Genomic DNA, 144,179 nt, shown 5'->3' on the forward strand with positions numbered 1-144,179 from the left:
CACCCAGACCCCCCATGTTATACGGTAGTATAAGGGTTTTCCATCGCACCCGCGGTGGCCTGCCAGCCCAGGCCAGCTCCACCATCAGTGAGTTCAGGCGAGTAAAAAAACACCTGGGCAATACCATCGGTATGTTCGTAAAGAGAAACAACAGCTGGGGCAGTACCACCATTTTCATGAGCGAAATTCTGCCTATCAAAGAGAGGGGCAAACCCTTCCAGGTGGCCACGTTGTCTTCGAGTCGCGTGATGGCCCTGCCATAATTCTTGCAGAAGACCGTCTCCAAGTCGGTGTGCACCTCTATACCCAGGTAGCGTATAGGATAGTGGTCCATTGTAATGGGAATTCCATGTCAAAGCGCTCCGTGGCTGGGGTTATAGGGAACGCAATGGACTTAGACCAGTTTACGGACAGTCCGGAAATCGCACCATATCGGACCACCTCGCAGAGCAGTGGAGCTAAATTCCTCTACGGCTCCCGGACATAGAGCAGGGTGCCATCTGCATAATTGGATATTACCAGTTGATAGGAGGGGAACTGGAGACCTCTGTGGGAGTGGTATTCCCTCATAGCCCTCGCCAATGGCTCCGCAACCAACGCGTAAAGCGGGGGCGACAGTGGGCAACCCTGTCTAGTGGCCCTACTGATTTGTATCGGGTCTGTGACAAAATTGCCTATCTTAATACGGGCTGCCCGGTTATGATAGAGCGCCGCCACCCGTTGCAGGAACACCGGGCCGAGTCCAAATCTTGCAAGGACCGCTCTCAGAAAATGCCATTCCACAGAGTCGAAGGCCTTCCCCATGTCTAGAAACACAGCTAGTGCCTTCGTCTCTGGGCAAATGTGTTGGAGAACCCCAAAGGCTGTGCGCAGATTGTATGTGATGTTCCTACCCAACATGAACCCAGCTTGTTCTGGTGCCACTAACTCTTTGGCCAACAGCGCCAATCTGGTGGCCAAGACCTTGGCATAAATCTTAGTATCCTCTGGTACAAGCCACACTCGTCCGGGGTTTGCCCGGCTTAGTGATGGCGACAATCAGGGCCTCTCTCATTGACATAGGCATGTGCCCCGTGTCCCCCATGTCTGCGAACAGTGCCGATAGGTGTGGGAGCAGCAGGTCCAGGAACGCTTTATAAAAGGTAACAGTCAGACCATTCTCCCCCAGGGCACTACCTGCCCTCATTCCGGCAAAAGCCTCTCTGATTTCGTCATGTTCAATGGGGTGCATCAGGAATCCCCTATGTTCATTGGATAGGAACGGTAGCTCTATATGGTCAAAATAGTCTAGTATGTCGGTGTCATCCCCGGATGACCTTGACCTGTATAAGTCAGAGTAGTATTCCCTGAATCGCTGCGAAATCTCCACTTCCCCGGTGAGTAACTCTCCCTTGTTTGATCTAATTTCAGTAATTGTAACTTTCCTGCGCTGTTGTTTAGCCATGTTCGCCAGGACAGCCCCGGCCTGTCCTTCTCACCATAGATTCTGGCAATGGCGTACTTGCCCAGGCGTTTAACCTCTGCGTCAGCCTCAGCCTGGTATTCCCCCAGGAGCGTCCTCATGACTTCCCTGTCCTCCTCTGCATTCCCAGTTGCCTGCCTCAGCTCGCAGTCTGCTAATTGCCGTTCCAGGCTGGCTAGCCTAGTTCGAATGGAGCGAAGAACCCCAGAATGCTTGCTCATGGCGATTCCCCTGATATAGACCTTAAAAGCCTCCCACACAGTTTGGAAGCTGTCCACAGACCCAATGTTCACCTCAAAAACTGTTTTGATCGCCTCGTGGAGTTCTTCCCGAAAGGCAGGGAGCATCTAGTAGGGAATACGGTGGGAAGCGCCACCAGAATGGGGGGATGGCCGCACCAGGGGTTGACAGGTCAAGCAGTATCGGGGAGTGGTCAGATAGCGTGCGCGGCAGTACCTGACAGCCACGCACCCACGAGAGCAGGTCCGTCGAGGCCAGCCAGTAATCTATGCGTGTTGAGATGTTGTGAAAGGCCGAATAGTGTGTGTATTCTCCCTGCCCGGGGTGCAAGCTGCGCCAAATGTCAGACATGTCGTCACTTATGAGCAGTCTATCAAGTTCTCTGGCCGCCCTAGACTGCTGGCGGGGGGCCACAATAGCGGTCCACAGCAGGGTTTCGGACCAAATTTAAATCCCTCCCCAAAGGGCCGCCGAACCAGGCAGATCCGGGACCGTCCTCCGCAAGCCTGACGTAAAACTCAGGGCTGTCATAATTCGGGCCATACAAGTTGACTATAAGAGCATCCACACCCCTGCCAACCGCTTTCGAAATTACATAGCGGCCATCCAGGTCCGCTCCAAGCTGTGTGAGCACAATGTCAGACTTGGGGTTCACCCATGTTAGTATACCTCGTGCATGCGCAGTGAAGCCAGGAGCATTAATGTGTCCCTTAAGTCTCCTATCCCCCAACCTAGGGCTGTGCGCAGGTAGGTGTGTTTCTTGGAGCAGTGCAAGATCGATTCGGTGTCTCATGAGATAATTCAGCACTTTGCGCAGCTTACGGTGGTCATTCAGCCCCCGTACATTCCAAGTTAGGGTTCTGATGCCCCTATCACCCGCCCCAGTGCTCACAACGCTGTTAGTGTTCTGCGTGGTCACCATAGGGTCAGCGAACAGGCGAACCAAGCAAGGATGTAGGCAGCAATGCAAATTTGCACATGTTGGTCGTCACAATCAAACAACAACTGTAACTCAGATAAGCAATCCCCCCTCCTGCCCACCCAGCCCCCCTAACCAAGAGCATGCCTCAGTAGACCATTTTGAGATAACCAGAATGGCGGAACCTTCCTCACTACCCACCCCTCCCACAGCGGACCACCCCCAACTCGGTCGCGATGATACTCCCCAAGATCCAAGCCTCCCACCTCCCTCCTCCCCAAACAACAAATCCATGTTAGGTGTTACCACGTGTGGGCAGAGGTTGCTACAGACCGTTGCAAAAGGTCAAAACTTCAACGTCCATAGTTCACCTCCCTGTCACGCCAGCCGACTGCTGGTTGCACCGCACTGCTCGAACCAACTCGGAGGAGCTTCACCTCCGATAGTGTTCAGTCCTGTTTATCAAGGCCGCCGCCTGCAGCCTCATCTAGTAGGTCTCGATCTGGGATTTTTCTCCGTTCAGACAACCAGGTTTTTAGAGCTTTCTGGAGCACCTTTGGCTCAGTGAAGATGTGCGACTGACCGTTCCCGTTTACTTTGAGCTTGGCCGGATATAACATGGCGTAATCCAGCCCCATGTCGTGTACCTGTCGTTTCATGAGGACAAAGTGCTTCCTAGCTTCCTGCACCTTCGCCGTGAAATCAGGATACAAAGAAATAGTGGATCTTTCGTAAGAGAGAGTCTTCTTTTCTCTAGCAGCGCGGAGGGCAGCGTCCCTGTTCCTGTAATTGAGCAGTTTGGCGATTATAGGCCTCGGGGGAGCATTGAGTTTAGGGCGCAGGGCGAGCGTGCCGTGGGCCCGTTCGACAATAAAGGTGGCGGAGAAGATCTCGGCTCCCAGTAGTGTGACCAACAAGCGCTCTATGAAGGGCCCCATCTTCCCCGTCGAGGTCGTTTCGGGCAGGCCAAGAATGCGCACTTTGCATGTTCGTGAACGGGCCTCCAAATCTTCTGTCTTGTCCTGGAGGATCTGCAGGACCTTGCCCAGCTGCTTATGGTCAGTGTCTAGACTAGTTTGCGCTTCCTTCACCTCCGTCAGCCACCTTTCTGACATGTCCAGCCTCTCCGCGTGCTTGTCCAGTCTTTCTCCCATTCTGTCTAACCGGTACGTGAGTGCGTCCATTTTGGCCCCCAGCGTAGATATGCCCTCCTGCAACCCTTTCTCCATGGGCCTCAGTATACTGCGCAGGTCCCTATCCTGCTCCGACGTCGTGGGAGCCGGCTCCCCTCCGCCACCTGCACCACCGTCCTGATCTTTGCTCCGCGTCTGGGTGAACGGGAGCTTTGATTGGTTGCGTTCAGCTTTCCCCATATAGGGGGGTGGGTTGTAGGCCTGAGCCTCGCTCACCACCTCTGTAGGTGCCCATGCTGTGCCAGGCAGCAGAGATTGCCGCCCTTTGTCACCTCGCGAAAGATAGCACTAGGCCGGAGAAAGCAGATGTAGCACAGTCCCAAGGCAATCTCAGCGGTGATCCGCCAGGCCCTTCAGGTGCAAATGCAGTTGTGCGAAGGCAATTGTGCCCCCCCTCAGATAGGGAGGACTGTAACCCTCGTCCACCCAGGCAGGTTATGCAGGAGGTAGGCCGCAGTCCTCCGCTCCTCGCAGTGATCAGCGCGCCCCCAGCGCTCCTGTGTCCCAAGGTCGCTATCTACAGCTCCCCCGCCAAGCCGCTTCGCCACCACCACATGGCCGCTCCAGCCCGCTGTTGTCATCGCCCCAATGGGGGGGGGGGGTGGGTGGGCAGCACCGCAATTGTCCAGCTCCGGTCCAGACAGACCAGTCTTTGCCCCCTCACGAATGATCCCAGGGCAGCCCCCACTCAGCTCTCACCTGCGGTGCAGCGTCGCCGACCTCAGGCCACACAGCGGGGGACGCCCGGCTCGGGTGCGACGCGGCATCCAGTTCCGCCGAGTCAGCGGGACGGCCCTGCCCCCGCGAGCCGCACGCAAGGCCACGTCGGCGGGGGACTCCAGCAGGCAAGGCCGGTGCTTCTAGGCCCTCCAGCAGCTTCAGCTCCGCCACAGTCTGGCATCGCAAACAGGCACACGGAGCTTCAATTTTCGGCTCTGCAGGCAGCGGACCGTTGCACTTCCCGCAGCAGTCAGATGGTATTTGGTTCCAGGATAATGTAGGATCTTTTAGACGGCTTGACGGAGCTCAGGAGCTACACGTCCATCTTGGACTCCAGCAAGCTCCGCCACCCGCAAGAAGGAAAAGTATAAAACTTGTATTTCTAACTAAAAGCTAGCTCTTTTTTAAGCTAAAAAGGACCACTTCTCCTTACAAATAACTATGGCTGAATCCAATTCTAAAGAACTGTTTAAAACGATTTGCAAAATAGCTAAACCCATTCCCCCTAAAAAACAGAGTGATATAGAATTCTGCAATTAAAGGGCGGATTTTTTAAAAACTAAAATAGAAACAATCTTTACCTAACTGGTGGGTCAGATCAACGGTAATCAGACTGATTCCAATCCAATGGCTTCAGGTGGCCTAATCGCTATCGAAGATTCATTGGATCATTTTACCCCAATTGAGAATGCTGATTTGGTCAAACTGTTGCACACTATAAAATCTGGTGCTCCCAGTGATCCATGTCCCGCTGGAATTGTTAAGCAACTCCCCGAAATTATTGGAGCAGTACTGACCCCTCTACCTAACGCAGTTTTACGGATTGGAATTATTCCTAGAAATTGGAAAAAGGTCTCCGTTCTGCCTTTACTGAAGAAGCAATCCTTGGACTCTAAGGACCATGATAATTATCGTCCGATTCCAGACTTCCATTACCAGCTAAACTACTGGAGAAAAAGATGAATAGCCAACTTAGTAATTTTATCTCGGCTAATAACTCCTTGGACTCTTCGCAGTTTGGGTTTAGAGCTTTTCACAGTAAAGAGCTTCCCTGTGGGGTGCCACAGGGCACGTCTCTGAGCCCCATGCTTTTTAATATTTATGTGGCCCCCCTGGCCAATATCATCCCGTCATTTGGGTTCCAGCTCACCTCCTATGCTAATGACACACAGATTGTGCTATCACTGACGGAGGGAGCGTAAAGGGAAGCAGGGGATAGTTTCCAGAACTGTATGAGCTCCATTTTCACCTGGATGTCATCTGTTTAAACCTCAACCCCGCTAAAACAGAGGTGTTAAAATTTGGTAATAATCCCCTGGTCTGGACACAGGACTGGTGGCCGGAAGATCTGGGATCCTGCCCAATACCCTCTAGGAAAGCCAAGAATTTGGGAGTCATGGTTGACAACAAACTCACCATGGGGGACCAACTGAACCAGGTGACGTCAGCCTGTTTCATGGTCCTCAGAATAATTTAAAAAATCAAGTTCTTTCTCTCAGCCAGCAACCTAAGGACGGTTGTTACGGCCCTGATTTTGTCCCGCCTGGACTATTGCGACAGCCTCTATCTTAATGTACAGAAACAACATATGTACAAGTTGCAACTGGTCCAGAATGCGGCAGCGAGATTGCTGTCGGAAACTGCTAGGTTTGCCTCAGTAGAGGAGAGCTGAGGAAATTACATTGGCTCCCAGTTCCACTCAGATCACGGTTCAATCAATCAATCAATCAAAGACATTTATAGAGCGCACTACTTACCCGGAGGGTCTCAAGGCCCTTTGTGTGGTCTTTAAGGCAGTGAATGGGATTGGCCCGGAGTTTCTTAAGAATAGACTCACTTGGGACGTCCAAAGCAGAACCCTGCGTTCATCTGGTTCTAAATTTACTCCAAACCTCCACTTTTAAGAAAACGAACTGGGGAGGCAGAAGCTTTTTTCATTGTGCCTCTAAGGCATGGAATGAACTCCCGTTCCAGCTAAGAAGTGCGTCAGATCTTATTTCTTTTCGCAAGGGTTTGAAAACTTGTCTTTTCTCTCAATAACAGCTTAATGCTTCCCAGGTCACCAGTACTCAGCGCCAGGACACCTCAGGGCAGCAGTGCGCTTTATAAGTACAAATAACATAACATACACATGATTTGAGTGGCTGTAAGTGGGAGAGCCCACTAATGACCCAAGTTACTTTTGAGTGGGTAGGAGTCAAGGGAGTGTTGCTGTTCTGGGTGGGGCACAGGTCACTGGGGCCTGCTGTGGGCACAATATACAATTTTGGTTGATAAGGGTGGAGGGGGCACTGGTGTTTGAGGGGACGAGGACTGCCTTGGGGCTTTCCACATGCCATGTGGATGGCAGGCCCAACATACATTTTGGTGGTTGCAGGAGCACTGGTGCTTTCCTTTAAGGAGGGGCTAGTGGGTGTTTTAAGCAAGGCCCCTGGGAGGCAGGACTACCTTACACTGAGAGGCACAGGTGTTTTGGGTGGGAAAGAGGCGAGTGAGGCCCCCTGTGGGTCAACATACTTTTGGAGTGGTGTTGGGAAACTGGTCTGGGGCCTGCCATGAGGTCAACTTATTTTTAGGTGGGATGGGTCTGGAGGGTCAGTGTTTCTCTGGGTGATTGGGTAGTGTCCAGCCATTGACCCTACAGGTCTAATTTTCTTTTTTTCTGGGGTCCTCATGGTCCGCCACATGCCTCAGAGATGGTGTCCAGATTTTCAAGGTTTTTTGGCCCCCTTCCAGGCCAGCCACACCCTACATAGGCAGTGGCCCTGGTTTTAATTTGTTTTCTTTGCTCACCCGGTCCAATGGCATACCCCAGTACAATGGGCCTGATTTTCATGAGATTCTGCCCCTTAGGGCATGCAACATGCCCCATGCCCCATGAGCTGCAGGCCAGATAGGGGTGCAGCCAGCGAGCCATCATGGGGACGCAACTTTGTAAGGCTCGGCACCTAATCCCTCAATTATCCAGATTTTTCACCTGCATCCGACCCATCGGGATGAAAAAGTTGTAGTATTCAGCTCACGCCGGGGCGCACCTGCAGCCGAGTCCGTGTAACAGCCATAAAGCACAGTCCTGTCCTGTAGTTGTGGCAGCAGTGAATACGTGGCCTGGGGAGCTCCTGTGCGCAGTGGCGGCTGGTGACATTTGAAAGTTGTGGGGCATAAAAATTTGGAATGAGTGACCTATGGCAAGCGAGCCTGACCCTTAAAATGGGGCTTTGGAGGAGGGTTCTCCCCTGAGAAAATTTTGAAAAATTGTGGACAAATAGTGCATTTTTAAGCAAATTTGAGAAATCGAGAAGGTTAATAAGACAATTGTGAAAGAGTAGTTATGACATCAATAAAGAGATTTCCTATGTTAATGATGTAGTTAGCTGCTTATTCATCAGAACCACAGAACTTCATAACAGACCTTGAGATAACAATGCTGAGTACCTCACAGATTTCCTTATTTATCATTTTTTGCCACCTCGGCAGATGCCATAACAACACAGTGTGCTGTTTGCATTAAACAAGGAACGTGAATGAATCCCCCACTGGGGCTCTCTAAAGAGATAGATGCTGCCTAGAAGTGTCAGGCTGTAAATAACATTGTTTGCTTCAATGAGGAAAAAATACAAAGGCACGGCAGTAAAACACCTTCCTGGCTGTGCCTATGTTTTTAATAAAACACGACAAAGGTTTGAACACATTAATTGCAATTTTAACTGAGACACTGTTTTTTTTAATTGTTTATGGCTTCACGCTGACTACCCCTATCAGGCTTTCAGTAACACCATGGTCAGCAATCAGCATGGGGTCCAGAATAGAGTGATTAGCTTCCGCATCCAGTTAAACTAAAATGACACAAGATTACAGCTCTCCAAAGATATAACCTCTGTGGTGCTCAGAGCATCGCTGCATGAATTGCATATGGTGTCTTTCTTATTAACGCTGTCATTTAGCTCGACTTCTCCATTGTATCCATGAAAACGCATTCTCAGAAAAGTAAATGGGTTAAACTATGCAAGTGTACTTTCAACACAAAAGTTCCATGATTTATCGTCTTCACAACCGCACACTGTTCTTAATGAGCGTTATCATTTTTAGGAAAACAAGGAATCAATATATTCAGTGACTGGAAGGTCCAAAGTAGAGTAAAGGAGCTGATAAGGCGCGCTCGCTTATTTGCAAGTTACTATTTAATCAGATCTAGCTGGGTGATTTTCTACAGCCACAGCCACCAGATAATAAACAATCAGGTGTGTTGAGGAAAGCACACGCGTCCGGTCACACTGCTGGGGTCTAAAGCACCATGCTGCACACACTCTTTAAAAAGCGGCCTCTAAGCGCCATGGTCTACCTCCCACACTGGAATCATTCGCCTCTCCTGACCTGGCTGTGACTGCCAGAGACCGGCCTTGCAGCAAACAGAGCGCAGGGAGACACGAACACGAGGCCTGGGCACAGACGGCAGTACTGCGCTGGTGCCCGCCCAGTGCTGTGAGACTGCCAAGCCTGCAGTGCCCAGCTGGCGGCTGCTGCCTGCACATACCCACCGATGTGATCTATCATCTATGCACACACTAGCCAGTATGTCTGTCTGGCTTGTCCTGTGACTGTCACTCACACAAGAGTGCAAAACGCGTATTGCAGCTCCCGCAACTTGCGTTCAGGACCTGTTGGTGCAGCAGGCGGGCTGAGTGCACCACTAGGCACTCAAGACATCTGCATCTGCCTCTGACGTGCCAGAGAATACTTCTAGTGAGAGGGCCTCCTGAACCAGAGTATCCGACTCGTCTCACAATGTCAGTCACTCAGTCAGGTGTTGAAGCTGGGATTGGAATTGCAATTCTCCTATTAACATGACCAGAGAATCTGGATTTCATTAAAGACACGGAGGCTAACATTATGCATTAATCTTTTTAATGCAGCTCACAGCCGCTTACATCACAAAGGTTAAGAATAGAACTAAATGACATAACAGTGTCCATAAAAGGCGTGTGCCAAGATAAATCAGCCTCTTTTAGAATGCTTGAACGAAGAACAGATCTTGAAACTTGAAGGAGTATACTTGAAACTTGTAAAATCCATGCGGGTCATCAATTCGAATTGTCTGAAAGAAAATAAGGCAAGTCAAGAAAGGCACAAGGAAACCTTCAGAAGCAAAGAAAAGCAAGGTTAAAGGTATGAAACATTCAAAACATTGTAAACCAAGATAATACTCAATATCCCTCAAATATCCCTCAAGGGAGGGACGGGAGGGATAATGTTAGCCTCCGTGTCTTTAATGAAATCCAGATTCTCTGGTCATGTTAATAGGAGAATCGCAATTTCATTACAAGACAGGAGGCTACATTATGCATGTTGGTAGCCTTGAATCACAACGTCAGAAACATGTTCAATTGGTTTACAATAATGATGAGCGAAGGTAGAGGCATTAGACCAATCAGCAGCTTTAAGGATAGTATCCAACTTACCACCTGACCAGTATGATTTGCTGGCCATTGCACTTCTTAGTGAATGAGCTTGAAATTTTGAAAGGTCAATACCAGCGAAATTCATAGCCAATTTAACCCACCTTGCGATAGAGGAGGATGAGATGGGTTTAAAGGGTTTAACGTAGGAAACGAGGAGTTGATTTGCATCAGGGGGTCGAAGATTAGACATCCTGGAATCGTATTCCTTCATGCAATCAACCACACAGAGCTTTTTACAAAAATCAAAACGTGGATAGAAGATAGAATCAGACATGGTCTTAGTTCTCCTAAAAATTTCAAATTTAACACCGAACATCTCATAACATCTATTGGAGATGTCCAAGGCTTTAACATCTGAAACTCTGCGACAGGAGATTAAACAAAGGAGAGAGGCAAGTTTAATTGAAAGACATTTCCTGTTAAGAAGGGAATTATCAGGCCAGGAGCAAAAAAGGTCAAGTAACAATTTAACATCCCAAACAGATTGATATTTAGGTCTGGGGGGTCTTTTAAGTCTGGTTTGCAAGTCTTCTAGAATTTGAGAGTGAGATTGGGACATAATTAGTATGTCGTCTAGATAAATGATGAGACGAATACCCCTGGCTCTTAGGATGGAGACTATCGTTCTCATGATTTTGGTGAAACACCAAGGGGCGGAAGAAAGACCGAAAGGGAGGGCCTGAAATTGAAAAAGGCGATTGTCCCAGATGAATTGGAGAAAGGACTGATGTTCTATTGCCATGGGAATGGTAAAATAGGCGTCTTTTAAGTCCAATTTGACTAGCCAATCTCCATGGAGAAGAAGGTCTCTGAGCAGATGGATGCCCTCCATCTTGAAATGACGGTAGACGAGGTATTTGTTTACCTCTCGAAGGTTTATTACTGGGCGCCAGCCCTTGTCTTCCTTTTTGACTAGGAAAAGGGTACTCACAAATTTTTTTTAATCAGGTTAGTGTCTAGGGGTGTGTTGGAGATATGTGATTCCTCAGCGAGGTCTAGGATTCTGGTAAGGGGACCCAGAAGGTCAAGAAGGTAGTCTTGACATGTTTTAAGGGCTCTTTCTAGACCTTTTCTTGGGTCCTTGCCTAGTTTGAATAGGAACTTGATTAAGTCGGGGTCTAGATTGGGAGTCTGGCAGACTTTCCCTTCAATGAATGGACGGGGGCACTCAGATCTCATGGTGTTGCGAGATTCTCTTTGAAGAGAGTTCCTCAGCCATTTAGTGACGAATTTGGCTACGTGGTCGTGGGGGTACCACCTTTTGCTGTTGGGGTGGGAGATGTTTTCTGGGGAAAACATTTCGGTACCGAGAGGATCAAGGATCGCGTCCTTTGAAGAGGGGGAGGAGTTCGCCTCAGAGGGAGGGTTAAAGTCCCATTCATCGGTATTTTGCTCGTCAAGGTCTATGACGAATTCGTCCTCAGGATCCAGGAAGAATTCGTCTTCCTCTGAACTAGAGTTGGCGCTTGTTAAGTTCATGCCGCTATGGGCAACATTACCTTTTGGGGCGCTTAGGCCTCCCATGCTTTTTGAGGTGCTTGGACCTCCCATGCCTTTTGAGGTGCTTGGACCTCCCATGCCTTTTGAGGTGCTAGGACCTCCCATCTCGGATGAGGTAGTGCGACCTCCATCAGTATTCGTACAGTGTTTAATTTTTTTGGTAGATTTGGAGTGATCAGTTTCCGGGTCTGAAGTGTCATCATCAGGTAAGAGGGACCTTTTATTGGACATAAGTTCACGGAATGTATTTAACATACAGGTCCTCATCTCCTTTTGAAGGAAGGATTTGAAATTATCAGAGTTATGGTTGGGGGAGCTTGCCTTGGCGTCATCTGATTCTAGATCGGACATGACAGGTAAGTAGGATTACAGGGTTTGGAATTAGCTCCCTTAATATTTCCTTTTTTTTTTTATGCTTATATATCAGGGGCAGGAAGTTTAAGCTAAATTAAATAGATATATTGTTTTTTTTTTATGGGCAGGAAGTTTAAGCTAAATTAAATAGATATATATATATATATTTTTTTTTATGAGCCAGTAAAATGAGTCAGTAAATGCCGATTAAGAGATAGGGAATTTAAGCCTTAGAAGGCAGCAGATGCGCTCTAATTGGAGTATGGACGCGTAGAAATGGTAAAGAAGGGCTTGCGGTGGAGGAACAGCTGTATCGTGGGGCAGTCGGTAAAATAACCGAAGCGCTCGATCAGCTGATGCATAGCGACGGAGGAATGACCTTTAGGAGGCGTAGCGCGTCGCGCCGCCGTTGCTAGGGTTCATTCCTCAGAGTCGCGTAGAAGGATTTAGAGATCGCGTTTGTACGCGTTTGAGGGGCGCGAGTGCATCAGCGGTAAATAGATAAATAGGAACAAAGCTTGCGTTTGTTCGCGCCTTAAGGGGAGCGAGTGTCGGCAATAAGCAATAAATAATGCTATGGATGACGAAGGAGAGAGAGGGGCTTGCGCAGCAAAGCGCAGGAAAAGCGCAGGAAAACGCAGGAAAGACGGATTTGGGAGAACACGCGACAACCATAGATTGGAAGTCGAGGGGATGAAGGGTGGAGATCGTGGGGAGAGGCAGCGATCGGAGGGAAAGTTGGGAGCGAGTCACACAAGAAAGTAGGTAAAAAACATGGAAATAGACATTTTCACCAGCTAATAATGACAGCAAAAAGTTCAATAATAAAGTTAAACATCATGTCAGAATAAAGGTACAGTCATAGTTGGCAAACTGGTATAAAGTTAGTAAGGATTGTAAGAGGTTACTTATCTGTTGTGAGCCGCATTTAAAAGAGGCTGATTTATCTTGGCACACGCCTTTTATGGACACTGTTATGTCATTTAGTTCTATTCTTAACCTTTGTGATGTAAGCGGCTGTGAGCTGCATTAAAAAGATTAATGCATAATGTAGCCTCCTGTCTTGTAATGAAATTTATGGGGCTGGTTCACAAAAGCATTTATGAGTATGGGGAGCAGTCATAAAGGAGTACCCTTTCAAGCACTTTTACATGCCTAGTGAATCAGTCCTGAAATATCTATCTGTTAGTAAAAGTGAAAATAGGACACAGTCCTTTCTATTTTAACTGCTTAAATATTCTCATTTTTAGATGTTTTCGTGAGGATTCGGGATATAAGAGTACAGAAGTGGTCCTTAACTCATTCCAAAATCTCTTTGCGAAGGTCTCCAAGCTCTACCACAACACCACCCGGGTAGACTTAGAGAGCGAGGGGACTGAGAGAAGTCCTTTGGGCAAAGAGAGTGGAAGGATACCAGTCAAAAAAATGTAACTATAAAAATCAAATACATTTTTTCAACTAAATATTTGCGAACTCAAAAGCTTCCTAAGGGAGGAAATGTGTGAGCTGATACACATCACCAGGAGGGTAGGAATAGGGTGAGATTGAGGGTGATATTTTCAAAGAGGCTTCACCAAAACTACGATCAGTAGCAGAATATATTTCATTTAACGATTCAACATTGCAAAATTGTTCAAGCTGTACCTTCAAAATGGGAACATTAATATTTTCCACTGTGGATGACCACCGTCTGTTGAATTTCAAAGAACTCTGATTTGAGGTAGCAACCTCATTCCAGCGCCAAGAGACTTGAGGTTGGAGCTCTTCTTTACGGTTTCCACTAACTCAGTCAAGCACTACAGAGCTCTCTGATTTTAGGACAAAAAGTTGTTTGCTTACATCCCTCCCCCGTACACACAAGCAACCAGCTTTACCACTGGTTAAAGGCGCAAAGCCAGGCCCCGGGGGAAGCACAGTCGCAGACTAGTCTTTCCCCGGGGTCATTCGCGCGGGATAGGACAGGCAGGGGAAGGGGAGGAGTTAGGGGGTGGGTATATAGGTGCAGGGGAGAAAGGGAACTTCCTCTTCCTGCGCCTGGCACCATCGGGAGGGAGAAAAGAAAGGGTTAGTGTCTGCAGGTCAGGGTCAGTGTTAAAGTAGGCCGGGGGTGATTTTGTTGAGTTGCTCGCATCGCGTGGCTGTCCGACGGCAGCAGGTTCAGTTTTCCCACGCTGGCCGCGTGAGAATTTACAATGTCGGGAGTTTCGGCGGAGGAAGTGCGGGCGGCCCTGTTGCTGCTGGCGCGCGCCGGGAGAGAAGATCTCCTTCAGCCAGGTGTGTTGGGCCAGTCTTGGGTCGGGTGCTCTAGGACCCCGCGCGCGGCCTCGGCAAGGGTCGCAGCGGCGGTTATAGCTTGCCAGGAGGACGATTTTGCGGGGCAGGGTGCGGCGGCTGGGTGCGGGGGTGGCGGGGCCCCGAGGGTCTCGGCGCGGGGTGGGAAACGAAAGAGCCTGCCCCCGTGAGTCTTCCCCCTGCTCCAGTTCGTGCCCGGGGCTTCTGGGAAGGCGACGGGGGGTGCGGAGCCCCCTGCTGAGCTGTCTGACATGGCCCAGGAGAAGGTAGAGGTGGGGGAGGGGGCTGGGCCGGGCACCCGGTTTCCTGCTCCAGCTGGTGACCTTTCTGGGGCGGAGGGGGCGGTTCAGGCCTGTGAGGAAGGGGATCAAGTGGAGGACCTGTCCTTGAGGTTGGGCCAGGCTGGGGGCACAGGGTCTAGGGTCGTGGGGCAATGGGATGATGCCCCCATCGATCTGTCCACGAGTTCCAGGGCGCACACCCCCGCCCCTGCAGGACGGGAGTCGGCCGGGAGGCAGGTAGAAGAGGGGGTGTTCCCTGGGCCTGGTTTTCTGGGTGTTGGGGGGGGGTGGTCCTGCCCTAGGGGGTTGTTTTCCACCCGGGGTGGGTTTTGTGGGCTACTGCCTGCCCCCACCTCCACAGATCTGGGGCGCCATGACCTGGGAAGACAGGAACAGGGAGCAGAGGATTCTGGATCAAATCCGGGAGGTCAGGTGGGCCGGGGAGACTAGGGCCAGAGTGGGAGCAGTGTGGGGGTCCGAAATTGAGGGGCCTCCGACCCCAACCTCTGAGGAGGAATGGGAGGCCGAGCTAGAAGAGGCGCAGAGGCGGGTCAGGGCCAGGAAGGCAGTGTAGGGGTCCCCTAAGAGAGTTATGGCTGGCGTAGGGACAGCCAGGACGGCTTTGAGTCCAGATGGTGCTGGGGCCCACTCAGGCTGGAGTGACCTGAGGGGTGGGAGGGGATCCAAGCCGGCGGCTGTCGGCAGAGCCCGGGGATGCCTGGCGGGGCGCAAGATGGCTCCGAGACGCAGGACAGAAGCAGCAGGGCAGTCTGCGGCGGCTGTCCCTCCTCCGAGGGCTCGGGCTCTGGCGGCGCGTGTGGAGACTGGCATGCGTGCGCATGGGGGCGTGCAGAAAGGTGTGAAGAGAGCGGTGAAAGAGGTGGAGAATGCGCGGGTGGATCTGGAACCGGTGCTTGAATTGGATTACGGAGCGGAGAGTGATTAGCTTGAAGAAGGGGAGGTGTGGGATGACGCAGCAGGCTTAGGGGGCGCTGCGGACAAAGGCGACATTGGTGTATTACAGGCCCCGACGGTGACGAAGACCAAGGCCGGGACGGTGGCTGTCCAGGTGGCGGTGCCCAGAGGACGGCCCAGGGAACAGACCACGGCACTCACAGGTTGCGTGGGTGGACCGGGCAGTAAGACGGTGACATGGATTGTTGGGCACTCCTTTGTGCATTGGGCATCTAAATATGCGGAGCAACAACTTTACGGCCGTAACCTGGGACTGAAAGGACACTTGCACGAGGTACAATGGTGGGGCAAAAGTGGCATGCGATGGGGGGCACTACTGCCCTGGCTCGCGAAGATGATCCTACAAAGGGGATGCCTGCATTTGTTGGTAATACATCTTGGAGAGAATGACCTGGTGCAGCTGTCAGGTTTGGCGCTTTTACAGCTTATGCAATGGGACCTGGAGGTGTTGAAAGCTAGGCTTGCAGGGACCTGCATTGCCTGGACAGAGTTGGTCCCCAGAAAGGTGTGAGAGGGGCAATGAAGCATGGGGCGATCGAAAAGGCACGAAGGAAGCTCAACAGGGCAATGAGACTTTACTGTGGTGACAAGGACATCAAAGTGATTGCACACGGAGGGATTCGACTCGAGGAACATTTAGTTTTTAGGGACGGCGGAGTACACTTGTCACAGCTGGGCAATGCTTATTACATGATGGAGATGAGGGATGTGGTGAGCAAGTTATGGAATGAGGCTATCTGGTGTCACAGGGAGTGAGTGCGAGTGTGCTTTGTGCGGGCTGACGGACCTGAGAGGAGGGGTGGGGCAGGGAACCGCCCTACAGGGGGTTCCCTGGTTGGCGGTACTTTGAAGGGACAGGGGGGTCAAGAGCGGGCACACCCATCCCTTGGGGGGGAGTTCGAATGGCGGATAGAGGCATGACTGGAAGGACATCAACAAAAGGGTTGGAGTCCCTGTCTTGACCGTGGCAGGCTAGAATTGCTGAACCATTTATCCAAAACGGGGTCAGAGATAGGTGGAAGAATAATTATCCCTATCCTTTTAACAAACAAATAACATAAGCAAGGCAAAGTGGACATTAACACAAGATCAATTCAACTCGAAAATATACTAAGTAAAGCAATTTTTTGTCGATTAAAAATAATCATAACATTTATTTATCACCTCCCAAGCAGGGTTACATTCTAAAACATAATAAAAAAAAGCATTTTTTTAACAACCAACAGCAGTGTTAAAGCAGTAAGTATATATACAGTCAAAAGTGAAAAACAGTCGACGCGGCGTTTCGGTGCTTTATAGATCTTGACACCTTCTTCAGGACATTTGCAACATTTGACTAGGTATCTATGAAATTAAAAATATATATATATATTTTATTTTAACACTTAATGTCTGCTCTGATTCATTTGTGTTGCCACTGTCTTGCTTTCTCTTTTGCACATCTATTATCTAGACTTTGTTCAACATGCTAAACCCCTTCATATCAAACCGTCTCATCGTAAAGCAAATAAAACCATTAGAAAACTAAATAAAAAGTCTCTGTGGAAGAACTCATTAGATCTTGAAGTGAATGCTTTCTTCCATTTTGGGTCTGTAAAAATACTTCCAGACTCTATTTTCTATATGCATCCAGCGCTCTATATATGTATATAAATTGTTGAATCGTACCTGTGTTATTAATGGGAAGAGAATTCCAATTTCTTTCCACTGTGATATAAACTTCTTAAGCGCTTGATATTTCTGGCTATATAGAAATAAGCACAGGATATTCCTTAATCGTATATCGTCCTATTACAATAACACTCCTTATATCTGAGGCCATTCTCATATTATTGTTGGTTACCTTAAATGTCAATGGTAAAAGACTCTGTATGCACGGAGGGGCCACCGTCAATAGGGGGAATTGCTTCTTCGGTTCTTTGGACCTAAATATACAAGCATCACATATGTCTGAGCTACGTACATATATGTTTTTTGGAGGCTAATGTTTATTTATAGCCTTTTGAAGACATAGTCTACTAACCTGCTGTAGTATCAGGTAGGTCTTGTTGATTTGTAAAAATGTTGATTTTTCTTAATCCAAGTCTTCTCTTTCTTAATTGTAGAAGAAATCTGTGGATGTACAACAAAGTATATTGGGGAAGGAACACCTAAAAAGATGTATCTATATTCTATCGACTGTTATTACAAGTCTATGTATTAGTCTATCATTTTGGACTCATGGCTCTTGATTTGTTTAGTTCATTTATGATTGATAGGATGTGGTTCTGCCAAAACCGCATAAATCTAGAGAATAGTATCTAAAACACCTCTGAACAGCCGAGCTCAGGGTGTATTCAAAATATGGGGCGGACAGTTATAGATAAAAAAATATAAATTTTCACCATGATAGAACCACATCCTATCAATCATAAATGAACTAAACAAATCAAGAGCCATGAGTCCAAAATGATAGACTAATACATAGACTTGTAATAACAGTTGATAGAATATAGATACATCTTTTTAGGTGTTCCTTCCCCAATATACTTTGTTGTACATCCACAGATTTCTTCTACAATTAAGAAAGAGAAGACTTGGATTAAGAAAAATCAACATTTTTACAAATCAACAAGACCTACCTGATACTACAGCAGGTTAGTAGACTATGTCTCCGAAAGGCTATAAATAAACATTAGCCTCCAAAAAACATATATGTACGTAGCTCAGACATATGTGATGCTTGTATATTTAGGTCCAAAGAACCTAAGAAGCAATTCCCCCTATTGACGGTGGCCCCTCCGTGCATACAAAGTCTTTTACCATTGACATTTAAGGTAACCAACAATAATATGAGAATGGCCACAGATATAAGGAGTGTTATTGTAGTAGGACGATATACGATTAAGGAATATCCTGTGCTTATTTCTATATAGCCAAAAATATCAAGCGCTTAAGAAGTTTATATCACAGTGGAAAGAAATTGGAATTCTCTTCCCATTAATAACACAGGTACGATTCAACAATTTATATACATATATAGAGCGCTGGATGCATATAGAAAATAGAGTCTGGAAGTATTTTTAAGAGACCCAAAATGGAAGAAAGCATTCAGTTCAAGATCTAATGAGTTCTTCCACAGAGACTTTTTATTTAGTTTCCTAATGGTTTTATTTGCTTTACGATGAGACGGTTTGATACGAAGGGGTTTAGCATGTTGAACAAAGTCTAGATAATAGATGTGCAAAAGAGAAAGCAAGGCAGTGGCAACGCAAATGAATCAGAGCAGACATTAAGGGCCCGATGTAGGTACCAAATACCGGTCGGAAACGGCCGATTTCGGCCGTTTCCGACCGGTATTTGGCCTACTGAGATGTAGGGGACCTTTTTTTGTCCGATTCGGTATTTTACCGATTCGGTAAAATTACCGAATCGCAAAAATACCGAATAGGTAATTTTACCGATTTTTAAATTTGGGATGTAGGTGGGACTACTTTCTGTCCCACAGGCCCTTCAGATTCGGTATTTTAACACCCAATCCAATTGGGTGTTAAAATACCGAATCCAGGTGTGCATGCACATGTGTGCATGCACACCTATGCCATGTGACGAGCAGACATGCCCTAAGGGCATGTCTGTGTGCCACATGGCTCACATGCCTGTTTTGGGGGTGCTAGAGGGTGTCAAAGTGACACCCCCTGCACCCTTGCACAAATCGGTAATTACCGAATCGGTAATTACCGATTCGGTAATGCCCATTGATTCCTATGGGCTTCAAGGCCCATAGGAAGCAATGGGGGATACCGAATCGGTATTTACAGAATCGGTAAATACCGAATCTTACAGATTCGGTATTTACCGAATCTGAAATACCTACATCTCCCCCCCCTCTAATTTACCACTTCATAAATACCGATTCGGTATGATTCGGTATTTATGAAGTGGTAAATATAGATTTACCTACATCGGGCCCTAAGTGTTAAAATAAAATATATATATTTCTTTAATTTCATAGATACCGAGTCAAATGTTGCAAATGTCCTGAAGAAGGTGTCAAGATCTATAAAGCACCGAAACGCCGCATCAACTGTTTTTCACTTTTGACTGTATATATACTCACTGCTTTACCACTGCTGGTGGTTTTTAAAAAAAATGCTTTTTTTAATTATGTTTTAGAATGTAACCCTGCCTGGGAGGTGATAAATACATTTTATGATTATTTTTAATCAACAAAAAATTGCTTTACTTAGTATATTTTCGAGTTGAATTGATCTTGTGTTAATGTCCACTTTGCCTTGCTTATGTTATTTGTTTTTTAAAAGGATAGGGATAATTATTCTTCCACCTATCTCTGACCCCATTTTGGATAAATGGTTCAGCAATTCTAGCCTGCCACGGTCAAGACAGGGACTCCAACCCTTCTGCTGATGTTAAGATCCCCCTCCCTGTCATATACCACAGGGGAACCTCCTTCTTTCTTATACAAATGACTGGAAGGACGCAAGGAGTGGGCTGGATTACAAGTGATTGAGGGGCAGGAATAAAGTATGGTATGGAGCTTCTAAGGGTTTGTGATGAGGTGAAACGAGTGAAACAAATGAGAGGGGAGTGTGAGTGGGGGTTTGATGTTATTACCTGTTTATGTTTATTGTTATGTACAGATTACGCAGCCTGATCTAAATAAATTGGCCTTTTACGCTGACACTGCGTGGTCTGTTTATTGCGCGATGCCGTACCCCGGGGGAAGCACAGTCGCAGACTAGTCTTCCCCCGGGGTCATTCACGTGGGATAGGACAGGCAGGGGAAGGGGAGGAGTTAGGGGGTGGGTATATAGGCGCAGGGAAGGAAGGGAACTTCCTCTTCCTGCGCCTGGCACCATCGGGAGTGAGAAAAGAAAGGCCTCCCACCCACCCGGCAATTGGAGGTGTGGTTTTGGGTCGGTCTATAGCGTTGCCAGTTTAGGCCAGAGCTGCTTTAGGCGGTACTTTGAAGGGACAGGGGTGTCAAGAGCGGGCACACCCATCCGTTGGGGGGGGGAGTTTGAATGGCGGATAGAGGCATGACTGGAAACACGCAAGGAGTGGGCTGGATGACAAGTGATTGAGGGGCAGGAATAAAGTATGGTATGGAGCTTCTAGGGGTTTGTGATGAGGTGAAACGAGTGAGAGGGGAGTGTGAGTGGGGGTTTGATGTTATTACCTGTGTATGTTTATTGTTATGTACAGATTACACAGCCTGGTCTAAATAAATTGGCCTTTTACGCTGACACTGCGTGGTCTGTTTATTGCGCGAATTCAAGCTGTCAGCAGACTTATTTCATAGAAAATAAGCCACATCTCAATAGAATACACTCAAACCAAGGCAATCTAAATGTGGCCATCCACCGGACCCTACTTATGGATGTTCAATTATCACAGACACAGGTCATCTTGTTTGGGGCTCACCTACGTGATGAAGGCGGCATTCATATATATCCACTAAGCAGGGTGCGGGGCGAGGACCACAAATGTGGCAGCACACGGGAGAGGTGCGAGTACTGAGTTAGCAAATTACTCCGTATCAAGGAGAACAAAATGCATTATCAGGTAGCAGGCTGGTGCATTATGTGAGTTGTTTTTCTCGTCCACAATTGACTCAACCAGGCAAACCTAAAGGGTTGCACAGGCAATTGTATTATGAAGCCCAGGACTGGTGGCATCTCGTAACTGTACCATATGTAACAAAATAAACAAAAATATATTGTGGGAGTAGGAAATGTGTAAATTAAAGAACACGTTATAATGTTTACTAGAGAACATGCAACTTACCTTAGCCGGTCCGTGCCACCTCTGCTCCCCTGTCTTGGCGCCTTTACAAACGTCCCTGGAGTGGAGTCCGGACTGGCAGCCTCTCACAGCCAATCCTGGTGCTGGCAGCAGCGCAAGGATTAGCTTAGCCACTGGTACCAACAACACTAGAGGAAATGGCCAATGCACTGCATGGCTTCGCATACGCCATGGTGTGATTGGCCATGCAGTGCGGCATGAGCAGCCACCCACCACACCCATGCGCGGGGGCACCATCTACAGTCAGCGCAGTGACTCCAGCCAATCCTGGCGCAGCATTAGCTGTGATTCCTGCCCATAATGAGATGGGTCCCTGCCAGACTCCGAGTTACAATTTAGGGAGGACACTGGCAGTACTGCTTGTGCGCATGCGCGGGCCAGTACTAAAAAATACTAGGCATAAAATTGACATGCACACACTCACTGCTGCAGCTGCTGGCTATTGCTAAATTTCCATTCTGCTGCACTGCCAATCACTGCCGCAGCCCCGCCCCCTCCCACCATCCGTGGCACAATGTCCCCGGCTCAGTCGGGCTTGTCCCGTCAGTGAGCAGAGCTCTCTCCAGGCGAGTCACGAGTGCGCTCTCAGTCCGAAGTAAGTTTTAAAATGAAATTAGTGTGTATGAGCAGCATGACGGTCGTCCACATGGTTAGTGGGGCAACGCCCCCAATGGACGCACCGGCACTGCCTGAGCGTGTGTTAGGACACTTCCCCAAAAACTGACATTAACCTGCCAGAGGGAATGGCCAAGGACATAACGTGCCTTGCACCCTGTCGCTAGTGGACCCCACTCCGGTGCCTGCGACCGTTTGTGCTGCTGCACGCCACGCCGCAGAGGTGGGTAGGGATTAGTCTTACACCTACTTCTGGTGGGAAATACACAAGCTATCCTGCACCCTGCGCCCATCTTGAGCCTGCCTGTGCCAGAGCCCAGTGACCAGATCTGCGCCTGCACCTGTGGTGCCTGTGCAGCAGTGGGTCAACTAGACTCCCTAGGTGCCCCCTAATACCTGAGGTAGCTTTGCAGGGTGGTAGAGGCCCGGAAGTCATAAGTGTGATGGGTTTCATGTGATATGGTGGTGGACCGGTGACGCTAAACCTGCCTGCGAACCATCCAATTGGCTGTATGCAGAAAACTGAACCGTGAGACGGAGCAAGGTACATCAATACATCCGTTGGTGAGGCCACACATTTGGAGGTGTACTCTGGAGCAAGGATGCATCCGGGGGAGGTCCCTGAACCCGCTGACCCTGTACGTGAAACAGCCAACCTCCGCCACGTAGAGGCGGCCAGGAGCGGCCACACTGGAGCTCAGACAGTCAGCAAGCACGACCAAGCGTCTGCGACCTGCCTTCATACATACCCCTTTCACTGTTGTCTAGCATTACACGTCAATGCTCTCGGCGTAAAAATTGGTAATGGGCTGCCTCCACACTAATACACCGCAAAATGCTGTTCACACCGGCACGCTGGAGCCACCGCACACAGAGGGTGGTACAACGGGAGAGACTCCAAATGTAGAGATAACTGCAAAAGTGGACTCGGTACTGACAGTGGTAGAAACAAACGGGGCTACACTGGATCAGACGAGATCGTCTCTTGAAGCTCGGATTGACAAGATAGCATCTGATTTCACTTTATTACGGGCTGATCACCGCAACCAGGCAGAGAAAGTCCAGTTGCATGCTCAGACATTATCGGAGTTGAAACTGGTCACTAATAGCCACGCTGCGACCTTACAAGATGTCGTTGACCAGGAACACGCACTTGAGGACAGAGTTGAAGATGCAGAGGGACGCTCACGCCGCAATAACATCTGCGTGGTGGGCCCCCCGGAGGTAGAGGTAGGTGGGACCCCAGAAACGTATGTGGAGCATTGGCTCGGAGATATTCTACCTGCTGGAGCAATGTTGCTGCACTTCGTGGTGGAACAGGCGCATCGTGTACCAGCCCTCGACCAAGACCTTTCCTCTTTAGACTTTTAAACTACAGAGACAGAGACACGATTCTGCTTGAAACTCATAAGATCTCAAAGTTAAAGGTCAGTGGAAGCTCAGTCATGGTGTTCCCAGTACCCCTGGGGATAGTGTGCTTTGTGGCGCTACGTGGAGTGCCACAGAGTTCAAAAAAACAATTTAAAGAGTAATAAAATGCCTTACCGTATCTGCGGCATCCCCAGGCTGCCCAGTTCCTCCATCGCGACTTCTTCTTCAAAACTGCGCATGCATGGAGGGAGGCGGGTGGAAGGCCAACTACGCTCCGCTGCGAAGTGTGCAGAGTTTTGCCTACTCAGCCTACTTTGTGGAGCGCGGAGTAGACAAAACTCGACACCATCTGCAGGCGGAGCAGAGTTCTCTGCCCACCTTTAGTTCCCAGATTACACGTCACAGGTACAGAGAAGCCGGAGCACCTTCACAGCGGTGAAAGGTCAACTGCTTGACTTGGAACATCCCTGTTCTCTGCTATTCCCTGCCCGGCTGAGAGTGGTGGCCAAAGGCACTACACGCTTCTTTGACTCACTTGAAGAGACATGGAACTGGCTGAAGGAATGCGGCCTATGGACAGAGCCTGCACCTCAAGTGATGACCCAGCTAGACCTGCCACTAAGTGGACTCACTGAAGAGGGAAGCAAGATCGGAAGGGAAACACGTCCAGATAAGCAGCAGCGCCGCGGCCGGAACAGAGCACAATAGAACGTCGAGACGCCCTGGAAGTGGTCACGACATTGGAGACCCAGGTATATCGAGAGGCAAGGCAAATCAGCTCCTCTGGTTTGGCAACTGCTAGTGGCTCGTCCATCCCTAGGCCTGGAAAAGATTGGGGAAGTCATACAATCTCTTGCTTCTGGGAAGTCACGGGCCCCGGATGGGCTACCAGCAGAGTACCATTAAGCATACCGGGTCTCCCTTGTGCAGCACCTCCACACTGTAGATACCACTGCACTGGAGTCCCAGCAGCCGCCACCCTCTATGCGTGAAGCACACCTGATATTGCTGTTGAAACCTAATAAAGATCCAATGGCCATGGGCTCCTATAGGCCCTTAGCTTTGCTTTACACCAATTACAAGATACTAGCGAAGGTGTTAGCAGATTGGCTGGCGCAAGTCGTCCCGTCATTAGTTCACACAGATCAAAACGGCTTTGTGCCTCCCCGTAGCACCTCCCTCAATTTACTGCACTTCTTCAGGGTATCCACGTACGCAGCTGAAGCCTTGTATTTCACCTGGAGAAGGACTTTGATTCATTAGAATGGAGTTACCTATTTACGGTACTAGAGACATTTGAGCTGGGCCCAGTTTTCATCCAATTGACATGTCTCCTCTACACCAACCCTACAGTCCGAGTCAAGGTAAGACCCTACATTTCAGATCCCCTTCCAGTGCAGAGGGGTACACGATAGGGGTGCCCTCTATCCCCGCTCCTGTTTGCGGTTGCAATGGAGCCATTAGCAGAAATGTTGCGCACCCAACTGGGCGACGGAGTGCCCCTGGGGGATGCCACACATCAAGTGTCACTATATGCCGATGACCTCCTTATGTACATTAGAGACATCAACCGTGCCCCCGCCCATCTGACGCAATTATTGGAGGAATTCTCTGGGTTCTCTGGATTGACTGTAAATGTTGACAAGTCCTGTATTTACTCATTTAAAGGGTGGCACGCTGGCTCTCAAATCGCCATTGTGCAGACACTGACACTACGCGTCCGCCATATCCTCTGCAAAACATAGTCAGCCTTTTCCACCCAGGTGCATGCTCAAGATCACCAGAGCCCCCACTACTTGATGTGGCCTATAAATGCTTCCCTAGGAGCCTGTATATCACCCGTAATGTGACCCCCCTATGCACCAGCTAGAACCTTGGAAGGAACACCTGATGGACCTATGCTAGTCTCTACGCAGATACTTAGGAGGTGGCATGAGAATGACATTCAGACACTGGAAGACCTTTATTGAGAGGGTGTACTTTTACCATACACAACCCTGGTAGAGCAGGAAGGACTCCCACCTGGTCACTTTCTGATTCATCGTGCACTGGTAACTTCACTCAAGGCTAAATGGGGAGACATAACTGCGGAGCCAAGGAAACATCTTACCATGCAATACCTACATGTCATGGGGTCGGGTAGGCACCTGACACGATGGTTCGCGGCTTCACTCAGGACTCATGCTGCAATTAGCCTTGACCCACTGCATCGTAAGTAGGAGCATGATCTGGGACACCAGCTTACAGATACAGAATAGGCATGGATACTTGAGGGCCCGGCACGCAAACCTCGCAAAGTGCGTTTCCCACAAATACAGCTCTGTTCACAGGGCATATATCACACCTGCAAAAAATAATCAATACTTCAACTACGTAGATGCCAAGTATCCGAGGTTCACTAAACGGGGGCTGATTTAATCCACATACTATGGGGTTGCGCCCGGGTAGGTACTTACTGATGTCAAGTGGCTTCGCTACTATGAACCTGTAATGATCATACGCTACCACACGACTGGCCGACCTAACGATTGCACAAATCCCTTAGAACTCTTGAACACCTCGGTTACCTCGAGATTCCTAGAATTTGGATTGATAGTAGCCAAGCCGCTCCTTACTAAGAAATGAAAGCGCCCTGACCCACACCCTGTAGGTAACTGACGTCATCCGGAGTTTGGGTAGAGGATGCAAACCGTCATTTCCCTGCCGTACAACACACTGCTTGTACAAGCAGGGTAACACAAACTCTGGATAAGGGAAGGGTAACTGGTAGTCCGTGGCAGTGAAAAACAACGTACGACTCTCAATAGGATGTTAAGGGCTGAACAACAGTTACATACATTTTATTTGGTAATTTAACACAATCTATGTTTTACCATCTCTTTCTAAGCTATTGATACCCCCTCACACAGTGCAAATAATATTGGAACTACCCGTATAGTATGTTAACTTTTGTAAAGGCATGCAACAGCAGACAGTTAATAATATGCACAATTTCTTGGACAACTGATGCCATATGTTCACTGTCGTTAGCCTGCTTTTTCTCCACAGTTTCTCTCCCCCTTTTTTAACTGATTGATGGACACATAATGTGACTATACTCATAAACTTGTTGCTAAAGTTATCTTCTTTTCTCACTGAACACAAAGTCCATGATTCTGATAGCATGATTGTGACATACACATGTATCTGTAACACACTCATGTTACATGTCATAAAGTCCACTACTGCTTGCAAGCAGGTATCATCAGTATTGTCACTTTTACAAAAACAAGAAAACAATAAAACAAATTTGCAGAAAAAAATGAGCTGCAGGCCAGATGTTCAGGTTTTTTCCCCTATGGGTAACGAGGCAGTCTACTTGTGTCTGCTCTAAGTTGCAGGTCCAGGCGGCGAGGAAGGCCTCACTTCAGGAGAATACGAAACAGCAAGCAGGTGAAGGAAACAGAAATTAACACATACCCTGCCTGCTGACCTTTTTATCAGCTCATCTGTCAGCACTGGCTCATTAAAAGGAGGGGGTTGCCTGGTTGCACGAAGTAAGTGGCCATAACTCTTTTACTGCTTGTCTGTGATCATTGCTGTCTTCAACGTTCTGCCAATGAAGCAGATTGGCATGGAAGAATGAACAACATAAATAGTCTCCACCCTTAGATACTATGGGTCCGATTACGAGTACGGACCATTGTACCAGCGGTGGCAGTCAGACCACCTCCGACACTGAGGGTCCACCCGGGGTATTCTGACTGTGGCGGTCGTACAGGAGCACAAATGTGCTGGCAGTGCTGCTGCACGCTCCTGGGGGTGCATGCAGGGGGGGCCAGGGGGGTCAGAATTGCTCCCCAATTCCTACACAGTGTGGAATGCACAACCTGGTGCATGTCACTCCATGCAGGAACATGCAGTCGGCGCTCTCACGGCGCAGTCTGCATGTTAGGCTCTCCTATGAGCCTAACAAACCACTGCATATGGATATATTTGTGGCTCCAACTACATGTAAATGCATCCAACCAATGTAAATTGATTAATGCAATGCAAACACATTAACAGCATTATCGAAGGGGTGTGAATGTGATGCATTAGTGCATGAAACGTTAAATTGAACTGCACGAAGTGCAGCAGGTGTTTGTAATACTTTCAAAAAAAGGAAGGGAGGGAAGAGGATAAGAAGTCCATTCGTTTCCCCTTTACAAGTTCCTAATGATCAAAAAGAGAATGGACACTGGTGTCTGCAAAAACCATTAGTTTTTTATCGAGAACCCTCATAGACTTCCTGGAATTATCGTAGCGGTATATCTTTTTTCCGCCCCCTCAGGAGTCTTGGCATAGTCATTGGGTCAACGATTAACGTGCAGGATGCCTGCCTCACCCGAGGCCACTTATGGTGTATGCAGAAGTGTCCAGAAATGAAAACAAAAGCCAAAAAACTTAAACTAAAAAATAATGACTTAGTCAAAAAGGAATTTTAATGTGAAAGAAAGACTAGTCACTATCGTTAAAAACTATTGTGATATGTAGGTAGTTGAGTTATTGGGCTACCATATCATTTTCAATATGGCTGAGATACCCGCCACCCCCTCTCAACACAATCCCCAAGAATTGGGAAACCGGAAACAGTTTTTGAACTTTTGGAAGGCGGGAAGGGAGTTACCCTTCCCGGCCGTATTTATTAAAATATGAAACAAAATGAAACATTAAAATAACAGTCTCATATAATGTACAATTTCATTTCCATATTACGATGTTTGGCTAACCTTAACAGATCTCTAATACAAAGGTTCTCCTAGCCGAACTAACATCCTACAAAACATTTGACTTGAAATTGTACATCCTAACGTTAAGGGCCAACGGCAAGGTCGTAACCGGTGTCAGATCCCTAAACCAGAAATACCACCCTCACTTGTGAGGGGAGCGACCGCACAGAGGCGTACCTCAAGTGCATCTACCAATTTCCCTTGGACTTGACGGGGGCCCCAATGAACTCGACGCCATTTAACGGTCGTCCGAGGACTCGTGTGAGGTGTCTAAAAGGTAGCGTAAACCCCCTCCCGCACCCCACACAACTTACCCATCTGCCGTCGCAGATGTCCTGGCCCCGGGAAATTCCCCAGGAGGGCCCGTAGCCCCTCCTATCCAGGAAGGGGCCTTGACCACCTTTCCTTTCCTTCCGGCGGCCTATCCTTAGACGGGACCGCCTCCCCGTTGAGGGGCCAATGGCCACCTCCCCCGAGCGCTCCCATCCGTAATGGGTGACGCCCCCCCATAGGGATCTTCCAATTACTGCTCACCGATCATGACCTTACCGCCCGACAATAAATACGACAAATCTACCTAAATTACTAAATTACAAAAACACTTATAACTTATCACAAGCATGATTACTGATCAATATTAGTGCAAAATACTTTATTTGAAAAAACATACTGAAAGTGACCATCTTTATTGCATATTCAAAATATCACGACAATTATCACAACCTGCAAGAAATAGGGTTACCACATCAAAACTTTATTCAAAAACAACTAGCTGTCCTCAGGGGCTGGTGGGTGGGTCAAAATTGGCTCTTCGTTCCGCCTCAAGCTCACGTGCAGCGGGGAGGTGCAGCTTCAGAGCACAGGAACAAGAGGAAGCTTTCTTGGCTTGTTGCTCCTTTTATCCGTCTTCAGGGCGGGCGTAAACCCGCCCCCGCCTGCCTCCGAGGGCGTGGCCGGTCGCGTCAGTGTCTAGGACAACCCACTCCAGGGCGGGAAAAAGGCGCGCCCGGCTACGCCGCTTCGGGCATACCAGCCGAGACTCGCCCCCCGCCCAAGATGGCTTCCCGGGGGGATCGTGGTACTCCACCATACGTTCGGGGGGACCGAATGGTCGCCCCTTTCCATATGGCTGAGATACCCGCCACCCCCTCTCAACACAATCCCCAAGAATTGGGAATGTAAATGTATGTAAATGTATTGGCATTTATATAGCGCACTACTTACCCGTAGGGTCCCAAGGCGCTTCGACCGCTGCGAAACCCTTCCTGGCTTCCCTGAGAGATGGTCCCTTTAATGGGTATCTCCAGGGTGAGACCAGGCATCCCCAGCAGTCTGGTGGGGCCGTTAGTGAAGATGAGGCAAGCTAATGCCCAGAGTTGCCGAGTGTGATCGCTGATCAGAGTGGGCACCGAGGCGAGAGAATTATCGAGTCCGCTGACCCTGGTCCAGAAACCTGCCGCGCCGGGAATCGAACCCTGGTCCCGGGCCGTCCTCTGCTCTCGGGTCTGCCGCCTCTAACCAGTGAGCCACACAACTTCACCGGAAACCGGAAACAGTTTTTGAACTTTTGGAAGGCGGGAAGGGAGTTACCCTTCCCGGCCGTATTTATTAAAATATGAAACAAAATGAAAACATTAAAATAACAGTCTCATATAATGTACAATTTCATTTCCATATTACGATGTTTGGCTAACCTTAACAGATCTCTAATACAAAGGTTCTCCTAGCCGAACTAACATCCTACAAAACATTTGACTTGAAATTGTACATCCTAACGTTAAGGGCCAACGGCAAGGTCGTAACCGGTGTCAGATCCCTAAACCAGAAATACCACCCTCACTTGTGAGGGGAGCGACCGCACAGAGGCGTACCTCAAGTGCATCTACCAATTTCCCTTGGACTTGACGGGGGCCCCAATGAACTCGACGCCATTTAACGGTCGTCCGAGGACTCGTGTGAGGTGTCTAAAAGGTAGCGTAAACCCCCTCCCGCACCCCACACAACTTACCCATCTGCCGTCGCAGATGTCCTGGCCCCGGGAAATTCCCCAGGAGGGCCCGTAGCCCCTCCTATCCAGGAAGGGGCCTTGACCACCTTTCCTTTCCTTCCGGCGGCCTATCCTTAGACGGGACCGCCTCCCCGTTGAGGGGCCAATGGCCACCTCCCCCGAGCGCTCCCATCCGTAATGGGTGACGCCCCCCCATAGGGATCTTCCAATTACTGCTCACCGATCATGACCTTACCGCCACAGGCCGGATAGTTGACCGGCTATCCGGACCCCCCACTCCTGCCTAAAGGTCATGTTTTAAATCCTTCAACCAAGCTATGAGGTCTCCTATGAGTAACTCATTCCCCACCCGGGATAAATGAACCCCGTCCCCCAAATACATACTGTCCCCTTTGATACAACCATGCAAAACAGAATGCAGTGCACTTGAACGAAACAATCTACTCACTTTGTTATTTATTTTCCTTACTGAATGATTCAGAGCAGAAACCGAAATAGCCCCCCGCCACACTTTCCGTGGGATCATATGGGACCATGCAATTGTGCACCCTGGAACTCTTCTTGCCAACCAACTTACTGTGGAAAGCATTGCCTCAAGAAGAAGTCGTCTACCAGTGGCCACCAAATCGTTGCCCCCAAGATGGACTATGATTATAGACGGCGGTGACCTTGTCCGCCCTAACAAACCCTCGAAAAAGGATTGAAACTGGTCAATACAGAGCCCGCCCTTCCCGTAGAAGGACACCCTGTACCCGTATTCCCCAGCCATGTGAATCATATCACCTGCTTTGAATACGTCCGCGGCACGCCTCACGTATGAGTGGCCCACGACCCACACCTCCTTTTTCGCAGTCGGTGATTTCTGACCGCTGGTCCCCAGGTGTCGGGTCGACTGCACAGTCCGCCCCGCCTCGTAAGCTTGCGCAACTGAAAACCAAACAAAAACAAGAAGCGTGAGTATATCATTACAGCTTCACAAGATGTGCAACCGCACATACCTTTTATAACAGTTCGAGGACCAACGCCCCACACGTTTTACTTCCTCTACACTCAGACCCTTGGCTGTAGCCTCAGTAGCAGCCCCTATCCGAAAGGAATGGGTCCCGAACTCGCCGGGGTTCAAGCCCGCGGCCGAAATCGACATTGCAAGCACCCTCTGGAACTGAAACCTCGTCAGTGGGGTGGCGTCAGCGTGTCGCAACAAGGTCCCCCCCCATGCTGCCGCCCTCTGCACTAAGTATTCCTCTACGCACACCACAGGGCACATGGAAGAGCCGGGGATCCTCCGAATGATTACGCAGTCCCCGATTGCACCCTGATCGGATTTGGACCTAACAAACGAGACCGTCATCGTCTCCCCCCTGACCTGAATGTGCTCCCGGCACAGTCCCCCCATCATATCCCGCTTGTTCTTCGCCACTAATTCGCTTACCCGCATAGCCCCATGGAATGCTAGTGCAAATGCGCCTCGGAACAACACTGCTTCGTACTGGGATGAACACGTTGCCGGGAGTACGGACCATAACAGGGTCAGCCTATCCAGACCTATCGGGTGCATCTCATCTACTCTGCGACCCTCAAGGCGTTGCCACCCACGTAGCGCTTTCTGCACAACGAAAGACGCCGTCGGGTCCTGGATCCCATGAGCCTTTGCCATAAAGGAAATGGCGGCCCGATGCCTCTGGGCCGTAGCTACTGATTTGCCTGCCTGACGTAAGGAAAGCAGAAATTTCACTACAAACTCTTCCTGACCCCAAAGTTTCCCCCTAGCAGTACCCAAAAAGGCCCAATAGGAACGGAACGCCCCTTCATATGCCTTCCTCGTCCTGGGTGCTAAACTCTCTCCCACGAGGTTTTGTAGTTCGGGGCACCGAGAGACCAGAGAGCTTCGGGAAAGGGTGCCGCCACCGGGTCCGCTGTGGGCAGAAAACCCCAGAAGGCCTGCATACGGAAACGAGAAAGCGCATCAGCCACTTGGTTCATCACCCCCGGCACATGTCTTGCCCTAAACAGTACATTCAGTTGCATGCATAACAACACAATTTCCTTGAGCAGCCTCAGAATCAATTTGCATCGTGCTGCCTGACTATTGATACACTCAACCACGGTCATGTTATCCGACCAGAACACCACAGAGTGATCACGGAACCCCTCGGGCCAAGTTTTTAGTGCCACCAAAATAGGGAAAAGTTCGAGAAAAGCAATGTTACTTGTCAACCCGCACTCGTGCCACCATGACGGCCATTTTTGAGCCGACCATTGTGCGCCAAATATGGCACCAAAACCTATACTCCCCGCCGAATCTGTCCACAGCCCCAGCTCCTCGGAGGACATCGCCGGCCTGTTCCAGACAACTCAACCATTGAAATCCGCCAGGAATGCCAACCAAATGCGCATGTCCTGGCGAACCTCTGCCGAGAGCCTCGTGCGATGATGACCTTCCTTCAAGCCGACCATGGCTTGTGCAATCGAGCGGGAAAAGGGGCGCGCCATTGGCATCACTCTCAGAGCAAAATTCAACTGACCCACCACCTGTTGCAATTGATGCAGGTTTACTTTTGTTGCACGAATACATATCTCAAGGGATAACCTGAATTTTAACACTTTTTCCTTGGGTAATCGAAAACAACCTTCTACAGAGTCGAGCTCGATCCCCAGAAACTCGAGCAAGGTCGAGGGACCCACAGTCTTACCTGGTGCCAATGGCACACCGAATTGATTCATTAAGACACGAAATTCATGTAAAGCCCGTCCACACTCAGGATCCCCGGCTGCCCCCAAAAACAGAAAGTCATCGAGATAGTGCATAACATGTTGAAAACCTGTCTTCCTTGTGAATACCCATTGCAGAAAACAACTGAACTTCTCGAAATAGGCACAGGAAATCGAGCACCCCATTGGCATACATCTATCCATGTAATAGCGACCCTGAAACTGAAAACCAAGGAGACGCTGATCGTCTGGGTGTACCGGGAGCAACCGGAACGCTGACTCGATGTCCGATTTTGCCATCAGCGTCCCGGGCCCCAGGCGATTCAACATGGCCACGGCCTCATCGAAAGATGCGTACCGCACCGAACACACTTCCGGGTCTATCGCGTCATTCACGGAAAGACCACGTGGGGCTGACAAGTTATGTATCAGCCGAAACTCACCCGGGTCCTTCTTGGGGACCACCCCTAGAGGGGAACAAACAAAGTTAGCAACCGGTGGCAAATCGAATGGACCGGCGACGCGACCTCGAGTCACCTCTTTCCCAATCTTTACCTGTACCACCGCTGTGTGCTGCAAGACCGACAGTTGATTCTTACAATTTGCTATACCTTGAAAATCCCCCACTGGGATGCGGAAACCATATGAAAACCCGTTTCGCAACACCCCAGCGGAAGCATGATCCGGGTATTCGTTGAGCCAAGGAATCATTGCCATGGTATCAATCGGGGTAGGTAAAGGCGCCCCTCGGCCTGTATCAGACCTGTTTGGCGCCTCCCTTACCACCGTTATCACCCGTTTTGGCTCTGCACATGGACTCAGGATGGGATGGCTGCCCACACCCCCCACACTCATGTCTGAATTTGCATGACCCCTGGGGCCTCGTACATTTCCCTCTGTTAAAACTCCAACAGATCCCCTTTTTACCTGTGTTGCCACTCGGCTTCGAGTGGTACTCGTTACCTGCACCCGTCCGAAAGGGTGTCCCAGAGTTTTGGCGGGAAGATTCCCCCCCGTTACTCCCTAACAATGGCACCTTCAACATTCCTGTACTCTCCATTTTTTGCCATGACACGGAGTCGTAACAATCCCAAGTCAAAATCGGGTCGTGTTCCTTAGCTTTTCTAAAAAGATTGTCATAGCAGAACCACTGATTGCCCCCATATGCTACGGAATACTCCATGATACGTGATTGATAAATTGGCAACTCGGTCAACAACTCGGGCCTGCATTCTCCCATGATGGAGGTAAAAATGCCCCATGCTCTGCCCCAAGTACCAATGTTTTCGTCAACCTTAAAGGCGGCCATTTTTGCGCGCCAAACACTCGGATGCATGAGCTCCTTTTGGCTCTTGACATGCTCCATCTCGTAATGATCGGTAAGCAAAGAAAAAATGTTCACATACTTATTTGCCCAAATCTTTTCCTTAACTTCCAGTGGAACATGCTGAGCCACCTTTTCTCTTCGTGAAGGTACAGACCCCTCCCCCGCAATCGGCAATGGCCGCTTACCTGAACCAGACGCTGCATCTGCCACCGAACCTGGGCCTGATGCGTTAACAGAAGATGGTGCCTTCGCAGCCTCCCTAGATTCCCGCAGTTGCCTCATTACTGCGCGCGCGTCGTCAGCCGTGGTGCCCTCGCTATCTTTTCCCAACCACGCTGCCAATTGCGCCGCTAACTAGGGAGGCATATCCTCCCCGTTCACGGGGGTGACCACCACGGGGATCGGATTCCCTTCTTTCGGTGTCGGGGTTGGCTCCTCAAGTGGGGTATCGGGAACCGGGGTTTCCCCCCCGAGTGCCCCCCTTCTGGACCTCTTGCCTCTCCCACCGGGGACTGCTCCTGGCAACGGCCGTTTCGGTCCTCCCTCCCCGTCCCTAGCCGCCACCTGCTTCTTCAAATCGGCTACCTCCTTCAAGAGCATGCGGAGCATCTGATCGGTACTGACCCGCTTCCCGACTTTCTTGGGCATTCTCAGACGGAATATCTGTAAGACAAAAAGAAAGATTACAACGCTCAAAATTGGCTCTTCGTTCCGCCTCGAGCTCACGTGCAGCGGGGAGGTGCAGCTTCAGAGCACAGGAACAAGAGGAAGCTTTCTTGGCTTGTTGCTCCTTTTATCCGTCTTCAGGGCGGGCGTAAACCCGCCCCCGCCTGCCTCCGAGGGCGTGGCCGGTCGCGTCAGTGTCTAGGACAACCCACTCCAGGGCGGGAAAAAGGCGCGCCCCGGCTACGCCGCTTCGGGCATACCAGCCGAGACTCGCCCCCCGCCCAAGATGGCTTCCCGGGGGGATCGTGGTACTCCACCATACGTTCGGGGGGACCGAATGGTCGCCCCTTTCCAAAAGTGTCGACATGTTTCAGCTCACAGGGCCCAAAGGGGTCAGGGGAGCTTTCGTCAGGACAGTAACAAAAACAAACATACAGAAAATATATATCCAACACACACACCTTCTGTGTGTGTTACAGCAGAAGCAAACTGGAATTTCCAAACTGTGAAAAAAAACAACAAAATTCTTGTGTCAGTTTGGCAAGGTTGTGAGGTTTAGGCACACAAAGGCACACAATAACGCATTATTTTATGCTAAAACTGATTAACCGTATTTGTAGAGTTAATCAGGAGGATGGAGGAACTAGGAGGGACAGGATGGTCTGGGGAGGGAGTGGTATACAGCCATGCAGCTGCTCATCAAGAAAGTCCTCGATGTATTTTGGACGGAAACGAGGCATCAACCTTCATACATACTGCGTTTTTTAGGAAAACATAGTAATACCATTTCCAAAAAACTGGTGCACACTGTCTGTGCATGGGTTGCCATGAATCGACCTTGAAAAGGGTCCGGTTGTACAAACAGAAGATGTATTACCATAATGTGAATGTTGCCAGGAGGTGTTGTTATTCCACCTAATATTCTGCCACAGGAACCCCAGGGTACTCAAATCTATGGTCATATGTTATATATCACCAAAATCTCAGTAAAGAAGACCGAGTTCATGTCTTCTAAAAGTAACTCGCATACAGTGAATCTGTGCTGGTGTGCACGGTCTATTTACGGTGGGAACATTGGATTTTTAGACCGTTAAAAATCCCCAGGTAGAATCTAATGCGAGCGATTGTATTGCGTTACACTTCTAAACATTCGTAATAGTGCTTAACAAAATTTCTTGACTGTGCTTGAAAAATTATTAAGTCTAAACGGCATATTATTTCTCCGTAAACACCCATGCATAACCCAGTGTGTTACCTTATGCATTAAACTTTTAGGCTTCAACGGGGACTAGGAGTCGCTTCTGGATTTATACTGGATAGAAGACAAAAGCGCCTGTGGTTATTTGCTGGGGCTTTCTTACCTGATTTCTTTTCAGGGACAGGAAAACGGGAAAAAACGCCATTCTTACCCATGCGGCGCGTCTTTCGAGCCTTGTGCTGACTCTGCCCCCGGCTATGGGCGGGTCTTGGGTGTCCGGTCTTTTGTGCGGGCCATAGACACTAAAAAAGGACTCATGTATACATAGAGTGTAACCATGAAAGATGGTGGGAAGGCTATCAAACTCTACAATTATGGGGAAAATAGGAATACATTCTAAAAATACTGGCAAGGGATTAATGGTAGTTTTGCACCAAGTTAGTAGGTAACAACTATATCGCCAGTTATAATGACTACATCGAACGTCACCGTATAAGACGGACGGAAAAACTAGCGGACTTTACAATATATTCTAAATCAATGTTCAAGGGCTCATCATAGTTGCACCAAGTTAGCAAGTAACAAATATATTGCCAGTTTTAGTGGTGATATTCCAAACCAGATGAATCGCTCTTAAAATGCATTGCGAGTGGGTTCCAGTCGGGCCACATTCTCTCTATGGAGTAAGCGGCAATAACAGGTGAAATGATACATTTCTCATTTTGACCTAATTATGTGATGTTTGACACACATTGTCCTAAAAAACACAAACAGAATTGAATAGAGTTCATACACTCTACATAAGATCTAATGCAGTCAATAGAATTGATGCCATGGAATGTGGTCGTTCATTCCTACTATATCTGTCTTTGAACGATCCACCCATCTTTGTTCTTTGTTGAATAGAACTTGTTCTGCATTTTGATCTTTGACTTCTAACATTTCCAATACTGTCCATTTTAAGTCGTCACATGTATGGCCAGCCTCTACAAAGTGAGTACATAGTTTAGTTGTACTTTTCATCAGCCTAACGTTGCTCCGATGTTCTCCTATGCGGAGTTTGACTTTGCGGCAGGTCATGCCAATATATTGTTTTTGACATGGACACGTGATTAAGTAAATCACGTGTGTCGAGTTGCAGTTTGTATGGCTCCTTTGAGTCCATAATAATTAGTCATTCAATTGTAAGGTCTTAGTACAAGTAGTAAATTTGCAAACTCCACAAGTGCCGCAAGGGTAATGTCCGGTAACTTGTTTGAAGAACAAAGAATATAAAAGATGTTCTTGTTCACACGAGACCGAAGAAAATACCATCAAAAACAACTATCAGAGATGTACACATGATGCCAGTTACCGGACATTACCCTTGCGGCACTTGTGGAGTTTGCAAATTTACTACTTGTACTAAGACCATACAATTGAATGACAAATTATTATGGACTCAAAGGAGCCATACAAACTGCAACTCGACACACGTGATTTACTTAATCACGTGTCCATGTCAAAAACAATATATTGGCATGACCTGCCAATAATATGCCGTTTAGACTTAATAATTTTTCAAGCACAGTCAAGAAATTTTGTTAAGCACTATTACGAATGTTTAGAAGTGTAACGCAATACAATCGCTAGCATTAGACTCTACCTGGGGATTTTTAACGGTCTAAAAATCCAATGTTCCCACCGTAAATAGACCGTGCACACCAGCACAGATTCACTGTATGCGAGTTACTTTTAGAAGACATGAACACGGTCTTCTTTACTGAGATTTTGGTGATATATAACATATGACCATAGATTTGAGTACCCTTGGGTTCCTGTGGCAGAATATTAGGTGGAATAACAACACCTCCTGGCAACATTCACATTATGGTAATACATCTTCTGTTTGTACAACCGGACCCTTTTCAAGGTCGATTCATGGCAACCCATGCACAGACAGCGTGCACCAGTTTTTTGGAAATGGTATTACTATGTTTTCCTAAAAAAACGCAGTATGTATGAAGGTTGATGCCTCGTTTCCGTCCAAAATACATCGAGGACTTTCTTGATGAGCAGCCGCATGGCTGTATACCACTCCCTCCCCAGACCATCCTGTCCCTCCTAGTTCCTCCATCCTCCTGATTAACTCTACAAATACGGTTAATCAGTTTTAGCATAAAATAATGCGTTATTGTGTGCCTTTGTGTGCCTAAACCTCACAACCTTGCCTTTTGTTGGTTTTTTTCACAGTTTGGAAATTCCAGTTTGCTTCTGCTGTAACACACACAGAAGGTGTGTGTGTTGGATATATATTTTCTGTATGTTTGTTTTTGTTACTGTCCTGACGAAAGCTCCCCTGACCCCTTTGGGCCCTGTGAGCTGAAACATGTCGACACTTTCTGAAAATGATATGGTAGCCCAATAACTCAACTACCTACATATCACAATAGTTTTTAACGATAGTGACTAGTCTTTCTTTCACATTAAAATTCCTTTTTGACTAAGTCATTATTTTTTAGTTTAAGTTTTTTGGCTTTTGTTTTCATTTCTGGACACTTCTGCATACACCAGAAGTAGCCTCGGGTGAGGCAGGCATCCTGCACGTTAATCGTTGACCCAATGACTATGCCAAGACTCCTGAGGGGGCGGAAAAAAGATATACCGCTACGATAATTCCAGGAAGTCTATGAGTGTTCTCGATAAAAAACTAATGGTTTTTGCAGACACCAGTTTGTAATACTTTGTTATCTAATACTTGGATACTGATGATTGATACTAAATATTTTGACCACAATTTGTGATTTGCTTGATTTATTTTTACATTACCAGATATGTGTTTATCTTTTTTCAATGTTGTGATATCGTCTGCCTCCAAAATGTCCTTCATTTATCTAGTTAACAAAATGTCTGCCTGCAATTCCAGTCAGCCCGTGTGTTTGTTGTAAAACTTGTAAGATTAAAATGAAATTGGATACAAATGCATATATAAAAAGTATGTCATTTTTAAGACTTCCCCAAAAACTAAATGGTACATTTTTCAGAAAAGTTTCGGTTATAGGCCAACATTTTTTATGAACATATCAGAGTTGTTTGCTGTCGTGCTCGACTGTGTATTGTTAAAGAGCCAGGTACACAAATACATGTTTTCTACTCTCTAATAAAGACATATCAATTACTCAATGTGTCAAGGGGTTATGATTAATATCAGTTGTTCTTTGCACTGGCATTATACAGCATCCCTGTATGAATAGTCAATTCCCTAATAACTCTAATACCTTACCAAGAACTGATGCATTGATAGAGAAATAATTGATTTCTGACAATGCACGTCCTTCAGTTTCAGGGACTCGATGAATAAAAGCATCGCGAGGAGCCATGGTTATTGCAAATAGGACACTGTTCAGCAAATGACATTTATAAATTAATGTCTATTCCCAGAATATAAAGAGTATAAGGAGGCTCTTGTGTGGAAGGTCATTCCCTCTCATCTAAGCCAGCAGACAAGAAGGACATTCATTATAAGACTACATATGGGGGCCAGAATATCAAGGAAAACATGGGGAATGATGGACAAGAAACTGAAGGTATCTTTTGAATGTATCTTGACAGAGCAGTGTGAAGCAGTCTTCAAAGGTCAAACACAGGTGACTAGTTAGAGAGTATGGCCTAGATGTATCAACATTACGTTTTGCGATTTCTTAATAGCGATTTTTACCGAATAGCTATTAAGAATTCGCAAAATGTGATGTATGTTGAAAATCGCTATTTTTTTGCGATTCCTTATTATTCCTTATTTGCAAAATCGCATTTTGCGAATTCGCAAATAAGGAATAATTTCCCATTCATTCCTATGGGCCAGGAGGCCCATAGGAATGATTGCGAATGAAATCTCAAATTGCGATTCGCAATTTGCTAATCGCAATTTGAGAATTACTTCAAGGGTGCAGGGGTGTCTCATGGACACCCTGCTGCTCCCCTGAAACTTACATGTGTGTGCATATGGCGCACATACATGTCCTATGGGCATGTATGTGTGTCACATGCCACCCTCAAAATTGCCAAATTTTGGTTTTTGAAAGGATTTCGCAAATTAACACGAACCTCAAGTTGGTATTAATTTGCGATTCCTTAACCTGAATTTGCAATTTAAAAAAGCTTCTTACATGGCATTTAAGGAATCGCAAAATTGCGATTCCTTAAATGCTTAAGCAAAATAAGGAATCGCAATTTTTTGCGATTCCTTATTTTGCTAATTTCACATACATTCCAAAAGATACAAAATGTCCGTATGCGATTCGTTAAGGTCGAAATTCTGCGAATTTCGGCCTTAACGAATCGCAAAAGGCTTGATACATCTAGGGCTATGTTGTAAATGATTTTGAAATGAGCCTAGGAAACCTCCATGTAAGATGCCTTAAACCAAGCATAGAGTTTGAAATATATTCAACTGTTTCACTGGTAGGCACTCCACAAACACAAAGCTGTTTTCATTTGGTCAGATTTCCCATACCACGAATGAGTTAGGCTGCAAAATTGTGAGCTGTTTGAAATGTACTCAGCTTTCTTTTGAGAAGGCGTTCAGGCACAGTCTGCTGCACTAGTCCATGAAAGAAAAAAACAGACTAAGGATGAGTGTGATTTCAAGGTGCTCTCAGTAGCGAATTACATTTTGTGAAAATGGCACAGTCAAAAAAAGACATTGCTGGATATATTGTTCACTGTATTTTATAACTAAAATCCACAAACTCTTCTTCCCTTTGAAAATAAACTGACAAAATACAGAAATACAAAAAAGCCTTTCAATTCTAAGAACTGTGAAACAATGTAAATATTAATTTGCAAATGTTTGCAGATTTAGCATACTTTGCGATTCCTTTGCAGAATGCACCTGGAGGCCTATTCATAAACTGCATTTTGCAGTCTGTTTAGTAGCACAACAGTACAACAGTAGTGCTACAAATGTAGTACAACATGCTGTTCACTAATCTACATGCGGAGCTATATGCTTCTGCCTCTCCCTTCTGATGAAAATATGGCTGCAGAGACTTAAACTAGCAACCTATATAAACTAATTTTAAATTAAATAACTTATTTCATATTTCTAATACTAGAGCTATATTTAATGTAATGGTGGGAAATTATAGGTAAATACTACTCAACTAGTATTTATGTGTGCACCTTTTTAATTTAAATATTCATGTGAATTTATTATTTAAAATGTATTCTATACATATCAATAACTGTTTTCTATATAACAAACAAATACATGTTTTATGCTTTAGGTGGATTTTTTTTAAAAAATCTTAAGAATTTTTTTATTACATTTAATGTACTAAAATAATTAAATATTTAATTAAAAACTTAGGTTAATGCTGCCATATTTTTTTTAATTTGCACTACGTTTAAAATAAATGAATGTACCCTATTCTTTACCATAGGGAGATTTACACATGTAAGTTTAATCTTATAGATTTAAGAAACTTTACTACTTTTGACTATTCACCATTTACGTATGCAAAGTTACTCAAAGGTGTAGGTTAACATGTCCTCATCCCCCTAAATTATGGGGTTGCAGCCAAATTCACTAGTGTAAAAAGACTACTTGTAACTTTTAATAAGTAGGCGGAGGTATCTGCCACTGAGCAGCGGTCTCCTCATAGTAAAGTATAGGAAAGGTTGAAAAGTTTAGGAAAATAAAAAATAAATTACTAAAAAAGATTTAGGGCCTCATTACGATGTTAGTCGGGCAGCAACTGACCGGATGTCAGTTGCGGTTCGACCAACATCCGCCCCTGCGTTCCGACCTCCCCATTATGATGTGGCGGTTGGAGGCAGCATGCGGGGAGACCGACCTCTGCTGTTCCGACTGGATCAAGGAGTCCATCAGCCCAGCACTCGGAATGTATTCCCTACAATAAGGGTGGTGCCTGCTCGGGCACCTCTGTAGGAATTGCAATGTCCCTTTGAGTCGGCCTTTCTATGGTGGTCTGTTCACCATAGAAAGGCAGATGGAAACAGACTTTGAGGGCCCATTGCAGGGCCCTGCTCCTCCGCGGCCTCCACTATGAGGCCGCAGGAGCATCTGTGGTGCCCCCTTAAACATCCCTGCACCATGTAGCAAATTCTGCATGGTACCTGCCACAAGGTGCAGGGATGTTTAAAAATAGCATGTTTACAAGTGCTCCTTGTGCTGAAGCTCACAGCACGACTGTTGCATCGTAATTCGGAATGTGGTACCTCCAACTCCGTTTGGGCAGTCCTGTTTCCGACACAATGCTGCTTTGTAATAGGGCCCTAACAGGTACATGCATCAATATTGCATTTTGCGATTCCTTAATTGCGAAAAATAAGGAATCGCAATTAAGGAATTGCAAAATGCAATGCATCAAGAAATCACTAAATAAATTGCGATTTCTTAATATTCATTAATTGCGACTCGCAAATTGTGAGTCGCAATTAAGGAATACCTCCCCATACATTCCTATGGGCCTAGAGGCCCATAGGAATGAATGGGAAGACATTCTCAATTTGCGATTAGCAATTAGCGAATCGCAAATTGAGAATGTGATTTCAAGGGTGCATGGGTGTCCAAAGGACACCCTGTTGCACCCCTGAAATCAATCTGTGCACATATGTTGTGCACACACATGCCCTAAGGGCATGTATGTGCACAACATGAAACTTTGAAAAATGCACAAAAGTGCATTTTTCAAAGTTTTCGCAAATTACCATGAGGTTCAACCTCATGGTAATTTGCTCCCCCTAATTGCGAAATCGCAATTTTTAAAAGTTTCATGCATTGCCTTTAAGGAATCGCAAAATGCGATTGCTTAAATGCAATCGCAATTTGAGAATTCGCAAATATTCGCGAATTCTCAAATTGCGAGGGCCTTTACCCTTCATGCATTCCAAAAGCAGATTTTGCGATCGCAAACGGACGATTTTTGCGATCGCAAAATCCTTTGATGCATGTACCTGTAAATGTTAAATATTTATGTATATTAAATTACAACATGCATAGTAAATGTAGAACAAAATAAAAGCAATGCTACAGCATTATAAGCTACATTTTCTAATAAAACATTGTGGTTTCTAATATACAAAATAACATTAAAATTAAAAAGATTGCATGAAAAACATCCCCACTAAAGTATAAAATGTATATTTAATGCCAGTAGCAATGAAATAACTGTATTTGATATTCCACACACTTGGAGCTATCATAGCGCAGATATCCCCTAGTTAAAGCATAGGGATATTTATAACAGTTTATTAAAGTTAAAAAGTGTTTGAAATCTTAATGTTGATGTTAATGTAAATTATTTTAAAAAATCTATTTCAAGGTAGGACAAACACAAATACATTTGCTTATTTTTTAATTAAATATTTATTCAGATATATTTAATTACATTTAAAAAAAAGTAAAAATGTATTTTAAAGACAACACCGAACCTATATTTTTCTATATTTGTTTATTACGTATGAAAAGTTACAGAAAGGTATGTGTAGAATTCATTTTAACTACATTTGTTATTTTTTAAAAATCTTTAGTTATTTTTCAAATAAAAAAGGTCATTAGCATATTTTACAAATAAAATATACACAACTAATGCGGGTGGGCACCACTCTGTCCCTTGTTTCCATCAGTACAAATGCAGCTCCATTCCCCTTTTTAAAGAAACGCTATCCACACAAATGGCGGATGCATTACACAACTCCTTTTGCATTTTTACCAACAAATTGCATCTATAACCAGCCCCCCCACAGTCTTCATGGGGCGAAACTTCAGTTAGTTTCCCGTGAGTTCTTTGTTTGTTTACTGTAGAAAAAACCTTGGTTCTCCCTCTTCCCCCCTCTTTTGTCTGTCGTCCTAAATGCGTTATCACTTGAAGCTTAATCAAGCAATACAGGTAATGCATGACTAAGAGACTATTTTTAGTCACTACGCCAAATGCTCCTAATATACAGGGAGGCGCATGACACCCACTTGTCACTGTGAATGCAAGTGGGTATGTACTGAATGTGAGGAGTATACACTGTAACTCCTATTACAAAACGCATCACTGAATGAGTGCATGAACAGTTTGTCACTGAATTATGACCTGTACAATGTGTAAATGTTCAAGTTCTTCCACCCCTGAACCATGGAGAGTTTATACAAAGTGAATGGAGTTACATACTCAGAGTGAATATTTTATATAACTGTATACCATATGCTCTGCTCTATTTCTTTCAGATATCATTTTTGCTTACACAGAAGGTTGTAAGGGTACCGAACCGTAAGTACATGGTCTGGCAATTTGGTGAATCAGGGAAGGGTGCACCTTAGCGTGCACAGACCTCCAGGCTCATACATCTGGTCCTGATGAAAACCTTGCACTATAATTTTTAAGGTTGAAATATGTTGACCATTTCTTCACGAAAACACTGATACTTCCTGGTCAATTAAGCCAATATAAGTATCACACTTGGTTTTAACTGTGTCTAGTAACGCAAAAACATTTTTTTTTAGGGAGTATAACAAAGACATTTTTAACTCACTCACTTTCAACACTTTCACACTTTAATAAAACCCAGCTCCGCTGTAGTTACAGGCGTTGAAGCACACCCAAGTGGCACTCGGCTACTTTGGTGGACCCCGATGATGAAGCATGTCACCAACTAGGTTGGTAAGTGAGGGGTATCTTAACCCCTTCCATGCTCATGACGAGCTCAGCTCGTCATGATGCACACTGGAGCTGTGCTCATGACAAGGTGAGCTCGTCATGAAATGCTGCTTTCCAAGGTTTTTCAGCACAGGACGGGAAAAGCCATAGCAGCCTAGGTGTTAAATAAATAAAGAATCCTTTCTGTATTGTCTCTCTCTGTTTTTAAAATCACTAGGTCGCAGTGTCCTGGGGATACCCCCTCTTTGTTTTTGAATATATGACCCTAGGGGACTCGGAGTTTGTTCCAGATGAATAACCCTTACTCTCTCTCTCCGTACGTACATGTCCCTCCATAAACCCACCCCACCCCCAGCTCTCACTTAAACCCTCCGTAGTAATCTCTAAACAATCCCGATTTAGGGGCCGATTCCGATCTCGCTGGGAGAAGGCTTTGTCCGGCTTGGATCCGGAGGGTTTTCCATTCAACTCGTGCTGCAGGGCCCCATTGAAGTCATGCGTACATATGCTCCCATTGAGGAAAAAGGTACATTGCGCACAAGGGTGCCCCCTGTTACGTTAAGTTATGTTATGTTACCCAGTGTTTTCTAAAGCGCTCAGCTACTCAAACAGAGTGTCCCGGTGCTATTCAAGACCCAGCACAGCAAAAAGCACGGAAATCGGTGGAATCATTGGCCAAACAGCCATGTTTTGAGATCCTTTCTAAATGACAGCAAATTATCTGCCTTCCTCAAAGACAAAGGCAGTGCGTTCCAAGATAGGGGCGCCAGATGACTAAAGGAGCGACCCCCAATGCGAGCACGCTTGAGTACCGGGACCGTAGCCAGCGCAAATGATGCAGAACGTAGAGCTCTGGACGGATGGTGAAAGCTGATTCTGTTCCTCAGATATCGGGCACCAGTGCCATGCAAAGCCTTAAAAGCCATTGTGAGCGTTTTAAAGGCAATACGTTTCCGTATAGGCAGCCAGTGAAGAGATAGTGGGGATGCGTCTGTGCCACCCGCAAATAAATAACATAAATACATAATAATGTGAATGGTGACAGACACAATATACACTACTGGACATCTTCCTATGTAGGTACTATACACAACACTGAGAACAATGATGAGTGCATAATAAAAAGACATACATGACACATAACAGACTATAACATATGCGTTGCCACACACGTGGTAAACAACATAACTTCAAACATACAATTTCTTTATCCCCATTGTGTAGGTGCAGGATGTATGACATCACAACGCATGCTTTTACATCGCAACTTTTACAACACATGCCTTTACAACGCATAGTGTGGAGGGGTGCTGGATAGTGAATAGTTTAATTTACTATTCCAACTCCAGTACCCGTGGATAGTAGGGAAGGTGTTGGATAGTAAATTAAATCTATTCCCTATCCTACAGCGCCCCCCAGTGCAATGCGTTGTAATGGTTTGCGTTGTAAAAGTTGAGATGTAAAAGCACTGCGTGGTAAAAGTTGCGTTGTAAAGGATGTTTCCCATAGGTGCACATATGTAGATACAATGGGATATGCTGGGGGTTTTGTCTTTACCACTTAGTCAGATCTTAATTTGTGGGTAGGATGTACCTATGGACCCTTATATCAGGATCTCGTATGGGTGTATCAATAGTAAAGCCCAAATTGATTAGCAAAGCGAGCACCTAGGATGTGACCACAATCCATGAGTGGTCAAAGACTCTCACACTTAGGAATGTAGACATCAATCCCATGCAGTCAGGAATAGAGTGACCTGGTTTGTACATACCAATTGTGATTGTTGGGGAGCAGTGGAGAATGTTGTGCCCATTTGGAAGTGGGTCTGGGGGCCCAATCCGGTCCAGACCCGATCAGGAAGTAAAGACTTAGTGTGTCACTCTTAGACTGCGGGTTCAATATTAGCATGAGCACATGCATGCATGCTACATGAGCTGTAAACAGTTGCTTATAGTGATGTCATAACCACAGATGACTCCAATAGCATGAGTGAGCTTGTCGGAACTCCATCCTCATGTATTTACTAGGATACTTGATCTCCTTGTATACTTTGGACTTTTAAGTATACCATAGTGACCTTATGTCATCAAATTGGACGGTTGTAACAAAATCATTTTAACAGTCTCCAGACAAGCCCCTGCAATATGCAAATGGCCATATACCATAACCACATCGTGATGAAATGATGGTCAAGTAATACTGCTATGTTGCAGCAATATGTGCAGTAGCAGAAATCAGGTGAAATGCAAATTCTCATTTCACACTGTTAACACTTCCTAATTGAAACTTCCCATATGTCCGCTGTCAAAGTAGTCTAATCAAAAATGTATTTAAGTATCTTTACAATGCATCACATGTAGTGCATAAAAGTAGACTGGAGAAAATCTAGCTCAAAGTTTAGGGAGATTTGTTTACAAATACCCACAGCATAAGAGTTCACCTAGACCTAGGGACTTCCCCAATCCAACTAAGTACTGATGACAACATCATTCTTACATTGTAAACCTAAAAGCCAATGACCATTGAACGTTGTTGAGGCTCAGGAAATCTCCATGACTAAAGTGGGGGTTTCACTTTTGTCCTAATTGGACGGCACATTACAGTACCTTTTTGTAATGCAAACATACATTGCCTTGTACCTCTTAGTATAGCCACTCACATATGAACCCTACATTTCTGCATTTCACTCTCTGATACGTGTCATCAGTCAGTGAATGAACCTTGCCAAATCGGCATGTGCAGTCCACATAACGGAATACTGCAACATATTTGCCATTTTACTTCCAATAGTGACAAATCACTGTAAGTCTACCTGTTATGTCCTTCAGTGCTTCACCATTTCGACCTGACTAATGGCTTTGAGTAATGGCTTAGGGTATGAGTCACCCACCCACCAATGTATACACAGTCCTGTCTGTAGTAACACATGAACTGTATACCTATCAAAAATAACTAGTTCCGAATACAGATTGGCCTGCACACACATTTATGATGAAATCAGACATCAACTTGTTAAGACACTTAGATCCGGTATGAAACAGTAGTGCAGATGGTACTACAACAGGGAAAGGTACACATTCCAACATATATGCACTAATACTGATGGCTCCAGTGATGCTTGGACTCTCAGGTTACTGTAGATACCCAACGTCACCACATCAAAGTGCATTGTAGGGCCAACATCACATGAGACACAGTAGTGAGGGAGCATCTATACTACTGGCACAATGAAGACAAGTGGGCTGGTTGGGACAACTGTCACCCAGAACATCAAACAACTTTAGGTGATTTATGACTTTAGTCAGCCATGTGTCTGCTCAAATCAGAAAATTGGAGGTTGAATGAACTCTGCTTTGTTCCTGGTCAAAAATACAATGGGCAAAGTACATCACCATTCACATACTACTAGACCTACACATTCAGCAACTGTTCTAACGCATTGGTCATGAGTCACCCTCAATGTTGATGGGGAAATGCCTACCTGTTACTAAAAAGATGACAATGTCATGTAGCATTAGGGAAACATCCTCAACAACGACTCCGGAACAACGAGTTCCCGAGTCACGAAAGCTGAACAATGACTTGAACAAACAACAACTTAGCCTGAACCACGCATGTGCGTGGTTCAGGCTAAGACAGTCGAGTGTTCATGCAAGTCATTGTTTGAAGGAGCTTCAAAACAGGAACAGGTAAGGGGGGCTCGTTTCTAAGGGTTTGGGGGACATGTTAGTGTTAAGGGGATGCATTTGTATAAAGAAATAAAATAAAATAAATGTGAGTGAGGGGCTATGGACAGATGAGGGGCGCCGATCTAAATACAAAATGAAGGTAAATAAAAATCTAACTGCTGCTTTAAAACATAATTTTAGTGATTGTTTTAATAAATTCAGAATTGCGTTCCTTTTCAAATATTTTTACAAGAAGATTCATCGCAATGGACGTCAAATACCAGGTTCAGCTGCGTAAGCAGAAATTTTCGGATGGTGCTGCTGTTCTCACAAATGACTCTCAGCAGATTTACGGACCATACTTTTTTATTTTGTTTCTACAGATTTTTAACAAGAAACATATTTCAGGAAAGCTTCCCTTCCCACATCCCTATCTGCTTCTTGATCATTAAATGAACTCCGGAGGCAAGCTTTCACAGGGAGTATTACCAATCACAGGACAAAGATTATTTTTCATTTTTGAAGTGTTTGGTGTGTTTCGTAAAAGCCCTTGTTGACCAGTGTTTCACTCCGTAGCCAACGTAGTAGCTCTAAGCAAACATTTACTTACCAATAATAAAACTTTAGGGTAAGGACACAAGAGATTGGAAGAACATGACTGCGTTTTTCTTTTTTTATAAATGATCTGTGTTTATGTCTTTCAATATTTCTAACATCTGGAAGAAGAAGTGGTTAGCTACTCGGGCGCTTGCAGCGTGCTCTTCTTATTTAAGTTTATCTGCATGGGAGGCTGCAGAGTTTGCCGACACAGATTTGGGTGATTAAAGAAACTTCTTGCTTTCACATGGCAAGGCTGCAGCAGCTTGGTAGCGCGCGCCTCTGGGGAGTCCATTGAGGATTCTGTTTTTATAATTGATGGATTCTTTTGAGTGGGTTGGGTGTGGTTGTTAAACGTGAAGTTCATGGTTCAGTAAGTCGCGGATACATTGTTAGTGGTTTGGCATAGGTCTTTGTTTACCCTTCATGGTTCAGGCACTCGTGATTTAGTAGGTAGTTGTTTAGTCATACAACCGTAGCGTTCTGGTCACAAATTACCTCTTTGTAGCTGCTGTTGGGCCCTCAACTTCCCATCCAACTCATGATAGGCCACCACCAGTATGCAGGCCATTAGGGGGGTCAGGATGCGGCATGCGTCCCACATGCTTTGGGAGGACTTCCCCAGCTGGACCTCTTCGACCTCCCACTTATTATTGCAATGGACTCATTACTGCTTAGAGACCCTCTGGCTACCTTCCTTGTGATGCCTTTCCATATTTCCCGCTTCCGATGGGTGTTGACCAGCATGGATATGAGAGAGGAAAAATGCTATATTTGTGCGGTGCACTGTACACCACCCTTGATGGTATTTTGACTGAAAATATCCCCAAAACAATATTAAGGTGCTAATAATACATTTTTGGATGTCTCATCTGCACATTTATGTTACAGACACATGTGATGGCTACAATGGGGATTATTGGTGGATGTTGGACCATAGACAATTACTATGTGAATAATATATAATGCTTTCTTAAGCAGCAATGACTTTTGGCTGGCTCTTCACATATGTTACTGTGGACACTGTGACGAAATTCTAAATTGTTTTCACTCCACACATTGGTAACCTGGGAGAGGGAGGAGAATACAGCCCCTAGTATACCAGCCATTTGCATACCTTCAGAACATGGAAGAAAGGGATATCATCAAGAAGTTCTTTTGAGGCAAACATTTAGCCCGAACTCCTTCCTCACAACACTAATCTCACATGTATCTCACCAATTATGAAACTTATGGCAGTATTGCTTTTTCTGGCCACATGTTTCTTTTAATACACTGGTCACCTTCCACACATGGTTGAGTTGCCCTCCAATGGGCAGCTGAGCTGTGGAGAAATTCAGGCTTGTGTCCACTAGAACATCTTCAGGACTTTGAATAAAAAAATGTTTAATCCCTGAAATGAACATGAAAAGAACAACTGTTTCCATGTACACTTTGAACAAATTTGATAAAATGAAATATCACCCGTGTGAAAGGAAACAAAGCAGAATGGTGTCTTATTTAAAGAAAAGAGAAAAGCCTTGGTAAGTGAGTGAGTCAGGAGATCTTCACTTCCACAGATCTTAGCTGGTGTTATAGTAAGCAGAATGAGTGTCTCAAAGGAGTTATTTGTCACTTACTTCAATAATTATGCAAGGAGTCTTAACAGTCCAAATGGGATAGGAGTTTATCGACCATATGTGTCATACGTGTAGCTGGAAATCACGGTAGATGTACATGCCTCTATACAGTTATATTAATACTGAAAGAAGAAAAACGTAATATTTAATTTAATTACAGTCTCAATCATAGTCACATTTGTGCAGAAGTTTGCATAGTTTTAAAACAAATACGGACTAATGACCATATATTCATTATATGCTTGAAAAAACAAGTACTGCAACCTATGGCAATTTTTTTTAAAAACTGACGTTCATTTTTGATGATGGCATGTAGTAACCGTATTTCAGAATGATTGGAAATTCACTTCTGTATCTAAAAGCATTCTGAGTTGATATTAATTTAGATATCTATAGTATATATCTAGAGGAACTTTAACTTATAATTAAGAGTGTTAAGGGAATACATGTAGCAACAGGTTTTCCCACCTAATTACATAAGATCCTTTTCAGTATCTTTATTCTCTGTCGTTTAAATGCATTCCCTAACTGAGACAGACTGTGTTTAGGCAAATTAATACAGTATTTTCATGTTGGTTAACAGACTTGCTTATTATATTTGCCAATGATTGTTTATTACTATGTTCAGCCTTTTGTATTGTATTTACCAATGCTTGTTGGGCAGGTGCACGAAGATTCAGAAACTCCTTTCTTCTGGGCGCTGTGGCATTGGATACATCTTGAGATACAAACACTCTCTGACCCAACCAGGAAATTTGACGTTTGAATCTAGTTGCAGAAAGAACTGAAAGGAGATCCGTAAACTTAAAAAAGAGAATAATAACACCTCGTGGCTTCGGGAATCAGATGCACGTCGACCAAGTCTATGGGCTCTCTGGATACTAATAGAAGTGGTAGGAGGCATATCCAATAGCTTTGGAATGAAGGAAGTGAAGAACGTAACAGGGTCATCCCCCTCCAGAGATTCTGGTAAACCATAAATGCGAAGATTATTCCTTCTATTCCGATTCTCCAAATCCTGGAGAGCGAGGACCGACTTCTCCAGTGAAGAGATGCGTTGAGAATTGGATTGTACTATCGAAACTTGTTGTTCTACAGAAGTGATTCTATCGTTCATAGACACCCAATTATCTTTCAAAATCTGCATGTCTTTGCTGGTTTCTTCAACAAAAGGGGGGAGAGCACGTATCTCTTCTAAAAGTAACTCCATTGAGATTGGAGAGGTAGGCTTATCCGGTGAGGGAGGATCCTGCTTCAGACGTTTAGAAGAAATATTAGGAGGAGAAGATTTATTTGATGAAGGCTGGGTTGAGGAAGATCGATGCAGAGCTAGGCCAGCCATTTGATTCACTGCTGTAGAGACACCAGAAGAAGCTGAAATGGATGACTCTTGGTGAGGCTTTGAGGAGACAAAGACAAATTTTGGTTGACGCAGCTTGCCCATGCACAAAACTAATTCTGCAATGTTTGACCAGCTGATTGGTAACTACAAATTAGTGAAACAGAGCTCCCCAGAGGTTGTGATAAAAAAGTTCCTCTAGCTTATAAATCCAATTTACATTAATGACCTGCTGCAGCCCCTCATTATTATTAATATTATTATTATTATATCTGATTTTGTAAAGCGCACAGCTACCCGTAGGTTTCCCGGCGCTAGGAGAACAGAAGTAATAGAAGGCAGACGGAATTGTAGGGAACAGATTATAGGGAAAACAGCCAGGTTTTCACTCCTTTGCGGAACTTGAGATAACAAGTTTCAGACCGCAAAGGGATGGGGAGCGAGTTCCAAAGCGTGGGTGCTAGGTAAGAAAAAGAGCGCCCTCCAACTCTAGCACGCTTGAAACGGGGGACAGAGAATCTACAGTGGGAGGACGATCGGAGAGTACGCGAGGGACAGTATTGTTGAACTAAAGTGGATAGATAGTGAGGGGATTTTCCAGCTTTGATACGGTGCATGAAGCAAAGAGCTTTGAATTTGGACCTGGATTCTATGCGCAGCCAATGCAGGCTACGCAGGGAAGAAGAAGCAGAGGAAGTTCTCGGCAAATTACAGAGAAGACGGGCAGCCATGTTCTGAACCACTTGGAGCTTCCGGGTGACCTCTTTGCAAGCACCCAGAAGAAGTACATTACCGTAGTCCAGGCGAGATGTTACTAAGGCCTGGACCACTGACTTCTCGGTGTCTGGGGGAAGCATCCATGTGATTTTCCTCAACCACCTGATGATGGTGGTACAGGTGGCTGAGACTTTGACCACATGATGTTTCATAGATAGCTGATTATCAAAGAGGACCCCGAGATTGCGTGCTGTAGTTACTGGGGTAGGCAATGGTCCCATTTGCTGAGGCCAGTGTTGGGGGCCCCAGAGAGCAGAGTCCGGCCCAAACAGAAGAAGCTCTGTTTTATCGCCATTTAGCTTTAGTTTGTGCATCAGCATCCAATTGGCGATGTCAGTGAGTCCAGAACGAAGAGAAGAGGAGGGGGAGTGCTGATTAGAAGAAAGGGAGAAAATAATTTGAGTGTCATCAGCATAAGAAAAAATAGAAAGTCCAGCCTGTTCCGCAAGAAAAGCAAGAGGTCTAACATAAAGGTTGAAGAATAACGGACTAAGAATAGAACCTTGGGGAACCCCATATGGAGAATTGTGAACAGTGGACACAGAAGAGGGGGAGAAAACCTGAAAAGTACGATTAGAAAGAAAATTAGAAATCCAGGCAAGGGCGGAGCCGCAAATACCAACGGACTTTAAGGCAGAGAGAAGAATGTTGTGGGAGACGGTGTCAAAAGCGGCACTCAAATCCAAAAGGATGAGTGAAATGAGAAGAAATCACGCCTCAAAATGATAGTTGCTACCAGACACAGTATCCAAAGATGTCAACAATAAAAATGTCATTGGTAGGAATGGATGATGCTTGATGAGGATTAATGACCTGCTACTGCGCCTCATGAGATGAAATCATGCCTCAAAATGACAGATGCTACCAGGCACAGCAATCAGAGATGTCATCAATAAGAGCATCATTGGTAGAAAAATCCTGAAGAAAATGCAGTATTGAGCTAAAGAAGTAGCTAATTAGAGCGACACACATCCACATGAGGGAGTATGAACATTATAGTATGACTATTTACAAGGGGTGGTGAGGGACAGAGTCTCTGAATTAAGCAGAAAGCTCTCACCCAGTCAAGAGATCAGGGCTAGATCCAACACCGTTTTTTAGTTCACTGCACCATCCCAGTTTCAGAACCTGGCTGTATGCAAATTAGTCTGTTCCTGTCCCAGTTCATGATGGGAACAGGGCAAACCAAACTACAAAAGCCAATTCTTACACTGGGAAGGAAACAAGCTCCCGGGGACCGGTTTCTGGCATTACAGCCGTCTTCGGCCCGGTTTGCTTGAATCCTGATGGTGCAATGAGCAAGGGTCTCACATCTGAGAATACCCTTACACGCTTAGGGTGGACAAAATTATTTACAAGGGGTGGTGAGGGACAGAGTCTCTGAATTAGGCAGAAAGCTCTCACCCAGTCAAGAGATCAGGGCTAGATCCAACACCGTTTTTTTAGCTCACTGCACCATCCCAGTTTCAGAACCTGGCTGTATGCAAATTAGTCTGTTCCTGTCCCAGTGCATGATGGGAACAGGGCAAACCAAACTACAAAAGCCAATTCTTACACTGGGAAGGAAACAAGCTCCCGGGGACCGGTTTCTGGCATTACAGCCGTCTTCGGCCCGGTTTGCTTGAATCCTTATGGTGCAATGAGCAAGGGTCTCACATCTGAGAATACCCTTCCACGCTTAGGGTGGACAAAAATATTTACAAGGGGTGGTGAGGGACAGAGTCTCTGAATTAAGCAATAAATAACGGTGATGGATCAAGCCCTGATCTTTGGACTGGGTAAGAGTGGTCTGCTTAATTCAGACACTCTGTTCATCACCACCCCCTTTTCTAAATCGTTTTTGGCCACTATAGGTGTGGCAGGGTATACTCAGACATGAGTCCCTTTCTCACTGCTCCATCAGGATTCAAGCAAGCCGGGCCGAAGACGGCTGAAATGCCAGAAACCGGTCCCCGGTAGCTTGTTTCCTTTCTGGTGAAGAATTGGCTTGGTAGTTTAGTCTGCCCTGTTCCCATGATGCACTGGGCCAGGGACAGACTGATTTGCATATAGCCAGGTTCTGAGCTGGGATGGGGCAGTGAGATAAATAACGGTGATGGATCAAGCCCTGATCTTTGGACTGGGTAAGAGTGGTCTGCTTAATTTAGCCACTCTGTTCATCACCACCCCCTTTTCTGAATCGTTTTTGGCCACTATAGGTGTGGCAGGGTATACTCAGACATGAGTCCCTTTCTCACTGCTCCATCAGGGTTCAAGCAAGCCGGGCCGAAGACGGCTGAAATGCCAGAAACCGGTCCCCGGTAGCTTGTTTCCTTTCTGGTGAAGAATTGGCTTGGTAGTTTAGTCTGCCCTGTTCCCATGATGCACTGGGCCAGGGACAGACTGATTTGCATATAGCCAGGTTCTGAGCTGGGATGGGGCAGTGAGATAAATAACGGTGATGGATCAAGCCCTGATCTTTGGACTGGGTAAGAGTGGTCTGCTTAATTCAGACACTCTGTTCATCACCACCCCCTTTTCTGAATCGTTTTTGGCCACTATAGGTGTGGCAGGGTATACTCAGACATGAGTCCCTTTCTCACTGCTCCATCAGGATTCAAGCAAGCCGGGCCGAAGACGGCTGAAATGCCAGAAACCGGATCCCGGTAGCTTGTTTCCTTTCTGGTGAAGAATTGGCTTGGTAGTTTAGTCTGCCCTGTTCCCATGATGCACTGGGCCAGGGACAGACTGATTTGCATATAGCCAGGTTCTGAGCTGGGATGGGGCAGTGAGATAAATAACGGTGATGGATCAAGCCCTGATCTTTGGACTGGGTAAGAGTGGTCTGCTTAATTTAGACACTCTGTTCATCACCACCCCCTTTTCTGAATCGTTTTTGGCCACTATAGGTGTGGCAGGGTATACTCAGACATGAGTCCCTTTCTCAGTGCTCCATCAGGATTCAAGCAAGCCGGGCCGAAGACGGCTGAAATGCCAGAAACCGGTCCCCGGTAGCTTGTTTCCTTTCTGGTGAAGAATTGGCTTGGTAGTTTAGTCTGCCCTGTTCCCATGATGCACTGGGCCAGGGACAGACTGATTTGCATATAGCCAGGTTCTGAGCTGGGATGGGGCAGTGAGAAAAATAACGGTGATGGATCAAGCCCTGATCTTTGGACTGGGTAAGAGTGGTCTGCTTAATTCAGACACTCTGTTCATCACCACCCCCTTTTCTGAACCCCCTTTTCTGAATCATTATAGTATGACAGCAGCAAGGAGGCATATGTGTAAATTACTTTTCATATAGAGAACTCCATAAGTGCCACCAGAAAGTCATTCATCCTCAATGAAATGAGGTAAACAGCAGCCATGGAACATCAAAATGAAGTCAAGTCAAAAAAGGCTTTATTTCGATAAAAATTATCATAAAAGCTTCATAATAAAAGATATACACAAGTTCATTGGAAGAAAGTACAACAAGTTAATTACATTAGGATTTAAAAACCTTGCTTTTCCATTAAAAGAAGCATTTCATAAAAGTTTAGGTTAAAAAGAAGATTAAACTTTTTCTTTTAGCCTTTTGCTCCTAATGCGCCAGGCCCACAATAGAAATTTTGATAGAGTACAAACATAGAGTGAACGTGAGTCTGACATTAAAATACGGAGTGCCTCAACATGGTACCTAGTCCCCAACATACGACACAAATTCTTAAGCCATTTTCATCAAAACGAAGTAATAATTGAGAAAAAACTATTTACATGCTCCCTGCACAGATTGGGAGATGTAAACATAATTTGTGAATTGAGAATTATACACGCAGGGAGCCAACCTGAGGAGACGCACGACCGCGTTGAAGAAAATGTTCCGTGAGGCACAGACGCGGCGTGAAATGACGGCGGCGGCAAGCTCCGATGCAGAGAGGCGCCGTTAACGTAGACGCGCTGACTGGAAATCAATGAAAACAGCGCATTCAAGGCAGCTTACGATCCACTGGTATTCGGTGGCATGAAGGTTCCTGGAGACGCCGTGGGACCATAGAAAAGGCTGAAGAATAGGTCCGGTGAGGAGGAGAGACACCACTATGTGGCCATCTTGCGTGGTGCCGTAGCCACGCCCCATACCCTCTTACTTTAAAGTAACGCTTCATCTTCTCTATGTTTTTTCAAAATTGTTATCCTCGCTACAATTTTGGCGGACTCACACCATTTCACCATAAGGTATGGCTGCAATGGTATTTTTGGGATGACAACTAGCAGTGTGCAATGCACTGTTGCATGATGTTGGTTTCTTGTACATAACACTGTGGGCCACATTACCCTTAGTGTACAGCCTGAGGTCCAAAAACACGACCTCTCGTGTGGAACTACTAATGGTTAATTTGATATTACTGTCACTTTCTGCATACAATTCACTAGAGGCCCTATTGTTTCGAAATAAGTGAGCCCCTCCCTGTTTCAAAACATGGAAGATCAGTACCACAGTTTTGGTGTTTGGTTGGGAGGAATGCCCACCCTGTCAGAAGAGACAAGATTGTACAACTCTTGTCTTTGAAGATGGGAAGATAGGGAAAGAGTTTTACCCTGTCACATGAGGGTGCAGGGAGAGGGCCTTGTGGAGGTTGAAAGTGAGGAAAGTGTCGAAACATAGTACTTGTCATGCATAGTTGTATTTTAATGTAATGTTTATGTATATTTTGAAATGTTTGGGGGCCTTGTGTGGGTGGTTTTGTTTTCGATAATTTTTACAGGTTCTGGGATTTCGCCATTTCGTTCTGGGGAAGGATGCGTTTTTTTCGGAGAAGAGATAGTATTACTTTATTAAAGTATTATTTTTATACTCTCTCTCCTTTTTTCGTGGTTTCATGGAGCGATTTTTACTATTTTTGACTATTTTTCGGGTTTTTAAGGGTATCCATTTGGATTCGGAGAAGATCATCCATTTTTTTTCCCACAAAAGTGTGTGTATGTTACTTTAATTAATAAAGTGACTATACATTTTTTTCTCGGGATTTCATGGAGTGTTTTTTCCTATTTTTACTTGTTTTCGGGTTTTTGAGGGTTCACTAATTGGATTGGTAATGGAATAACAGTAGAGTACACGGATTGCACGTGGTTCGATTACATATTCTTCAGCAACATGAATTGTAAGTTATTTAATTTTATTTTATTTTGGATGGGAAATGTGATTGTTATTATTATTGTTATATTTTATATCATATACAATATTGCTTAATTGTGTACAATTTCTTTTGGTACATAAATATGTTAGACAATTATGGAATATTTATAATGATATAACATTTTTATGCTGTTTATCACAATTTTATTAAATAAATGAGAGTATTGTTATATGTGTGTAGATAATTCACAGTAGGCTTTTGGATATTAAGGATAGATAGTCTAGGCCTCTTGTAGAAGGATATAGGGTGACTTGGCTTTGGAAACATTTGTTTTGTTTGTTTAGTTAGTTTTGGTCCGATTTGGGTTACTGATTGTTGTATACGTAGCTCTTGGTAGCTCTGTTTTTTTTGTAAAGCTTCTATTAGTTTTTGGACAGTGGTTTTACCTCTGCTAGTGGTAGCTTGAAATGCATTGTGCCATCCTTCTACACTGTTGTTAGTTTTAGCTTCTTGATTCAGAGTACTTAAATATACATTCCACCAAGCTATGTGAAATTTAGGTTGGCGTCTGTGTCCTGTTCTATGTAGCCTTCCTACCCATGTATCTTCAAAGTAGTCTAGGAGTGGTGCTAGTTTTTCCTCATATTTTTTGTAATATGGGCTATGTATTAGGATGTTATAATGTTCTGCTACGTCTGTAACAGGGACATATTATAGGGCAATTCATTTTTTGATTTGGTATGCAAAGGTGCTATATGTAGCATATAGTATGCTTAATGTAGATTTTTGGAGATGTCTCCATATGCTCCGATTAAAATGATAATAGCAACCTTGTATTGCTGTGTGAGGAAAAGTTTTTAATATACTATTGATCATAGCTAGTTCGAAATCAATAATTATTTTCTGTGGAAAATAATTATTTGTTTCCTGTTTTATTGTGTTTAGGACTTCGGTGTAAGTATTTTGTTGGTTGTTGGGCAACAAGCAGTAAATAAATGGGATGTTAGAATTATGGTATAATCCATGTATGCTGTAGAGTTGGTAAAATGGTTTAGGACAGGTTTTAAAAGTCCCATCCATCATCCAATGTTGGCACTCTTGTAATTGTTTAAGATTGTTAGCAGTACCAAACATTATAATTCGGTTGGCAGGGCATTTGTTGTCAAATAGTAAGAATGATTCCTTATTATGTGTTATACCCAGTTCAGGGGGAATAACAACTTCTTCTAACGTTTTAGTGTTAGGTTGAGTTGTTGTTATGACTCTTTTTTGTCTTGCAATTGTGCGTTTTAGGGAGTCAATTGATGGGAGTTGGCCAGAGCATGTTGAGGAACTTTTAAGAGTTTCTCTTTTAATATTTGGGTTGTTGGTTTGTCAGTTCCTGTACATGCTTCTTTTATGCTTACAATTGCATCCCTGACCTCAATTTCAGTTATATTAGGGGGGTGACTGTGTTCCTTGGTAGATAGTACATTAGCTTCTTCTGTTGTATCCCTACCATAACATTTATTAGAGTAGTATTTACTACATTTCCAAAAAACTTTGCGTCCTGACTGTTTTTCTTGGGTATAAACATACCCCATATAACATAGTAAAAGCTTGTTTTTCTGCGACATAACAAATTCTGCACCTTCAGTCATGTTTCTATTTGTAGTGCTAAAAAAGGTTAGAAGGAAATATATTTTAAGTTGAAATACTGCTATACATTTTTTAAAGGCATTCATATTTCTATGAGTATACTTACATTTTTTTCTTTGTTGTAATTCTAAATGTTGAGAAGGTGTTTTCAAGCTTTTTCTTGTATTTCTTTGTTATCTTTCTGTTGGTAGAAAATTAAAATAACTTGATAATCTATGCTTTAATTACATTTTGAGCTGTTTCTAGGGGGAAGCAGTTTTGTAGTTAGCATTTTAGGGATTTTAAATAAATCACAAAATATACTTACATGTTTAATTTGTGTAGTCTTTAGCTTTAATGGAGTACATTTTTGGATGTCTTTGAAATTTCTGTTAAGAAGGTAGAAAAAATATAAAATTTGTATTAGAAATTTTGGTTCTATAAATACAGTTGTTGTGTTAGAGAACATTTAAAAATACTTACAATAGGGATTTTGTAGTAAATAATCAGTTAAACTTTTATTGCTGTGTTTTGGAGATATCTGTAGAAGAATTGTAAAAGGTAAAAAATAAATGTTATTAAAAGTGTTTAGAGAAATAGTTATAGTTTTAGCCTCCTAGTTTACTTTTATTTAAAAATTAGTTAAACTTACTTTAATTATTTCTGTAGGAGTCATTTCAGGAAAAGTAGTTGTCTCAGGAAACAATTCGTCAGAGTGTCACCTTCTTCTTTCTTTAGAGTTAGAAGCAGGAAATAGCAGTAGCAAAATATTCATTTTATAATGTGTATTAGATTAGTTACTTCATTCATGATTTAAGTTTGGGAGCTTTTCATTGGTTGGTTTGATTTTTTTTAATTTAATTGCTAGGTTTGGTGTAGTGGAAATGCTATTTGTTTAATAGTTTTGCAGTAATCCAGGTTTGTTTTTGTTCTATTTAAAATGTATGTAATAATACTCTGCACTTATATGTTAAAGGTATCCTATTTATTTATACATTCACTGCAATGTTTGGATGAAATATGTTTAAAAATTTTATTTTAATTGTATGTGTTTTCAAAAATGTTTATTCTTAGTGTTATATCTATTGTGGATTGTTAAATGTATTTAAAATATATAGTTGTATTGTATTTAAAACATTTTAGGTAGTTTTTATTGTGTCGATATTCCTTTAATTTAGATATTAGTGTTATCAATATATTTTGTTTCAATATTTTTGTTGTGTACTGTGTAAATATTGAATAATCGATATTTGTTTAACCTATATTTTGTCATTTGATATTAGTGTTGACGATAATTATTATATTCAATATTTATTACTCGACCTTTTTGTCGTTTCGTAAATAAGTATTAGATGTCGATATAATGGTAGTCGATATTATGTTGCCGATATTTTTGCAACTCGATATTGTGGTCGACGATATTATGTCAGTGATCCAGTTTTTATATATTCATTGTATACAAAATGGCAGAAGCTACAAAGACTGGACATCCAAAACTGAGTCTAAAACGTAGATGTATTAAAGCTTGCTGATGTAGTGTCCTACTATTAATGTTGATGTGGTTTCTGTTAACTGTCATTGGGCCTTTTCTAATGGTGACTAATAACAAAAATAATACTAATAATGTAATAAGTGAATGAGTGAATGCTGTTACTAAAGAAACACCTAATACTAATATTGAACAGATAGATCGAAGTAATTATCATCATGATAAATTGAACAATGATTTCTCATTAAATGTCTTTACAAAATTACTGTATGAGTATGTTGATACAATGAATGTGAGAGGTTGTTATGTGTGCATGTAATTACCTTCGTCTGTCTCAAAGGGAGTAACTTTCCATCTCTGGCAAAACATAGTCCTTGTCATGCGTGGCGTGCAAAAGCGGGAAAAAGTACCCTGCCACAAGAGGAAGCATGGGAGAGTGATATAGTGTGTTGTGGCCAGAAGCTACACATTCAGTAGTTATTAGATTCAGTCGCCACTGGAGGCAGATTACATCAGTGTGAGGTATAGCTCATCTTTGATTTCTATTGTGTTTTGTTTTTCTTTCACCTATATGTGCTCTGGCACCAGTCGTCATTTTGTACAAATGGGAAGTACAGGCGCCTAGTACTGGAGGCAGAGTGCGTTGGGGGTTGTCTTGATTTCATGTACTGGAGTCAGTATTCATTAAATAAGGATTGAGATGATCTGATTTAGTTTCAGTGGGTATAAGCATAGGTTATCGTAGGCAGTTGTTTCATTGAAACAATGAGGCATTGGTCTTATGTGCTGACATGGACTGTATTGGGTTGATAATACTGGACTGCAACTGTGCATGAAGGTTATATTTTCAGAAGTTGTAGTCTGTGCATATTGGACGCTATCATTATTGCGTGTGAGAGAGGGTCTGTCTGATGCTTGTCAGACAAAGGTCATTGTGCAGATTAGGTGGTTTCTTTGCTCTTGGTTTTGGCTATTTTGGTTTGGTCAGCTAGTGGGATTAGTGTTGGTTGTGCTGGTATACATTGTTTGTGCATGAGTGAGTGGTGGAGTGTGTTGTCCCTATGTGTATGTGAGCATTGCTTATGGAATATAGAGAAAGTGTGTGTTTGTCTTGTCCCTGGGTCTTTGTTACACTGATTTGATGTTTGTCCTGTGTGTAAGGAAAGGTGATGACCTAGTGATGTGACATGTCTGGTCTGTCCTGGACTGTCCACAGGTGACAGGTAAAGGGAGCTTCCTGAGTGGAATCGACACAGTGGCACACTACAGTGCAGCTGGCCCTCGACACCAGAGACAGACAGCCTCAGATACTATTCTGGCATGAAGTATCGCACATGGCGCTTCTATGACCTTCCTATCAGGGCACCGTCCATCTGTTTCTTGCCTCAAAACCAGTGCCTCACACCGCTGCTTCCGGCTCCTTGGAAGGGTGCCGTGCTGGAGGCCAGTAGAGGCTAGATACAGAATGGTTAAGCTCTTCCGTTCTCTAGACTGAGGGAGACATAAAGAGGCAGCATGCCTTGCTCAAGCTGACTGGCACCGAACCTCTTCTGTGAGCACATTCAGCATGTGAATGTTGCACCAAAAATCAGCTGCTAAAGGTGGATGACGGAAAGCTCCTCTTGCTGTATTATTGTTATTGTTGTTATTATCATTTTTAGTGCTATTGTCATTATTATTGCTATTATTATAGGTATTATTATTATTATTGATTGTGTTACTGGTGGTAATATTGTTATTATTATAGCATTACTATTTTTCGTATTATTGTTATTATTATTGATATTATTATAAGTACAATTATTGTTATTATTATTATTATTATTAATAATATTATTATTATTATTATTATTCATAATAATACCAGTATTGTTATTATTATTTATATATTTATTATTAGCAGCATTGTTATTACTATTATTATAGTTGTTGTTGTTATTATTATTATTATTAATAAAAATAATACGTATGATGCAAAAGTGCTGCCACACAGGTAATGTTGTTGCAGCCCTAAAGGCCCACAATGGCACAACTATGAACTACGAGGAAAGATTGTAGCAGAAGAAGAAAAAATATTTTAAATAAAATCAGGACTATCCCTGCAAAATTTCCGCAGATGTCTGTACTTCCACATTCCCTGGAGTTTAGTGCCAGTTACAATCAGGTTCTCGGTGCACACCACGCGCAGAATTATTAAGAGCAAAATGGAGAGCTGGGACACCTAGTATCAGAGAATTGAAACCTGCAGCACCGACCTTCATCACTGCCAAATAAACCAGGAGCTGAGCTGCTGCTGTGAGAAGATGTCTGTGTGTCACATAGAGCTTTCCACAGCACATTTATGAGTCCCCTGTGCTTTGTATCCTAGGAGAAGTTTTCAAACCAGTGCATAACTTTTTTGCTTATCTCTATGGCAACTTTAAAAGTACATTAGGCTGAGAGAAGCCGCGACCCAGAAAAAGCTTCAATGTGCTTTGAGGTTTCAGGTCATATTTTAAATGGAACTCGGTGAGCTACAGTTCATGTTTTGCAGCTCTGTCATAACTCTCCTCCCTTGCAATGTATGTTTAAAATATGTAATATAAAGGGACAATGCTGTATAAATTGTATGTGCTGGTCCGCTGTTGGACAAAGACAGAAATAAAATTGAAACCTATGTATCTATTCTAGACCTTTTTAGTGCCCTTTTCCCCCATTGCTCACAGGGCCACAGTGCCACAGTTCCAATTTGCCTTGAAGGTCCAGATTTTTTTGTCAATTTTTGACACTGTTCAACAGCTGCAGATGTGGTCCTTGATATGATGCTTAGGTTTTGTATAACTAACCATAAATCACCTCCCATTTTCCGATAACCCTACAGTCCTAATGCTCCTAATGCTCTTATACAATTATGGGCCAATTGCCATAAATCGACAGGGCCTTTAGTACCTCATGCTGCTACTCTGTGTAGCCCTGTAAGTCCCGCTTCTGGATATTCGGAAACTGGACTATATCAGATGTTAGCTTTAGAAAAACTAACGCATTTTCTAATTGTTTCTGGCTCATTTGTTGGACTGGTCAGCCTGCCCTGGGATGCAGTAAGAATAGCCCAGGAAGGAACGGTGAATCAGATGCCAGTAATATAGAAACAAAATACATACATCATACTTGACGCTTTCTCTCCCAATCCTTATAACTTACAAGCCCTTTACCCTCCTCTTTCCTCCTTTTCTGTCCTGCCCTACCAATCCCGTCGTCACACCTCTGCATGAGCCCTGACATTTAACGCTCTTTATACATTTCTATACCAGCAACAAAGAGAAAAAAAAGATAGATATTAAGCGATGGCTGTTCCCCCATCCTGTTTGAACTATGGCTTCATGCGACTGGCTAACTAGTAACGTGCCATAACAGAAGGCATCATCAATGTATCAAACACCTGGTGCATCACTTCCTTGATGGCAAGTAGAATCTATATAAAAAAAAAACAATAAGCTCAAGGGTCACCTGCTAACATATTTATTAATAAACCCCTACCCTGTCATTCTTATATTCCTCAGTGTTACTGAGGGGCTTAGGTGCAGCACCAGATGTGCAGCAGAAGTGCAGCAGTCCAGTGCCCCCATCGCATAAAAGGCAATTGCCTTCAAATGTACACATACGTAGCTTTAACATTAACTAAAAGAAGCATTAAAAAGTAAAAAAATTAAATTTAATTACAAAGCAAATGAAATACCATAATTTCTAAAATGGCTGTAAAACATCACCGATTGAAACCTGATGACGCATAAGATGCGGCTTGTCATCCGGGCTGATCAAGCCTGCCCTCACATACTCCATCCCTACAATGTAGCACTGTGCCCCTCCCTCTTGCAGGAGGCAGGCCATTCTTCTTGATAATAGGAAGAAGGGTTAAATGACACAAACATCAGTGCTGTGAGTATGGTGGCTGCTCGTGATGACATGCAGTTAGTATTCCATGCCCCAAACAAATACTGTCTCCATGTTAAGATCTTTCATCAGGAACAGTAAGAAAATTTGTAACAAAATAAAGCAGAATCCTGGCCACTGGACCACTACCCTTAGACTAAAAAATGCAATGTACAGGGTTTTTATTTCTTGCTTGCTGGCAGCTTAAGAAGTCTGTTGGCCTCAGACCTATAGTATTCAACATAACTTGAGAGTGAACTTTGGGTCTGGCTCTTGTCTATTCTTGCCTTCTCCTTCTAATCTGATGTTTTCCTCCCTATTGTTTGACCTGTCCAAAATGTATTTCCTTCTCACTATGTTTCAATTCGATGAGTTGTATCCTTTCATTGCTGAATCCAGGATTTTGTAGAGAAGTGTGTGAGGAACTAGTTTCTATCCCTCTCTCTCTCTCATTGCTTTCCCTGTTTCCTCCTCTCCAATTTTAGCAGCCCACTCAGTTTATTTCAATATTTGGTTCACCTTGGTGCCCACTTGCCTCCACTGTGCTCTGTTCTTTTCTCTCTCGTTTCTTCTTGCTTCCCCTCCATTTTTCCCACTCTCTTTAAAGAGATACCTGTTCCCTAATGCTGCCTCTTCTCTCAGTTTGTTTTGCACACACATGGTAGCCACCTTGGACAAAGTTTAAGAAACAGTATTCCAAGCTGGCTCCAGAGCTTACACACGGATGGCAGTGATTGGGACAGGAAAACACTGATAGGGGACCAATTTATTCAATAGGCATCAACATTTTGTTGGGCCCTGGTGACTTCTCTTTCAAATACCTTCTTTAACTACAGCTTAACACTACATACTACAGTCCTCTCTCAATTATAGGTGGTGGATAGCTTCTGATGGTGCAGGATTTTGAGAAAATAAAAACTACTCAGATTAACTCCTCAGTAACATTTACTAACAGTGTGCTGTGAAAATGCCATGCACAAACACGAAAACATGAGGAAATGCTTTGCGCAACATGTGCACTAATGTGTAGACTAATGCATGCTAGACTAGGCCGCATTTGCGTTCTGCTTTTCGGTTAAATAAAAATAATGCTACTTTTGCACATTAATGATCTTGCAAGCAATATAATGTTTCGTTTCATTTCAAAAACGTTTATTTCGGACACTAGGACCTTAAAAAGTAGACTTAATATAAAACACATCCAATGTAAATCAGTAAATACATAATTAAAAACACTCCACATGTAAACCAAGTAAATTTTTTAGATCAAATCAGAGAATATGGGTAACAGGCAGGCAGGAGGGGGGTAGGGGATATACTTGAATGCTAGAATATGTCAATTAGTGTAATGCAATCGGCAGGTAGCTAGGAAGTAATATAATGTGGGATAGTGCAATGGTGGTTGGTAGATTAAGTACATTCCATGAAATTAATAATGTCTGCAGTATCCAACCACCCCCAAGAACATTCAAACTTCTTTCTGAGCCTATGGAGGGCTCCTTTGCTGAATCACACTGACCCTTTCCAGTTTCATTATCCTGACTCCCTTCTCTATTTTTTCCCCAAATATTGGACATCCTGTTTAAACGAAATTGTAAGTTTGCTCGTGACACTTTGTGTCTACCTTCTAGCAAATTGTTTAGTAAGGCAAATGTATCCACCAAGCATGCCTCTCCTGTTTTTGATGCCACCCGTAGGTCAACCAAGACTGATTTTCCTGGCATAACAAAGTCTCCAAACACTATTTCAAAATCGGATTAAAAATCAAAGGACTCTCTGTGTACCATTGAGGAACTTGGCACCATGCCAAAACATAGTTTCCGAACCGGAAAGCAAATATATACGGGCTATCCATACATAAAGGAATTGAGAAAAACGCTTCACACAGATCAATCACTGTGTACCATTCTGCATCACAGGTAATTTGCTAAGGGATTACTGCTGGATTAGACACTATTGGAGAACAAGGAACAACAATCTTATTTATTTTACGTAAACCATGCACTATTCTATATTTTCCACTTGGCTTTTTAATTCCCATGATAGGCGAATTACAAGGACTGCTTCATATTTCTCTTAAAATACCCTGCTCAATAATTTGGTCAATCACAGGAGAAACTCCTGTTGTTATTTGTTTTGTTTAAATGGGACTATTTTTTTACCGCGTAAGGTTATTTTGCTTCATTCAGGACTGGAGAAGCTCGCGGTTGGATGGTGCGTCGCGTTGCGAAAGGTAAGGTGAATTTTAACTATTATATGTTAAACATTAGTAGTGTTTGAGTGTATTTTGGAGGTGTCTGGTGTTATTGTGTGTGTTTATTTGTGGCTTTGGTATGTTTTAGGTGGTACTTGGCTTTTACGGAGGTGTTGTGAGCGTTTGTGGACTATTGCATTTTCTGAGTTTAATGTAAAACTATGTGTATTTTAATGTAATGTTTATGTATATTTTGAAATGTTTGGGTGCTTTGTGTGGGTGGTTTTGTTTTCAATAATTTTTACAGGTTCCGGGATTTCGCCATTTCGTTCCGGAGAAGGATGCGTTTTTTTTTCGGAGAAGAGATTGTATTACTTTATTAAAGTATTATTTTTATACTCTCTCTCCTTTTTTCGTGGTTTCATGGAGCGATTTTTACTATTTTTGACTATTTTTTGGGTTTTTAAGGGTATCCATTTGGATTGGGAGAAGATCATCCATTTTTTTTCCACAAAAGTGTGTGTATGTTACTTTAATTAATAAAGTGACTATACATTTTTTTCTCGGGATTTCATGGAGTGTTTTTCCTATTTTTACTTGTTTTCGGGTTTTTGAGGGTTCACTAATTGGATTGGTAATTGAATAACAGTAGAGTACACGGATTGCAAGTGGTTGGATTACGTATTCCTCAGCAACATGAATTGTAAGTTATTTAATTTTATTTTCTTTTGGGTGGGAAATGAGATTGTTATTATTATTGTTATATTTTATATCATATACAATATTGCTTAATTGTCTACAATTTTTTTGGTACATAAATATGTTAGACAATTATAGAATATTTATAATGATATACATTTTGTATGCTATTTATCACAATTTTATTAAATAAATGAGAGTATTGTTATATGTGTGTAGATAATTCACAGTAGGCTTTTGGCTATTAGGGATAGATAGTCTATGCCTCTTGTAGCAGGATATAGGGTGACTTGGCTTTGGAGTAGTCGAAACATTTGTTTTGTTTGTTTAGTTAGTTTTGGTCCGATTTGGGTTACTGATTGTTGTATACGTAGCTCTTGGTAGCTCTGTTCTTTTTGTAAAGCTTCTATTCGTTTTTGGACAGTGGTTTCACCTCTGCTAGTGGTAGCTTGAAATGCATTGTGCCATCCTTCTACACTGTTGTTAGTTTTAGCTTCTTGATTCAGAGTATTTAAATATACATTCCACCAAGCTATGTGAAATTTAGGTTGGCGTCTGTGTCCTGTTCTATGTAGCCTTCCCACCCATGTATCTTCAAAGTAGTCTAGGAGTGGTGCTAGTTTTTCCTCATATTTTTTGTAATATGTGCTATGTATTAGGATGTTATAATGTTCTGCTACGTCTGTAACAGGGACATGTGATAGGGCAATTAATGTTTTGATTTGGTATGCAAAGGTGCTATATGTAGCATATAGTATGCTTAATGTAGATTTTTGGAGATGTCTCCATATGCTTTGATTAAAATGATAATAGCAACCTTGTATTGCTGTGTGAGAAAAAGTTTTTAATATACTATTGATCATAGCTAGTTCAAAATCAATAATTATTTTCTGTGGAAAATAATTATTTGTTTCCTGTTTTATTGTGTTTAGGACTTTGGTGTAAGTATTTTGTTGTTTGTTGGGCAACAAGCAGTAAGTAAATGGGATGTTAGAATTATGGTATAATCCATGTATGCTGTAGAGTTGGTAAAATGGGTTAGGACAGGTTTTAAAAGTCCCATCCATCATCCAATGTTGGCACTCTTGTAATTTTTTAAGATTGTTAGCAGTACCAAACATTATAATTCGGTTGGTAGGGCATTTGTTGTCAAATAGTAAGAATTTTTCCCTATTATGTGTTATACTCAGTTCAGGGGGAATAACAACTTCTTCTAACGTTTTAGGGTTAGGTTGAGTTGTTGCTGTGACTCTTTTTTGTCTTGCAATTGTGCTTTTTAGGGAGTCAATTGATGGGAGTTGGCCAGAGCATGTTGAGGAACTTTTAAGAGTTTCTCTTTTAATATTTGGGTTGTTGGTTGGTCAGTTCCTGTACTTGCTTCTTTTATGCTTTAAAGGGCATCCCTGACCTCAATTTCAGTTATATTAGGGGGGTGACTGTGTTCCGTGGTAGATAGTACATTAGTTTCTTCTGTTGTAGCCCTACCATAACATTTATTAGAGTAGTATTTACTACATTTCCAAAAACTTTGCGTCCTGACTTTTTCTTGAGTATAAACATACCCCATGTAACATAGTAAAAGCTTGTTTTTCTGTGACATAACAAACTCTGCACCTTCAGTCATGTTTCTATTTGTAGTGCTAGGAAAGGTTAGAAAGAAATATATTTAAGTTGAAATACTGCTATACATTTTTTAAATGCATTCATATTTCTATGAGTTTACTAACATTTTATTTTTTGTTGTAATTCTAAATGTTGAGAAGGTGTTTTCAAGCTTTTTCTTGTATTTCTTTGTTATCTTTCTGTTGGTAGAACATTAAAATAACTTGATAATCTATTCTATAATTACATTTTGAGCTGTTTCTAGGAGGAAGCAGTTTTGTAGTTAGCATTTTAGGGATTTTAAATAAACCACAAAATATACTTACATGTTTAATTTGTGTAGTCTTTAGCTTTAATGGAGTACATTTTTGGATGTCTTCGAAATTTCTGTTAAGAAGGTAGAATAAATATAAAATGTGTATTAGAAATTTTGGTTCTATAAATACAGTTGTTGTGTTAGAGAACATTTAAAAATACTTACAATAGGGATTTTGTAGTAAATAATCAGTTCAACTTTTATTGCTGTGTTTTGGAGATATCTGTAGAAGAATTGTAAAAGGTAAAAAATAAATGTTATTAAACGTGTTTAGAGAAATAGTTACAGTTTTAGCCTCCTAGTTTAGTTTTATTTAAAAATTAGTTAAACTTACTTTACTTATTTTTGTAGGAGTCATTTCAGGAAAAGTAGTTGTCTCAGGAAACAATTCGTCAGAGTGTCACCTTCTTCTTTCTTTAGAGTTAGAAGCAGGAAATAGCAGTAGCAAAATAGTCATTTTATAGTGTGTATTAGATTAGTTACTTCATTCATGATTTAAGTTTGGGAGCTTTTTATTGGTTGGTTTGATTTTTTTTTAATTTAATTGCTAGGTTTGGTGTAGTGCAAATGCTATTTGTTTAATAGTTTTGCTGAATCCAGGTTTGTTTTTGTTCTATTTAAAATGTATGTGATAATACTTTGCACTTATATGTTAAAGGTATCCTATTTAATTATACATTCACTGCAATGTTTGGATGAAATATGTTTAAAAATGTTATTTTAATTGTATGTGTTTTAAAAAATGTTTATTCTTAGTGTTATATCTATTGTGGAGTGTTTAATGTATTTAAAATATATAGTTGTATTGTATTTAAAACATTTTAGGTAGTTTTTATTGTGTGGATATTCTTTTAATTTCGATATTAGTGTTATCTATATATTTTGTTTCAATATTTTTGTTGTGCACTGTGTAATTATTGAATATTCGATATTTGTTTAATCTATATTTTGTCATTCGATATTAGTGTTGATGATAATTATTATATTCGATATTTATTACTCGATCTTTTTGTAGTTTCTTAAATAAGAGTTAGATGTCGATATAATGGTAGTCGATATTATGTCGCCGATATTTTTGCAACTCGATATTGTGGTTGACGATATTATGTCAGTGATCCAGTTTTTATATATTCATAGTATACAAAATGGCAGAAGCTACAAAGACTGGACATCCAAAACTGAGTCTAAAACGTAGATGTATTAAAGCTTGCTGATGTAGTGTCCTACTATTAATGTTGATGTGGTTTCTGTTAACTGTCATTGGGCCTTTTCTAATGATGATTAATAACAAAAATAATACTAATAATGTAATAAGTGAATGAGTGAATCCTGTTACTGAAGAAACACCTAATACTAATATTGAACAGATAGATCAAAGTAATTATCATCATGATAAATTGAATAATGATTTCTCGTTAAATGTCTTTACAAAATTACTGTATGAGTATGTTGATACAATGGATGTGAGAGGTTGTAATGTGTGCATGCAATTACTTTCGTCTGTCTCAAAGGGAGTAACTTTCCATCACTTACCTTTAACGTATGGTGTCTCATGTAGTGTACTTACAAGTTTATTTTATGTGACGGGAAAGTTACAGTACTACTACTGTAACACGGATTTAGTATTTTCAGAAATTCCTATTAGAAAATACATGATTAAGGTGTATAGTAACAGAAAAGCAGAATACATGGAAGAATGTTTCCATATTACTCAGACTCTAGATGTAGTATATGGTCATAGACATAATCTTACCTTTAGTTTACAGACTGAAGAAAAGGATTTCATTAACATGGTAGAAGATAGAAGACAGGATTTTCAAAGAAAGGCTGCTGAACAGAAGTCACCTGTACCATCATGGGTTTTCAGAGAGGAAAATTATAAAATGGGTGAGACTTACGCTGCAATGCCTCTGCATTGGTATTATAAATGGAAACTTTGCTTGCTTAGACTAAATACTGACTATAATAATTATTTCATTGGTACTAGCGAATGTGGACATACTTTCTTAATAACAGGTGGATGGGGCTCGAAAGGAGGAACTGATCCTGTTTTCCAAGAATTTATTATGTATGTGGTAAAAGTGCCTACCATAGCTTACCTGCACATTATTTTGGGATCGTATTCCCAAAGGTATACCACATTTATAGATATAAAATGAAGGAAATAAAGCATGGACTAATACATAAAGAGTGAGCACGTTTTTCAGAAATAATAGGTGATAGTTTTGGTGCACTGATACCTTCAGTTGAGGTAATTCTGAATTCACATAAAATTCAAAATTGTCTACAGTGATTGAACGTTTATCAACATATACCACTGGTGGGTTCTTATTAACTGATACTGAAATGGTTTACAATTAGATCAATGGTTTTGCAAAATCGATTTGCCCTTCATATTTTATTGGCAAAAGAGGTTGGAGTATGTGGCATGGTAAAAATGCAACACTGCTATATTTATAACCCTGAAAAAAGTAAAAGTAATAAGGGATATATTAAAAATATTATAAAATGACATGAAGATTTGACCCAACTAGAGGTTGATTGTGTTTGAGAGAAACTTGGTAAGAGTATTTCCTCTGTAAGTAAGTGGGTTTTTACATTTGGGAGTAGCTTATTAGGGAAGATACTAATACCAGTTATTTCAATAGCTGTAGTGACTTTATCAATGATAATGAGAAATGTTGCAAGTGTAGCTGTGAAAAGATGACAGAGGAGGACAGCAAATGTAAAGCCAGTAAGAGAAAGAGAGATGAGATACAATTAGAATACATGAGAGGAAACTATTATGAAATGATGAAAGATTTAGATGAAAGAATGATGAAGAGAGAAAGAAGTACAGATCTATAAATAAAAATAAAGCTGGCAATTGGTATGATGGCATAACAATGTCATCAAAGGGGGGAATTGATGGAGCAGGGTTTTGAGAAAATAAAAACTCGGTAACATTTACTAACAGTGTGATGTAAAAATAACGTGCACAAACATGAACACACGGAGAAATGCGTTGCACATGCGTGCACTAATAGGAAGACTAATGCATGCCAGTCTAGGCCTCATTTGCGTTCTGCCTTTCGGTAAAATAAAAATAATGCTACTTTTGCGCATTGATGCTCTTGCAAGGAATATAACGAGAGATAGTGCAATGGCGGGTGGTAGATTAAGTACATTTCGTGAAATTAATAATGTCTGTGTTTTGTTCATTTTAGTGAAACGGTTATGGGCCTACATTTCTGCATGCCTGTAAAGGGTTAAAAGAAATAATTAAGAATAAATAAGCCGAAAATCAAGCTCGAAGAGAGAATAGCAAGGGCAAAGGCTGATAACCTTCAAGAAATATTATTTGTCTGCAAAGTAACGGAAGGATGGCCATGAGAACAAGAGGAATTGTACAAACGTCTTCCGCAGATACAACAGTGATGAACAATGAAAGAGTAGTGATTTGCAACATGTTGCTTGCTAGACGAAATGTGTATTCATAAGATGTGATTAACGTAATGCAAAATATGTAAGACAAAGAGCGCTATGAAATTATGAGCGTCTGCAGTATACAACCATCCCTAAGAACATTCAAACTTCTTTCTGAGCCTTTGGAGGGCTCCTTTGCTGAATCACACTGACCCATTCCAGTGTCACTAACCCGACTCCCTTCTCTATCTTTTTCCCAAATATTGCACATCCTGTTTAAAGGAAATTGTAAGTTTGCTGGTGACACTTTGTGTCTACCTTCTAGCAAATTGTTTAGTAAGGCAAATGTATCCATCAATATACTGAACCAAGACTGATTTTCCTGGCATGACCAAAGTCTCCAAACACTATTTCAAAATCGGATTAAAAATCGAAGGACTCTCTGTGTACCATTGAGGAACTTGGCACCATGCCAAAACATGTTTTCCGAACCGGAAAGCAAATAACTACTGGCTATCCAGACATAAAGGAATCGAGAAAACGCTTGACACAGATCAATCACTGTGTACACCTTTCATCAGACCAATTTCTTTTCCTGTAAAGTCCCATAAATCAGACCTTACTGAATTCCTCAACTCAGTGGATCAGTGGCTTTTCACTGATTGCAAAACCTCTACAGAGGTTGACACGCAAAGATGTGACTGATCCGATTGAATTGGATGATGAAAGCATGAAAGCTTTTTTTGAGTTGTGAGAACGTCTTTGTCAAGCACATGCATTGGGAATGACAGATTATGCAAAGGATTTCTGAATTGCACTGTTGTGAGAGAGATGGGTGTGCATTATCAATTTTGACCCAAAGACATGGAATGGCGCGATGTCCAGTGACATATTTTTCTGCTACTTTGGATTTAGTGGCTGCAGCGTTACCAGTTTGTTTGAAAGTAGTGGCTGCAACTTGTGATAGTCTGGAACAGAGTGAAACGATTGTGATGGGACATCCAGTCAAAGTATATGTGCCACATTCTGTTGAGGTCCTTTTTAAAAATTGTCAAGGACTTTTTATCCCCCTAGTGCAGTGAGCATACCGTTCACTCCCACTTCTGTTTGGGTTCATCAGATGGCCAGATATTTCCATGATATTATCTGTTTGATTATCTGTTTGATACTAGCCCTGGGCGGAGATGGCGGAGTGGGGCTTCGCGGAGCTACGCGAAGTGGGCGAGAAACTACGCCCACCTCCGCACTCCGCGTAGCCCCACTCCGCAAAACCACTGGCCGCCAGCCCCGCCACCCGCCTCCCTCCCGCCCTCCCTAAATACTTTAAAATAAAGGAATGCAATAATTTAAAAAGCACTTACCTTGCCGCCGCTGCCCGCCGCGTCCCCGGGGCTCGCTATCTTCCGTCTTCTTCAGTAATGCGCATGCGCGGGCGGCCGCGCATGCGCATTTTCTCGTGAAAATGCGCATGCGCGGCCGCCCGCGCATGCGCATTACTGAAAAAGACGGAAGACGGAAGATAACGAGCCCCGGGGAACGCGGCGGCCAGCGGCGGCAAGGTAAGTGCTTTTAAAATTATTGCATTCCTTTATTTTAAAGTATTTAGGGAGGGCGGGAGGGAGGCGGGTGGCGGCCAGCTACGCTCCGTCTGCGGAGCGTGCGTAGTGCCGCCTGGCTCCGCCAGCTCCGCAAAATGCAGAGTAGGCGGCACTACGCACACTCCGTGCACGGAGCGTAGCTGGCCGCCCACCCCTATTTGATACATCAATCTTTTGTCTTTACGGACACACTCAAAATCGAATAACCAACCCTCTGGGGTTGGTCATTCGATCACCCAATTTCCCCCATTTCCTTAGAAAAATCCCTTGAGATCATGGCAACACTGAAGTCGGCTCCCCTTCAGACCCATGTCCCGCAAAAATTCTGATGAATATTGTGGAGACTATAAACCCTGCTGTCCATTTAGTTCTTTATACCTCGTTCCAAAAGGGGATGGTACCTAGCTGTTGGAAAAAGGCAAAAATCATTCAGCTGTTAAAGAAATCAACGGCTGATCCTGCAGTCGCTTCCAACATATTTCTGCTGCCTTTTTTCTCAAAAGTTCTTGAAAAGTACGTTAATTTAATACTAACGGAATATGTGGAAGTGAACCATGTTCTCCATGATAGTCAGAGTCTCCCTCAGTACTGAAACAGCGCTACTGGAAGTCTCAGAAATCCTCAAAAACAGTTGGATAAAGAGGAAAGTGCTGTGGCGATATTATTGGACTTGTCTGCAGCCTTTGATACTGTGCCCAATGACCGTTCCTGCAAAGGTTGATGGAGTGTGGTATTGGGGGCACAGTATACAAATGGCTCGCCTCCTTTCTGAGTGAGCAGCAGCAGGAAATCTTGTCCCCTCCACTATCAGCTACAATTCCACCTATTAAGGTGGGTGTCCCACAGGGTGCAATTTTGAGCCTAACGATCTTTAACATTTATATGCCCCCCTTGCTCTCCTAGCAGAGTCGTATGGTGCGAAGAATTTTTCTTACGCTGATGAGACGCAACTGTTGTTCACGTGCGACAAAGGGACGAACTTCAGAGGGAGTGAGATGAACAAATGTTGGATAGAGGTCTTTTCTTTTATGCGACTTAACCAACTAAAGTGCAACCCGGTAAAATCTGAAATGACGTTTTTTGTTTGCTTCCTTGTGAGGATTGGAGTTAATGGTGGACCCGTGACATGTCACCCCCTCTGCTCCAGTTAGTACAGTAAAGAACTTGGGAGTTAAACTGGATGCTAATTTAGCGATGAAGACTCAAATTCAAATCATTGCTGACACATGTTTTGGTCTTTTAAAAATGGTGAACCATGTTCTCCATGATAGTCAGTCCGGCTTCAGAGTCTCTCTCAGTACTGAAACAGCGCTACTGGAAGTCTCAGAAATCATCAAAACACAGTTGGATAAAGGGGGAAGTGCTGTGGTGATATTATTGGACTTGTCTGTGGCCTTTGATACTGTGCCTCATGACTGGCTCCTGCGAAGGTTGATGGAGTGTGGTATTGGGGTCACGGTATACAAATGGCTCGCCTCCTTTCTGAGTGAGCAGCAACTGAAAATCTGGTCCCCTCCCCTATCAGCTGCAATTCCACCTATGAAGGTGGGTGTCCCACAGGGTGCAATTTTGAGGCCAATGATCTTTAACATTTATATGGCCCCCCTTGCTCTCCTAGCATAGTCGTACGGTGCAAAGTTTTTTTCTTATGCTAATGATACGCAACTGCTGTTCACGTGCGACAAAGGGATGAACTTCAGAGGGAGTGTGATGAAGAAATGTTGGACAGAGGTCTTTTCTTGGATGCGAATCAATCAACTAAAGTGCAACCCAGGAAAATCTCAAATTATATTTTTGGTTGCCCACCATGTGAGGATTGGAGTCAATGGTGGCCCTGTGACATGTCTCCCCCCTCTGCTCCAGTTAGTACGGTTAAGAACTTGGGAGTTAAACTGGATGCTAATTTAGCGATGAAGACTCAAATTCAAACCATTGCTTTCACATGTTTTGGTCTGCTAAAAATGGTGAAAACATTTCTTCCCTTGCTACCGGTTAAATACCGTAAAACCATAGTGCAAGTCTTAATTTTGTACTTGGGCTTACCAGAATATCTACTCAACTGGCTCCAGGTTGTTCAGAACGCTGCAGCCAGAGATATTCTTATGGTGAATCCCAGAACGCATATGTCTCCTCACCTGAAGGCATTGCACTGGCTCCAGATCAGAAAGAAAATCCAGTTTAAGGCTCTAGTGCTGGCCTATCATGCATTCCATGGTACGGGTGCTGTTTATCTGAACAGGAGGATTCAACACTACGAGCCCCAATGGGTCTTGAGGTCCTCAGGGCAGTCCCTCATGCTTATCCCTAAGTTTCCCTGTTCTCGGGCAGTGGGACACTCTTTTCAGGTCTTAGCGGGCGTCTGTGGAATGATCTAACTTTGCATCTCAGACAGGCCCAGCCTTGCTACTTTTCTGGAGACAACTAAAAACCTGGTGGTTTCACCAATAGCACTCTGGTAGGCAAGGTTTTGCTCATCTTGTTGCTGTTTCTTGTGGTTTAGCGCCGGTACACTCTTTGTGAGTAGCTGTGCGCTTTACAAATACTTATTTTCATTTCATTTCATTTCAACAAGAACTCAGACTCAACACATGACCTATAGTCAGCTGACTAGGTATAAAAGAGTAATATTGGGTGCTGAGAACGTGACTGTGGTGAGATGCATGGCAATAAATCCAGCAACCCTGTTGCCTAGTCCATTTTGTGAGGAAGTGAAAGATGAAGCAGATCATGATTGTTTTGATGTGACAGATTTGTGCATGAAACCAAAGCCGGATATCAAGGATACACCGCTAGAAGAATCAGATAGTGTGATGTTTGTTGATGGATAATGTTTGAGAAATGAAAGAGGTGTATTGAGTTCTGCTTATGCAGTATGTACAGTGGCTGCAGTTCTAGAAGCAGCCTGTCTAAATGGGGTAAACCTCGCACAAATTGCTGAACTGATTGGTCTTATTAGAGCATGTAAAATTGAGAAAAATTTGAGAGTAACCATATTTACAGTTAGTCACTATGGTTTTGGGGTGGTTCACGGTTTTGGGGAGTTATGGATGCAAAGTGGATTTCTGACTTCTTGAAGTTCTCTGATTACAAACAGCAAAAATGTGACAGATTTATCGGATGCTTTGCAATTGCCTAAAAAGATTGTGGTGGTCAAATGTTCTGCACATAAGTCAGGAAATTATAATGTGACAAATGGTAACAGATACGCTGATCAAGTAGTGTGTTTCTCTGCACAAAATTAAATTGCCATCAACAGAGGGGTGGAGAAGAAAAATGCCAATTGCCACTTCAAATTAGACAGTTGCAGGAAGAGGCAGGTGATGAAAAAAAAGAACTTTGGATAACTTCAGGTTGAAAAAGAAGAGCAGAAGATGAAGTATGGGTGTACACAGATGAAAGACCAGTCATGCCAGATTGTTTACTTTCTCAGATGACTAGGGTATACCATGGAATTGCACATGTTGGAAGAGATGCAATGATTAGGCTCTTCAAGCAGTTGTGGAATACCCCTAAGTTGTGGCTCATTGCAGGGAGTCTATGCCAAAGGTGAGTTAATTGTCAGCAGCAAAATCCAGGCAAAAAACTGTTAGTTGAGGATGAATTGGAAAAGCAGCAGGACCATTTATGAGGCTCCAACTTGATTTTATTGAGCTTCCCCCATGTAACAGACTAAAATATGTGTTGGTTGTTTTTTGTTTGTTTGTTTTCTCATTGGATACAGGCCTATCTAACCAGAAGGAATGATAGTCTCACTGTTGCAAAACTGCTTCTGAGAGAATTAGTACCAAGGTATGGATTTCCAGTCACTTTAGCCCGTTCTGTGCTCGCGTCGGCCGTTGGCCGACGCAAGCACTACCTTCCGGGTGCTGCACACAACCAATGACCGATGCAGTCCCGCCCACTGCGTAGAACGCCCGCATTCTACCACGGTAAACGGGTTAGAAACAATTAGGGGATCCCATTTCAGTAATGAGATCATTCGGATGATTTGAACAGCATCACAAATTGAACAGAAACTTCTGGAGTGGTTGAGCAAATCAATGGCACTATAAAGTCTAGATTGGGAAAGGTATGTGCATCCACAACACTGAAATGGTCTTACGCTTTACCCCTGGTATTGATGAGTCTTAGAAGCATTCCTGATAAAAAGACGGGACTGAGTCCTCTTGAAGTTTTGAGCACGTTTTTCAGAAATAATAGGTGATATTTTTGGTGCACTGATACCTTCAGTTGAGGTAATTCTGAATTCACATAATACCAACAGATACCAGTGGTGGGTTCTTATTGACTGATACTGAAATGGTTTACAATTAGATCAATGGTTTTGCAAAATCGACTTGCCCTTCATATTTTATTGGCAAAAGAGGGTGGAGTATGTGGCATGGTGAAAATTCAACACTGCTATATTTATATCCCTGACAAAAGTAAAAGTCATGAGGGGTATATTAAAAATATTATAAAATGACATGAAGATTTGACCCAACTAGAGGTTGATGGTGTTTGAGAGAAACTTGGTAAGAGTTTTTCCTCTGTAAGTAAATGGGTTTTTACATTTGGGAGTAGCTTATTAGGGAAAATACTAATACCAGTTATTTCAATAGCTGTAGTGACTTTATCAATGATAATGACATAAATGTTGCAAGTGTAGCTGTGAAAAGAAGATGACAGAGGAGGAAAACAAACGTAAAGCCAGTAAGAGAAAGAGAGATGAGATAGAATTAGAAGACATGAGAGGAAACTATTATGAAATGATGAAAGATTTAGATGAAAGAATGATGACGAGAGAAAGAAGTACAGATCTATAAATAAAGATAAAGCTGTCAATTGGTATGATGGCTCAACAATGTCATCAAAGGGGGGAATTGATGGAGCAGGGTTTTGAGAAAATAAAAACTGCTCGGTAACATTTACTAACAGTGTGTTGTGAAAATAACGTGCACAAACATGAAAACACGGAGAAATGCGTTGCGCATGCGTTCACAAATACCAAGACTATTGCATGCCATTGTAGGCCTCATTTGCGTTCTGCCTTTCGGTAAAATAAAAATAATGCTACTTTTGCACATTGATGCTCTTGCAAGGAATATAACGTGGGATAGTGCAATGGCGGTGGAAGATTAAGTACATTTCGTGAAACTAATAATGTCTGTGTTTTGTTCATTGTAGTGAAACGATTATGGGCCTACATTTCTGCATGCCTGTAATGGGTTAAAAGAAATAATTAAGAATAAATAAGCCGAAAATCGAGCTCGAAGAGAGAATAGCAAAGGCAAAGGCTGATAACCTTCAAGAAATATTGTTTGTCTGCCAAGTAACGGAAGGATGGCCATGAGAACGAGAGGAAATGTACAAACGTCTTCCGCAGATACAACAGTGATGAACAATGTAAGTGTAGTGATTTGCAACATGTTGCTTGCTAGAGGAAATATGTATTCACTAGCAGCCCGCCCCAGCGTTGCCTGGGGTAGAAGGGGGCTGGGGGCTGCATTTCAGGTTTGCGTGCTCTCCCGCCCAGGCCCCCGCCCGCCATGACTTTGTCTGTGTCCCGGACAATGTTGTGGCGGGCGGGGGCTGGGGCGGGAGAGCACGCAAGTCTGAAATGCTGGCTTCCCCTACCCCCGCCTGCCCTGACATTCCCCAGCAGCCCGTGCCCCCGGCCGCCCCGACCCTGGCTGCCCCAGATTCTTACCTTGGCTCTGCTGCTCACACCGCCGGTCCATATTTCTCCGCTCTGCCACTGACCACCTGTCCGCCACCACTCCTCCCCGCGCCATGTCCGCCTCTCCGCTCCGTCGCTGGCCTCACTTCACCGCTCCTCCCCTGCGCGCCATGTTCGCCGCTCCGAGTATATACACTTGTATCTCTTCCTTGAGTGACTTTACTATTTCCATTTGTATTTCTTCCTTGAGTGACTTTACTATTTCCATTTGTATCTCTTCCTTGAGTGACCTTACTATTTGTACATTTGCAATTTTTCTCTGTTTGTATCTCTTCCTTGTGTGACTTTACATCTTGTACATTTGGAATTTTTTCTGTTTGTATCTTTTAAGTACCGCATGTAATCCTAAATCCTTATGTTTTGCAACTGGTTCTTATGTAAAGCGCTCTGACACCCTCGGGTAAAGTTCGCGCTATATAAAATTGCATTAAATAAAAAAAAAAATGTTTTTAAATGAACTGACAAGTAGTGGACCTAGATGTGCTAAGCTGTGTATTATTGTTAGAGTGCATTATTGCCGTCCGTGGGGGTGAGGGAATACTGTTTCCAGCGGCATATTAGACAAATCCTTCTTCTCCCTTGGTTTTGCTCAGTTGTTGGATTTTATTTAGCCCCGAGTCATCCCGCACGAGGGCAGATGCTGTTGAAAAGTCATCTTTGTTTTTCAGCACAAAATGTCACTTGAAAGCCGTTCATCGCTCAAGAGTTCACCGAAATCAAACAGTAAAACAGAGAACCCGATCATGCGGTCACAAAGCGCCAGGATACCCGTATTGCATATGTCAATTATTTTAGATATTCTATTTGGTGTTCTAAAACATTTCTCCAAAAGGTGGTGCGACAGGCGGAGCCAGGGGATTGTTTATATCCTGTCACAATTTATGGAATGTGAAATTCCGTTACTTAGCATTACCTTTATTGCACTGCTTGAATCGTGTGCTAGACTATTTATTCATTACGTGCTTTTTACTTAGCATGGTGCTTGCTTACCAGACTCGGCTGCGTGTGACATCTCGTGCAGTAGAATCCTGGTGGGCGTTCCATGGACATCAGGACTCTGCTGCATGCAGACGCTGAGCGAATCTCTAGTCTGCAAGTGCGCGCGTGGCCTTGATGCACATAAAACTCTGCACCGGTTCTCATGCTCTGCCACTCACCACCACCGCCACTCCTCCCCGCGCCGCTGGCCTCACTTCACCGCTCCTCCCCTGCGCGCCATGTCCGCCGCTCCTGGGACGCTGCTCCTCCCCTGCTCCTGATGTGACGACGCACGCCGCGGCCGGCGCTACTTTGGGGGAACTACTTTTTGTAAAAATGTAACTTTTTATATAACGTTTATTTTAAAAATTTCTAAAGCCTATGACCATCTACACACCCTGCAGATTTCAACGGTGTATCGGGTGTGTAGATTGGCGCTGTGGTTCCCGAGTTTACCTGGCTCAAAGGTGCAAGTTCTCTCTTTATAATAGTAGTATAGATAAGATGTGGTTAATGTAATGCAAAATATGTAAGACAAAGAGCGCTATGAAATTATGAGCGTGACTATGGTGGTGTGATAGAACACCCCCTGAATTAGCCAATGAGAGACTGAGTTTTCGTAAATGTTTCAATAAATGTGGGTTTGACATGTAGGTTTTAAGGTATAATTGAGGTGCCCCTGGGGGGTGTGGCTAGCGCGGTTTGGTGAAGGATTTGCAAGAGGGTGATCGTCCCTGTCCGTCGATTTGCTGAGGCCTACCTGTTTCCCGTTCCTGTCCTGTATCCAGTATCCTGATTATCTTTGTTCCCTGAATCTGTCTCAGGGAACCCCTGCTATCCCTGTGGCCAGGGGGTGGTATTTCTCTATATTTCTTTAGGTTAGCATTAGCTAAATGATCCGTACTTTGCATAATAATTAGCAAATGTATCTTGTCTCTGAAACTACTGTCTCTTCGCCTATCCCCTCCTTCATTTGCATTTTATTCATTTTGATGTGAGTTTGGCACTGTTTGCATTGATAAATGTTCTCTCTGTGATTAATGCATTGTTTGTCTTGTGAATCTGTACAAGTTGAGCTCTTATTTTTTACATTATTTGATGATAAACATTAGTAACCTTACATTGAGTTTGTGTTTATTTAGTAATGTGGATAGATAGTACTTATTATTACCATCAACTTCTCAACTTTAGGTCTATCGTCCAGAGGAAAGAAGTCAATATGCAGGCTCAGTTAGGTATTTAGGGTGTTAGTAGACACGCCTGTATAAGGAGCAACTGATTTCAAGTGTTCATAGTTTTGAAACTCACAGTGTCATTCAGTGAATGTTTTTATGGGTATTTGGGTAAATGTGTATGGGCCAGTATTTTTGTGTTATTATTGATTATCGATCCCTGATTGGCACTGGATCACCACTAACTAGCAGAATGTGAACAAGAATGTTACAAGAATGTTACAGCCACTCCTGACCTACACCCGTGTACACACAGAAGAAGGTACAAAGATAGTTGAAAAAATAGCTTTGCTGCATATATCACAACATGTTACAATGACATATGCCAGTAAACTTTTATTTAACAGATATCGGTGCCTGATATAAATATTCTTAGTTAGCATAACCAGACTTCAGTTGACATGACTAGGCCTAAGTGAGTCTGCATTGATATTTGTTTTGCAGTGACTGAAAGAAGCATAGCTTTTAAAGTTTTATAATTAAGTTTCAAATGTGCATTCTTCTCTTCTGTGCTTTTCCTTTTCAGATAATGAGTTAAATAGAATTCATTTCATGTTTTTTTTATTTGCTGAGCTAAAATGTATTCATTTTTGTGAGTCGAGAAGGAAGCCACGTGTAGAATGATCCTGTATTCATAACATATTCAAGGATCTTTGCCCAGGTCTGCTACGAGAATGTGTACTGTTTATTGTTTTCTTGTGTTGAATAAATATCATGTTATTTCCTTCATTTCCTATTTAAGTCCTACCCTATGTTTCAAGGGTATGCCCAGACGTGGGTCCCATGCTCACTACGCCACTGGAGTCAAGCTATCTTGGCCGATGACGGCTGATAGCCAGAAACCGGTCCTAGGATGCTTGTTTCCGGTCCAGGGAAGACATAGCTTGGCAGTTCGGGCTGGACTGTTCCCATGAGGCACAGAGTCAAGACTGATTTGCAAATGGTGATGTCTGAACTGGGGTGGCTTGATGAGCAAAATATTGATGGATTAAACCCAGATCTGTGACTGGGGTAAATGCTTTGCCATTGTGCAACATTCCGTCCATCATCCTGTGTGTTTTGCTGTTCACCCTATGTGGTAAAGGTATGCCCAGACGTGGGTCCCATGCTCACTACGCCACTGGAGTCAAACTATCCTGGCTGATGACGGCTGATAGCCAGAAACCGGTTCTAGGATGCTTGATTCCAGTCCAGGCAAGGCATGGCTTGGCAGTTCGGGCTGGACTGTTCCCATGAGGCACAGGGTCAAGACTGATTTGCATATGGCCATGTCTGAGCTAAGGGTGGCTTGGTGAGCAAAATAACGATGGATTAAACCCAGATCTGTGACTGGGGGTAAATGTTTTGCCATTGTGCAACATTCCGTCCATCATCCTGTGTGTTTTGCTGTTCACCCTATGTGGGAAGGGTATGCCCAGACTTGGGTCCTGTGCTCACTACACCACTGGAGTTAAGCTACCCTGGCTGATGACAGCTGATAGCCAGAAACTGGTCCTAGGATGCTTGATTCCGGTCCAGGGAAGACTTGGCTCGGCAGTTCGAGCTGGACTGTTCCCATGAGGCACAGGGTCAAGACTGATTTGCATATGGCCATGTCTGAGCTGGGGTGGCTTGTTGAGCAAAATACCGATGGATTAAACCCAGATCTGTGACTGGGGGTGAATGTTTTGCCATTGTGCAACATTCCGTCCATCATCCTGTGTGTTTTGCTGTTCACCGTATGTGGGAAGGGAATGCCCAGACTTGGGTCCCATGCTCACTACGCCACTGGAGTCAAGCTATCCTGGCTGATGACGGCTGATAGCCAGAAACCGGTCCTAGGATGCTTGATTCCGGTCCAGGCAAGTTATGACTTGGTAGTTTGGGCTGGACTGTTCCCATGAGGCACAGGGTCAAGACTGGTTTGCGTATGGCCATGTCTGAACTGGGGTGGCTTGGTGAGCAAAATAACAATGGATTAACCCCAGATATGTGACTGGGGTGAATGTTTTGCCATTGTGCAACATTCCGTCCATCATCTTGTGAGTCTTATTAATATTATACATGAAAGTGGGTGTTCCTAAATGTTTCTTATTTGATGCTACACATTTTCTGTTTTACTATTGGTTTTTGTGACAGCTACTTTATTAGAACAGCCCTGTTATGATACCTCTCATCTTGTTGAGTGTTGGCAGCCATTTTTGGACTCGGCTTCAGCAAAATACATTTAAAACAAAGAATAGGGTGCAGGGTAGGAATACCCTGCCCTTCTAACTGCGGTTTTGGAGTCCCCCCGGGACTCTGCAGAGCAAAAAATAATTTTTTTTAAAAACATTTTGCAGGAGTCACACTGGATCGGCGGTTTTTGCTGAGAAAAAAAAACAAAGAAGCACAGGCTTCTGTACTTCTGTACGTACTACCCGAGTTGGCTTGGTCCCAGGGGCATGTGGGATTAAATAAAGGATGGGGGCACACCCCCCCTCATTAGGCTCCTCCCAGTTGCTGGGACCACCACCTCCCTGGGGCTTTTATATTAAAATTGAGTGGGCTTGCGTGATACCCCTCCTTGGGCTGTTTGGAGCACCAGGGACTATCACCTCCCCAGGGCTTTATTTTAAATTGTGATGAGGGCAAGTCAGACCCTTCATCTGTGGGCTAAATTAAAAGTAATGGAGGGCCACACAGAACCCTCCTGGGGACCACCAACTCCCTGGTGGTGTTCAAAGGATGGGGGGTGCATGGCACCCCTCCTGGAATCATACATGGCCCTCAGGAGTGCCACCCCTCCAGGGCTAGCACCTGCTATCTCCCGGGATGTCCACCCTGGGACATAGCTGTTTGGTTTTTCTTGAAAGGAGCTTTGGCAGCTCTCGCCAAGCTAAAGCAAACACTCCGGTTCCAGCAGGCGAGAGCTGTCAAAGTGCTCTGCAAGCAGAGGTTTCATCTCTTTCTCTGCCAATACATAAGCCATGCCGGCTCCCTCAAGACACAGAGATGCAGCTGGGACTGCGAGTACCTTGAACCTCTCCCCACAGCTCTGAAGGTCAGAAGGGAGCAGAAAGAGGCAAAATTGAGGTCAGCAACAAGCAGAAATAGGCAAGATAACAGTGAGGAACAAGCAGAAAGAGGCAGAATAAAGGTCATAGACAAGCAGAAAGAGGCTGAATAAAGGCCAGCAACAAGCAGAAAGAGGCAAAATAACGGTGAGAATTGAGCAAAAAGAGGCAGAATAAAGGTCAGCAAAGAGTAGAGAGAGGCAAGCTAAAGTTGAGGAGCGAGCAGAAAGGGACATAATTAAGGACAGAAATGAGCAGAAAGAGACAGAATAAAAGTCAGCAATAAGCAGAAAGAGGCAAAATAAAGGTCAGCGATCAGCGATGAGCAGAGAGAGGCAAAATAAAGGTGAGCAACAAGCAGAAAGAGCAAAATAAAGGTGAAAAGGAGCAAGAAAGCAGGAACAAAGGTCAACAATGAGCAGATAGAGGCAAAATAAAGGTACGAAATGAACTAGTTGAAGTGGATCAGCAAATGCGCAGACGAACTCGCCCCTCTGAGGATCCCGCCCAGCAGACCCGGCAGTAAGAGAGCCCCATGGTTCACCGACGAACTCAAGAGCTCCAAGAAGAACTGCCGAGCCCTCGAGAAAGCCTGGAGAAAGGAACCCACGCCGGACAACAGGACCACCCTCAAGCTCGCCACCCGGAAACACCACCAACTGATCTGCACCGCCAAGAAAACGGCCTTCAAGAACCGACTGGACAACAAAGCACACAACTGCAAGGAACTCTTCAACATCGTGAAAGAGCTCTCCAACCCCGACGCCGGAAACAACGACATCACCCCATCGCAAGACCTCTGCAACTCCCTCGCCTCCTACTTCCACAACAAGATCGTGGACATACACAACAGCTTCAGCACTCAACCGACGCACGCCACGACCGCAGCAATGCAACCCACCACCACCCTCCGCGCCTGGACCCCGGTCAACACCGAAGACACCGTTCACATGATGAACTCCATCCACTCCGGATCTCCGACCGACCCCTGCCCTCACCACGTCTTCAACAAAGCCGACACGGTCATCGCACCCCACCTGCGGGACATCATCAACACCTCATTCGACACCGCCACCTTCCCCGAGAGCTGGAAGCACGCCGAACTCAGCGCTCTACTAAAGAAACCTACAGCAGACCCCAGCGAACTCAAGAACTACCGCCCCATCTCTCTACTCCCGTTCCCAGCCAAAGTCATTGAGAAGACCGTCAACAAGCAGCTGGCCGCCTTCCTCGAGACGAATGAATCCCTTGACCCATCGCAGTCCGGATTCCGTGCCAACCACAGCACCGAGACCGCCCTCATCGCCGCCACCGACGACATCCGAGCCCTGATGGACAACGGAGAAACAGCGGCCCTCATCCTCCTAGACCTCTCCGCGGCTTTCGACACGGTCTGCCACCGCACCCTAGTGCAGCGCCTCAGCAACGTCGGAATCCAGGAGAAGGCACTGGAATGGATCGTCTCCTTCCTCGACGGAAGAACACAGAGAGTCCGCCTACCACCGTACAAGTCAGAGGCCACCAAAGTCATCTGCGGCGTCCCTCAAGGATCCTCGCTGAGCCCCACCCTCTTCAACGTCTACATGAGCCCCCTCGCGGCCATCGCACGCCAACACAACCTCAACATAATCTCCTACGCCGACGACACCCAGCTGATCCTCTCCCTGACCAACGACCCCGCCGCTGCCAGAGCCAACCTGCACGAAGGGATGAAAGAGGTAGCCGAATGGATGACGACGAGCCGCCTGAAACTGAACTCAGATAAGACGGAGGTCCTCATCCTGGGCTCCTCGCCCTCCACCTGGGACGACTCCTGGTGGCCCCCCGCCCTGGGCACCGCACCCAAACCAACGAACCACGCACGCAACCTGGGCTTCATCCTGGACTCCTCCCTCTCCATGACCAGGCAAGTCAACGCCGTCTCCTCGTCGTGCTTCAACATCCTGCGCATGCTTCGGAAGATCTTCTGGTGGATCCCCATGGAGACCAGGAAGACCGTCACCCAGGCCCTCGTCACCAGCCGACTAGACTACGGCAACGCACTCTACGCCGGAACCACCGCCAAGATCCAGAAGAGACTCCAGCGCATCCAGAACGCCTCAGCCAGACTCATCCTCGACATCCCACGACACAGCCACATCTCCGGACACCTAAGAGACCTGCACTGGCTCCCGGTCAACAAGAGAATCACCTTCCGCCTCCTCACCCACGCACACAAAGCTCTCCACGATCAAGGCCCGAGCTACCTCAACAACCGCATCAACTTCTACGCTCCCAAACGCCACCTCCGATCTGCCAGCCACGCCCTCGCCACCGTCCCACGCATCCGTATAGCCACCGCAGGAGGAAGGTCCTTCTCCTACCTGGCCGCCAAGACCTGGAACTCCCTCCCGGCCGACCTGCGCCTGACCCAAGACCACCTCTCCTTCAGGAAGAAGCTCAAGACCTGGCTGTTCGAGCAGTAGCGGCACCCCCTCCCCCCCTCAAGCGCCTTGAGACCCTACGGGTAGGTAGTGCGCTCTATAAATGTTTTGATTGATTGATTGATACAGAATAAAGGTCAGCAAGGAGCAGAAAGGGGCATAATAATGGTTAAAAACAAGCAGAAAGAGGTAAAATAAAGACGAGAAACAAGCAGAAAGAGGCAAAATAGAGTTGAGAAACTAGCAGGAAGAGGCAAAATAAAGCTGAGAAATGAGTAGAAAGAGGTAGAATCAAGGCCAGAAATTAACAGTAACAGGCAAAATAAATATCAGAAATGAGCAAACACGGGCAAATTAATGATCAGAAATGCTCAGGAGGCAAAATAGAGATCACCAACAAGCAGAAAGAGGCAAAATAATGATTCAAAAACAAGCAGAAAGATGCAAACTAAAGGTCATCAATGAGCAGAAAGAGCCAAAATAGTGATCAGAAACTAGCAGAAAGAGGCAAAATAAATGTCAGAAACAAGCAGAAAGAGGCAGAATAAAGGTCAGCAAAGAGCAAATAGAGGAAAGATAATGGTGAGGCACGTACAGAAAGAGGCAAAATAAAGATGAGAAACAAGCAGAAAGAGGCAACCATAAAGGTGTGAAATGAGCAGAAAGAGTCAACATAGAGGTCAGAAAAACAAGCAGTAAAGGAAGAACACAGGAGATCAGGTCAAAACAGAGAGCACTCAGACTCGCACACCCACTCACAGACCCACAATCTCACACTTACTCAGCAAACCATTCAGCTAATCACACACCGACTCACAGTCTTACTGAGACACTCATTAACTCTGTAAAAGGTTAGTGCTTTCATTAGAAGATCACTTAAAAAAACCAAGGTTCCAGTGAGATTATATTTAGTTAACAACATTATAAAAAAATCACTGATACAACTAAAGGTTATAGGGACAATGTAGTTATGAAATAGAATTAAAACATCATTAGAAATTCACTGGAAAAAAAACAAAGGTTACAGGGACATCATAGTTAGGCTCAGATTCTACTCATATAAAATCATTGAAATTCAGCTGTTACAGTTAACTGAAATAACTATAACTTACACATCCTGCACTGCTTAAAACCTTACATATGACATCACTCATGAAATGGTCAGTGACATCACTGACGACATCACTGATGACATCTCAAACTAAATCACCGATGACATCACCCTCAGAAGTGCTCACACGCCTACTCAAACCCCTATACATTTCATACACTCCCTCACATGCTCATACAACCACTCACATATGAATTTAAACATCCATTCAAGCACGTACACATCTGATCACTCACTCATACATCCATTCATGCAGACACATATTCTACAATACAAACACTCACACATCAACTCACCTAACTAAACAGCCACTTAAACACCCACTCACTCACCCATACAGTCACTTACATACCCACTCACCCACCCGTACAGTGACTCACACAGACACTCGCTCACCCATACAGCCCCTGACCAGAGGCGCAACTAGAGCCACATTTGGGGGGGCTAAGAACAAATTTCAGGGGGGGGGCAGAACCTTTAAACAGTAGGCAGAGTGGAGCTGCAGGGACTCTTAGAAGGGGTGAAACAACTGCAAGGCCTAATTAACATTCAAATGGTCTTTTAAAGACCTGTGAAACGTTCTGTGTATGCCCGGGATCTGTCTCATCTCGGGCTGCCACACACGCCGGGGGGGCTGAAACCCGGTGAGTCCAATGGGTGTTGCGCACCTGCCCCTGACACACCCACTCCCCCACCCATACAGTGACTCACACAGATACTCACTCACCCATACAGCTGCTGATACACCCAGTCACTCACCAATACAGTGACTCACACAGACACTCACTCTCCCATACAGCTACTCACACACCTACTTATACACCCACACAGCTACTCACGCACCCATGCAGACACTCAGAACGCCACTCTCAGGCAGACACACAGTCACACAGCCATGCATAGAATGTACAGAAGTAAACTATTTTAACTGTTGTAGCACCTTGGTATATATGTTTAACAATTATAATCATTTAGTAAACACTATCACTCACTGAATGATTTCTTTAGTGATGTCATCAGTGATATGAACGATGTAATATGTGAGGTCTTGAGCAGTGCATTGAAGGGGCGTAAGGTATAGTTAACTCAGATAATTATAACTGCAGAATTTTACTGGTTTGGTACATATGAAATCTGACCATAACTATAACATCTCTGTAAACTTTGATTATTTCAGCGAATATATATAAGTGTATATGTGGGTATATATATATTTCAAGGAAAAACAACAACCCCAGTAAGGACATAAAAGCAGCACTCCAATCAATGTGGTTTAAATGTTTAATTTATTTGACTCAAACAAGGACACATTTTATGTGTGTTTATTACCTACTTGCCATCACCAGTAGGAAGTTATAATGAAGGCCAAAGTTTCCATAGGAAAAGCGTTTTTTGTTTTTCCAGAAACTTTGACGCCGCTTGAGGAATTCCATGAAATTTTCACAGAACTTCCCCTTTTTGGTTTAGCTGCTATGTTGAAAGTTTCGGAGTGGTCCCTCAAGCTGGCTTGGAAAAAGGGGCGGTCCCAAAACGCATTTTCCCCAGGTAGTCTATGGGGATTTTTCCTTTTTTTTTTAACATTACTACAGTTTGAACTGCTATACGAAATTACACCAAAAATGGCAGAAAGCGTGCTTTTTGTGATTTGTTGTGAATCGGTTCAGTAGTTTTGGAGATATTTATCTTTAAAACATATAGATATCTGGGGACACCAGCCTTTGCAGTAGACTCGCAAATACTAAACACATTTGATTGGCTTTCAACACTTCAACCATGAAGTGTTGGCAGCCACCGCTGGGGGAAAAATATTTTTTTATTTTTTAGGTTGATGTGGACTTGTAGGTGGATCCGTAAATCCATTGTTTTTTTTTTTTAAACAAGTGCATGCCAGGCACCGGGGCATTGGGGAAATATAGGAGAGGCGTGCTTGGGGCCCTCCTCCTAGGGGTATTCAAATCCCCGGGGACCGCCACTTCCCCATGGCAGTATCATTAATAAATGCAGGGGAGCCCCACAGGACCCTCGCTGCCCCGGGGACCACCACCTCCCTGGGGCACAAATAATGCAAGGGAGGCCCTATGGCCCCAGGGACTGCCACCTCCCTGGGGCAGTAACTTAATTATATGTGGGTAGCCTCAGGGCATGTGTGTGTGAGGGGTTTTATTGGTGAGTGAGTATGTGTAAAGTTGTGTGGGTGAGTGGGTGTGTTAGAGGTACATGGGTGAGTAACTGGATATGTGGAAGGCAGTACAAATGAGTGATTGGGTATAAGACTGACTGTATGGGTGAGATAATGAATCTGAGAGTGGTTGTATGCGTGTGTGTGTGCTTGTGTCAGTGACTGTATAGGTGAGGTAGTATGTGTTATCTGTATGAGTAAGTGAGTGGGTATGCAGCTGTTTGATTGACTGTATGGGTGAGTGAGTAGGTGTGTGAGTAGCTCCATGGGTAACTGAGTCAGTGTGTGCGTGGCAGTATGGATATATTGGTGGATATGTCAGTGGCTGTATTAGTGAGTGAGTGAGTGGGTATGTGAGTGACTGTATGGGTGAGTGAATGAATGTATGTATAGATCTATGAATCAGTGAGTGGGTGTGTAAGTACTGGAATGGGGCTGTGAATGAGTTTGTAACTGGTTGTGTGGTGAGAGGGTGTATGCAAGGTTCTATAGGATGTGAATAGGTGAGTTAGTCATTTTGTGGATAATGTCATGAGTGATGTAATTTGAAATACATCAGAGATGTCATGAGTGATGTCACTCACGATGTAAGAGGCAGTAAGAACTTTATTGTTTGATTAATAAAAATCATTACAATTTTAAACATGCATCAGTGATAATAAAAACGTGTATCAGTATTACTAAAGTATTTACACATGGTACAAAAAACACGTGTCTATTCTCGAAAGATTATGATTTTTCCTTTGAAAATCTTCCTATGCATGTCCATTTTAGTTTGTTCGTATCATCACAGTGAATTAAAAGCTAAAGTTCATCCCTAGATAATTAAAAAGGGCCTAGCAATTGTTAGCAAAACAAAATGTAACTTCGTCTAAGTTGTACAACTTCATAATGAGTACTTGGAAAAACAGTTGAGGGCCGTTATTGTCCCTTGTGGTTTAACATCTGGTAAGGTCACAGAACAAAACCATAGTCATTGAGAATAAATGGTTGATACTACTGGGGGCGCAGGCCCATTAATATGGTGGAGACCCTACACATGATGGTTTAATGGACCTGAGACACACAAGAGGCCAAGAGATTGTCTGTGTAAAGAAAAAGGCCATGGTCGACTGCAATTTGATGGAACAGAGAGGTTGGTCCTCCCTTTTATTGTTGACCGTTGTTTGCTTGCTGGCTCTCTCTAATTATGAATCTTCTTGCTGCTCTTGTCATAAACTTGGTGAAACAGATAATGAGCATTGGGTTGTCCTGATTCATTGATGCAAGGATGGCTTGTCTGCACGTGCAAATGCCGAGTTTATTCCATTCGCTCTTTAACATGATCTTTCGGTCGTCGAGTAGTGCAGGGCAAAGACATGCCACATGCTCAATCGATTCCTTGGTACTCCTACACCCCCTGCACATTAAGTTGGTATTTACGCGTTGCCAGCTCGGCAGGTGATACAGGAATGGCCATTCGCCCATTCTGAGGGTCATGAATCTTTTTTCCACAGCACAGAGTAAGTACATGACAGGTATGGGGCCATAATCCCTGGCTTGAACCATGATAAAATTGTCCAGATGTGCTTATGTTTGGCCAGTTGGGCTCTGTCCGAATGAAAGGACCAGAGGCGAACGTTCCTTTTGATATGAATTTTGAGTGCCTGCTGCGAAGGGTTCAAGTTCCAGATTTCTTCTGAATCCAGGAGTTTTAGGGAGTCTTGTAGGTAGCGCCAATATGATCTACCAAGTTAACCGTCTGAGATTTCCTGCCATACTAGGGCTTCCAGGCTTCCTTTTCTGGAGCTACGCAACTTATTACATAGCCTGATGAATGCTCCGGGCCCTACTGCTTGATGATCTTGAAGACCAAACTCAAGACGTATTTGAGCAGGGGATGAGGATTTTGGAAGGCTCAACACTTGTTTGAATATTCTTGTTGTTATTCAAGACTGTTGTCCTTCCCTTGCATGATCTCCTGGCGATACGGGAGAAAGTTGGTAATTTTTGCCTTTATGACAGTTATGAGCAGGGTCATGCATGGCCAGGAAAGTTGTCTGGTGAGGGTCTTAAAAGCCACCTGGATTGTCAGAGCTTTGGCTTCTACCTCATCACTGTGTTTAGAGAAAGAGCCCCTTCTGTTCATGTGGACCCCCAGGTACTTGTAAGAGATGGCTTTATCTACAATTTTACCATTGTATAACCAACCGCCTCCTCTGTATTTCCTTGACCCAAAGGTGATTACCCTTGTCTTAGTTAGGTTCAATTCTAGTTTGTTTCCGATGGTATAAATGAGCAATTGATCAAGGAGTCTCTGCAAGCCAACCCTGGTATGGCTTAGCAGTACTAAATCATCCGCATACAGTAGGTTGCTTACTCTTACCCCGGTGAGTTTTGGTGGATAAGAATTAATTTTGTTGAGTGACTGACAAATCGGAGATGAAGAGGTTGAAAAGAAGGGGCGCTAACACACAGCCTTGTTTCACTCCGCGTGTTGTTTGTATTTTCCTTGAGGTATGTGATCCATCCCCAAGTTTTATGCGGATCCAAGAGTTGGTGTGTAGTGCAATTATAGCTCGTAGAAGCATTGGTGGAATCTCCCATTTCCTCAATTTAAGCCGTAATAGGCTTCTGAGGCACGCGGTCAAAGGCGGCTTTAAAAATCCACAAAGCAGCCATGCATAGACAATCCTGAGGAATCTTCTTTGTCCAACAGGACAGATATTGCAAGCAAGTTTGTTATTGTGCCTGATTTTTGCACAAATCCTGTCTGGTTAAAAGGTATTAGATGATGTTTTGTTGCCCAGGATGCTAGATCATAAAGGAGCCATTTGGCATAGTATTTCGATTGTACATCAAATAGAGTGATCATCCTATCGTTTTTCGGGTCTGATCTCTTTCCTTCCTAATAGATTGGATGTATGATGGCGCCACGCCATGATTCTGGTAATTCAGAGTTGGTCCAGCAGTAGGAAAAGAGGGGTGCCAATTGATGGGCCCAGAATTCTGTGTCTTGTTCAAATAACTCCTGTGGTAGGCCATTCGGCCATGGGGCTCCGTCCGAGTGACCCTCGCTTATGGATTTCCTTGTTACAAACGTTGTAGTCTAAGAAGGAATGAATATGATTGTTTGACCTTGTCCAGTTCGGTGGGTTATCCTTCGAGAAACGACCATTCAAGATTGTGTAGCCCAGGGCACTCAATTGAAGCACCATGTATTCACCAATTTTGCTGTATATGGTGCCAATGGGTTTTGTTTGTTCGAGAATGTCTGGCCACGGACTACATATTCTTCTGGGAGTTCTTGAAAAAGATTTTGTGTTATAGTCACCGGATACTAGACAGGCTGGTCTGTTGTAATTACTTTCTAAATTACACAGGGTCTGAATTAGATGGTTGAACTTCGTTTTTTTCTCCCTGGTACTTGTTGAGATGTAAACGTTGATCAAGATCAGTTGCTCGATGTGTTTGGGATTATCTATCCTTATACCAGATATCCAATCTTCCTTAAATGTCAGTTTTGCAATGTTGACATCAAGCTTTACTGAAATATAGATTGAAAGACCGCCGCTGGGTCGGCTAGATTTATGCAACTTTTGAGCTGGGACTCTGTATTCCAGGTATCCTTCTATTGGAAGACTGACCAGGGACCATGTTTCCTGCAGTAGTATGATCTCATTGTTTTTTAAGAACTTTATCACATCGGTGGATTGAAGTTTCAGGGTAAGACCGTTGATGTTCCATGAGCATACTGAAAGGCCGGGTTGGATACTGGTTCAATTTTGATTTCCCCCGTCCAGGGCCGCTGGCAACCAAGCCCAGTCAGACACCCTAGTTTTAGCCTCCTCTGGTTCAGGGCTTGTGGCCTTTCCTGGGGATCGACTTTTGGCAGATCTTAGTATTGAAAGCGATGATGGGCCTGGTTGATCTAATAAGGGCGGAGGTTTTGCGAGAACTGATGGGCACCGTGGTTCAACTTATTGGACTATTTTAATTCCCCATGTGTTAAGTAAATCAGACATTTGTAAAACCTGCTCCTTGATTGCCACAGTTGAAAAAAGGATTAACGTTGGTTCGGTGAATTGGTTGCTTCCAATAGGTTTGAATTAGATCGAGATTATGTCATTGGATTCAATATGAAGAAGGTCAGGGATATTTTTAAAGAGTTTTAAAATGTCCATTCTATTCATGATGTCATGTGGTCCTTGGGTGTGATATTCAGGGATAAATAACAATTTCATTTTTGGGTTTATTGTTGTGAAGACCTGACCGGGGATCTTAAGATTCTTTTTATCTATTTTATGGGGTAAATTGATTCTTCTTTCAGTGTGGAGTGACTGTAGCTTATGTCCCGCTTGTTCTTCTTGGGATTGGCGGGGCCTCAATCCTGAAGGGATGTTTGCCCGTTCGTATTGTATCCAAGCTCTTGAATAGTGTTATTTGGAAGTTCTCCTTGCGTCTTAACCTGTGCTCATCCTCATGCTGGTCTATCATTTCCCTGCTTTTTTTATTTTTCCCTTGGTAAATTGGCCATATTTGTTGAAGCTATCGGGTCTTCTGGTCTAATCTTAGCCATATGAGGCAATGTTTCTGACTTAATAGCTCTTCCTGGATCATCTAGAGTCGGGTGGTATGGAGACTTTACTAAGATCTCGCCCCTAACCGCAGATAGATCCTTGTGGTTTTTACTGTGGACGGGTGACAATAGCGTCTTATTGATTGACTCAGTGGTTACTTGCAGTGATGAATTTTGTGATGGTGAGAAAATGACATCCAAACTCGCAGAGTTGATTGAACTGCGTTGTGTGATGTCCTTTTTGACATGGGGGGGGGAGCAGCTTTTGACAGATCTTAGTATTGAAAGTGATGATGGGCCTGATTGATCTAATAAGGCCAGAGTTTTTGCGAGAACTGATGGGTTTTGTGGTTCAACTTGTTGGAATATTTTAATTCCCCATGTGTTAAGTAAATCAGGCATTTATAAAACTTTCTCCTTGATTGCTACAGTTGAAAAAGTAATTAACGTTGGTTCGGTGAATTGGTTGCTTCCAATAGGTTTGAATTTGATGGAGATTATGGTCATTGGATTCAATATGATGAAGGTCAGGGATGTTTTTAAAGAGTTTTAAAATGTTCCCTCTATTCAGGATGTCATGTGGTCCTTGGGTGTGATATTTAGGGATAAATAACAATTTCATTTTTGGGTTTATTGTTGTGAAGACCTGGCCGAGGTCTCATGATAATCTGAGCCATATGAGGCAATGTTTCTGACGTAATAGTTCTTCCAGGATCATCTAGAGTCGGGTGGTATCGAGACTTTACTAAGACCTCGCCCCTAGGCGCAGATGGATCCTTGTAGTTTTTACTGTGGACTGGTAACAGTAGCATCTTATTGATTGACTCTGTGGTTACTTGCGGTGATGAATTTTGTGATGGTGAGAAAATGCCATCCAAACTTGCAGAGTTGATTGAACTGCGTTGTGTAATGTCCTTTTCGACATGGGGGGGGGGGGGCACTAGTCGTATTTAGGACCACTGTGATGCGTTTATTGCATTTTTTCCCTTGTCTCTTCCTTTCTCTTTTGCTTAAATGTTGGTTTTTGAGGGGGTTTTAATCATTGGTCTCGACCTCGGATCCGCGTTTTGGGTGTCAGTATCTTGCTTTCTCTTGGTCGTAGACGGTATTTCTGTTAGGTGGTTTGAAAGATACTGAACTCCTTAGGAGCCACTTGCTTATCTGGGGACGTTACTGCTGCTGGGACGTAGGTCGGTTGAGTGTCGGTTTTTCCTGGTAAGGCCTTGTTATCATTGTTTGTTTTGGTTTATGCTTTGGTCATTGCCTTTCTGAGAAGTTACAATGTTTGTGGGGGAGCATTTTTGATGTGGGGTGTCATGTGAACCTGATAGTAATTTCCTTATTACTGTCAGAACCAGGGCAAGGAACTGGGGGAGTGTTGACAGGCTATTGATAATTTGTGAGCAGCAGCATATCGCTTGGGTCAGATTGACTTTGGATAGCTAGTGTATTTAGACGGACAACTTGTAAGTCGAGTTTATCTGAATGGTAATTTCATGCCAATGCCAATACTGTAGATTGTAAGGTTTGTAAAAGCTAGGGTCAGATGGCAGTGGGTTTAAACACTGTAGAGTCATGACCTTCAGTCTCAATTTTTGTTTTATTTGATTCTGTTTTGAGAAAGGATAATTCCAAGAGGGAGTAATCATTAGGTTCTCCTTGCTTTGCTTCAGGTAATTCCTGATGGACCAAGACGGTGGCATCCTTGGCGTTAACGGTTTGATAGTACCCGGAGTGGTCCTGGTCCACTGTGCTGCTTGTGAGGTGAATTGTATTCTGTTTTTGGGAGAGATTGAGTTGTCTACATGGGGGTTGATTTCCTGCTGGAAGGGTAAGCTAGTATTGAGAGAAGTATCGTCGCTTAAAATGGATTTTGGCGATGAACATTGATCCGTATTTGGTTGGTGAACTTGTTGGAAAGTGGGGGACATATCTCAAGACTGAGTGGCTGATCTTAGGCCCTTTTTTTCTGTCGTCTGGGGTTCATCTCTTGAGGGATGACTGTCTGGGGGTGTGATGGTAACCTGGTTATGAAGCTGCACTTTAATCTGAACTACATCAGTATTGGGGGGAATTTGAGAGGACTGAGCTAATGAGGACAATGTTTCGTTGCGGTTGGTTGAGGTTTGGACTTTGGATCCATATTTCTTAAAATAATCTCTGAGTGTCCTCTTTTTTGCATCATTAGTTGTTTCGTCCTACGTATTTTGATGTTTGGTGGGGGGCACTGGAGAGATTGGTATTTCCGTCTTGAAACAGATATTGAGCTTTGGGTTGTCCAGATTCATTGATGCAAGGATGGCTTGTCTGCACGTGCAAATGCCGAGTTTATTCCATTCGCTCTTTAACATGATCTTTCGGTTGTCGAGTAGTGCAGGGCAAAGACATGCCACATGCTCAATCGATTCCTTGGTACTCCCACACCCCCTGCACATTACGTTGGTATTTACGCGTTGCCAGCTTGGCAGGTGATACAGGAATGGCCATTCGCCCATTCTGAGGGTCATGAATCTTTTTTCCACAGCACGAAGTAAGTACATGACAGGTATGGGGCCATAATCCCTGGCTTGAACAATGATAAAATTGTCCAGGTGTGCTTATGTTTGGCCAGTTGGGCTCTGTCTGAATGAAAGGACCAGAGGCGGACGTTCCTTTTGATATGAATTTTGAGTGCCTGCTGCGAAGGGTTCAAGTTCCAGATTTCTTCTGAATCCAGGAGTTTTAGGGAGTCTTGTAGGTAGCGCCAATATGATCTACCAAGTTAACCGTCTGAGATTTCCTGCCATACTAGGGCCTCCAGGCTTCCTGTTCTGGAGCTACACAACTTATTACACAGCCTGATGAATGCTCCGGCCCCTACTGCTTGATGATCTTGAAGACCAAACTCAAGACGTATTTGAGCAGGGGATGAGGATTTTGGAAGGCTCAACACTTGTTTGAATATTCTTGTTGTTATTTTATTCACAAGACTTTTGTCCTTCCCTTGCATGATCTCCTGGCGATACGGGAGAAAGTTGGTAATTTTTGCCTTCATGACAGTTATGAGCAGGGTCATGCATGGCCCGGAAAGTTGTCTGGTGAGGGTCTTAAAAGCCACCTGGATTGTCAGGCTTTGGCTTCTACCTCATCACTATGTTTAGAGAAAGAGCCCCTTCTGTTCATGTGGACCCCCAGGTACTTGTAAGAGATGGCTTTATCTACAATTTTACCATTGTATAACCAACCGCCTCCTCTGTATTTCCTTGACCCAAAAGTGATTACCCTTGTCTTAGTTAGGTTCAATTCTAGTTTGTTTCCGATGGTATAAATGAACAATTGATCAAGGAGTCTCTGCAAGCCAACCCTGGTATGGCTTAGCAGTACTAAATCGTCCGCATACAGTAGGTTGCTTACTCTTACCCCGGTGAGTTTTGGTGGATAAGAATTAATTTTGTCGAGTGACTGATAAATCTGAGATGAAGAGGTTGAAAAGAAGGGGCGCTAACACACAGCCTTGTTTCACTCCGCGTGATGTTGATATTTTCCTTGAGGTATGTGATCCATCCCCAAGTTTTATGCGGATCCAAGAGTTGGTGTGTAGTGCAATTATAGCTCGTAGAAGCATTGGTGGAATCTCCCATTTCCTCAATTTAAGCCGTAATAGGCTTCTGAGGCACGCGGTCAAAGGCGGCTTTAAATGTCCACAAAGCAGCCATGCATAGACAATCCTGAGGAATCTGCTTTGTCCAACAGGACAGATATTGCAAGCAAGTTTGTTATGGTGCCTGATTTTTGCGCAAATCCTGTCTGGTTAAAAGGTATTAGATGATGTTTTGTTGCCCAGGATGCTAGATCATAAAGGAGCCATTTGGCATAGTATTTCGATTGTACATCAAATAGAGTGATCATCCTATCGTTTTTCGGGTCTGATCTCTTTCCTTCCTAATAGATTGGATGTATAATGGCACCACACCATGATTCTGGTAATTCAGAGTTGGTCCTGCAGTAGGAAAAGAGGGGTGCCAATTGATGGGCCCAGAATTCTGTGTCTTGTTCAAATAACTCCTGTGGTAGGCCATTCGGCCATGGGGCTCCGTCTGAGTGACCCTCGCTTATGGATTTCCTTGTTAAAAACGTTGTAGTCTAAGAAGGAATGAATATGATTGTTTGACCTTGTCCAGTTCAGTGGGTTATCCTTCGAGAAACAACCATTCAAGATTGTGTAGCCCAGGGCACTCAATTGAAGCACCATGTATTCACCAATTTTGCTGTATATGGTGCCAATGGGTTTTGTTTGTTCGAGAATGTCTGGCCACGGGCTACATATTCTTCTGGGAGTTCTTGAAAAAGATTTTGTGTTATAGTCACCGGATACTAGACAGGCTGGTCCTGTTCCCCAGGCAGTTCCATGAGGTCTTTGTTCATCTTCTTGCGGGTTTTTGTTGTTTCTTTTTTAAGCCTTCCAGAAAACATTGTGATGTGACTGAAACTTAGGGTGGCTGGATGCCCTTCTTTAAAGTTTTTTTTGGCTTCCTTGTGGAGTACGGGGTCTCACTGAGGCTCTTATAGATTACCAGTTTTGGCCTTAGTGGGCTACTGCTGGCCTCCACTCATTTTTTCGGGTGGTTAACATGGGGGTACCAAGGGTGGGGGAGCAGGAGTGTGGGGGTGCACTGTCCTATGCACTGGGCCCTGCTCAACCCCTCCTCTTGACCCCCTCTGCTCTTCCAACTCCACCCCCGTTGAGAGGTAGCACATGCACTGATCGCAGCCGGTTGCAGCCTTGCCCTGGGCTATGCTCTCCTCTCGCTGCAGCTCTCTGCGAGGTATGTTGGCAGCAGCGGATTTGCACTCTGGTCTGCTCCGCTCCAGTCTGCGTTCGGCTCCACTAACTCAGTTCTTTAAAGTGCTGAGGAGAGGTTTTCCTGAGTAAGATGGGGAATGCCCAGTGCTCACCTCACCACATACCTCAGCACTTAGATTATCACTTAGGGTGTCCTGGTTGGAGCTCTGGTAGGGATTCTCAAAATTAGTCTTTTGTTCTGCCTGTCTGACTGCCTTGATACCTAATGGTTGTGCCCCCTTGCGGGGGGAGCAAGATGGCGGAGCAAAGTGGCTAGGGAAGGCTGCCTCACAGCTCCTCACAGCGCCTTTCAGAAGGGGGGCAGAGGCAGAGATTTCCAGTCTGCCGTTTGGTCACTGCTGCTACCCTCAGTTGCCCCTGTCATCGCTCACCTCAGTTTACTATACGGTGTGAGGTGGGGGACAGCCGACTGGGGTACTTCTGCTGCCGCTAGGACCCTCGTTGTCCTCTCTGTGGCTACTGCAAACTCCTTAAGTTCTGGGTGCCGCCGCCACTGCTGGGGGTGCTACACAGCGCTGTGATGTTCTGTGGCAAGCTCTTCTGCACCCGGGACCAGGATCCTCGGCCTATGACACAGGTGGCGGGATCAAAAGGTGGGAGCAGGAGCGTCCAAGTATCCAGAGCAGCCAAAGCGGCCCTAGGGAAGCCCACGGCCCAAACGCCCAACTGTGCTCAATTGCGTTCAATTGAGTTTGGTCTGCTGGCTGGGCACAGCTGCGGGCTGGACCGGACCACAATCCAGATGCCCCCGGTGAAGGAGCCCGATGCTTGAGCAAAATGTCAGGCCTGAGCCGGGCGTGAGCCGTAAGCCGTGAGCACGTCCGCCGCAGCCTCGACGTCTCCCTGCTCACTCGTGGCAAACGGCAAAATGAGGATCTGGAATCTGGATCTGACCATGTCATGAGTGATGTAATATGTGAGATCATAAGCAGTGCATGGCGGGGGTTTGAGCTATATTTAGCTCAGCTAACTATAACTGCTGAAATTCACTGGCTTTCTACAAGTGAGACGTGAGCCTAAATAAAACATCCCTGTGACCTTTCGTTTTTGTTTTGCGAATTTCTGTGGTTTTTTAAATTCTATTTCCTAACAATAACATCCCTGTAACCTTTGTTTTTTTCAGTGAATTTCTATGTTTTTTAAAGTAGTAATGTCATTTGCAGGGTGGTCGAAAAATGGGGGTGGAGCCTCTGACCACCTCTCAAGAAACACGCGGTATAGGACTGCCAGAAAATATTTCCCCCTCCCCAGGCCGAATATGTCCCTGGGAACCCCATCTGGCTGAGTCGCAAGATGTCTGCCAACAATTCCTCGTTGAAGTATTGGCAGTCAATCACATTTTTGTAGGATTCGTGAGTCCTCTGCAAGGGTTCACATCTCCAGATAGCTATATTATTTAAACTTAAATATCTCTTTAACTACTTATCAGATTTACACTGAATCACAAGAAGCACACTCTCTGGACCAGCATGTAGCTTTCTGCCAAATTTGGTGTAATTCCGTTAAGCAGTTTGGGCTGTAGTTGTGTTAAAATAATGAAAAATCCCCGTAGACATAACATGGAGCAAAGGCATTTTGGGACACTCCCTTTTTTCTTAGCCCCCACTTGACAGATGACCCCGAAATTTCAACATAGCGGATGAACCACCAAGCTTAATTTGACCCCAAAACGTGTTTGCAAAAAACAATAAAATAAGGGCATGTAAATCTTGAGTGATTCAAGTCAATCTTCCATGTAGAGCAAGACCAGCAAGTATCCAGCCTGTCTTAATTAAGTTCGTTTAGAAATATGGGCGTGAGGAAAATTCTATTATACATAAAGAAAAGTGTTTGTGTTGTGTTTGCTGCCCGAGATGATTTCCTGATTTTGTTCCAAATATATTTCCAGGTTCAATAGATACAGTAATACAGACTTTGCTTTCCCATGCCAGTTAAATACTAGATTTGGGTCTATTTGTGGTTACATTGCAAAACTGAGTAAATGGATGAGGCCTTTGGATTAACAGTTAGAAGGGTAGTAAGATTAATGGGTTGTATATGCTTGGGAAATAATATTTTATAGAATCGTAAATTTATTGCGAAAACTGAATGGCAGGTCAAAGAGTGACTGGGCTTGTTGTATAGATGATTGACCTAAATGAGCCTTTTAGATCTCCAAGCTGGCCTGTAAATATTTTTTTTTGCCTGTACTGATTGTTCCTTATTGTAGAGTCTTAAAAGATTTGCTGATCTGTAGGAGAGTATGGACTGATGGAAGACAGTAATGTACATGTATTCTTGAAAATCGGACTAGATATATTTTTAGGCTTTTGCATGAAAGTAAAAAATTAAAGCAATAAGAAATGCGATAGAAGTGTAAATTCTACCCATAAAGGGGTATAAGGTAGTGAAGGGTTATTAGAGATTAGAGATTATTTTAGTAAAAAAGCTCATGGTAATTAGCGAAGTCAGAAAAAATCACTCCATCCTCAGCTTTTGGATGTGTTAGTTTAACAAATGACATATGGTTTTTTTGTGATTTCAGATAAAATAAGATAAGCTCGATTAAATTATTGTGTGTCATTTAAGAGTAATATTCAGAGGAAGATTGGATATAGGGAAGAGAATAATGGGAACTGACAACGTTTTGATGGTGGCTAAATGATCCCACCAAGATACATGTGGAGGGTGCCACCTGGTTGTTAAGGATGTGATTTCTTGAATACTGTAGTATAGTTCCTATATCCCTGATAGGCTCTGAGCATTGGAATAATATATACTATAGTTTTTACATAGGACTGAGGTCAGTATGTCTCTATTGAGTACATTAAACTTAATAACTTGGGTGTGCCAGCTAACTCAGAGGTCACTAGTAACTTCTCGAATAAACAAGAAGGGATTAGTTTCTGACAACCGCATAAACATGACAACTTTGTTTCCCTTAGAATCGGAACAGTCTCAGAATCGTGGACACAATAGATAACAGTTTCACTTAGTCAATCGTGCATGCTTTGTTTCTACAGAGTGCACACAGAAATAGACAGATGGGCATTTCAATAAAAAGGGTTTATTGAACAGTCTTATATCACGTGCAAGAGATATGAACTGCTACAATCATAAGACAGAATGCGAAGTATAATACGTACAGCGTTAGCAGTAAGATAAAATAATACTGCAATAGCGTGGTCTGTAGCTACGACATACATTCATAAAAATACATACATAAATAACACAGGCTAAAATGTGAATACTCGTCTGGTGCTTCTAGCTAGTCCTACCCCAGTGTACTTAACCTAAGTGTAGTACCAGGTGAGAAGTAGGTGCTGTTTTTCTATAGTCTAGTTTAGCTATAAATTGGATTGGTGTTGCCAAGATTTGCCAAAACTCCCTCTAGCTTCTAGTCCGCTCCATACCTTAGAATGAGAGAGGTTGAAATCTCTTTCCGGGTCTCGATCTCTAACACCCCGCAAGGGGATTCAGAAACACTGGAGCAGGATTCTCTGCGAGGATGGTGACATCGTCTGGTCAGTGCATCAGGAGGGGACTCGAATTCCTTCTGAACTTGCCATGGCGAGCCGTATCGAGCTGTGTAGCCGAGCCATGGTTTGCCAAGGCAAGTGAAGGTATATTTATATTTATACCTTGAAGGTATTTAGGAATGCCAGTATTGATGTAAAAGTCGAGCAGATGAACGTCATGAATTAACCCCTAAGGAATAGATGTTCATGCATAATAATTGGAGAAATAAATAATCCAAGCAAGGGGAAGTTCTAAAGGCTTAAGAGTCTGGTTTTCCAAGAACTCGTTGTGACGTGGATGGACGGATGTAGGTGGCCATGCCTGTATTTGGTTAGCATGGATAATGCCTCAATAAGGGCAATGCGAATTGTGCCTATATAAGGACATCATTCGGGAAACCTATATACAGTATCTAATCGACACACAATACCCGCTCCACTTTCGTATGAACGACATTACTAAATTCTAAACATGCTAAACATATCTAAAATATACATACACATGAAGTGCTAAAAACATGTCTAAAATACATTGTAAAAATGCATTAAAACTGTTGCTATGATTAAAAATGCAATGGTGCTGTACACATTAAAGCAATGCATCATTCAAAGCATATGTTCACAGTGAATGCTAAGTGAATGAACATACATTTATATACACATGATGAAATGGCTCGTACATACAGAAGAAAAAGCGCCGAAACCATTTCATGTTAGATTACATAAATCAATTGTTGTTGACAAGGTGACATATTGTCTCTGAAAGTGTTTCAAAGAAATCTGTTCTCTTTAAATAGTTCTACTGTAAGCAGATTACTTTGCCAAAAAATGAAAAATACAAATCTGGAAGAAAAAAAAAAAGTTCCAAGTTTAGTCTTTGTTTTGAAAACTCGAAGGCCACATTCAGAGTCTTCACGAGAAAACATGAAATCTTCTAATTCTGTAGACAAAAATTCATCTAACATTGTAGGTGAAAGTTGGATTACCTCATTTAGAAGACTAACCGCACATAGATGAGAAGCATCGGCTTCAGCATTGGTCGCATCAGCAATGTTTGTATCGGATGTTACCTGCGTGCCTGTTGTTTCCTCTCGTACCTCAGCAGTAGCATTTAGCGGCTGTGAGATCTCATTGAATGCCTTTATCAGAATTGGTAGCCGGTGGGGACAACACAGAGCATGGGTCATTACTGGGTCCAGCAGAGTATTGACATCCGTAGGCGTGACTGATGGGAGTGTTAGACAGATGTCTAGCACACCTTCTTCACCGCAAAGCAGTCAGCATAGAACAGGTAAGATGCAATCTTGCCAGAATGGTCTGAATGACGGAAACCATCTGGGATTTAATTCTCGTAGACGAGGTAAACCTAAAATTTGGATGATGTGCTCAAGACACTTCAACTCCAGTAGAGATCTCTCAACGGTAAATTGGGTGTCGCTGGTGATTTGGCTTGCCATTTCATAGCAGTAGGAATAAAAACATGATCCCTGCAATGAGTGCTAAAAGGAGCGGCAGTCCGCCAAACACAGAGTGCACGAAGTTTGGAGTGAGTCCGAGGACTGCTTGAAAAGATGCTAACAGTCCTGAACACACGTTCTTAAATACATGCATAATACCACTCGTATCAGACATGTTTAAGATAAGTTCCAACATTTCTGAGAAATGTATAGGGCAGTTTGTATTCAAAAGGCTTGTATCTCGGCTGTAGTCCTTGCGACTTGTAGATCATAGGTTTCTTTGGCCGAGGTCAGGGGCATTGTTTGTTGTAAAAGAATGGCTTTCATTCTGCTTAGAGTATCAATTTGTATAGTAGAGATGTTCAGTGAAGGCCATAAAGGCAACTCTCTGACTGTGTCTATTTGTGGAAACAAGACTTGCATACAGCTAGTGACCCTGGATGTAATTGTACTAGATATGGGATACCTGGCAACTTACCACAGCAGCTATGATCATTCAACATAATGTAACTTCAATTTAAAAGTTGGTCATAAATTTGGATTAATCACTGCAGTTGGTGAGCCTTGCAGGTAACAGGATAAGTTTGTATTAACCACTTAGTGCATTTTAACAGTTAGTACCGCTAAGAAACACTTCACTCCCCCACTCTAACATCTGTGTGTGTAAGGTAAATCCCAGGATTTCTTGATGTATTCTTTAGATAACCTTTCATATTTGCCTGCTGGAATATGTTTTAGGCAATACTGAAAATGGAAAGTTGTAATAGGCAGAGTAGTTATACCATGTATGATCCACTCAGTAGCTGGTCTTTGTGCCACTGTGAACTGTAATTTTTCCAGTTTTTCAATGCTCAGCACCGTAGAGTCTGCTCCCCTTTGTGCCAGTTTGATCTGTTTATCAGTGAGATTGAATTCTGAAAACAGTGACGTAGTGTTGATTAAACACCAAGGCACATTGCCTGCATGCACGTTTTGAAGCGTCCAGCTAATAGCATGATAGAACGTAATTGAGACTGAACATGTTGCAACATGACCAAGTCGTGTTCCATGATGTCTTTTGCACAAGACACAATGCTGTCCAATGAATATATCCTGGACGACAGAGTCGTTAACCCATTGTCTACTACAGAGAGAGATTTCTCTAAATTAATATGATCAATTTCTCGTATTCGTTCTGCAGTCTCTGCTTGGGTAATCTTCCATATTTTATTATCAACAGCGTAAATACCGGCATATATGAAACGTTTTTGACGCGGTCTTCTTGGTCCTAGCAAGAATTCCCTAAGGTCCACGCCTTCTTTAAGTAAAGAAACGGGTTGTTTTACATCCTCTCGTGTAGCTTTGCATAGCCAATCAAGGCAAAGTTTCCCTACACTGTTTGTTGTTGCTACCCCTGGATGCTGTCTTTGAACATATCGTGGGTCTGGCCTATTGATAGTGAAACCCTGTGCTTTGTTCAGGAATCAATCTTGACAGTTGTTTGTGTCTGTGGGCCAGAGCAACCATTTTTTCCAATCTGGATCTAAACTGTTGTGATGCGAAATAATATGCATGTCAACCTCCCTCTGTGTAGTGCTATTACTTGCAGGTGCAGGTATGGACAGAGTGTTCATGTCTTTGATCTTGGCTAACACAAGGCAAGACGTTTGTTGGACAGTGTCAGTCAAAAACATAATTTGCTCAGGGATGATACAGGCTCTAAACATAGCTTCTTTCTACCCCCTGCACTTGCCAATCTCTTGTACCCCAGACAGATTTTGTCTCAATGTTGTCTTTCCAAAAGTCGAAACCCTGTCGAGACAGTCAGGCAATAAAGGCTGCAGAATAAATCTATTTTGTATTGGTTAACACATTTTTCATTCCTGTCTTGTTCACATTTTTAAAGTAAAACGTTTCTTGATTTGACAAGTTGAACTCTGAAAAATATGGAAACTTCTTTGCAAAAGCATTTGAGCTACCCTTTGGAGGTGTCGGCATTGTTCCCATTGGTTATACATTATTACATTTCTAGGTGTTGCAGTCTTATGCAAGAAATGATGACCATAATGGTTATAACAATACATTTGTTCATAGTCTGATGAACCCTCTAAATATTCTTGATTTTTTAATACTGCAGACATTTCTAAATCAGACATTATGTTATTAACAGTCTCAAAGTCACAATCTTCAGTAAAGGTACTAGAGGTAATAAAGTCACTTAATGAAATCTTAAACAAGTGTGGAATCTTCAAGAGTTCCGACGGCCAAAATGTCATATTCAGTTCTGTCTCAAACTATACCATCTGGTATAGAAACGGCTGTGATGTTCACTGCTGACAAGTCTCTTGCTTCACGGTGGAATGATTTGTATGGCTGGAGAAGTAAGTTCACTCTTTGACTTGCTGTGTCCATTTCAATAGATCTTCCATGTATCAGCATACCAAGAGTTATTACCAGAGCTAACCAAAGTAGAAAGAAAAATATACCCCAAATAATCCATAATTCAATCCGTGGTGAAACGAGATAAGTCTTTTTCAGGTGATGAAAAAAGTCTGTTGCTTGTTCTTTGAAAGTTCTTTGTTCTAGCATCATTTCAGGTTCACTGGGATCCTCAGAAAACGTATCAACGTTATTGAAATAGCCAGAGGCAGTTCTGTCAATGGTTGGAATTGCATCGGGATTCATTGAAATCGCCGGAACCAGTTGATCACCTGTTACTTCATTGTAGCCAGGTGTATCAGGACGAACTGTTATTTAGGTCTCAAGAGGAATACGTTTCATAGCATTGTTGCTTAGTCCTTCATGTCTTACTGTAGAATCTTCAAAGGTGATGAGTCTCCAAGTTTTAACCTCTTGGATTGTAGCTAGAGGAGTGTGTCTGCTATATTGGGGAGGCCACTTCACCTACTGCTTAGTATCGGCCACATAGTGTGGTTTGATCAGTCAATGGACATAAATCTCCTTTTTACCAGCAAGGGGCGGCAAACGTACTGTTCTTGCTCCGTGGATTGCTAGGACAGGTACTGGTTGTTTGTAAGAATGCCCAAATTCCTTCTTGTCTGTGATTTTTCTCTGACTAGATCACCAAGCTTTGGGATCCAGACCGGCCTTGCTGGAACGGCTGGTTTTCCCCAGTGGGGGTTGGCTTCAGGAACACTTTGCTTTGTTTCGATCTTAGTTCATTTAAGTCCTGTAAAACAGCCAAACAATCTTTGATATCAAATTGCTTATTTTCCACCACTGTTCCATGACAATCAAGGTCCAGTACCAACATTCTAGTCCCAAATAGGACCTCATATGGAATGACATCCCCTAAAGAACTTCTTGGCAAATTATTTAATGTACATTGGACCCCAAAAAGATGTTTGACCCACCCATCACCCGAACCTAATACCCTAGCTGTTATAGACTACTTTATGTCCCATTTTTTTCTTTCCACAACAGAATTTCCCTCAGGATGAAATTGTCAGGTCTCGGCGTTGGTTCTCTTCGGGGCTGTGATGATTGTCCTATAACCTTCCCCACACAACTCTCCTAGAGTCTGAAACAAAGAAGACAGACAACCAAGATTGTCCTGTAAGGGCGGGAAAGGAAAAGGGACAGCTGGGAGGGAGATCTGAAATGACAAGAACAACAAATTAGCAAACCCCTCCCTAACACTCCACAAGAGAAAAACCTACAATCATTGCTCCTGTCAACACCCTTTATTCTATTTCCCCTACCTGTGCAGGAAAAATATAGATCTTTGTATTGGGGGAGGAATGATGAGGACCTTGACTGGGAAAGGTTGCCAACTGAAACAACAAGCATATAGGAACACTATGAACACTTGAATGCACAAGCAACAATATTATGCTCTCACATCACTCCACCTACCACTTATTTATAGTGTTCTTCTTTAGGCTAGCACTATTCCCATGCTCAAGAACTTGATAACATCTCCCCTGTATGGTTAAAATACAAAGTGCAGAATCATGAAGAAATTATATGACAAATCATAAACTGGGCAAATGACGAAAAGAGGTTAAAGTCACCCTTGTCAATTTCCCTGTTTGTACAGGGTGTTTCTTCCATATGATGAAGGTGAACACATCGTGCAACACTAGTATGTATGCAAAAAGAATCTTTCCACACTCATAGGTCAAATAGTCAGTACTGTTCACAGTGTCTATGACCTTAGCGAGTATTGAGATAAGCGCACTTATATCAATGCACTAAATCAAATGGCTCTACTCCAAAACCTATCCCCGCAATGATAACGCGGAAAAGCGTCTCGTCCAACCGGCATAGGGACGATATCTTTCTGGGAAACATAGTTTGTTAAATGCAGTTGCCATATCTCACGCATTAGGCGGACGGCGTCCATACTCGGCAGAATCCTGACAGGAATGGAGAAGAATATCGCAATGCATCTCCCAGAGTGGCCATGGCTTCCTTGTAAGCCCAAGAGCTAAACACAGAGCCCTGGTCAGAGTGTAACACGCCAATTGTGTATGTGCCGATAAAGCCTCGCAAATCTTTTATAACAGTTAGAGCATCAGCCGAGCGCTGAGGCCACATCCATATGAACCTTGAACACAAATCCAGTGTGACCAATAAATATTTATCATCACCACCCCTTTGTAAGGGATCGCAATGGTCCAGGTAAGCACAAGCTAGTGGTTTACCTGAAATTAACAGTGGCATCTGCGCAGGACATTTCACAGTAGAGACTTTCATCTTTTGGCATATTTCACAGTCCAAAACATAGTGTTTCCTAATGCCTGGCCAGCAGTATCTCTGTTTTAATAACCATACTCTGGCAGAAACACCAGCATGAGCAGAAGCGATACCTTCATGTGCTGCTAGGATTAGTCCTAATCTATGTTCCATGTTCGGTACTACCCTATCCCCCACTCCAGGGATTCGAGCAAACAGAACATTGTTTGCATCAATTATAGAGGAGTGGAAAATTTTTAGGTAACACTGCACAGCTGTCTTTGCTTGAAGCATTGACTACCAGTATTATTTCACTGTCTATTTTCATTTTTGAACGAGTGATTGCAGCTTCCGAAGCCGTTTGCACAGCCCCCTTCGCGGCTTCATCAGCCAATGACTTCCCTTCAACGTGAACGCCATCACGTTGATGACTCAGCGTGTGTATCATGTGAGTGTTTTATAGTCCATCTCGCAACAGAACTACTTGTTCTTAAAGCGTTTTATGCTTGATTGTGCCACCTTTTGCATCTTTGAAACCATTTTGAAGAGAATTCTGTAAATATTCATTGTAAGATTGAACACAGTAAAAATAATCACACACTATAAATGTGGGGAATTCACGATCCATATTTTCAAATGCCATTTTGAATGCTTGTAATTCAGCTCGCTGAGCTGTACAAATCTCCTAGAGATGGCGTTTTTGTTACCATTGGTCTGAATTTGCCATTGTGCATACAACATTTAATGATCGGCATGCTGCACTATAAGCTTGTTTACCCCCTGTAGCGGGTTGTGCAGATCCGTCAGAATAAATTATAAATTCATACTGGTCAAAAGGGAGAATTTCAGTAGGCAGAGGGCATTTGTGTTCGTATTGCAGGAATGCTTGTGTTTTCACATAAGGATCAAAAACATATTCAACGTCAGTTGCAGGAAGTGAATTCACCCATTGTATGTTATGTTATGTTATGTTATGTTATGTTATGTTATGTTATGTTATGTCATGTTATAGATTATTTGTATAGCGCCTATCACCGCCGGTCTCTAAGCGCTTAACAGAAGAACATAGCATAACTGTTACCCCGAGTCCTCAGCTGTCCCCCAATTAAGCCAGAGTCAATGCCTTTCTGAATAGGTGAGTTTTCAGTTTTTTCCTGAAGGGTAGTAGCTGTGATTCTTCCTTCAGAGTGGCCAGAAGCTCATTCCACATTTGCGGGAGAATCACGGACAGGGCCCTACCCCTCTGGTTTTTAGTTTAAATCTGGGTTGGATCAGATTGGAAGTTTTACCTGAGCGCAGGGATCTACCAGGAACATATCTCTTCAGACGTTGCATAATGTACTCTGGGGCTTTCCCAAAGAGTGCTTTATGGGCCACACAGAGACACTTAAACTGAACTCTAAATTTCACAGGTAGCCAGTGCAGCTTCTGGAGCAGAGGGGTTGCGTGCGAATTTCTGGGCACGGAGTAGATCAGCCTTGCTGTGTCGTTCTGTGCCACCTGCAGCTTCCTCAACAGCTTCCGCGACAGGCCGAAATATAAGGCATTGCAATAGTCTAGTCTTGAGATAACTGTGGCAGATACGATCGACTGCAGGGTGGAGGCTGATAAGATGGGGACCAGCTTTCGTAGTTGCCTCAGCACACCCGTGCAAGAGCCAACCACAGCTGAGACTTGAGGGGCCATCGAGACGTCTGCATCGATCTTTAGTCCCAGACTTTTTACCACCATCCCAGGGGTAGGGGTTGTTCCTAGGGCTGGGGGCCAGTACAGGTCACACCAGGGATTCCCTCGATTGGTGATCACCAGCACCTCCATTCTTTCAGCATTCACTTTCAACAGATTGTTGGTCATCCAGTTGACCGTGAAACAGAGCAGGTTTCTCACTGATTCCTGAGCCTCCATAGTGTTTTCCAGCTGAACCAATAGCTGGGTATCGTCTGCGTAATTAAAGATTTTGCAGTTTCTACGCATAAGCTCCTCCACCAGCAGTTGTAAATAAATGGTAAAGAGCAAGGGGGATAGTGCCGACCCCTGGGGCACACCACATGTCACGTCACTAATCCCAGACAACTGGTCTCCCAGCTGCACCCTCTGAGTTCGTTCTGACAGGAAGGATTCCAGCATTTAAGCGCATGGCCTGTGATCCCCAGCTTCGCGATATGCTCCAGCAAGATGGTATGGCTGAACGTATCAAAAGTCGCCGTCTAAGAGAATCAGGGCACATGGCTGTTTGTTGTCTGCTCTGACTCTCAGCTCGTCGGCGACCAAGGCCATAACTAGTTCTGTGCTGTGTTGGTGCCGAAAACCAGCCTACCTGGCATGAAGTAGATGGTGTTCCTCCAGATGACCGGCTGATGTGCACAGGACGTGTTTTTCTAGAATCTTACTCAAGAATGGCAGCTGCGAGCTAGGCCTGTAGTTTTTTAGAGCCGTTGTGTCAGTTCCTGCTTTCTTTAAAAGTGGGGAGACCCTAGCTTCCTTCAACTGGGTTGGGAGATAACCTGCTTCCAGTGAGTTGTTCAGTAGGCTCAGCACCTGGGGCTGGATGCCTGGCAAGGTCATCTTAAAGATTCTCGGGGGGTAAGGATCAGTGTTAGAGCCAGATTTAATGTGTCCAACAAGCTCTGCTAAGCGCTTGTCGTCGATGGATGGGAAACTGTTCATAATCCTTGACGGCGCCTGAACCACCGGACTTGGCAGCATAGTTGTGACTGGACGTGCATTGATATCAGTAATAATATCTTGTACTTTCTGGAGAAAGTAACTTTGGAAAGAGTCACAGTCTGGTTGGTCGCTCACAGAGATTTTTCCACCCAGCTGCGTGAGTTCCCTTAGTATCACAAAGGTCTCTCGTTGTGTGTTAGTCTCCTCTCTAATTCTTCCCTCATAGAAAGCTGACTTTCTCTCCAAGATGTCCGCCTTATATTTTGAGAGTAGAGTTTTAAAGGTTTCAGCCTCTGCGTGACAGTAATTGAGTCTCCACCTTCTCTCCGCCTTGCGGAGGGCTCGCATCTTCTCTTTCAGTGAAGCATCAAACCATGGTGCTCCCTTCCCTTTAGATCTAGTCCTCTCCATCCGCTCAGGGGCTAGTTTATCTAGAGCGGCGAGCATCCAGGTCTTTAACACAGTAGCATCCTGATCCAAGTTTATGCCACTCGTTTTAGTGGGGGCGGAGGAGAGCAGGGCCGCGATTAGAGAGTTAGCCTCAATCTTCTTCCAGGGCCGAACTTTCCTCCACAACTGATTTGGGACAGCCAGTACGGGGTCACCCGGAACCCATCACTTAATCATGAAGTGGTCCGACCAAATGCAAGGACTGACCTCAATTATTTCTCTCTTAGGCAGCGAGGACCAGATAAGGTCCAATGTGTGGCCCTTCACATGGGTAGGACCCACTACTAGCTGTTGCAGGTTGAGCGCCGAAAGATTGGCTTCAAACTCTGTCTCAGTAGGCTCTCTAGGTACCTTGGGTGTAAAGCTTTTGCATTCGGAATGCTCACTTTTGTAACTGCCTCTAAGGCCGGTATTTATTTATTTATTTATTTATTTATGGAATTTGTTGAGCGCGAACAATTGCCCAAGGGCATCTCAGCGCTATGGATGAGGCAGAAAGAAAGGAAAAAGGGATTGATTTATTGATCAAAGAGCCATGTTTTAATTTTTATTCTGAAAATGATGAGAGTAGGAGCTGACCTGGTCTCTAGATCAAGAGAATTCCAGAGTTTAGCGGTTGTAATGTGGAAGCTGCGATCTCCCCATGCAACTGTTCTGGTGTGAGGGACTGTCATGGTAAAGTTGTTCATGGAGCGAAGTGATCAATTGGGGACATGAAACGTGAATGGATTGATAAGAATTGTTTATGCGCGGCTTTGTAGGCTATACAGAGTGCTTTGAATTTTATCCTGTTGTTGACTGTGAGCCAGTGATATTTTTTCATAGTGTTAGGAATGGATTTGAATTTGGGGGTGCCGGAAAGTAGTCTGGCCGTGGCATTTTGTATAGATTGTAACCTTTTGATGACCTTCTTTTGGGCATTCATTAAAAGTCCGTTACAATAGTCCACTGAGGACATAACAAATGAGGTGACCAAAGTTTTACCAGAGTTGGGGGGAAGAAATGGAAGAATCTTTTTTATAGCTTTCAGTTTAAAGAAGGAAGATGACACAGTAGTATTGACATGGGCTGAATAGGAGAGTGTATTATCTAAGGTTATACCAAGGTTTTTAACCTTGGTGACAGGGGGAGGGGGGGACCCAAATCAGTAGGCCACCATGCATCTGACCATGAAGGAGTGAGTTTGCCAAAAATCATAACTTCTGTTTTGTTAGAGTTTAATTTAAGACAGTTAGCTGACATCCAGTGACTGATGGCTAGCATGCCCTGTTGGAAACTGGCAGCTATTTTTCCTCCGTCTTCCTTGATGGTGAGAACCAGCTGGGTGTCGTCAGCATAGGATGTTAGGCTCATCCCCCAGTCCTTAATTACCCTTGCCAGATCAGTGATGTAGATATTAAATAGGGTTGGACTAAGGGAAGAGCCTTGAGGAACACCACAGGGTAAGGTCAGTTGTTCTGATGAAAATGTGTCTAGCTGAACTGTCTGAGTACGGCCTGTTAGGAAGGATCTTATAAGAGCTTTAGCTTTAGCTTGGATGCCAATGGTATTGACACGGTCGATCAAGATGTTGTGATCGACCGTGTAAAAAGCTGCGGTGAGATGCAGCAAAATGAGTACTGCCGCTCCTCCCTGATCAAGTGCTTTCCTAATCTCAACGGTGGATTTGATGAGTGCAGTCTCAGTACTATGAAGTTTATGGAAGCCGAATTGACTATCATCCAATAGAGAGTATTGTTCTATGTATTGTGATATTTGGGAATTCATCAATTTTTGACTGCTTTTGCTGGAAATGGCAGACTGGCTATTGGACGATAGTTATTGGTGTCCTCCGGGTTAAGGTGGGATTTTTTGAGAAGGGGTTTGAGAATAGTATCCTTCCAGATTGCGGGGTAGACTCCAGTGCTAAACATGATGTTGAACATGTTAGCAAGTTGGAGTGCAATGAGATCTGAAATGGAAATGAGAATGGAAACTGGACACGGGTCCTTGGCTGATCCTGATTTGATGATTTTCATGGTTTCGACGAATTGAATAGGGTTGTCTTTGTGAAATTGTGAAAAAGTGGGGTGATTGATGGGGTCGGGGTTAGGACAGGGATCCGACTGAGTTTCTTGTGAAAATTTGGCATAGATGTTGTTTACCTTATCGTAGAAAAATGTGGCTAGGTTGTCACAAAATGCCTGAGTCGGTTTAGGAGTGGTTTGTGGAGGTAAATGTGATAATCTGGTTACTACTTTGTAAAGTTCTTTATTTGAATTCTTGGCCTGCTCAATTTGCAATGAATAATAGGAAGTTTTGGCATGAAGAATAAGGGACTTGTATATAGACATTTCTCTCTTATAATTTTCCTTGTCTTGATTGGAGTAGGTTTTTCTCCAATGTCTTTCTTTGTTACGACAGAGTTGTCTCTGCAATCTTAGTTCTTCTGAGTACCAGGGTGCGGATGGGGTACTCCGATTTTTTGAACTAGTTGTGGTAGGTGCCAGTTTGTTTAGAGTCTGAGTAAGCCAACTCGTATATTCTGTGGCTGCGTCATTAGGATCTGGAGGCAGATTAGTTACGGAAGCAGACAGCAATTCATGGAGTTGTTTATAATCAATATTTTTCCAGGATCTAACATTTTTAATAGGTCGAAAGTTATGTTCCTTATGGGACGAGGGGAAGGATGGAATAGTGAATACGACTGCATGGTGATCAGTCCATCCCAATGGAATGATTTCCGTAATGTGTAGGTTCTTGTCATTAGTAAATAGCCCATCAAGGGTATTCCCTGCTTCGTGTGTTATATTTGTAATCCTTTGAGTAAGACCGAGTGATTCCAGGTCCGTGATAAGGGTGTTGGTATCATTATTTGTACCATCTTCCAAAGGAAAGTTAAAGTCGCCTAAAATAGTGGAGGTGTTTTCAATGGCAAGTGATTCAATTGTTTGTAGAAAAGTGGCGAGAAATTGGCTTTTGCTTCCTGGGGGTCGGTATAGAAGAACCCCTTTGAAATCTTGGAACGGACCGAGGAGTATATAGTACTGCAGGGCCTCACATGTAGGGAGAGGTAAGGGATTAACAGTGGTTTTGAGCTGACTTCGGTATATAATGGCGATCCCTCCTCCAGTTCTTAATAGTCTATCCTGCTTATGGATATTGTAACCCTCAGGTACAGGTGTCATGACTATAATGCGTTTTCCCTGTGCTATGGCTCTTTCTTTTGCTATAGTGGTTTGACCTGCTGTCAGAATTATTTCTGTCAATGTAAATTTCATTTCTGCTTGCTTATACAAATATGATTTGAATGCAATTGGTACTTTTCGAACCTTTGTAAAAGTTAAGTAGGTGAATCTCCATTGACCCGGAATAATTTGGATCACTAAGTTGCGTACGTTTACGCATGTTTGTAAGTGCTTTGTTGCTAACATGTCAGCTTGAAGTGAACATGGGATTTCTGTATGTTCCTGTGTCCAATGTGTGATTTTAAAATCAGGTTTAATTAATTCGTAGAGAGGTGTGACCCATTCTGCATTGTTTAGAATGTATGTTCTTTAAAAATTCAGGAAACCTAGAATCGACTGTAAGTTTTTCATTGTTTTTGGAGTTTGAAGCAGCACACGCTTTTCTAAAAAGTTGGCTGCCAGGCTTTTGCCTTCACTTGATAGTTCATATCCTAGAAAAGGGACGTTGAGATGGGCAATTCTTGATTTTTTTAAATTGAATTTATAATACTCAGAGGCGAAGCCCAGTATAATGTTGTTCACCGTGTTCAAGTGCTTGTCCAGGTCATAGTCTGTAAGATAGATATAATTGACATATGACAATGCCTCGTCATCATAAATTTGTAGTAACCCTGTTACACTTGCTGAGAATAACCCCGGGCTATTCTTGAATCCCTGTGGGAGTCGACAAAATTGACGCTGGGTCCCCATTATTTATTTTATTTTATTTATTTGTTTGCATTTATATGGCGCACAGCTACCCAACATAGGGTTTCCCGGCGCGACAGATCCCAGTGTCAATGCGGTTACAGCAATTAGATGTTGAATAGCCATGTTTTTAGGGCTTTCCTGAATTTGATGTAGCTTGGTTCAGACCGCAATGTGTGCGGCATTGAATTCCAAAGTGTGGGTCCTAGAAAAGAAAAGGACTTGCCACCCATGCGTGACAACTTGATCTTTGGGATTTCAAAATTATTTGCCGTAGAGGACCGAAGAGATCTAGAGGGACGGTAGGGGCGCATCAGGCTTTGTAGGTATTTTGGGGCGGTATTGGTAGAAATCCTGTGCATGAAACATAGGGATTTGAATTTGACCCGATTTTCAATTTTTAACCAGTGTAGTTTCCTAATGTATTTGGTAGTTGGAGTAGTGATGGGAATTTTCCAGAGTAGTCTGGCTGCTGCATTCTGTACTGACTGTAACCTGTGGACAGTAGCTTTATTTGCCCCCAGGTACAGAGCATTGCCATAATCTAATCTGGATGTGATCAGGGTGTTGACAACTGTTTTCTTGGTGTTTTCAGGTAACATCCAGCAGATCTTTTTAAGCCATTTCAATATGGCGAAGCAGGTGGATGAAGTTTTTACTGCTTGCTGGTGTAGACTGAGTGAGTCATCAATAATGACTCCCAGGTTGCGGGCATGCGCGACAGGGGTTGGGGGGGTACCCATTTCAGATGGCCAGTGTTGGGGTCCCCAAAGATCTTTGTTTTTACCCAACACGATTAACTCGGTTTTCTCGCCGTTAAGTTTTAGAAAGTTTTTCTGCACCCAACTGGTGATTTTACTAAGTCCGAGTTGTAGGGAGGATGAATTGTCAGCGTCTGCTGCTGATAGCGAGAAAGCAGCTGAGAGTCATCAGCGTAAGAAAACATTAAAAGCCCAGTGTCTTCCACAATCTTGGACAGGGGACTCATATAAACATTAAAAAGCAACGGGCTAAGAATGGAGCCCTGAGGTACTCCGTGTGTAAATGTCCTTGTATCAGAACAGGCAGTTTGCGAAAATACCTGAAACGTTCGATTTTCTAATAGTGATCTGATCCAATTAAGAGCTGCCCCGCGAATGCCTAGGGAGTGGAGAGTCTGGGCGAGGACCGCATGCGACACGGTGTCGAATGCCGCACTGAGGTCAAGTAGCACAAGTGCTACTGTTTCGCCCTTGTCTACCATGCGACGGATGTTTTCGGTCACCCCTAGCAATGTAGACTCAGTGGAAAAACCTGCACGAAATCCCGACTGGTGAGATGGTAACAGATCATGAGTGGTGATGAAATTTGTAAGGCAACGATGAACATGCTTCTCTAATAACTTAGCAAAGGTGGGTAGCAATGATATTGGGCGAAAGTTACCTGGCAGGTTGGGGTCTGCGCCAGCTTTCTTTAAGAGTGGATGAATCATCGCATGCTTCCATTCACTGGGTACAGTTTGTTCAAGTAACGAGGTATTAAGGAGATCGGTAATTGTAGTTAGAACGTTACTGCTAAGTTGTTTTAAGATTGAACATGGCAGTGGGTCTCTAGGAGAGCCCGATTTGATGGTTTTTAGTAGCCCTTGAACCATGTCAGGGTTCAGCAGGGGCCAACTATCTAGTGTGGCAAAAGATGTATCATCCAAGTGATGTAAATATATAATTTACCGTCGTAATTTCTATGCAGGTAGGTACTTAATCAATAATAACTCAATCAGAAAGAAAGAAAACAGAGTCCGTGGTGTTAGAGTTCTTAGGGGTTTTATTCCTTAAAAAGGAATGGTCTAGACCAGAATATCATATTCTTCCCACCACAGGGGTGGAAGAAGGGATAGAGAGAGCGCGCTCTACATTTTATTGACAGTACATAGCTTATATACTTAATTCATGACATGGAAAACAGTACAGTAGGCGTAACAGCTGAGAGAAGACAAGATAACAGTAGCCACGTGTTACTAGTACGTAATCAAAAGGCGTGGACTAGGCGTGTGCTGGAAACGTCACAGATAGGTGTCACAAAGGGGTGGCACTAAACAGAAATGTTGCAATGTCAGCAGAAATCGGAAGCTTGGATGCGCGCGCAGCTGCATGACGTGTGATCAACGTGAAACTGGAGGGTGCAGGGGGCTTGACATTTGTACTGACGGAAAGAGACAGAAGTCTGGCATGTCAGATCAACTTGTGCTTCTATCATATCTGATATCTGGTGTTTAGGAACTGAGCTATCTGGGCAGAAAGGTCTCTGGGGCAGAAGCTAGTCTATACTGACTGTGAGTGCGTGTATAAGCGCCTGAGTGTCTGCATGAGAAGCGTGGGCATGGGCCTTCCATGGGAGCATGGCAACAGAAGCTATGAATTACTTGCACGGAGACAGGTCGGCCCTTTGGCCCTGTAGCTGAGGGGGGTGTTTACTGAAGCTAGCAGGCAGGAATGTATTTTCGAGGAGCAGAACAGATAACTCGAAGGTTATAGTCAATCTTGGCAGGCAGCAGGCTGAGCTGAACGCGCTGGGCCGTGCTAGAAGTAAGGCAGAGTTCACGTGTACAGGGGCAGCCTGGGCAGCCTGGTCTGAGGCTCCCGGAGTCAGGAGGGAGAAAAAGGCTCGATGGCAGATATTCTGGGCCTACTTTGCCAGAGCTAAAAACATGTAGAATACACTACAAAAAGACGTTGGCATAGTATACTTAGGAACGGGCTATCCAACCCATTCAGGGTGGGTCTGAAAGAAGACATGTTGACGTTGGACGCAAATGTATTTGCGTCTTCATAGCTAGTACAGGAGGGAAGTTACATGCACTTTAACTCGTACATGGAGATGGTGGGGTACACGCTAGGGAACACAACTTGACCAGAATTTATATTTCCTCACAAGGAAGGGCAATCAGTAATACCTATGGTATTACCTGGCGTATGTGATGAACAATTGGGGGTCGCTTCAGGAGTGAAGTCGTGTTCATTGGCAGCATAGTTGATGTCTTGGTGGATTTTATCAACTTTATGAATAAAAAAGTTGGCTAACATGTCACATTGCGTTTTGTTTAGCTCAGGTGGAGGTTGGGACGTATTGGATCCCGCCAGCTCTTTAACTAACTTGAAAAGTGTTTTAGAGTGGTCTAAAGCATTTGTGATTTTTGTGCAGATGAATTCTGCTTTGACTTTGTTACACTGTTTTTGGTAAGCTGTTAACTGGATTTTATATTTTTCCTTATCTGCAAGTAAGTAAAACCTCCTCCATTGACGTTCGAGATTCTTACATTTAGTTTTTTCATTTTGTAAAATATCATTGAACCAAGGTGCAGGAGAGCGATGGGTGTTTTGTTTTAACTTTGTTTTAGGCAGAATGGCATCAATGGCTGAAAGAAGCCAGTTTTGTACTGTGGAGGAGAGCTGTTGAACAGTTGTCTTAGTGCAAGGGCGATGTTTTTCCAGTAGGGCATTGAGACTGTCAATATCAAGTTTTTTCCATTTCCTTATGAGTTGAGTGGGTAAAGGTATGTTATCGTTGTTTGATAGGTCAACCTGAAGATTAAATTTAATCAGGAAGTGATCGGACCAAGGCAAAGGCTGGGCAGACTGCGTCTCAATGTTGTTGAGGTTGGAAAAGATGGGATCCAACAGATGCCCTGCACGGTGTGTAGGACCGGAATTCTTTAAGGTTAAATTAATAGCTGCTAAGTCATTTATAAGAACTTTGGCCAAGGAGCAATTCTCATCCTCTAAGTGCAGGTTTATATCACCTAGAATAGTAAAGTTGGCAGTTCTCATAGCCAGTGGACCGATGAGTTCAGACATATTTGTGACCCATTTGGATGCTGCCGCCTCGGGAGGACGATATATAAGGATACCAGATAGGGTGAAATTAGGGGCTAATGTAAGTTTAAAAATCGCCGCCTCAGAACCACCGCAAGAAAGCGGCTTAAAATCGCAGTGAAATAATTTTTTAAAAATTACAGCAATTCCTCCACCAGGTTTCTTATCCCTGTCCAGTCTGGTAATGGCATAGGAATCAGGAAGTGCCATAACTATATCAGGTCCTGAGCTATCTTTGAGCCATGTTTCTGTAACAAACAGTGCATCCGGTGTTTCATCTAAGAGCAAATTAAAAATTTCTGTTTTATGTTTTGGTAAGGAGCGACAGTTGAGACTAATAAAGGAAAATATTTGTGATTTTAACTTAGTTTTGAAGGAATCATTCTGCGTGGATTTGGTCCCTACTGGGTTAATATGTAGGTGGCATGTTAGACAGGAATCCTTTCCCTCCTCTAAGTGTAACAGTCTACAGGAAGATTTAGTAGCTGGTTGTAGTGCCTTCAAATGGGCTGACGTATATTTAATATGAGGGGCTTCTAAGGGGTTTATCGCAACTTTGGCTGTAGGAGATACCTGTGCTGAGTCAGGGTCCGAGCTAGATGATGAAGCCATCGCCCTGAAGCACGTCCAAGGCGCGGACGGGCGCAGATGGGCTGACTCTGGCGTAACACCGGCGCTGAGATGGCGCGTCCACAAACGCGACCGCTAGCGCGGAGAACAACCGTTTCCTTAAGTAGAGGACACTGGAGCTCTCTCACTGCTCTCGCCCCCTCACTCAATATGGCCGCCGTACAATATGTCAATACTGCACCTCGATCTCCAGCCCTAAAATCGGCTGTGATCGTCAGGACAAGGCGAAAATAGTGCCTACTGAGTGCCAGGTGTGCTGGGTGCAAGCAGTATGGAAATTCAACAATTTAGGAATAAAAATCGGCGTTTTTTAAAAATTCAAACACGTTGCACGCAGTAGCTCTAAAAGGCTCCTAGCGTGATCTGAGCACAAACAAAGTATTTGCAAAGCGCTGGAATCTCGCGCCTGCCTCCTAGGGGCTCCTTAAGTAGAGGACACTGGAGCTCTCTCACTGCTCTCGCCCCCTCACTCAATATGGCCGCCGTACAATATGTCAATACTGCACCTCGATCTCCAGCCCTAAAATCGGCTGTGATCGTCAGGACAAGGCGAAAATAGTGCCTACTGAGTGCAAGGTGTGCTGGGTGCAAGCAGTATGGAAATTCAACAATTTAGGAATAAAAATCGGCGTTTTTTTAAAATTCAAACAGGTTGCACGCAGTAGCTCTAAAAGGCTCCTAGCGTGATCTAAGCACAAACAAAGTATTTGCAAAGCGCTGGAATTATTGAGAAAGCTGTCAAATATCTACTTTCAGGTGCAATGTTTTGACAAAAGAAACCGTTAGAAATGTCTAATGTGGTTTTATAAATGTTTTACGCACAATGCATTTATTAATGCTGTACTTTGTGCATTTTGCACTGCAAATGTTTCAGAACAAGAGTTCAGGGGCCAGATGTAGGTAAGTTAATTTTACTGATTCATAAATACCGAATTTTACCGATTCGGTATTTATGAATCGGTAAAATAGAAGGGGGCAGGTGTAGAAAGAATCGGTAATTGAATTGTAAGAATCGGTATTTACCGAATCGGTAAATACCGATTCGGTAATGCCCATTGATTCCTATTGGCTTCAATGCCCATAGGAATCAATGGGCATTACCGAATCGGTATTTACCGATTCGGTAAATACCGATTTTTGCAAGGGTGCAGGGGGTGTCACTTTGACACCCTCTAGCACCCCGATTTAAGGCATGTGTGACATGTGGCACACAGACATGCCCTAAATCGGATTGGGTGGTAAAATACCGATTGGAAATAGGAAACAAAGGATTGTTCATTGATGAGGTGCATGTTTCAATCACCCCTTGGTATTCAAGTTTGTCTAAGATCTCCCTGACCTGTTTTTTAGCTTCTTGCTTAATTGGATACTGCCTTTGAGCAGTTGGTTGATGTTTTAAATTATTCTTGTGGTGAGGTGGGTCCTTATCCCATCCTACATGATTTTTATATAATGCTGGGGCTTGGGCAATTGCCCATTTCATGGCATAACTATATTTTAAATGTACTGGAACATGGTTGGAGAAGACTGGCATAATGATATCTTCACCATGTGGGCACTCCCTCCCAAATTCTTGTGGCCAGTCCTGTTCTGCTAGAAGTATAGCATAACCCTTTGAAAGTCACTCCCAAAAGAGTGCTTTCACTTTTCTTGGTATGTCTCCCTCCATCGGAGTGTTATTTCATATAACCTATGCGGAGAACTAACCCTGGTGTCAGCAGTTTCAACTTGAATGTCTTCATTCAAGTCCACTGTCTCCAGAAGTCCCTTTAGGTTCTGGTGAGCTATTGTTACTTCTGCTGCACTGTCCAGCATTGACTGAACCCATTCTCCGTTCTTCAGTTGTGTTCTCAATATACTCGGCATGTCTGATCTACAGACCTGCTACATTCTTTTTGGAGAATTGAGGTTTTGGTTTGTTTTTCTGAACGTGTTGATAGTCTTTGGACTTCACACATTCTTCTTTTTGATCTGACCTTCCTCTTCTTTTGGATGTCTTCGACGATATCTGAAAGGTACGAGAAGAACGTGTATCAGCATCTTGATACCTGTCAGATTTTCTCAAATTATCCCTTTTCCTGAGGTTATACCTCCTTTCAGAAGGCTCCTTTTGAGGAGACCTACCTCAGGATTGAGAACGTTTCTCGTTTGAATGTTGTTTACTATTATTTTCTCACTTCTATTTAGAAGAGGTAGGATTGTGTTTAATAGAGTCCTTCTCAGGACTTCCAGACAGTTGTGGTTTAACTGGTTTCCCACTCAAACTATCTCTGCCTATTTCTTCATAGGATTTCTAAATTATTCTGGCTAGCGCTTGCTGTTGTTCTGTTACATCAAATTCCCTTAATTTCTGGCAGATCGCAACTGATGCAGCTCTTCCTTTAATATTGGATAATATTATTGTTGAGACCTGGTCAAAGTGTTTCAGTAGTTTCATACATAAATTTAGAGCAGGCTCTGCCCCGTATTCATTTTGAATCTGTTCAGGACATTAGGTATTACCGCCATAGACGGAAAACCATGTGTTTTAGTGTAGATTGCAGCAAAGACCGTGCCCATAGTGATACAGGCTTCCAGGTGAGGTGTGATCCCCATTGGTAAACTAATCGTTAAGATTCTGTGTTTTTCATGAGGCTTAGTATCAGGAATTACTGCTTGGATTTGTGTTATTTTTTGAGCTATCTAGAATGGAATTTGTTCACGTTTTGTGGGCAATTTACCCATAACTGATTGTAAAGTTTGTGGAGTGATTTTAAGCGTATTTCCCAGGTGAGAGTTTTGTTTTAGAATAACTATCGGTGGTTGGACTGTGAAAGTCCGCATGACATATTGGGCCAATTGTCTGTAGATTTCAAATTTCAAATTTCAAGTTTATTGTTTGATTACTTAAAATCATCACAAAATGTTAAAACCGTATGACTCACGTATACATATATGAATTTAAAAAGGAGAGGAAAAGGGACTTTGATTAATACAACAGCAGTGCAATAGTCTAGCAGTAAAATTTAATAAAATTAAAAAATTGTCAGAATGTGCGTTTATCTTTTACAGATCAGTTCATTAAATAACATGGCAGTCACAGAGATGTTTTCAGAAACTTTAAATAGGGGAAATAAGTCAAAATGACAGCTAGTTTGGGGGAGCTGAACTCGGTGTCCATGTAGGCCTTGCGGAGGAGGGCCAGTGGCCGCCTAAGTTTTTACTACAGGGTGATGTTTTGGCTGACCGGCAAAATAAATGCTGCCTTTTTGTTTCCCAACTTTTTTGCAGCTCTGGCAAGAAATTTGGTAAACAGAATGTTCAGGATTATATTTTCTTGATTCATAGCTGCCAATATTGCCTGGCGATATGTACGAACGCATAATTTAATTCACTCTGCTCTCAGTAAGGTCCTTCTGTCTTGTAGCAGATCTGAGCATGTGCAGGATATGAGCTCCACACTTTCTGAATGGTAGCCGCATTCCCTGCATCCGATTTTCTGATTAGGACGCCGCCGTTGCGGTAAATGCTTTAAAAAAGGCCATTCGCCCAGCCTTAGGGCCATAAATTTGACTTTCCAAAAGATTGAATAGGTACTTGATAGGTAGGCTGACTCAACTCCCGGTGTGTAGTCTGAGACAACGGCCCAAGCGTGCTTCTTTCTGGATAATTTTGCTCTGTCGGAATGGAAGGACTAGAGCCGAACGCTTTGCTTGATGAAGCTCTTCTGTGCCTGTTGTGAGGGGTTTGTCCCACAGTATTCTGAAATTCCAAGGAGCTGTAGGGATTGATCCAAGTGGAGCCGATATTTTTGGCTGATATACTGGTCGATATTTCGTTCCAGAGTTTGATCTCAAGACTGTTTCCGGAAAATTACGCAGTCTATTGCAATAATGAAAGCACCAGCCTCAACACCGTTGTGGTCTAGCAGACTAAGCTCTAATCTGACTTGTGCCGGAGATGAAGACCTCGGCAGACGCCATGCTCGCTTGAAGATTCTAATGATTGATTTATTAAGTACGATGTTTTTCGAGCCCATCATAATCTCATGGTCATATGATAGAGAATTTGTGATTTTGGCCTTCATCACCTTGAGCAAGGGGGTTAGACTTGGTCCTAGTAGATGTTTTGAAAGTTTTGCAGACGCGACCTCCAGGGACAGTGCCTTGGCCTTGATGGCGTCTTTTTGTTTAATAAAGGAAGCTCTTGAATCGAGAAAAAATCCTAAATATTTGTAGTGTGGCACTGTATCGATGATTTTGTTGTTAAAAAAAACCTTCTTTTCTGCTGTTTCTGTTTGCTAAAATGAGTTCTTTTTGTTTTTGACAGGTTCAATTCCAGGGGGTTTTCAGATGTATAAGATAGAAGTTCGACAAGGAGCCTCTGTAAACCAACATTTGTGTGGCTCAATAACACGAGGTCGTCACGGTATAACAAGTTACTGATTTGGGTCCCATCCAGTTGAGGCGGATGGAAGTTGACCTTGTCAAGTATGGAGGATAGGTCGGAAATAAACAGGTTAAAGAGAAGGGGCGCCAAGACGCACCCTTGTTTGACGCCGCTTCCTGTTTCGAATCTTTTTTGAAACGTGAGACCCGTCGCCTAACTTTATCTTTATCCAGGTCTGTGTGTGGAGTTGGATGATGGCTTGTAAGAGGGCTGGAGGTATACCCCAGCGGGCCAGTTTTTGCCACAGATGACCGCATGGCACTTGGTCGAAGGCCGCCTTGAAGTCAACAAAGCAGCAGTATAGTTGCATGCGACGGACGTCGGCCTTCTCCGTCAATACGGCTATTGCGAGTAGGTTGCTGGTTGTGCCTGACTTTGCTAGAAAGCTGGTTACAGGGAAGGCGCTGTGTTGATTCAACCCATTAAGTCAGCTCTTCTAGTAGAATGCTGGCATAGTATTTGGATTCGATGTCAAGGAGAGCTATCATTCTATAATTTTTTGGGTCGCCTCTTTTACCAATGGGATGAATGATGGCACTTTTCCAAGAATCCGGGATGTGATTGTTAAGCCTGCAGTGTGAGAAGAGTGGTGCAAGGAGGCCTGACCACAACGTTTCGTCTGATTTAAACAAGGCCTGAGGTAGTCGTTTGGGGCCGGGTGCTCCATCGGACCTGCCTTTCCTAATAATCCAGGCGATGTTATTTATTAGGATTCCATGTGTCAACAGCGTTCCTGAGGTGAGGTCGTTTAGTAGCTCCTCAGATGATGGTATGACCATAGCACCTTCTTCCTTGGTTGGTGACCCAGCGTTTCCTGTGTATTGATCTTCTGTGAGTGGTAGCCGGGATTTGAATGTCAAGTGGGGACTAGGGGGCCCTTGCCCACTTAAGTTTTCTCTAAAATGATTAGATAGAAACATGGTCCAGTCGTCCGCACTTATGTTTGCGGTGGTGCATCCTTCGCCTCCTAATGGGCCTCTATTCACAAGAGTCCAAAATAACTTAGTGTTGGATTTTTGCTTGCGTGGACTAACTTCGTCCAGAACTTGTCTGACGCTAATTATTTGTCTCTAGGTACAGATGCCATAAATGCTTTTTGTGCTTGCTTGTAATGACTAAATAAAGTTACGTTTCCCGGGCTTTTTCTAGTCCAACACAAAGCGACGTTTCTTTGTTGTTTGAACATTTTTGTTGCATGGGAAATCCGGAATTGGGGAGGATCAGGCCGGGAATGGAGTTTGGTCGAAAATTTGTTTAATAAACTGTTCACCAGCGCTTCCCATCAAATGATAATAGGCACGTCCGTTTCACCTTTTGAACATAGAAGATGACAGCATTTCTCCAAGACTGTAGGAGCGGCGCTTGACGACCATTTCATTTTCCTTAGATTCTCCGTGTGACTGTCTTATGTGGTGTGAGTGAGTGCGTGATGGTGAGGAGCATTGAAGGATAATGTTATTATTTGGGGTCGAAGATCACTTTCCCCCAGTGCTGCGAAGTAATGGGACTCAATTAGGGTGGACATTTCGCTGTTTGCCAGTGTGAAGTCCAGAAATGAATGAGTTTGCCCGTTGGTTCTTGTCCAGGCCAAGGGGTATCTGTTGGTGAGCGACCATTTATTACCAGGTAGCCTACTCTGCTGAGTTGAAGAACTGCGTATTCTCCCAATTTTGATGGTCTGAGGCCAGGCGGTAATGATTGCGAGGCGAGATGTGAGGGGACCGCTGGGAAATTGGTTCCTAAGTCTTCAAACTGGTTATAAAAAAGGTTAGTATTAAAGTCTCCAGAGATTAGACATGGTATGTTACCATATGTGCTTATGATGTTACATAGCATTTCGATCAGGCGGTCCAGTTTGGGTTTTTTCTCGCTGGGGCGTGGAGAGATGTAAACATTTAGCAATAGTAGCTTGCTCTCTGATGGAAAATTGTTGGCCAAGATGCCAGAATCCCAGTCGAGGACAAATTTTAGATGTCTAATACGTGCTGACAGTCTGCAAGCCACGAAAATAGACAGCCCATCACACTGTCTGCCATACTTGCTCTGTCTTATGGCTGGTGATGTGAATTCCAGATACCCTTCAAGTGGGTTACTTGTTGATAGCCAAGTTTCCTGGAGAAGGATTATGTCGTGGTTTTTGAGAAATCTGACAGTGTCCGGAGATTGCAATTTTAATGAAAGACCATTGATGTTCCAGGAACAAATTGTTAGGCCGTGTTCTGTATTGGTTTAATATGTCCTGCTTTGGGAGAGGGCTGCTGGCAGCCATGACCAATCAGCACTTCCGTTAGTTTGACAAACTTCACTGCACTCATCGTTGGCTGCTCGGGAGCGACTTCTGGCTGACTTTAATATTGAGAAAGGGGTGCAGCTTATGCTTGAAAAGTATTGAAGGATATCGGGGCACTTGAGGTGTTGCTATAATTATTACCCAGTTTTTCAATTGGTCAGCTTTTGATTGAACCAGTTCCCGTATGGCTGTAGATGCTAGTGTAACTAGGGTTGAGTCTCCCATATGAGGGCCATTGATGGGTTTAAATTCGATAGCAAGGATGTGTTTTGATTCCAGCCTACATAGGTCTGGATTTGATTTAAAGAGCCGGATTATGTTACCGTGATTTAGTATGTCATGCGGGCCTTGGGAGATGTACTCTGGTGTTAACAATAGTTTGGTTTCATTAGAGTCTATAGCCAGGGTTTGAGTATCAGCGGGTATGGGTTTGGATGACGTGGGCTTGTCTACTAACGATCGTTCAGAGGTTGATGTTCAGTGCTTGGGAGGGGCTTGCTCAGTTGCTTGGTTGACTGGTGCTATAGTGAAAACTGTTTTACTCATACTTGCCGAAGGAAGTGTGCTGGGTTGGAGTGCCGGGAACTGGTGATCCGCTTCTTTGATGAAGTTAACTGTGCTATGTGAGCCTTGGCTGACAGTCGTCCGCTGCAGTAAAGAGGACGATTCAGTGGGTGGTAGACGCTTTATGGGCGGCGAAGTTGCAATCAGCCTGGTGACTGTTGTTGGCTCATCATTTATTTGTGGTTGCTTATTTCCATCATCTTCAGTTTTGTCCGGAAGTTTTGGGTGTGGGGAGGGTTGTGGTGACTGTGTTTTTATTGAGCGTTTTGATTGTGGAAGTCCTTATTTGGGGTGTTCGGAGCTGGACTACTTGCATCTGGCTGGTGGAGGCAGTGGGCACTGTGCTCAATACCTGTACTATTGGAAAGGGAAGACCACTCGGTCCCCCCGAACGTATGGATGGGTGCCCCGATCCCCCCGGGAAACCATTTTGGGCGGGGGGCGTGGTTCGGCTGGTATGCCCAAAGTGGCGTAGCCGGAGCAAGCCCTTCCCGCCCAGAAGGGGTTGTCCTAGACACCCGCCCGGAAGACCGCACCCAGTGGGCGTACCTGAGGAGGGTCCCCGCCCTCCCGCAGACGGATAAATAGAGCGGGAGATCCAAAGAAGCGTCCTCTTGTTCCAGTGCTCTGAAGGCTGCACCACTCGTTTCTCGTGAGCCCTCGACGGAACAAGCGGCAATTTTTGAGAACTTGTAATCTTGTTGTTTCTCTTTCAGTACCAGGAGTGTGAAGGATCTGGGACCTCGTCGATCGACTAGAGCGGATTAAACGAAGCTATGGCCGGCAAAAAAGCGGGAAAGAGCTCCGAGCTGGAGAAGGTTCTGCGCACCATGTCGAACCGAATGGCGATCATGGACCGGAAATTGGGTAAAGTAGATTCGATCGGTCGAGGTTTGGCCGAGGTTAAGAAGCAATTAGCGGCCCAGAACAATCCCTCGGGCCGTCCGAAGAAGGTGATAGGCCCGGCCTTGCCGGGAGTCGGCCCTGAGGGTAGGGGGAAGCGTAGCAAGAGGAGGGCGGCTTCCGGGGAGGATCCGGTCCTGGAGGTGCCCCCAGCTGCCCCCATCACACCGTCGGACAGCCCGGTACCGAGTCCGGATATAGGTTTACCAATCCCTGTTGTAATTACCCCGGTTAATGATGATCAAATGCCCCCAGAACTGGCCCTCCAGTTAGCGGCAGTATTGCCCTGGCTTAAAAAGAAAGCAGGGGGGGCAGTGGCTCCGTGGGATCCGGCCGAGGAAGCTAGATTAATAATCGAGCAGTTACGGCAGTCGAGAGAAGCCGGGACGGCGAATGTTCCTTCTGTTTCCCCACAGGTGGCGCCAGGAGTACCTACGGTTGGCCGGGAAAAGACAGCAGACACGGCGGTTGAACCCGGTAAGAACCCATTGCCAATGGTGGGGGAAAGTTCAGTGCCTTCAAGGCGCGAAAGTGTGGTCCAGCACATCCCAGCGGCCACAAAGGAAATGATATGGGGGGACAAGTATGTGAATATGTTTTCATTATTGACCGACCATCGTGAGATGGAATATGCAAAGACCCAGAAAGATTTATGGCACCCCAGCGTATGGCGGGCCAAGATGGCGGAATTTAGGGTCGACGAGACCGTAGCAAACTGGGTGAAGGCCTTCTCGATATTTACGGTAGTAATGGAGGAACGTAAGCCTGAAGTGTTGCCCGAGCTATCCTGTTACCTTAATAGGATCATGGATTTTTACAACATGTATGGGGGGAACGAGTGGAAAGGATATGACATGCAATTCCGAAAGTCTAAGGAGTTTGATGCAACTTTCACCTGGGATTGCCTCGACACGGTTTCGTGGCACAAGCAGCTCTTGCCTGGGCCGGCGGGTACGTCCTCGCCGGGCTGGAGAGGGCCTGGGACAGTGCACCAAAAGCCTGCGCAGCCCTTTCGAGCAGGCGCCGGCGGGGAATCACAGCCCAAGACCGGCGGAAATGGGGGCAAGCGCGGGGTTTGTTGGGGCTTCAATAGAGGCAACTGTAACAGGCCCCAGGGAACATGTAGGTTCCGGCATGCGTGTGCGGGCTGTGGGAACTCCTCACACCCGGAGAGTAGCTGTAGATCAAAGAACGGTGGTTCGGGAGGAAAGGGGGGGCCCAAGCAAGAGTGAGGTGATGCTTGGGAAACAATCGTCTTCACCCGTCGACATCATGGCCTTGACTCCCTGGTTGAACAAATACCCTGATCGTGTATCCGCCGGGATTTTGAGGAACGGTTTCCTATATGGCTTCAACATCCCGGCGGGGGATTTTCGGGGAGCTCCTTTTGTAAAAATCAGCAATCTGTCCAACACAACCCAGCTGTAGCAGCTAAGAAAATTTCCAAGGAAGTCAGCTTGGGGCGGGTAGCGGGGCCTTTTCCATGCCCGCCGGTGCCGGACTTCGTGTGTTCACCTCTGGGAGTGGTTCCGAAGAAAGACCCAGGGGAGTATAGACTCATTGACAACTTGTCGGCCCCGAGGGGCTCCTCGGTGAATGAAGCCATTGATCCGGATGTCTGTTCAGTTCGGTATGCATCGTTTGATGAGGCCGTTGCCCTATTGAATCACCTGGGCCCCGGGGCTCTGATGGCGAAATCGGACATCGAATCGGCATTCAGGTTGCTCCCGGTACACCTGCGAGACCAGCGCTTGCTAGGTTTTACGTTCCAAGGGAGTTATTACATGGATAAATGCATGCCCATGGGTTGCTCCATTTCTTCTGCTTATTTTGAGATGTTCAACTGCTTCTTAGAGTGGGCATTCACCGAGGCCACAGGGCATAGAAAAGTGATGCACTATCTAGATGACTTCCTGTTCTTAGGGCCGGCCGGCAATATGAAATGTGCACAGGCACTCCAGGACTTCTGCATCCTCATGCAGGAGTTTGGAGTCCCATTGGCACCAGGTAAGACGGTGGGGCCATCTACTTCACTGGAGTTTCTGGGAATTGAGCTCGATTCAGTGGAAGGATGCTTCCGTTTGCCGATGGAAAAGGTGGCCAAGTTCAGGGTTTCCTTAACACAATGCCTGGGCAAAGAGAAAGTGACCCTGCACCAGTTACAGCAAACAGTGGGTCAGCTTAACTTTGACTTGAGAGTAATACCGATGGCTCGCCCTTTCTCATGCTCTATTGCACAAGCTATGATCGGCCTCAAGCAGGGACACCACCGTACGAGACTGTCGGCAGAGGTTCGCCAGGATATGCGCATTTGGTTGGCATTTCTGGCGGACTTCAACGGTCGAGTAGTGTGGAACAAACCGCCAGCATCGTCGGACGAACTGGGTTTGTGGACCGATTCAGCCGGGAGCGTGGGATTTGGCGCCATCTTTGGTAACTGATGGTCGGCGCAAGTATGGCCGACGTGGTGGCACTCCAGCGGCCTGACAGGTAACATTGGGTTCTTGGAGCTGTTTCCCATTTGGGTTGCTCTGTTGGCATGGCCAGACGATTTTAGGGACCGCTCAGTAGTGTTTTGGTCCGACAATATGACTGTGGTTGAGTGCATTAAACAGCAGGCAGCCCGCTGCAAGTGGATCTTGAGACTGTTAAAAGAAATTATTTTACGTTGCATGAGATTGAATGTACAGTTCAGGGCAAGACATGTGCCGGGTGTACTGAATAATGCAGCTGATGCACTCTCTCGTTCACACATGCAGGCTTTCAGGGGCTATCTACCCACAGCGGACCTAGTGGCGGCACCGTTCCCCGAAGCACTATGGCTGATCGGTGCCCCGGATTACAAGACCTCGTGGCAGCCAGCTTAGCGCCCAGGACGAGGAAGGCTTATGAGGGAGCGTTTCGTTCCTACTGCACATTTTTAGGCCCGGCAGGGAGACATAGCTGGGGACAGGAGGAATCCTTCCTGGGGTTCTTGGTAGCGCTGCATAGAGAAGGCCGATCAGCGGCAACTACCAACAGACATAGGGCGGCCATTTCATTCATGCACAGCTCCACGGCATAAGGGACCCGACGGGTTCCTTTTTAGTCAGGAAGGCGCTCTGCGGCTGGCAGCGCCTGGAGGGTCGCAGACAAGATACGAGGCGCCCGATTGGTTTAGAGAGATTGTCTCTGCTTTTAGCAAAGCTGGATGAGACGTGCTCCTCCCCTTCCGAAGCAGTTCTGTTCCGGGCAGCTTTCGCCTTGGCATTCCATGGGGCCATGCGGGTAAGCGAACTTGTGGAGAGGAACAAGAAAGATATGGAGGGAGGCTTATGCAGGGATCACGTACAGATAAGGGGTGATTCGATGCTAATCTCGATAGCCAGGTCCAAGACAGACCAGGGAGCTATGGGAGTTAGTGTTGTTGTGCAGCGTGCTCAAGGGTGCCCCACTTGTCCGATAAAGTGTTTAAAGGACTATTTGGCACAGAGGTCGGCGACATGGGGAGGGAGCCTGCTTAGGCACAAGGATGGCACCCCTCTGACGAGATTTCAGTTTCAGAAGGTGCTAGCACTTACAATCGCTGCGGCAGGCATGGACCCGTGCAATTTTGGGACCCACTCATTTAGAATAGGGGCCGCTACGGAGGCTACCGCCCGGGGTCAGGGTGCTGAAGAAGTGAAACAGCTAGGCCGTTGGTCCTCGAACTGCTTCAAAAGGTATGTGCGATTACACATGTTGTAAAAGACTGTTGAAATGCACTCACGCTTCTTGTCTTTTGTTTGAAATACAGTTTCGTAAGCCTGTGACGCGGGGCGGAATTTGGGATCAACCCATCACCAGAGGACCAGCGGTCAAGGATCACCGACTGGAGAGCAAGTGGTATGGGTCGTGGGCCACTCATACGTGAGGCGTGCCGGGGACGTATTCATGGCAGGTGACGCGACTCACGCATCTGGGGAAAACGGGTACAGAGTGATCTTCCATGGGAAGGGTGGCCTCTGTTTTGACCAATTTCAATCGTTTGTGGAGGGTCTTTTAGGGCGGCAAAGGTCACCGCCATCTATAGTCATAGTACACTTGGGGGGCATTTGACTCAGTAAAACTGGGAAGACGAGTGTTATTAGAACACATTCTGTCGGCAGTTAGCTGGTTGGCCAAGAGGCTCCCGGGGTGCACAATCGCCCGGTCCCACATGATCCCCAGGAAAGTTTGGCGGGGGGGCTCTCTGTGTCAGCGTTGAACCACTCGGTAAAGAGGGTCAACAATAAACTTGGGAAATTGTTTCGCTCCGCGCAGTTGCATAGCATTCCCCATGGGTGAATTCGGGGTGATCACTTTTATCTGAATGATGGGGTTCACCTGTCCAGGGCGGGGAATGATTTACTCATAGGAGACTTCATAGCATGGCTAAGGGGTTTGAGGAAGCATGACCTTTAGGAGGTGTGGGGGGCCTGATAGTCGGTCAACTATCCGGCCTGTGGCGGTAAGGTCATGATCGATGAGCAGTAATTTCAAGGTCCCTAGAGGGGGGCGCCACCCAGAATGGATGGGAGCGCCCGGGGGGAGGCGGCCATTGGCCCCTTCCACAGGGAGGCGGCACCCACTACAGATGGGTCGCCTAGGGGGAGACAGCCATAGGCCCCTCCCAGGGGGGAGACGGCTAGATGCCCCTCCTACGAATTTCCCGGGGGCCGGATATCCGCTCCGACGGAAGAGAGTGTGGGATTGGGGGGGAGTCCACGCTGTCCTTCCTACAGATACCTCACACGGGAAATCGGACGACCTTTAAGATGGCGTTGAGTGAAAGGGGGCCCCCACGACAAGGGAAGTTACAGTTGGCAATGAGGGTAAAGTCCTCTGCGCATGCGCCACTCACACCGTGAGGGCGGGATTTTGGTAGTAGGGATCTGACACCGGTTAAGACCTTGCCGTTGGCCCTTAATGCTAGGATGTACAATTTTAATCTAGAATGTATGCATTTTCAGGATGCTAGACTCGGCTAGGAAACCTTTGTATTAGAGATCTGTTAAGGTTAGCCAAAGAACATGTCTTTATCAAAATGTAATGAAAGTAAAATTGTACATAATTCATGAAACGTTTTAATTTAATGTTTTAAATTTTGTTTCATATTTTAATAAATACGGCCGGGGGGGGGTAACTCCCCACCGCCTTCCAAAAGTTCAAACCTGCGTCTGTCTCCTCCCATTGGGGAATTTGTGTTGGGAGGGGGTGGCGGGCATCCCGGCCATATGGAAAGGGAAGACCACTCGGTCCCCCCGAACGTATGGATGGGTGCCCCGATTCCCCCGGGAAACCATTTTGGGCGGGGGCGTGGTTCGGCTGGTATGCCCAAAGTGACGTAGCCGGAGCACGCCCTTCCCGCCCAGAAGGGGTTGTCCTAGACACCCGCCCGGAAGACCGCACCCAGTGGGCGTACCTGAGGAGGGTCCCCGCCCTCCCGCAGACGGATAAATAGAGCGGGAGATCCAAAGAAGCGTCCTCTTGTTCCAGTGCTCTGAAGGCTGCACCACTCGTTTCTCGTGAGCCCTCGACGGAACAAGCGGCAATTTTTGACCCACCCACCAGCCCCTATAGCAATGTTTTGTTGAATAAAGTAGTTGGTGACATATCCGATTGTATTAAAGAGATGCAGTCACGTTTTTTCAGCATTTATGTATGCCTTTGGATTAAAGAAATGTGTATAGGCCTTTTTTTTCCTTTGTAGAAAAGTGAAAGAGTGTATCGCATAATGAAATTATCTTCTGCTTTAGGACTTTTTTCCCTTTGTAGAAATGTAAAGTTGATGACTCGTCAAGCTGTGTCAGTTTAGGCGAATTTTTCTTCCTTTAGTAGGTAAAACAACTGTCGTATTTATTTTTGGTCGGGCGGTAAGGTCATGATCTGTGAGCAGTAATTTCAAGGTCCCTAGAGGGGGGCGCCACCCAGAATGGATTGGAGCGCCCGGGGGGAGGCGGCCATTGGCCCCTTCCACAGGGAGGCGGCACCCACTACGGATGGGTCGCCTAGGGGGAGACGGCCATAGGCCCCTCCCAGGGGGGAGACGGCTAGATGCCCCTCCTACGAATTTCCCGGGGGACGGATATCCGCTCCGGCGGAAGAGAGTGTGGGGATGGGGGGAGTCCACGCTGTCCTTCCTACAGATACCTCACACGGGAACTCAGACGACCTTTAAGATGGCGTTGAGTGAAAGGGGGCCCCCACGACAAGGGAAGTTACAGTTGGCAATGAGGGTAAAGTCCTCTGCGCATGCGCCACTCACACCGTGAGGGCGGGATTTTGGTAGTAGGGATCTGACACCGGTTAAGACCTTGCCGTTGGCCCTTAATGCTAGGATGTACAATTTTAATCTAGAATGTATGCATTTTCAGGATGCTAGACTCGGCTAGGAAACCTTTGTATTAGAGATCTGTTAAGGTTAGCCAAAGAACATGTCTTCATCAAAATGTAATGAAAGTAAAATTGTACATAATTCATGAAATGTTTTAATTTAATGTTTTAAATTTAGTTTCATATTTTAATAAATACGGCCGGGGGGGTAACTCCCCCCCGCCTTTCAAAAGTTCAAACCTGCGTCTGTCTCCTCCCATTGGGGAATTGGTGTTGGGAGGGGGTGGCGGGCATCCCGGCCATATGCTGGTTTGTTGTCTGTGAAGTAGTTACACATTTTTTTTTGGGTGCTTCTGGGAGCCTTTTGCGTGATTTCCGGAGTCTTTTTTTTCTCGCTTTAAAAGTCGGTGAGGATTTGTCATTAGATGTTGAATTGGTGAAAGCGTTGGGAACTGCTGTAGCTTTGGGCGATGGTGAAGAAACCGGTGATGGATTTTTGGTTGTGTGCTCGACGGTGGGTTGTTTGCTGTAGGAGGGGGCAAGTGACACTGAATCAGGGTGCCTGGAGTCTGGGATCCTCTGGATTTCTGTTAGTGCTGATGTCAGGAATTGGGGCAGTGAGGAAAGAGAGTCAATGATGGGAGAACAGCAACATTGATTGGACTAGTTGCACTTGTGATTGGGCCTTGAGTATCAGCGAAATAAGCACCTCCATTTTTTGGTCAATTCCTACGGTGTACATGGCAGGGGTGTTTAATAAATCTACCTGTTGATCCATTTTGTCTGAGTGATAATTCAGTGATGACACTGTAGAGTGGAGGATTTGGAGGAGTTGAGACCAGAGCACGTTTAGGTCTAGGGGTGAGAGGCTAATAGGTGATCTGTTGGGTTCTTTAATGAAGAAGGATAAATCCAGGTCAGTGTTGGGCATGGTGTTGTTGCCCCATCCTGTATTGATCTCTTGTCAACAGATTTTAGCAGTTGGTGATGACGTTGTGGTATTACTTAATTGCTTGTTTGCCTTATTTACACCTTGTGGGGTGAGAACTTTAGTTGTAGCTGTTGGGTGAACGATGGACGCTTGAGGCTTGACTGCTGGAGGGGAAAACTGGCTGGGGATCCAAACGGAGTGATGGTCTAAAAAGACCGACTGGCTTCGGATGCGGGGGGGGGAGACAGGGGATGATACCTGGGCAGATACCTGGATAATATTTACTTGGAGGTCAAAGAGGGACTGGTCAAGAGACTAGGCGTGAGCTTAAGGAGATGGAGTGGTCTTGAGCCCAAATGTCCACGAAATCGATAATTCTCGCTTCGGTGCCTACTCTAATCACGGGTTCACACTCTGCAACTCTGGGCATTAGCTTGCTTAATCTCCACAACGGCCTCCCCGCGTCGGGATGCCTGGCTTTCACCTTGGGGATGCCCTGTATGGGTTATCTCACAGGGAAAAGCCAGGACGGGTCCCCAATGCAAGCGCCGAGATGCCTCACAGTGATTCGAGCGCTATATAAGAAGACATAAAATAAAATAAATAAATAAATAAAAGTGGTCACTAGTCTTCTATTTTTTCATGGTCGCTGCTTCTTGGTAAACCTGGGGGTGATGAACTGAGGCCTTCGTCACTAGTGTACACTGGGAGCATGGGCTGTACCAGTCTTTGATGCTGGGCTGGGACTAAGAGTACTGGAGAATCTGTTGGGGCAGGAAGCCGAGATGTATCGAGTGAGGTTGATCTTAACTTGGAGGAAGATACAGAGCTTCTAAAGTATTTCCTCAGAGACATTGTTTTTAATGACAAAGCTGGAGAATCTGAAGGTCTCAGGTGCGTATCTTTTTAGATTTGAATTTCCTTATGCGCAGCAACTCCACCCGCTCCACTTAATGTTTGATGGACGAGGGGAGGCTGGACTTGAAGATTGGACTGGGGGAGTTGGGACTTGTATAAAATGTCTGTGGCTGTGTCTGTAACTGTTTCTGGGACAGTACCCAGATGCAACTGTGAGTCAGATGATTTTGGTGGATCTACTGCTATTTCGCTGGTGGCCTTTTTTTTAATATCCTTTTTTAATGGATTGGATTGAACTTTCCTGGTTCTCCCAGATCTCATCGCTGTGAGGTGTTCGGGTGAGGGTTAAGGATGATCCTTGCACCCCCCCACTGACAGGGCTATTCGCTGTTAAGACGATCCGTGCCCCGGTGGGATCGTGGCTCAGTTATGCCGCCTGAGGAGCAGACAATTGATTATTCTCCTTGGCTAGTTCTAGTGAAACAATAACTGCTCAGATAAACGAAGGCTGGGACTTTTATTTGGTTTGGTTAGGTGGTATTAAAGAGCGCTTGCTGAAGGGCACTGGTGTTAACACTGTGGGCGCACTCTTTGCATTGAAATTTGAGACTGACCAGCGAATATTGAGTAGTCAAGTAGATGCTCCTTAGAAGGTTCATGTAAGTTGTGAGTTGGTTGACTTAGTTGGGTTGAAGTGCCACACCAACACCAAGGCTAGGCACGACTGAGCACAGCTGAGCACTCACCGGGAACTTTGCTGGGGAAACACCCGTTACAACGAATGTATTAGTATTAGTTTGCGCTGCAATCTCAATGTGACTTTTACATCGCGGCCGTTGTTACAACTCATGCTTTCGGGATGCATGCTACAACGATGCAAATACATCTACATCGCTGGCGATTGCATCAATGGGATGGGGTAGCATTCGTCCCGAAATAGTTACTGTGACATTTAGCACGCAACGACAGAGCACGCAGGATGAACAGAGAATTTACACCGCAATAAAATTACATTTATACTTGCGATTGCATCGCTGGGATGTTGTAGCATGCGTCCTGAAATAGCTAAGAGAGAGTCTGTAAAAGGACATTTAATAAAATTAAATTTATTCTTGCAATTGCATCGCTGGGATGGGGTAGCATGCATCCTGAAATAGTTCAGAGAGAGTCTGTAAAGTGACATTTAGCACGCAATTAATTACGACAGAGCACGCAGGACAGCGGATGTGTGAACAGACAATTTCACACCGCACTAAAATAAAATGTATACTTGCTCATTACGACAGAGCACGCAGGACAGCGAACTGTTGCTCAATGCATAATTGATACCCTCTGCCTGCAAAATACAGATTGTGCTAAGTATGTAAACAGAGAATTTCACACTGCACTAGAGAGTAAAGTGTGTAATGGGTGGATAGAAGGATGGATGGGTGTTTGGATGCCTGAGCTGGGTGGTGGGTGCATGATGGATGGGTGGATGGATGGATGCATGATGGGTGGATGGATGGGTGGGTGGGTGGATGCATGGGTGGATGGATGGGTGGCTGGATGGATGGCTGGATGGATGGCTGGGTGGCTGGGTGGTGGGTGCATGATGGATGGGTGGGTGGATGGGTGGATGGATGTGCATGATGGATGGGTGGGTGGATGGATGGATGAATGGATGGATGCACAATGGATGGATGGGTGGATGGATGGGTGACTGGGTGGTGGGTGCATGATGGATGGATGCATGGTGGATGGGTGACTGGGTGGTGGGTGCATGATAGATGGGTGTGTGGATGGATGTGCATGATGGATGGGTGGGTGGATTGGTGGGTGGATGGGTGGGTGGATGGATGCATGATGGATGGGTGGATGCATGATGGATGGGTGGATGCATGATGGGTGGGTGGGTGGATGGATGGGTGGATTGATGGGTGGATGGATGGGTGGCTGGGTGGTGGATGCATGATGTATAAGTGGGTGGAAGGATGGGTGGCTGGTTGGTCGATGCATGATGGATGGGTGGATGGATGAATGCATGATGGGTGGGTGGGTGGCTGGGTGGATGGGTGGATGGATGGGTAGGTGGATGGATGGAGGGGTGGGTGGATGGATGGATGGATGGGTGGCTGGGTGGTGGATGCATGATGGATGGATGCATGATGGATGGGTGGTTGGGGGTGGATGCATGATGGATGGGTGGATGGATGGGTGGATGGATGGATGGATGGATGTGCATGATGGATGGTTTGCTCGCTTCACATTGTACTACTGATGATATAATCCTTTACGATTAAACAAAACAAGCATTGGCATAGCCAATAGAACTCACCTTTGGGACCTTATAAGTATTTAGTTCTGCACCATCGTTACACCCCCACTGGCATCAGTGTGGCCCTCGATCACACCAAACGGCAAAACTTTGAGGTCTCCGGGACAATGTTTGTGAATACCCATGGTATAGATCATATTCTGCAAGGTGAGTTTGACTAAATAAATTTGAAATGGAGAAAAAGAATATATAGCTATCAATTATTGCCACATCACGAGGATAACTTCCAATTAGACTTGTTTTTCCAAGCAAACAGAGGAAAGTATTGAAAGCCCACACATATTACGTGAAACAAAAATTATAAATCTCAGCATTCATTCTGCTCCTAGATGAAAACCCTTAACAACTATCATGAATATAATGATAAATCAGATTGCCAAACATTCACTATCCTCCCCCCACTGTTTACACAAATGTGAAATATGGGTGCACAGGTGTACATAATATATACTTTTGGTTGGTTACCATTACTGTTTACTGTTAACACAACATCTGGAGAAGATATGAGAAAACAGTGGTAATCTGCAAAGACCACAGGAAAAGTGACGATCTTGAAAGGCATTGCTATGTGGACGGCACATATATAACACTTGCTTTTAGTGGAAAGTACCTGTTGCATATAAGTAGTAAGAAGAGTTAATGGAATTGCAATTTAATGCACATACCTATTCCTGTGCTTGGCCATCACATGTAGATGTGGGTTAGCATGACAACTCTCTCTCCTCTTCCTGTTTGGCAGGATGTGACAGTGGCCCATGTGACTGTCATGGGTGCCAGCGGGGCAGAGAAACCTCTGTGGGTTGAGAGAAGGGGCAAAGTTGCCCAACACGCCTCGACTCGTGGGTTTTCATTTTACAAATGTAAATGCTGGTAGTTGGATTATAAATTTACTCAGCCTCTTAAATATTTGGAATGGGAAATCCTAAGAAGGGAATCCTGACTCCCATCAACAACATTTTGTTAGTGTGGAAGGGAGCACGTGCCCCCAGCTGCAGATATGAGAGTGTTGTAATGTGCTATTTACTAATGCAGTCTCTCCACTGTGGTTCTCTGCCTGTCTGCTCAGCCTGTGGTGAGGTCACTTGGAATGTTGGGGTTGGTTCGTATGTGGTGTAGAATCAGTTGGTGTGATGGGCTGAGCAGAGAGCACCTTGCTCCTGGTGTGGCATTACCAGGTATTTCCAGGCATCTACATATCATCTTGTATCTCAGAGCCTGATGGATTACAACATCATTAAATCTTCTATATGTATTACTATGTTTTGGTGGTGTGTCCTTTTCTTCTCTCTGTCAAAAGTGTGTTTACCATCTTGATAAATTTTTGTGTTTATGATCGTTATTAAGGGGGAAGGATGTGTTATATATTGTTTTAATGCATTCTTCTTTTCCTGACTTGTGTGGGGGAAGGATGTGTTATATTTTGTTTTAATGCATTCTTCTTTTCCTGACCTCCATATTTTCTGTATTTTATCTGCTTCTTTTCCTGACCTGTCTATTCTCTTTCCAGACTTGTGCTTTTGTTTTTTCTTTCCAGACTCGTGTATTCTATTTTGTGATTTTATCTTCTTCTGTTTCTTTTCAATGTTTTGATTATTAAAAGGGGAGATGTGTTGTAATGTGCTATTTACTAATGCAGTCTCTCCACTGTGGTTCTCTGCCTGTCTGATCAGCCTGTGGTGAGGTCACTTGGAATGTTGGGGTTGGTTTGTATGTAGTGGAAAATCAGTTGGTGTGATGGGTTGAGCAGAGAGCACCTTGCTCCTGGTGGGGCATTACCAGGTATTTCCAGGCATCTACATATCATCTTGTATCTCAGAGCCTGATGGATTACAACATCAATAAATCTTCTATAACTATCTACAAGACATGTCTAAGCCTCCTACTTTGTTTTAACAGAGAGCCACCCCTGGAGCCCATCTGTGTGTTTCCTGGAGACAGCCCAGCTTTTAGGCACTTTCCTATTTGCCTAGTGCATTTTCAATTAATGAATATATTGATGACATTTGACATAGCGTGCAACCCATGATTGTTGGCCAAATATATTGATGACATTTGACATAGCGTGCAACCCATGATTGTTGGACAAATATATTAATTACATAGCGTTGACGTTTGGAAGGAATGACGCAATATATGCATGCATCTACGTCATATCACGTCACGTCATCGAATGTCAGCAATATATTTCTTAATTGAAAATACACTATGTAAATTATCAATATACGCTATGTAATTAATATATTTGTCCAACAATCATGGGTTGCATGCTATGTCAGCAATTGAAACAGTACATTCTAAACGCTATGTAAATAATATATTCGGCCAAAAATCATGGGTTGCATGCTATGTCAAATGTCATCAATATAATTGGCCAACAATCATGGGTTGCACGCTATGTCAAATGTCATCGATATATTTGGCCGACAATCATCGGTTACACGCTATGTCAAATGTCAGCAATATATTTCTTAATTGAAAATGCACTAGGCAAATTGGGAAGAGCCTAAAAGTTATCAATATACACTATGTAATTACTATATTTGCACTATGTAAATAGGGAATTCTATACGCAAGGGCTTGCGTTAAACAAGAAAAGCCCATTCGTCGTGCAACCCAGCGTCGACGTTTGGTGACGTATGGTGACGCCTGCCTGCATGCCAACATTGCGTCATTCCTTCTGTCGTTGTGAGCAGGAGAACCTGGACGGGCAGTAGAACCAGGACGATCCTTCCCTTAAGGTACGGCACATACTTTTGACAGTGACGGAAAGGGAGGGTGGGAGATTTTATAATATTTCGAAAAGGTTTATTTTTTAAAAAAGAGACCCTGGAGAGGTACTTTGTGTCTGTCGTTTATATATAAAGAATGTGTTGGTTGATTCTGTCGGTCATTGGTGCGTACGTTCAAATATCATTTCATGCTACAATACTGATAATGCTATACATTTTTGCATGCTACAATAATGATACTGATAAAGATTTTTCATGCAACAATAATGCTAATGGTATAGATTTATATATAAACATACACTTTGGCAAGAAATGCAAGACCAATGTTTTCATTAGAAATTGTTTGCTTTACATGTTGATTACACTGTTTTGAAGAAACGTATTGTTCGCTTTAGTCAAGGGCAATAACAATGACAATTTTGAATTAGAAGGAATTGTACTTTATTTACCATACTTATGATATTCACTTACAGGGAATTGTTCTTTAAAGCCAGCCATTAGTTTACTTACATGATAGTTTTACGTTGACATTTTGACCCAACTCAGGTACTGCGATTAATATACAAACTCGCCACACGCAAAGCCCTGGTTTCACTAAAGCTGCATCACAGGGACTTTACAAGCACCAAAGAGAACACAGTACGCGATGTAATGGCGTGCGAATTGTCTGTATGCGATCGGGTGGCATTGCCTATAGGGTAAATAACTTTGCAGTTGAAACGGCATGCGTTGTAAAAACCTGTGAAGTTATAGTCTTGGCGATGTGAGAACTGCGTGCTCAAAGCACACTTTGTAACGGTGTGCCGTGTATCATCATACATTCCTTTGCTGTGCTGATGGGATTTTCACTGCTGCTACAGCTGCTACTGCTTCTAATAGAGGGCAGTTACCATGATTGAGCAGCTCTGGCGGTACTGCCTGCACTGCCTTGCACGGCTCCTGGCTGGATGGTTGTACTTTGTGGCTGCAGGGGCGTTCCTATGTGCTCCTGTGTGGATCGGGCGCCAAACTCCTTGCGCCTAAAGTTGGGAATATCTTAAGCGGCTTGTACTTGTACTAAGACAGTTCCTCCAGCCGCTATTTGCAGGGACTGCTGTTTGCAATGGTCGCAGGAGAGAGGGTCGCAGAAAAGAATAGAGTCTCCGACGCCCGCCGTAGGCAAGCTCTCCCCCCCGCTCTCCCTG

This window comes from Lissotriton vulgaris, chromosome 3_2 (assembly GCF_964263255.1).
Source record: "Lissotriton vulgaris chromosome 3_2, aLisVul1.2, whole genome shotgun sequence".
NCBI lineage: Eukaryota > Metazoa > Chordata > Amphibia > Caudata > Salamandridae > Lissotriton > Lissotriton vulgaris.